The sequence below is a fragment of the Lonchura striata genome, chromosome 2 (assembly GCF_050655825.1).
Source record: "Lonchura striata isolate lonStrDom1 chromosome 2, ASM5065582v1, whole genome shotgun sequence".
NCBI lineage: Eukaryota > Metazoa > Chordata > Aves > Passeriformes > Estrildidae > Lonchura > Lonchura striata.
The window spans coordinates 89590517-89734695 of NC_140704.1; the positions used below are offsets into that span (position 1 = coordinate 89590517).

At 35.7% G+C, this 144179-nt stretch overlaps 1 protein-coding gene across 5 annotated transcripts; it reads left to right on the forward strand.

The window, feature by feature from the left end:
• The first annotated feature begins 42824 nt into the window (after positions 1-42824).
• On the forward strand, positions 42825-86265 carry VSTM2A (V-set and transmembrane domain containing 2A). Of its 5 annotated transcripts, none has more exons than XM_085571765.1 (5): positions 42825-43376; positions 45671-45837; positions 47026-47076; positions 50447-50783; positions 78647-86265. In XM_085571765.1, the coding sequence occupies exons 1-5, from the start codon at positions 43298-43300 to the stop codon at positions 78754-78756; spliced, it is 744 nt and encodes a 247-aa protein (XP_085427891.1). In that variant the 5' UTR covers positions 42825-43297; the 3' UTR covers positions 78757-86265. The 5 variants fall into 5 exon arrangements, with proteins under 5 accessions (XP_085427891.1, XP_031359843.1, XP_021402562.1 ...); XM_021546887.4 differs by lacking the exon at positions 78647-86265 and adding an exon at positions 66423-66560 and having other exon boundaries at positions 42827-43376; XM_021546886.4 differs by lacking the exon at positions 78647-86265 and adding an exon at positions 66561-75126 and having other exon boundaries at positions 42828-43376.
• The last annotated feature ends 57914 nt before the right edge of the window (positions 86266-144179 follow it).

A 144179-nucleotide genomic window follows, 5' to 3' on the forward strand; every position in this document is an offset into this window, starting at 1 on the left:
GTTTGTATTTTACACGGTTTTTTAGTTGTTTTGTGGGTTTTTTTGGTGGTTTTGTTTTGTTTTGTTTTGTTTATGTTTTTTGGGGCTGTTTGTTTGTTTTTGTTGATTGGTCAATTGCAGTATTTTTGGGGCATTTCTTGACAGGTCATGGGTAAAGAATTTTTTTTCTTGTTCCTGTGTTAAAGATTGTTTCAAATTGAGCAGATAAAGATACGAAAGACATTGTAAAAAAGAGTAATTGAAAGCAGACCAGAGTTATACATAGGGCTACAGAGCTAAGAGATTTATGAGCTAGCAGGCTGTTGAAAGGGCATGAAAATTTTCTTTCAGCTGCAGACCAAGAGAAAATATGAAGTTTAACAAGGACAAGTGCTGGATTCTACACTTGGCATGGGGCAAGACTGGATGAACGTACACACTGGGGAATGAGATGCTGGAAAGCAGTGCTACAGAAAGGCACCTGAGGATCCTGGTTAGTGGCAAGTTGAACATGAGCCAGCAGTGCCCTGGCAGCCAGGAGGGTCAGGAGTGTCCTGGGGGGCATCAGGCACAGCTTCACCAGCTGGGCAAGGGAGGGGATTGTCCTGCTCTACTCCGGGTGGGACAGCCTCATCTCAAGTCCTGTGTGCATTTTTGGGTGCCAAAATATAAAAAAGAAATTAAACTGTTAGAGAGCATCCAAAGGAGGGTTATGAGGATGCTGTAGGGTCTTGAGGAGAAGCCGAATGAGGAGCAGCTGAGGTCACTTGGTCTGTTCAGCCTCGGGAAGAGGAGACTGAGGACAGCCCTCATTGCATTCTGCAACTTCCTCATAAGGGAAAGCGGAGGGGCAGATTCTGATCTCCTTTCTCTGGTGACCAGTGACAGGACCCAAGGAAATGGCCTGGGGTTGGGACAGGGAAGGGTTGGATTGGATATTAGAGAAAGGTTTTTCACCCAGAGGGTGTATGGGCACTGGAGCAGGATCCCCAGGGAAGTGGTCACAGCACCAGCCTGACAGAGTTCATGATGCATGTAACAGTAACATGCGTATGGTGTTACCCCTGGGGATACTGCTGCGCAGGGCCAGGAGCAGGAACTCGATAATCTTTGTGGATCTCTTCCAATTTCTGTGATTCTGAATGCTGTTTTGGGTCAATTTCTAGTAGAAGAAAGGGTCCATCTTTTAGGAGCTGATCAGGACTTGTTTTTCAGACTTCAAGAGCTGGTCACCTTTAATCTCTTGTACTGTCCTTTCTTCTGGCATTACATCTTCCTTGTAATATGAGCTAAGATATTTACTGTCCAAAAATAAAATTAAATTAAATTACATAAAGGTGATTTTATGTGTAAACAAAATTGAAATCTTCAAATTGGCCAGTTCAATGACAGGTGTATATTTCCGAGGAAGACCTAAAGGAATGCATTTTACTTCCTACTTTGCATGCTACTTTCTGATCACTGGAGACCAAATGAATAGTGGTTACTTTGGATCAAATAAAACATTTTATCTTTGACCTCTATACAAGCTAAAAAAACACTTTACAAAGTATAGTGGTACCAGAGGGTAAGGATCTAGCTGGGAGATAAAGAACGTTTATTCTGTTTTCCTAACTTTCACAGTATGGCACAAGAGCACAAAGAAGCAAATATTTCCACGGAGACCCCACTAGAGTCCTTGGAAAAATTTCAATTCCAGAAAGTAGAAGCAGATGTGTTCACCCCATGATGCTATATAATTGCTCTGAAAGATACTATGAAAAGAAAGCCTCCATATAAAATATATTGTTAATGACCCACCACCACAAAGTAGAAAAAGTAGTTTGCCTAGGGATAAAGAATAAAATTCATGAAGACACTCAGGTGATTTAGAAGCTCAAGTTGGTCCCATGTTCCAAAACTGAAATATGTTTTTAAGCTCAAATCCTCAGGGGAATATTTGACTTAATACAGGATGCAATAAACTCAGTGGTTCCAAAATTAGATTGCTACCAGTACCTGAGCTAGTAAATTTAAAATTGGCTCATCTGTGATTGCAAGACTACCCTAAGGGTTATTGACTCAAATGCCTAGTTAATTTATGACCATGGGATTTTTAACTGGCTTAGACCCTTTGGAAACATATTTGATATGACTCACCCTTACAAGGCCCAAAGAGTCTTTAATTACCATTGCCATCAGAGGAAAGTGAAGTTTAAGGAGAAAATCAGCAAAACACAAGTGTGAGAGTCAACAGAATGAAGAGAAATAGTTTTTTGTTTTGTTTTGTTTTGTTTTTTAATGTAGCAACTTCTGAACAATGTTTAATTTTCAATAAGAAACAATTTCATCCTAAATTTATTTACAGGTAGACATGATGATCTTAAAAGTCTTTTTTAAACTAAATATTTCTATGATTTTATGTTGCTATCTATAAGTGATTATACATTGTGTTTATACATTTCTACATAAATTATATATGTCTGCATATATTGTATATGTCTACACACATTATTGATACTGCTAAGTATAACATGACAAACCAAGTGGTTAACTAGGCATAAATCCAATGCACCTGTGCTAGGAAACATGCATATAATGATTAATGGACTGAATAAACACCACATCTAGAGTAATCTCCCTTCAGAATATTCCCAGTTACCCTAGATAATTAATTGTTGATTCATCACATTTTACTGCATACTTTGTCAAGTAAAGGAGAATGTTTCAAAACATGTATGTACTAACAAAAGGTATCTCTTCTTTTACAGTAAACACTTATTGTTCAGTCTTGTCAACAAAATGGTCAGATCAGAGAAATAGTTCCTAAAACAGAAGTAACTTCATGAGAAAAAAATTAAAAAACAGTGTGCTGTAGTTGTCATGTTCTAAATACAGAAGTTTTTCAGAGCAAAAATACCTATAGTTTGCTCCAATATTAACCTGCAGTAATCATATGCAAGGATTCTGCTAAAAATGTTTCCACTTAATTTATAGTGAATACGATATCCTAAATTTACTTCATCCATCTATTGGAAACATCACTTCAGCTTAATTATAAGAGTTTTCTATGATGACAAGGCAAACAACCACTCAAGAAAGTCAGCTTTCTTATTTTGGAATTTCTTGACAGGCTTTAGCTGATCATAAGTTCTAAATGATACTTGGAGCTATTTTTCTAATTTTTTTTACCACTTGCCCAACAAGTTTTTGTTTGCAGCTGCTCCATCCTATATGCTCTCCCTCTGAAATTCTTTCACAATATTTGTTGCAAAGTATTTTGGTTTACTACGTGGATACTTGTAGAGTAACACTTTTCTAGAATTTGAATTAATTTTCTGATCCTTAAAGCTGCACTGGCTATATCAGTGAGGGACAGAATAATGTATTATTTGGAATGGTCACTTCACCACAGTCTGCAGTAATTAATTATGGTTTGCTTTTACCAAGGTAGGCACATATCTTTTAATTCTTGCATTTCAGTTTGATATCATTGAAGCTAAAATATATTTGCCTGGGCTCATTTAAGGTGAAGTGTCCCTTCAGTATTCACATTATTACTTTTGTCACTTCCTTTTTTCTAATCTGTCTTGTAAGGATCTCATATATTAATTTTTCTTTCAGTTAAAATGGCACAAGTCTGATAGTGTCCTCATTACCCAAACTGTTATTTCTCCCTCTGGCCTCACAAACTGTATTAAATGATGTTTCTTTTGGGGGAGTCCAGCAATGACATTTTGAGTAATGCTTTAAACAATGGGTCTCAAACTGGATTTAATTTACATTTAGTAAGACATGTATGGTATGGTAAATTAATTATTACTGACAGTTGAACATGAGTTTTGAGAATTAATAGTTAAGGAATGAATAGTATGTTTATTATATTGAGAGTTGCAGAGCATCTATTATATTTCTTTCCAGTAATGAAGTGCTATTTGTTTGACATAAGCTAATTATTTAGTCAGGTTTAAAAGAATAATTATCTAATCTCTGTTAACAGGCTCTGTTAATTAAAACAAGTCGATTGAAAGCTGCATATGAAAATAATTGAATGTTTTTTTATTTTTTAGCTACCTCTTTCTTTCCTAAATGTTTTACTACCAGAAATTTTAAGTTTCATGACTTCTGCAAGGGACTCCAAATTAAGTCATGGCATAATATATCTTCATCCATAAATTTGTACTCAATCCACTATCAACAAGGGACAAATTAGATATCATATTTTCAAGATACAGCTCTTTGCAGGTTGTAGGCATTGGTGAGATTTTTTGTTGTTTTCTTTTTGTTTGTTTGAGGTGTTTTTTGGTTTTCTTTTTGATATGGTTGTGGTTTTTTTTAAAATCTTCAGACTGAAATAAATTTAATGTAAACTAATACATTAAAAATTTTCTTTGTGTGTGATTTTTTTTTAATTTTTAAAGTATACACTTCAGAGGCTGTTTGATTCCAAAGTTCTGGTAGCTTAGGAACTTCAAATGGTACACTGAAATATATCATATTGGTTTGGTAATTTTGTTTGTGAATTTTTTTTTATTTAACAGTCTAGTATTACAGTTCAATTTTTCATAGATTTAAAATTTCCTAGGTGGCCTTTATACCATCTCACTTTTACATGACAAGTTTTGAAAAAATATATTAAAATATTTCACATAGATATTTAATGAATGTTTCAAAAACTTTTAGCTACTGGAAGTACGATGATTGTTCATCATCTTGTTCCTTCTGCACTCATTGGCCTGTGCAAAGTGAGGGTAAGGAAACATAAAACATGGCAAAGTGTTTTGTTAATTTTTACCCTTTAATCTGTTCATGGGTGTGAGTGGTTTAAGAGGAAGTAAAAGTGACCCCCAGTCACTACAGAATATATCTCTTTTCTTCTACTCCCCATTCATGGTTGCAAGGTTGATCACACACACTGAAGAGTAATCTTAATACTTGTAGGTCTTGTCAGAAAAAAAGATATCCAAAGTTTGATACTGTTTATATTCTTGAAGTGTTATGGTATTAAATTGACCTTTCTGCTATTCTTTTGTTTTGATTGGGTAGCCAGTCTGCTTTTTCTTCTATAAGATACTATAATAAGGCTATAAACAACGCAGGAGTCAAATGACCACCCAATCAAAGTATAAAATATTGAAAAGGTCAAAAGAGTGCAGCTCACTACTATGATTCATTGAATATAAATTAGACATTAAATTTCTGATATCTCATTCCCTTGACTGAGTAGTAATGAGAATGGAAAATGGCAGAAAATTAATCCTTTCTCATTAAAAAACTTGTAATGAGATTGTGAAACTTAGTAGTAACATAACCTGTTCTCATTACAGTCTTCAGGAAAGGGTCTTTGTGGTCTTCTTCAGATATCATAGGTGTGATCCTTTTCTCCTTAATAAAATAATACAGTGATTGTGGTTATATTGCATACTACTCCTTTGCATTGGTTTTCTGCACTGCACAACTGCCCTTAACTGACCTTTCATTCATTGACACTGGCATTTCTGCTGTATCTACACTTTATATTGATGTAAACATACCTCTGTGTCACATGTATTTTCAGTGCTGCTTAAACCAGTTAGATGTCTACAGCCTATTGAACTTCAGTATAACTTGCAGACTGAGGTTCCTCAGAGCCTTTTGTGAAGTCTAGTTTGAGAAAAAATTAATAAACCAGGGATGATTATCGAAATAAATAAGTGCACACATTGTCATTGATTGCAAATTATCAATGGGATAAATACCAGAAATGTGCTTACATACCTACACACAAACAAATTTCTGACAGAAAAAGAACTATTAATATCTATTTTCCACATTAAATTTCTCTGTGTCCACAACATATAATTTATCACACAGAATTTTATGTCTTCTTGACTTTGAAGTGCTTCCAGAGTTTTCCCTAACAGTATTTAGACTGTAAGCCCAGGAAAAGTAAAACCAAACAAAGTAATGCAACTGAACAAAACTTTATTTTGCTTTCCATGAAAAGGTAGGTATAAAATAACTTACCTCGATAGAAGCATATAAGTTAATGTTAATTTTTGTTCTCAGTAACTGAACACAAGTCAAGGAAAAATGAGTACATTTGTTTTTGATACTGAAAAATTAATGCCACAGCACTTCGGTTATGAAATATGAGGAGGAAAAAAATATATTATGTAGTGTTCAATTAAGTTATCACAACAACCTGTTTCCTACGCCATAGAAGTGATGGGATGCATTTGTTCTGGTAGGGAGAGCAATCTCTTCACATTGGCTCTACACAGGAGAGCATCCTGGCAGATGGTCCCACATCTCACATCTCCCATCCTGGGACCCATGTAACAAGTGTGGTTATTTGGCCAGCAAGGCTGCTCTATTGTGAATTTTACATGACCACATGGGGAATGAACCCAAGCACAGTGCTCCTCTGCAGCCCAGTAAATCCTTGATGCCACGGTTGTTATAAAATGTGGAAGGTTGTAATGAACTAGAGAGAGATGGTCTTCTGTAGAAGAGATTCCCACCCCATTCATCTGCATACAGACACCCTTGCAAATTCACACATCTTTTTCTAGGTCTATAAAAACTCACATGCCAGCCAGAGGCAGCCAAACTGAAGGCATTTCCATGCAAGCTCCAGTCCACTTTGTGCAGTGGGAAATGATGGTATGCAAGTCTGTGGGTGCTCCAAATACCCTTGACAGCTGCAGGTTGCAGAACTACCCACAGGCAACCCAGGAAAAGCATCCGCAACAGCACAGCAACCTGGCCTGTATAAATTATGCTGGCAGCAGCTCTGGTTCTTGAAACACTCTACAGTCTGCAAAGTAGAAGAGGGCTAATCTCACCTCTTCCACCTTATCTGTCTGTACAAGTGTGTGAAGTGACTTCTACTATAAACTTAGATGTATTTTCTTGAAGTGGTTAGTGAGCATGTAAAATTATACATATGCTCATGTAGACACACACTTTCTTATGTATCCCTTCTGGGATTTCCAAATGGATTTATTTTTCTGTGAAGGTGGTCATGAAAATGCCCATGTTTCATTTTCTGTTTATTGCAAATTTATTGCTAACTTCTAAAAGCAATCTGCTCTTCATTATTTTTAATGCTATTAATGTATTGAAATTTTCTATCAATTTCTTTAGCAAAATATTTTAGGATATGCTAGTTAATTTAATGTCAGGGTCTATATAAAAAAAAAAAAACAAACCCAAACAACTTTGACACTTAAGTGTTACCTAGGATGAAAGAATTGCACTGCAGATCCAAAATGGACAAGGTGCATTGCAGATCTCCATTCACACCAAGGGACTCTGGAAGGGATACTGTCCCATGTAGCCAAATTCTCTCCAGTGTCCTTGTGCATCCAATCAACCATAGAACTTAGAGCAGATCAATGTCACTAGCAAACAATCAACCTAGTAGAATCACCAGATTTACCCATACCTAAACCAATGCCACTGCTACATTAGTATCTATAATGTATAATTGCTGAAAAGATAGGCTTATTAAAGACTTGCAAATTTTTGCCTCTGTACCAAAAACTCATTAGTACAAAGATATGTGCTCAGTAGCTATCTACCAATTTCTTATCCCATAAAAACTTCACAGATTTTGGTAAATTTCTATGGAATATTTTCTCAAATGCAAAATTTTATTTAATTTATTTCTTTCCATTTCCTGAGAATTGAACTGTAGCTTTCACTCTGTCATGGTATCATCTTGTCTCTAAATGCTCTCTTTCCAGTACAAAGTTTGAAATAATTCTTATTTTATTCTGGTTTTCTTTATGTAGAGTCTCTGAGAATTCATCTATAGGGCCAAAATTTTCCACATTATTTAATATTAAGAGGTGCCTGCCAGAAGTGACTGTTTTCCGCATATGCTCATCTGTGCAGTTAAGGCCTTGGTAGATGATGGATGAGAATAGCTCTTTCCATTATTTAATTTCTACTCCAGTAATCACCATTCACAAGTAGTAGCCCTCCTCTGTTTTTATAGTATCATACTCTCGCTTCATGAGCCATCTAATTTTCTGTTTTCTTCTGAATGACCCTATTCTTGAGAATTCAAGGTATCAAAATTTGCGTGGACAATGGGAGCCATTAAAGATTTTCCTACTCTGTGAAAGTTTAGAAGTACAGTTGTGCCCTTCACCCACTAACCCACCAGTGCAAGGTCAATTAAGCACCCTTCTCTGGACGCATGTGGCCAACAGCTTCAAAAATTTTATTGTTTTTTGAAAAGTAGATATCCATAATTCAATTCCCTTTGCAACCATAGTTCCTGACCCAACTGTGTGAATTACTGACAATGGTCAATAGAATTGCATTGCTTTTGAATAGCAACAAAGCTTTAGAGCCTCCCTCCTGAACTGCAAATGGATTGTTTTTAGTCTTAGTATAGGAGAATTATTTTTAAGTACATTTAAAATTCTTAAATTAATAGTTGAATATCAGATTAGACTCTATTAAATGGGAACAACTTCTGCAAACGTCAGTGTTTGCAGAGATAGGGCATATTTAAGACATACTGTGTTAAGAGATGCCCAAATGGCTAATACCATTGGGAGCAACTCAAAGAATACAGTGATGAAAAAATTCTTCCAGCTACTTGAACTAGTGCTCCTTGGGAAGAGAAAAAAGAAAAGTTGGTAGACTGAAAACTCTTTGTCTCAAATCTCTTGATCACTTATACTTATCCTGACTTTGACAATTGCATATTTCCATGCTTCCCCAGCAAGGCATGCTTACTTTAGCAGACTGACTCAAGTAGGATTTAAGCAGGAATTATGCATGTGCATAGTGGTGATAGTTAAAAACATCTTTGTAAGCACTAGTAATTTTAAGAAAGAAAGTATATTGATTTTTCAATTTAAACACAAAAATGAGCAGAACATACCCAAAATACAGAGTCCAAACTGCAGCACAATCTCTTCTGGATCTGCAGTAGAGCATGGATGAAGTCTGGATCTTCACCACCATCACCAAAGAAAACCTTTAATAGACTTGAGACACAAAAATTTACCATGTGATTAAGTTACTCTATGTCCTTCCTTTGAAAAAAATCTTAAGGAAATGAACATTAATAAATGGATCTTCAAGTCAAACCTTTAAAAAGAATATGCTTAAATTCTATTTTTGGGACTGGTGTAAACATATATTTATACCACTGTATGGTAAAATATTGTTTCTTGGAACTTTCACCCAGTATCTCATACATATTAGTCTATGATGCAAAACCACAAGAGCTCATATTGTTATAAAACCAATTACTATTTCAAGTAACTGACCTCGAGAAAATTATTTTCTCTCTTCTATAAAAAAATGTCAGGATTTAAGTGAACCTAATACTAAAGTGTACTAAAGTGAGCAATTTGACAAGAGAAGAATAAACAGTCGTGGACAAAAAGGCAACTATGACTATACTACCCTCCCACTTCTGATCATCCTTGATTGCTGACTAGAAACTATCCTTAAAAAGGAGAATGAAAAGTTACCCTCCTGTATGAGGTCATCTGAAGACCCTCACTCATTTGCCTGCCAATTGCCACGAGCAGGAACTCCCTTCCCCCTCTGCAGTTCTGGCTTGGAGAAGGCAACAGTGCAGGCACAGCCACTGTACCATTACGTTGCTGTTCCCAATGAGGCCCGGCAAGAACTTGGCAAGGAGTTGGCAAGGACTTGGCGAAGACCCAGCGTGGACCCAGCACAGAGCAGCCTACTGCAATTCCTGCTTCACTCTCCACCTTTAAGCCGAATGAACTGTTGGGGTGACCCTGGTGGTCTCTCACTGAAGACCCCTCATCTGCCTCGCTACCACCATGACAGACGGAGATCAAGAACCCTCTCCCCAAGGACTGAGACTGAGACCCCTACCACAAACAGTGGGTGAGGGGAGAGAATGACCTGACCTGTTCTTCTCCAGTAACTTCAATGGACTTATTCTTTATCGTGTTTGTTCAGCCTGGATGATTTTCTGTAGATACACCTGTTCCCCCCATAGCAATTTCAATAGACTCTCATTGTTCTGCCTGTTCCCCCCTTTTCCCTCTGTGGACTATAACTGGACCCCTGGGTTAGGTAGGACTTTGGAGACTCTCCCCAACACAACAAGACGGATCCCCACCATCCGGACCAGTGAGGACTCCGCCTGTGTTTGTAGCTATTCCCATCCTCCCTTCTCTCTCTCTCTCTCTCCTTTTTATTTCTTTTCTGACCCCACTATCGCATTTATTGTTTGGCCCCTAATAAATGTGCATTTGTTGTGATTAAACTGCTGTTTGTCTTTTGCACTTCGGGATTGGCTAACGAACCATCACGACACCCCGCTATAAGCGGATCGTGACACCTCCACTCTCAAAATTGGGACCTTTAGTTGTGTAAATTGTTGTATAATACAGATATATTTTTTTCCCGTTACCATTAAATTTTTGTTGATTAAGCAAAACTTAGAATAAAGCATGTATTAAATAAAGATCCTTAGGCATTTGGCTAAAAACAACATTAGCTTCTCTCAGAACGTCTTTACAATGACATTAGTAAAACAGAGATATTTCTCAGCCTCCTACTTTGTCTGCCATGTATAAAATCAATAAAATTATACATTATTCTTTGGCCAAGAGCACAAGAGCATGACCTGTGAAGGAAAGCTGGTTTGCAAAGAAAGATTAAAATATTTGAAATTAATAAAAACAAAATCAACCAAACAAAAAATAAACAAACTTCTGGACAATCTTATTTTTATTCTCAAGGTCAAATTATTCTGTCCAGGAATGAATGAGTTGATATGAAGAAAAATTCTGAGCATCTCCTGGATGAGTTTGGATTCTGCATGTTGACAAAGTATCTCCTTTCTAGTCTTTAGGACCTGTGGTATTATATTGTTTATTATGTGCCTACTTGTGGATCAAATTAAAAAGGTCACTTGCATTAGTCAAAAGGTCTGTAATACTCTCAGGAGTCAGAAATTATCTGAAACTATATGCTTGTTCTTTATAAAACTACTCCTTAATAGGTAGCAACACAGTAGGAGCAGAATATCATTTAGGTATTCCTACTTTACATGCTATACACAGTTACAATGCACTTCCCTGCCAAATGATTTGGAAATTCTTACTGTAATTCTTTGAATTACAATAAACTATATACCTTCATGAGTGTGTGGTGCAAAGTTATTTGGCCTGAATATTTTAAAATGTGCTACATATTTTTAGCTCAGCATTCAAGTACTGCTGCTGTTCCAGCTACACAAAGATCATTCTCTTAGAAAAAGCTAATTTGAGCTATACTGACACTCAGGTATCCTTCACTGACACCTTACAAATTGTCCATTGACATTCTCTAAGCTCTAGCTCATGAGACATGAGCTAGATGCGGACCAGTGATGTAGCTGGCCTGGTGACAGAAACTTCTTATCTTTGGATTTTCAACTCCTCAAAATTTTTCAAATGGACTCAGCAAATACTACATTTGAAAGTTTCTTCCCTGCTGTAAGCAAGATGTGGGCAATAAATTTCTTTTTTCCATTTACTCTCCTTAAACTGAGAACAATTGTTGTGCATTGGCTGGTATGGGACAAGGTGTGGGGTGATGGTCCCCTCTGGTCTTCCACATACATAAGAGGTGCCTGAAGGCCTGGGCAGTAGCCCAGAAGAGAATGCTAAGACTCTCTGTCACATTTCTGGTTGATGCTTGGTCTTTGTGTCTTTTATTTCCATTGACTGATGGAAAGGTACTTTACTAACCCTGCTTTGCTGGAAGGGCTGCATTATACACATCAACCCAAGTATTAATCTTCTTTTTATATAAATGGAAACAATACATCTATATTGCCTGAACCCCTGGAAGCATCTTTTGAGCAGAATTTGGCAATTTAGAGTAAAGGGAAAAGATTATTAAAGAGCAAGCCTACAGCAAACAACCTTCTCCTATGGCATGGGACATTTTGAGACACAAAGTTCAGTGACAATAGAGCACAGTGCTACAATATTTGCAGTTTCTTTAGAAGGTTACAGTGCATAATGTGAATAGGTCATCCAAAGAGAGCTTTTCCACAGAAATTCTTTATTATTACTATTATTATTGTTATTACTGTGAATCTGTAATGATTGCTTTGCTGCTGTATATTTCCCACACTGACTCCCATGTACAGAAATGACAAAATGCTTCAACAGATGATAGGCTGTCCGTAGGGTATTTCCTGCTCAGTAAGAAGTGGCAAGTACAAGGCAGCTCACAAGAAAGCCCATCTTTTAGCAATTTATAGCTGTATTGTGCACAGTCTGAGTCTTTTGAGCAGGATCTTTGGACCATTCTCCTTTTGTCCACTCTGTGTATATTTCCTTGATTGTTGTTCATATTTTGTCTTTTTTTTTCCCTTTCTGTTCTCTTTTCTTTAAACAAGGGTAGCTGCAGGCTGCTCCTCTAGTTTCACTAGGGTTTTAGACTTCAGTATTAGGTCAGATCTGTGAACTCTCCTCTTATGTTAGAAACCATGAGACAAATCCTTGGTCACTTACAGTCCATGAGAATTTTGCTTTAGACTTTAACAGGATATGATAATATACAGATGTGCAAAGATCCAGGAAAGCAAGAATTTATTTTGCTCCCCATTTAACTCTTTGGCAGTTGATGGTTTCAGTCCTCAGATATTTAACTAATTCAAAATAATAAAATTATATAACTCTTCAGTGTAGACTCTCTCACATGTGTTTATTAATCCACTCTGCTGAAGGGACTGAAGATCATTAGCTATACTTACCAGCCATTAAAATGAAATGAAAGATGCATTTACTTATGATCCTCATAGTGACTGCTAAAAGGAAAAGAAGCTAAGCTCAAGGCTTCTCATTTCAGGACCAGGATCTTACCCTAAGGAGCCAGAGTAGCAGCCTGAAAGAGATGTATTTACTGAGGGCTCTTTCATTGTGTTTATTTAGTTAGTAAAAAAATAATTGGTGCTGTGAAATGGGAGTTAAACCACTACTTCTGTGTCTAATTCTCATAAAGTGTATCTCATATAGCAAACAAAGATGAAACATATCTAAATTTCACTCAGATATCAAGTCCACAATTGAACTCAGCAGACAATAACTAGTAATAATTTATCAGATGCATTTAATTAAGAAACACCTTTAATTAAGTCATGCTTAAGTTTCTGCATGGATCAGAAGTGGGTCCATGGCTCAATTAAACTGAGGTGCCTAAACACCACAGCAATAAAATGCTGCTGTGATTAATGCTGTGTCTAGTGGAAACTCATAATTTTGAAAACCAGGCCTTGCTACTGTAAGCGATTCCCAAAAGTTGAATATCTGTAGATTCATCAATATGAGAAGCACTGCAGGTGCTAGAACTGACAATTCACTAGTTAACTAGTACTGAAAGTTAAATAATTATTTAAACATGGTTCTATAAACACACTAACAAACACTAACAGGAAGTATATATTGCATCTTTCTGAGAGTAATGAGCTGCCTTGTAGCATGTCAGCTTTCACTTATCTGTCCTCTACTTTATGCTCTGTTTTGAAAATGTATCAGTTGAAGATCCTCAAAGTTACGATTTCCAGTCCAGTACTGCAGAGCAAAAGAGGATATTACAGTTTAAATACACACAGAAATTTGAGAGAATTCTGTTCCTTGAGCAGTTTTTGGGTCACTCCAGAACGGCTTCAGAGGAAGAAAAAAATGGTAAGTATATTACTTCTGGTTTATTTTTATTGAGTTTATATCCAGTGAATGATACCAGTATGTTTTGCATTGGTTTCTATGAATTTTGTAGAAGAGAAAAGTTCATGCATTTGGGAGCATAAAATAAGCATTGACAGAAGTACAGAAGAGTATGTGACAGCATGTTACAATGTTAAACACTGTAATTTCCAGTATTGATTGACTGTTGCTGTGACTCACCATGGCTGTGCTGGCTGCACAGTGTGCTGCTGCCAATTCCACACTATCCAATGTTCCTATGAGTACCCAGCTGTAATGTAATACTGTACTGAGACATTAGGAGAAGAAAGACGCATATATTAGGAATGCAGATATGGATTTTACAGAAAGGGTGAGCTAGTGGGTCAGGTTTTGCCATTGGCTATTCACCTCACAACCACAGTGAGTGAAGAAACTGCACAGTTGAGGCTGTTGAATTTCGTAAGAGTCACAGTTTGGTCTGCTCCTCTGTACGTAGCATTTTATATTGCTGCTACACATTCAGCCTGCACATTTCCACCTATAAAAAATACACCTTAGTGCAAAAAGTTAATTTCTTAAATCTTCATCTGAGCTGCTATATGCAGGTCCTATTTTACATAACTGTGAAGGAAATGCAGTTCTCATTTCAATGAGACACTAGGATGCCTACAGAAATAAAAATCAGTGACAAACAACAACCTAGAAAGTAATATGGATATGTTCTTAGATGCAGTCATACAACTCCTCAACAAGCCTGAAGTTCCTCCTGGTTTTCCCTACTGGATGAGAACTTAATATCCTCAAAATCATAAGACATGGCATACCTCCATGGTGGACAGACTCTGCTATGCAGCATAAAAAAGAATAAGGACAGACCAGGCATAACTCATAATGCAAGCTCCTTTGCAATGCTGCAGATTCCCTCTGGCTTTGGAAAAACCAAAACGAAGGAGCATGGCAGGTATGTATAATAATGGAAGAAAACTGAAGGAACATCTAGGAGAGACTGTAATGCTAAGATTCCTCTAATTTAGTTAATAAACATATGTTTAGATTTGTTTGGTCTCCAAATTCTGTTTGAGTAAGGTCAGTAAAAAATATTACAATTAAAAATCTTAATGGTTGATTGAACTTCAATTTCATCTAGTGAAAGTCAAGATAAATTGTAGCATGAAACTGCTTTACTGACTCTGTAATGGACAAATATCAGATTGTCCATGCTGTAAGAATCATTAAGAAAACATTTCTAACACTGGTTCTCCAAAGTAATAAAGAATTGCCTCCAGACTTTCAAGAGAACAAATTGCCTCTCAACAACTTGTCATTATTTCTGCCTTCCTTTTTTAAGAAACAACTCAGGGTGGGGTGGAAAAAAGATACAGCTGTAAAAAAAATATTGTGCAGATTTTTGCAGCTTTCATTCAATAACAATCTTAAAACACCTCAATTACATTAAAACGTACATAACACTATCATATATGTTATGTCCTTATGTTACGTACATTTTTGAAGTTCAAGGGAACTAATCAAGTCTTATCCTTGGTACACTCAGTGCAACCACAGTATAAATGATGATGTCTTCTCTGAGTCTTCAACAGAAAAATTCTTGCTGAAGAAGGTGCTTGGCTGATTTTGAATAACCAGCAAGAAGAAGCTGTTTAAGTCTCAAGTATAAGAGACTTATACTGGTGAACAAATGAGAAGAAAACACTAAAAATATTAAGTAACTTGTTCAGTTTTGAAATCTCAAGATCATTCTTGCTTTACTTTAATGGGAAAGAGTCCTGCTTATGTGTCTGACTGCAAAACAGGAATTTTTTAGTCCTACCTCCAATGAAGGAATTGAGCATGACAGTCAAATATTCAGAAGTGTGGAGGAAAAATGTCAAAACTAAGCACACATTTCTGAGTAGAACTTTTGTGCCTTTTTAAAGACAAGCAGGTGGCATGTTGGAGTATATGTTTTATATTGTACAGACATCATAGTTTCAGGGGTTTTTTAAAATAATAATTAAACTCTTAAAGTAAAAGGAATAAATTAGGTGACAGAATGGAAAGTATCAGCACCAGGTTATTTTGGAAGGAAACCAAAGACTGGTTGGTATAAAATAAAATTAAAAAAAAATCCCCAATTTGAAAATATATTTAAATTTCATTTGGACTTTATGGTGAAACCATCACAGGTATTTTTACTGAGCACTTAATGCCACTCTGAACCTAGACTTTCAGAAGTAAACAGAGTTCTGATATCTGCCTCTTCCATTATCTCCTTCACAGTCCTTTATGTCTGAGGGTGAATATTTTCAGTCTTTGTCTTATTCTCACAATGCAAAGAGCTTTGTGGAACAGCTTTTCAAGTAACATTTCAAAGAACAGAGTGCTAATGATTTCATTAACATAATGTCTGTTAACAGATTTAACTGTAGCTGAGCCAATGCTTTGCCATTGCAGTGAGATTTAACAAAATTCATTAAACCTGTATGTGTTCATTTATTACCCTTTAACTTAAATTTTAATGTAAGAAGTATGCAGGACATTAATTTACTTGCAAATTTGACAGTTTTCATATGTAAACATTTTCAGAAGGATTGAATAATTTTTTTTTTTTTTTTTTTAGACAAGCTGTCTTTACAGAGTCAGTATTGCACATTCTTCTAATGAAAATGGGGAAGATGATTGGTAAAATTACCTTTATTTTCTGTCTTAAGTCTGTAGAGTGAATAGCCAAGAATTATGCTGTCTTCTATTTTATTAACAAGAATAGTTTAGTAGTTTATTTATTTCTTTTATGAATATTAACAGGGATGATTAAATCTTTAAAAAATTACCGAAATAAAATCCATCTGGTTTTAAAAAGGGCATCACCTCTTTCTGACTCAAATTGGATTTCATTTTGGGTAGAAATCATACCAAACATGGCAAAGAAACCCATTTATGTTACTGCAGTTGTTCTAACTAGACAGTAGATAAGAACATCAATTGAAGGCTTTAAATTGCTTCAGATGCTTTTTGCATTATAATTGCTGACATAGGTGGCTGGTAGAAACATCACTCTAATTCTGTGCTTCTTTTTTTACGTCTACACATTTCTAAATTATACTTGTTTCTAGTAATTATTCCTCCACAAATACATCAAGATTTTAGAAAAGCACTAAAAAGTGCCTTGAAGGCATGAGAAGGTTGAGTAGCATGGTAGTTCAAGCTCCATGTTGTTTTCTTTCTGTAAAATCAAAACACACTACCTGGCATCTGATTTACCATGGCATAAAGACCAATCTTCCTAATTTTAATATTTTTAATGATTTTCTAAAGCCTTCCATTGTGTGTCATAAGGAGATTTTTAAAAATTTGTTATTAATTAATTTTTGGCTAATGTTCTCTGAATTTTATGTTGTTCCAATGGAACAGTGGACCTACCCACAGCCACCAGCATCCTGCAGCTACTGTGTGTCAGCTTCCTTTAGCTGCTGGATGTAATGCACTGCCTCTTGCTGTGCAATATCCTTGCTGAGCAGGTCAGGAACATCCTAAAAAGGTCTTATGTCCTTTTAATGATAGTGCACACTGCAGAAGTTCAATGGTTTTTGCTATCCTCTTACTACATCCTCTCTTCATCCATAAATGTCCACTCTAATTCTTTCCTTTCCACAGTCATTTGGGACTCCTTTTCACACCAAATCCTGCTCATGCAGATTTTTAGGGGAAAAAAAGTATCTCAGCAGAAATCTCCTTTGAATCAATCTAGTTGGAAAAGGTTCTTGAAAAAAAATCTCATTTTCCCCCTTTTACATGAGTCCTTTCTGAAGCTCACCTTATAATTGCCTGTCACAATAAGGTATTGGTTTTTTCTTTAGAGCTCAGAATAATTCTTTTTTCCCCATTCATACATAGGGTCAATCCATTTTTAAACTAGCTAAAGAGCTTTTCAAGATTTCAACTGGGCTTATATTGAACTTTATCAATTTGGCCCCCACATTTCCCACATCATTTCATCACACCTTTACAGGTTCATTTTTTATGTTCCTTCATATTCAAGCTATTGGCAATAGTCATGGTGTCTTTTTTGCAGGGTAGCCTGGCTTAATGGAGCTAATACTGATCAATCTGTGCAATGAGAATCCCAGCAACCAGAGAAGAAAATAGAAATCACCATCAGTTTTTCATAGTGTAACATCTCATTGCAAACTAGTCATACTCTTTATACAGTAGGAAAATCCATTTCTGAAAATCCCAGATAGAAACTTGACATCCTCATTACACTAAATGTCACAAATCCCAGTGACTTACATAGAAAAAGGCTGTCCTTCTAATGATTGTGGTATTCCTGCTATTGCCACCACAAGCATTTCTGGGAAGTCTTGCATGCTATAGCTAAGGAAAGTATTCCTACCATATCTTTGAGCTGGTCACTGATGCTCAAAGTTTGCAGGGCTGAGATCCCTCAGGCATGATTTGTTGAAACTTAGATTTTGTTTCCTGGGATTGTTTTGACATATTTGGCTGCAACAGAAAATTCCTCCAATTAGACAGGTAGAAATGTCTAATTTTATTTCATACTTTTCCATGGTATAAACATATTTTTTAAATATATACAGTAGTAACAAACAGCTATTCTGGGTAAACTAGATTATTCAAAATTGCAGCATAATAATGCAATGTGGAGAAACACAGACCTAGTATGACAGCAGAGCTGTTGAAATAGAGGACAAGGGATAGAATGCAGGAGAGAGGAGACATGGGATGGTAAGAGAGAGGTTGGCATTGAAGACTCTAGAATTAGAAACAGCTCACCAAAGGGCAGGCAAAGAAATGCAACCATGGGAATTAAGTAAAACAAATCTAAGGGTAAAAAAAAGAACAGCAAATAAGTACTGAACATATCGAACCCACACTGTATAAAGGAAATTTCAGTGTGACATGGACTTGCAAACCAAGGAAGGCAAGGGTGTAAAGCACGTTACCAATTAGCCCCATGTAGACCCTATAGTGAGGAAAAGAACACTATTGTCATTGATTTCACTTTTGTTTTCTGGGGGAGAAAAAACCCATGAACATCATCACTGTCTTCCTGGTGAACAATCTGGGACACTGTCAGATCCTTTTAAATAAATCCCCCTTCCACCTCCAGTCAGACTGAAGTTGCTTACCTTAGGATTCAGAGGGTTCTAGCTGGATAAGTGTAAGAACAGAGAAATTAAATAGGTACTAGAAAAAGTGCATATAATTTTTTGAATTGTATTGTACTTATTTATTTTTGTTAAGCCTTTTTCTTTAATAGTTTATTTTTTCTCTTTCATTTTTCATAAACTAATTAGATCTGTACTAACATTTATTTCTTTAGGCTTTTAAGATTTCATTGACACTAGAGATAAATTTGTAGCTTTGCATGTAAGGTATGTTTCTGTTTTGCCAATCCAATATTTTGAGTGTAATGGGCTCTCTGATTAATATAGAAATAATCAAACAGAAATATATATCTGAACTACTCACCTTAAACTTATTTTGGAAGCAATAAAAATCAGTCCATGATCAACGGAGTCAAAGATGTAATTCACCTTAAAGCAAATATTTAAAGTATATTCTGTTTGTAGTGATTATAAAAGAATTTTCAATTTGTAGCTTTGACAGAACATTTGCACTGAGGTCTTCTGAAGTTAGAGATGAACTTCATTGTGTTTAGTACATGAAAGTTAGCATAGCTTTTGTTTTTATATTGTGTCAAAAGCTTTTACTTCAGTGCACATTCAACATAACAAAAAGAGTATAGCTTTGAAGTAGCTAATACCACGTTGCAGGGATTGAAGTAATCACACTGCTTCAGTATTTTGATCTGTGGCAACGAAAAATAAGCACAATGAGCCTTTATCTGCCATATACACCACCACAGTTTTTGGAGACCATGTACCCATATAAGTAAACCTGAGAAGGTTGCTCTTTCCCATAGTCCTGACACCTTTTTTTTTTTTTCAAACTTTCCTGCAATTGTTTAATTCTTACAAGAGCATGTCTCAAAAAGTTAAGTCAGATGTTGTAATCAGAGTATGATTGTTTACTGTAATGCTACTAGAAAAATGTCTGCTCTAATGTATAACATAATGCAACAGGAAAGGAAAACAGTCACCCAGTCTGACATTATATTTCCCCTTTGCCAGCCTTCTTAGCAGCAGAGCTAAGAAGCAATCTTATAGTTTCCCCATTCACAAAACACACAAAAAAATATCATACAATTGAGTGTGAGACTGCTCATCTATCATATTTTTACTTCAGTAAGGGAGGCTTCCAAACCTCAAAGATAAATAACAAACAGCAATTTTGAAGTTAAAAGTAAAGGTAATATACCAAATATTTACAAAAAGATAATTGGTAATTCTACTCAGCTCTCCCTTCTAGAAATAAATTAATCTGGATCCTGTATGTGCTAAAGCAATCAGCATCCTTTCCAAACAGGGCCAACAAGAGAACAGTGCAATTAGTAAGTGTGGGCACAGCCTTGATTTATAATGAACCATGAAATAAAATCCTTTATATACATGAACACAAAACACTTTGCATTCTTGCCGTGATTTGATCTTTAAATTTCAATTTTGTGCTTCAGAAAAAAGTAGCTCAGATCTTTCACAGGCAAAGACTTTTTTACTTACTTTCACTAGCTTGTTTTAAGTAACCAATAAGTGTTCCTTGCTTTTCATTAACAAATGAAAGGTGAATATAAAAATATTGGTGAGAAGTTTATTTTGAAACCACTTACAAGTTGGAAATACCTAGCTTTATATGTATTTTATAATCAATTTATTGCACCAAGTTACAGAGGGTGTTTTATTTTTACTGGTTAATTAGACTCAAAATCTACAGGCAAAAAGAACATATCCAAGAATTATATTGTTAATATTAATTAATGATTAAATCTTTGATTTGTGATTAATGATTAATCTGATTAAATCTTAACACAATAACCACAGAATTATTATTACTGTCCTACTCACCTACCCTTCTCTGCCCCTCTTACCAAGTCATGCCCATATTTCTCTATACAGTATTTTTACCCAGGATCATAGGTACTCCTTTGCACAGAATAAGTGCTTATTATTATATGTCCATAAATGTGTATTAAAGATACATATATTTTTGTGTCTTAGTAACATGTATGCACCATAGAGTTGTACAAGAGTTTTAGATGTAAGAGTCCCCCAGTCATTAGAGAATTGTTTTTAGATACTCAAACTAAAACATGGCTCCAGAAAGGCCCAGAGAAGTCCAAATCTTGTCCAACAAACAGTGAAGCATGTGCTGTGTGCTTAATGTGGTCTGTTATTTTCAGTGGCAACATCATATATACTGCACTTCAAGGTTATAAAGTATTCTATAACAAAACTAAAGATTACTTATGGGGATATAATTTCAAAGAATTTTCTTAGACAGTATTGAGGCTATGCTAGAAAGAAAGACTATTTATAGAATTATAAAACACAGATTTCCAGTAACAAAAAGAAGAACTATTCATGAAAAAGCAAAGATCAATATTCTAAGCAGTCTCACTGATAAAAATTTCAGGCTTGTATGAGACAGAGTGGAACAACATGAAGTTGTAGACATAGAACACTGGTAATTTCTGATGATGAAGGGGATGGGGCAAACTCTTTCTTCATGCCAACAGACACAGAACAAAACAGAGCATGGCTCATTCAAATAAAGGAAGTTAAGTTTAAATATATATATATTTATACAAATATATATATATGTAATCACATACAATTTTCACAATAGAGAATTGGAAACAGAGTAAATTTCCTGAGAATGTTGTTCAGTGCCATTTCTGAATAGAGAACCAGTCCAGCATATGCTCAAAAAACATAATTAGATACAACACATCATTATACTCCCTGGACATAATTGCTGGAGCTAGCAGTCTTTAGAAATCCTTCTAGTTTTTCTCTAAGATTCAGTAAAGAAAATAATTAAATTTTTGGTGCCTACCAACATTCAATGTTCCACTGTAAGAACCTACTAAGACTTTGGTTAGTATTGTTTATTTCCCCTGATATATTGACCTAAAGTAGTGGTGGTTCTTGCTGGTTTTAGGATCATGAAGAGTTTAAGTAGTAACAGCACAAAAATGTTGTACTCATTGTGGTTTTTCACTACGGCTCTGCATAATCACCATATGCCCAGTTCTTATTTCACCAGCAATGCTTTAGTTCTAGTAATAGGACTGATTCCAAAGTATATCTTTTTGGCACTCTGTAAGCAGATCCTGTGATTTTAAGTATACATGGAGATTCAGTGAAATAAAATCCACACTATTTTGCCAGGAATTTTTAAAATTGTATTATTAGGGAAACACATTGTTGCAAAGCTTATTAAGGTGAATCCTAGAGTCTCATCCATATACAAGTATGAAGCAGACATTTACTGAACAGAAATTTGAATGGTTTGTGTCTTTAGATGAATTCTTAAAAATATGGTGAGTAGAACAGCATTTTCCAGAGAATTATTGCATTCAAAGCATAATTAAGTCACAAATGCATGCAAGGCTCATTTATTTCAAAACAAATTGAAATGTATGTACCATACATAAGTACATCCATGAACATCTGCTTATGATAAGCAGGAGAGAATGTCGACTCTTCACTCTGAAGAATCAATCTAGAAAATCTAAGGCTAAAAATATTAAACTATATGCATGTCATGTTACATATTAGTGTTATGACAAAATATGCTGAATCATAGTATGCTTCTGAACAGTAAGAGTAATTGGGAGGGATTATGTATGTTACTTCATTAAAAAAATCAAATTTGTACTTTAAATATAATTTCAAGTGCACCATAAAATTCTCATAATAAATTGCTTTCTTAAGAAGAAGATAAGTGAAGTTCACTGGCAAGAAATGCTTACCCCAGTCAGAGGGTGGGTTGGTGGTTAGCTGCTGAAGATGTTTGTTGAAGCACTTGCTATATTACTTCAGGTTTGAGTGTGATCCTCTCCTTTATGGCAAAGCTAGGTGTGTTAATATACCCTGCAGTGATGTTAAAAGGTTTAAAGTGGTGATGCTGTCAAACTTGCTGTGTCACCACTTTCAAAGCTTTAAAGCACAGTTACAGCTTGAAAAATGTTTATGAAACCCCCATATTCATACCCAGTAGATCTATTCCCCATATGGACATGACATATATGAGCTTGTTTTACTTAATAAAGCAAAAGTTTTGTAATATTAGCACTGTGAAACCAAGACAGTTCTCAAAGATGGCATGGGATTTCACTCTGGTTCATATATTGCCACCAAACTTGATAGATGAATTTCAGCTGAAGAATATTTATTACTGATGATGATGTAAAAGAGAGGAGGAGCAGAATCCTAGTTAAATTAGGATTCTATAGGCAGTTATAAAAATTAATCTTTAGACCCTCTCTCTCACACACACAAACCTTAAACAAATAAAAGTAAATAAAACCCCCCAAAAACCAAAAAAAAGCAGTCAGGGAATCATTATGAGACAATGGAGAGTATTTATTCCACTACTTTTGCTCTTGAATATCATATTTATTTAGAAGAATAAAAGTGGGGAGCTCAGGCTCTCTGTCAGTCAATGACAGATTCACAGAATCACACAGAATCGCTGGGCTGGAAGAGACCTTCAAGATCATCGAGTTCAACCCATGCCCTAACACCTCAACTAAACCATAGCACTGAGTGCCACATCCAGTCTTTTTTTAAACACATCCAGGGATGGTGACTCCACCACCTCCCTGGGAAAACCATTCTAGTACTTTATCACTCTTTCCATACAAATCTTTTTCCTATATTTCCCCAACCTATATTTCCATTGACACGGCTTAAGACTCTTTTTCGGTCAGTTGCTTCCTGGAGTAAGAGACCAAATCCCACCTGACTACAACCACCTTTCAGGAAGTTGTAGAGAGTGATGAGGTCACCCCTGAGTCTCTTTTTCTCCAGGCTAAACACCCCCAGCTCCCTCAGTTGCTCCTCACAGGGCTTGTGTTCCAAGCCCTTCACCAGTCTTGTTGTCTCCTCTGGACGTGCTCAAGCACTTCAACGTCCTTCTCAAACTGAGGGGCTCAGAACTGGACAAAAGGTAGTTGCCTGTCTCTGAGAAATAAGGAATATGTACTTATTGTAAATGTGAATTTCAAGTTAGATATTTATAAGAACCTAAAATGGGTTCTAAGTGGGATGTGAATTTATACCAGCATTACTCTCCACCACTTCAACAGACTTATTGTATAGTTTCAACACTGTTATGAATATACACAGGGGAAATTTCTTAAGCATAACTTTCTTTACGAAGAAAACTGACACTTTTTGTGTGTACTTAATAATATTAGTTTCTGAAGCTTTTTTTTTTTTTTAGGCAGTAGAATACATTATTTCAATAACTACCCCCCTACCTACCTACTTACCTACCTATCTGTAATTTACAATTCCTTATTAGAACTTGTATACTTGTATAAAGCAAAAGCACTCCGCCATAATAGTTTTACTGGAGTTAAGACTATTTATCACTCTTGCCTATTTGTTCCTGCATGTTTAACACCATGGCCAGCTAAAGAGAGACGAAGGATATGGATGCAGTGCATGTCCATATGCAACTATTCTGAAACTCTGGGCAATGCTGTGCAATGCACGTCTTAATACAAGTTTGTATAGGTTCCTCAAGTATGGGACCTCGGTGCACTGTACACAAGCTTTTTATCATTTTGAACTATTCCTCTGTAGCTTAAAAGAACCTTGATATATTTCATTGTCAAGAACCATGGCAAATCAGTAGCTCACTGTAGCCAAAAACCTTAAGTTATATGTATGCAGACCACTTTTCAACCCTCCTTAATGTGATAAGGTTCAGTCCAAGTTTTTCTTGGACTGCTGCAATCCACAGCTGAGACCCAAGGATTTTTTTCTTCCAGCTACTTCATTTCTAACCAGTACCACTAGTTCTGATATGAATGAGATTAGATAAGAAAGCTACATAAGGCAATGACTCTTCCTTTTCTCTTTATAGTCAAAAAAAAGATACAATTTTTTTCTTAAGAACTTACATATCAAATTTCAAGCTCAAAAGAAAGAAAACACACAAAAAAAAAAAAACCCTGTAGACAACAAACATTAGGAAGAAACAAATGTGTATCCTTAATCAGCATCAGTTGCTTTATCTTCTACTACTTCCATGAAGACATAATTCCAGCATATGGAATTCAATCTGTTCCCAGTTTAAGGAAAATCTGCTGGTCTTTGGAGGGCTTTGTGAGATTAGATCTATTTCTCAGACATCAGTTCTCACAGTGACCGCAAGATCCCAGCAATAATATTTTCTCACTAGGACCAATAAATTTGCTGTGCTGCAGGAAGAGGTTTGTGAATATGGATCACAGAATTTGCACAGGTGCTTGGCTGAGAAACAACCTTTTATTGCTTTCAGCACTAAATACAAAATTCATTTCTTTCAGCTGACACTAAATACAAAATTCATTTCTTTCAGCTGAGCTTTCTTCCATCAATTCTTCACTCATGTAAATCTAATAACCCCTACCCCTTAGCTCCAAAAAGAATCAATCTTTCTCTCCCAAAGGATATAAAATAAAAAGGATTGTTCATTTCTGTTTTAAAATGTTAGGAAGGTTTTACAGGACTCAAAAAGCATGAAGATTAAAAGCAAACTGAAGCAAAGGCTAGAATCATCAACAAAATTTAGATGGAATTATATGTTTTCATAATGAAAAATACATGGCTGATGACTATTCAGTGATTTTTCTTCTTCCTTTTTATTTTTTTCGGCAGGCATCTGACTTTTTTACTCCCATTTTATAGATAGACAATACACAATGTAATACACGAGGGAAATTCAGTGGTTTATGTCTGGAAACCTGTTCACACTTGACTAAAATTCAGTAAAATTAAAAACAAACAAAAAATCCCAAAAAAACCCCAAACCAAACCAAACGAAAACAAACCAAAACAAAACAACAACAAAAATAAAATAAATTCCAAAATGCAAAGCCTATTATTTACTCTCCTAATTGGCTATTTCAGGACAATACTGAATTTTGTGGATCTGAATATGTGCTAGACACATGAAAAAGAAATGAGTGTTCACACAATTCAGTTTGAAAAAAAAAGATTAAAAATGTTTCCAGCAAGATGATATAACTGAGAAGTTTATCCTAAATCCCATGTACAAGCTACATCACACCTTTCTCTCTGAAGTTCTTTTCCCTGTTTCTGATTCACTTGCCCAAAGCATTCATTTTTGTATGGCACCATCCCTTGGATGAAAAGTTATGATTGTTTTGCTATGGGTGTCTTAATTTCTCTGTTGAAGTACATTTTGAGGCTACAGATGGGCTTATGTAGAAAACGTAAGACAATCTGTAGAAAATATAAGGAGAAGATTCTCCTTTGTTAGTGGCTCTGAAACTAATGGAGTGCACCCATCAAAAATTTTTGACAGATGGCTGGTGATACCAGGTTACTTTAGGATTTTACCAACTCCTGCCACCACCATATAATCTGTCATTGCTAAAATCGACTGTTAGAAGCTTGGCCCTGAATTTTAAAAAAATATCTTGTCTTTTGATAGAATTAACAAGAAAAAAAAGTAAAGTCACAATTTTTCTTAAGTTTTTGAGGATAATAATAATTTAGAGCACAGTTAATTTCATTTTCATATTAGCTTTCATGCATATTCCCCACCTATGCCATGTTAAAAACACCCCCAGTGCCAGAAAATAAAAGCAAATTACAAACATGCAGAAAAAGTCACCTCTGCAGTGCTAATTCAGTGGTGTGTTTTTATTACTTGGCCAATCCTTACACATGACCCTAGTTTTCCTCTGTACAAGAATGGATTACATTCAGGAAAGTAATGAGGTGCTCATATTTTTTTTCTCTTCTTTTTCTGTAAAGTATGGCCTTAGGTCTTGTTTGCACTGCATTATTCAAACTCTCCTTTGGAGCCATTTGTTTAGACTTCTCTGTGGTGCCCATGACTATATTTCATGAACAGCAATGCCTTTAGTTTTACAACTGCCTATAAAGTATGACTGCAATATTATCCTCATTTTACATTGGATAGCTAAAGCACCAAGATTGAGAACGACAGATTTGGGGAACTCACTATCAGGATGACTCTGACTTGATTGTTCTGCCTGCTTACCCTTCTTGGATCTCATCTCCCAAAGGTTGCAGCCCCCACATCAGTCCATCAACACCACCTGCTTTGCCATTTGGGGAGCTCCTATCACCAAGTTTCAAAAGCATGTCTTAGAGAAATGGGAAAGGTCATTAGTCAGCACTGTTAAAAATGTATTTTAAGCAGCTTGCCTAGCATCAAGCAAAAATTCTGCAGCAGTATCAGGGACAGAAATAGAAATCAGCTTTTCAATGACCTCATCGGGAGGTAACCTTTGTAGCCTTGCCTCATGCATGGTACAAGTTCCAGCTTCTGTAAGACAGAAGCAGGGGGCCCTGAGGTAGTAGCCTCCCTCATGCTCCAAGGCATTTCATTCCCAATTTCCAGTCTGCCTTCTCTGAGATTGAAGTTAGGTCCTGTGGTATCAAAGAGTGCAGAGATGTGTCATTAAGTGCATAACGGGACCTAAGCTGGAACAGACCAAAGGTCACTAAGAATCATGCCTAACAATGGTTAATAGAGGTTACTTAGAGGAAAACTGTATGAAAACATTGCAATCCGGACTCACATAACTTTCTACCTTGCAAAAATAAGAAGCTTAAGGTTTATCTCACTCATATATTATTCTGTATTTTTTTATTTTTTTCAAGGCAGGAGTTGCATTCACACTAATGTATTTAATGTTCTACCAGTGAACATTCATTAAATAAAGCTGCCTAATTAATTTCTAAACAGTTTTGTTTCCTGCTATCCTACAACACAAACCTTCATAGCTATAAAATATATTTATCCAAAGAAGCCTACAGACCTGTTTAGCACATTGTCCTTGTGGAGCAGAACTGAACATTTGAAACCCCTGGATCCAGAAGAGAAATTATCCTGAACCCTGCACATTAAAGAATGAGTGTTTTAACCCAAATGTACAAATCAAGATAGTGATTGCCATGTGTAACCTAAGACAGTGAATGTTTCAGGTAAGCTGTTTGAAGGTATAGAATGTTCTGGCACGCCAACTGCTGTTACAGGGGAGAGTTTCTCTTGATATACACTGTCTACAGGAATAACTCCTGATTAATGTCTTTTACAGCTCCCAGCTAATACAAACACAAGGTGTTCCCAAATATTCAAGGGGCATTATAGACTTGAAAGCGGATTTTATCAAGAAAGCTTTGCTGGTGTTTAATACACCTGAATGCCCAGTACGTAGTCCTGCCTACTTTCTCCCCTTGTATAAATATACACAGACATTTAATGGGCATTTTAATACTAAAAAATTAGTGATTTTGTCTCTGAAACGAAACTGGAAGATGTTAAAAATTCTTTAAAAATGATATGTATTTTTTCAGTCTCCTTTGCAGATACACTAGATACTATTTCACCATATGAGGAAATGTTGAGAGCTTCACCTTACATTTATTTTATGGAGTCCATGGAGGTTGCTAAAACACAGAACTCCAAATAGCTTAGGAATATTCAACTCAAATGATTAGAAAGGTTCTTCAATGTAACCTTGAAACAATTATAACTTGCTGGTAGATCACAGTAGTAGCCACACACCAAAACCATACAGATATCAGTGTAATGAACCACAAATCAAGGAAATTATAACTGACAGACCTTTGTCAGGTAGCCATAAAAAGGAAGCACAATTATACATCACCCCCAAAAGTTCTGTTTTAAAATTTCAGACACTGTTCAGTCCACTATAATTATAACTTATAAGCAGTAAAATTATTAGTAGGACAACTTAGGGAAGCAGAATCTATGCAAGAAATTATGTAGTTAATGGAGAATTGCTCAAGTGATAATTTATTAAATATTGTTGTAGATTCCTTGTGTCAAGCCTCAATAAGAGGAAGATGTTACTAAATTAATTTATACTAGTTTGTTAACTCATAGATAATAACTAACTATACTTTTATGCAAGGTAAATCCAATATTTTAAGCTAGATACCTGAGGTTAGACACCCAAAGTCTTATAGTACCAGCTGTTGTACAGACCTTTAGCTTATGCGTGGACTTAAATGGCTGAAATCAGACAGCCACATTTGAACACTGCTTTGTCACAACACTGCCACTGCTGTACTGATTCAACAATTAATACAATCTGTTACTTCATTCTGATTGGCCCCTATATATCTTACATACTTGCCAAAAAATTTGTTCCCTGAAAAATGAAAGAAAGGATGAAAAATGAAACCTGGGATGTATGTGGGTTGTTATAAATGCTGCCCAAAAGTAAAGAAGAGTATAGTGAGTAGTTATTTATTTGAGTGAAACATATTTACTTGAGAGTGCTGGACATTCTTCAATAATGCATATCACCTCAAGCTAGGAAAATGTGACTAGCTAAAGGCAGGGATACAAATTATGCTGTGTAAGCCTTTTATTCCTTTCTTCAGTCCTTTATTTGCAGTGGGGAGTGGGGCAGAGAGAGGTGGGTGGAAAGAATTTATAAGAAAAAGCTTGGTGTGCTACATTTGCTGTCTGGACTTGCTCTCACTGTTTGCCTTTAAAGTGGTCTTACATGGCTGTTGCTCTAAGAATAAATAAATAAAAATCAGTTTTAAAAGGCCACATTTTCAAAGAATTTGTTTTGTGAAAGGCCTTGACAGATTTTTAGAACTAGCTATGGAAAAGCAGCAGGAAAAAATTCACACCTGCACCCCAGATTCAAAGAGAATCCAAACCAAATTATAGTTAATAGCTGAAAAGGTCAGTTCTGCTTTTTTTTTGGGCATCCATTTTCCTGTTCATTATGCTTCCAAAGTTACCTGCAGGATTTAAACAAATATCAGGGATTTTTTTTTCTTCAAAACTTTGGAAAGAAAAAACTTTTGAAGAAAAAAAATCCCTGATATTTGTTTAAATCCTGCAGGTAATGGTCTGTCCCAGTGCATTTTAAATAGTAAGACCCTACAGGATACAAACTAAAGCAACTGACTGAAGCTGACAGGCCTGAGGATATGACTTAAGGTTTTTTCATGCTGTTCCTCTGACATATGGCATTCCCAGGAAGGACAGTACCATGCCAGAAAACCTCAGTTAGACCCTGACATAAGAAAATCGCTCTCAGAGGAACTGGGCACAAAACGTAGTGACACAGTGCTACAGCCAGCAGGCCATTTTAGTGAGTGACCACTGACAAGTTAGATTTAGGACCAATACACTAGCTTTCATCTGTGAATTCCAGAGTTCTTTGGACAGATTTATCTGGATAAAGGACTTCTAATTATATTCAGCATTCCCAATGCAGGGAGAGTCAATGTCAGAACAAGGATCAGAACTGAGCTCCTCTGAATTTATGCCTGTCAGGATTTAACCAGCTGGCTGGACTGTAGGATTTTGTCAAAACATTATAAAACTTCATTTTGACATGTAGATAGTTCACTGAGGGGAAGAAATTCACACTCTTGGATGGTGTTTCCTCATACTTGCTGGGCATTTCAGATCAATTTAGGAAAGGATAACACTAGGGTGTAGGCTGGCCCTTTATGTTCTTTGTTGGTCAGTGATAGATCAAAAAATCTGTACGATATCACAAAAGCCTTCACTAGTCACAGTGTTAAAGTCACTCTGCTCTCTGCCCTACATCCTTCCTGTGAGCTGGTGGAAGGCATTTCTCTGCAAGTATCACTTTGTGGTTTTCCAGAACAAGGATGGAGCCATCTCTTTTTTTCCTAAAGCAAAGGGACTTGCTGCTGCTGGGCAACTTTTAACTTATTGCTCTTCACAGTACCTGCAGAAATGAGACCAGTGTGCCCAGAAGAAAAGTCCATCTTTCTTTATTTTGTGCTTTCACAGTCCTATACAATTTACTAAATGCTCCCCAGGGGTCAACTTGTGTAGCAGTGCTGTGCATTATGTGGTAACTGCCGTGGCAGTACTTACACCAGCACTGGAGAGAATGACACCTGAAACGCTCCCTTTGGTTTTATAGTACAGAGCAGTGCCCTCTGCAATGCCTCCAACTTTACAGTACAAAGAGCTAGAATGACTCACTGTCCTACTTCAGATTCAAGAGAAAGCAGACTTTTGCCTTGCTATTAAGGAAAGAGGAAAAAAAAAAGCTTTTAAGCATCTCCTGTTCCAGCTGTAAGGATGTGACAGGCAATGTAAATTGAGCATTCTTGGCAGGTAGCTTCTTCCTAATGTTTATGGGTCAGGTTGTCAGACATGAACAGCAGGGTCAGCCAACTTCTTTCCTACAATAAGTGACACACATTTTTACTTGTAGAAATCTAAGTGATTTTGTGCTCTGGGCACCTTTTCTCTGTTTTAGTTTACCAAGCAAAATTTTAAATGAACTTTTAAATTATATTTTAAATTACCTTTAATCAGATCGGTATCTAGATGCAAAAGACATTTTATTTTAACTTTTTCTGCTTCGGGTACTGTGCCAGTAATTCATACTTTCTTAGCATTACTTTGTAATAACACAAACCAGCCACCAACAAATATATTTATCTCTTGTGCGTGTAATTGAAAACAATTAAAACAATTAAAATAATTCAGTGGATGGGAGTTTCTGAGGAGTTTGTATAGAGGTGTGAAATCACAGTTCATTTTTTTCCTCCAACTAGAATTTTTTTTATTCAGTTTTATAATTTTATTCTAAAATTATAGAATCAGGCTATTAGGAGTGCAAGACACCCCTAGAATTCATGGTGAAACACCAATGATATGACATCTCTCCTGGCACCAGGAGGCAAAACTTTTTAAAGATATAACTTTTTCATTCAAAACCCTACCAAAATCTTCCTGAGGAAAAGAATTGTTATTTTTTTAATCTAAGACAGATGTCAGGTAGTCTCACTGGATCTCAGTAACAGAAGAATCATTTTCCCAAAGCTTTTCTCTGTTACCAAAGTTTAATATCATGCCTTTATGGAGAGAACTAATATCATTCTCAGAAAATATTATTTCCATAATGATTTTTTCCTATTTTTCATAGATTTCTGTGTTTGTATTCTGTATTATGTTTTTTTCATCCCTTTAAGTGATTATATTACTATAGATAAATGTTGATGTCTTTCTCTTGGGTATTTATTTTATGGAAGAATGGACAGAACCACAGAAGTCTTATGAGTGCATTGGTTGTCCGAGCATATGTGCCCTGTGCCTAAATGGCACCTTAGAATAGCCTAACTCGTGTCTAGCACTCTCAAACAGATTTAGAATCACCTGCTCTTTCATGAAACTGCCAACCTTATGCCAACACCTGGAATAGTCTAGGAAACCTAGTAATACCAGTAGGCACCTTTAGGATATGCAGCTGCATTGCTCTCCTGTTTCAGAAAAGTGTTAAAGATCCATGCAATGCCAGTAAAACATGACTTCAGAGTTGTTACTTTCATAACCCTTGTACCTAGAGTGCAATGGCAGAAAGAAGGATGAAGCTCAACACAACTCCTGTTGTCCTTTTAAAATCCATCTCACGTAGTCAGAGGAAAGCCCACTGCAACACAAGCTAGGTCCCAGAACTAGAGAATTATCTTGGACAGACATCTTTTCACTCTTCCAAATGCTGTATTAATTAAATTCTCTTGTAATCTTCTGGAGTGGCAGCAAAAAGCTGCTGTTGTGGCAACCCTGGAGCTGTCCCTCATGAACAGGCTCATGCTGAAAAATTCAGTTTACAATAGCTTCTTCTAATAGCTCAGATACTTGGCTTTAACTGGTATTGCAGTTTTCAGAGTAATTGTGACATTTTATTTGTATGACTAAAGAGAAAAATATAAATATTTCAATAGAGGGAAGGAGCCAGTTTACATTTAGATCAACTAATGTTCTCAGGTTATTCTGAAATTTTATCAAGCTCTTAATAAATAAAATTTTATTTTATTTAAATGGAATATAGAATGGTAGTATTCTACAGAAGGTAAAAGTAGTCTTTTTTGTTAAAATGCCTGTATCTGCAGTTTTCTTCAATTTTCAACAGATGCATTAGCTTCACATTTCTATTTTGTACTTAATGTCATAATATGATATTAAAAGCCCCAACCCTGGTTTCTCATTATGCTGAGCTTTACTAGCATAATTATTCTTCAGGCTTCACTTAATTATATGCCCCACCATGTGTTACATTTCAACATCCTAAGTGGTACCACCTTACCGCTACGAATATTAAACAATGAAAGGCAACACTCTTTTATTTGGTTACACAGCATGCTGTGTCTGAATTTTTCTCTCCTCCCATAGATCCCCCTTCCCATCTTCTGAATTATATCCTTTACAAGGTTTCAAATAAGGGCACTTACAGTCATACTTGCTTAAAATGTTAAGATCTCTGTGTGGTTTTTTTTGTATTCCCGTATCCCAGATATAACCCAGTTTTTCAGAAACAAATTTAGAAATTAAAAAAAAAAAAAAAAGAATGAAAAAAATAAAGAAAGAATATACAGTGATTCAGAAGTTCTATTTCAGGTCATTTTTGTCTTACACTCTCAAAATGACAAGCTAGAAATCAAGGTGAAAAATAAGGCATTAGAAAAACTACTTATCTGCAAATGGTCTTTCTTAGATATGTAACATTTTGTTTACCTTAAAGAATGGAAATACTTAAGAATAAATTAAAAAAAAAATAAACGACCCAGACAGTGATTAAAAAGATACCATAGTTCTTGATCCAGTTAAATTGAATCATAGAATCACAGAATCAATTAGGTTGGAACTCTATGATCAAGTTAAATCTAAGACCTAAAACTTTGAAGTCAACTAAACCATGGTGATATGTCCAGTCTTTCCTTAAACACCTCCAGTCCATCTAATGTTGGATGAGAGTTCTAATCAATACTTTTACATCCCCAAAGTTTTTTCATTATAGTCGAAAAACACAAAACCTTCTGATCATACAAGGGTTAAACATTGACAGTTTGACTAACCAACCCAGAAATGCCATTTTTAAATATGAGTGTAGTTTTTCCTGAGAATAATTTTAAAGAGTTTGATTTTAAGAAATATATTGACAATGTCCAGGTAAATGAGACAAATGAAATTGTTATATAGTCAACACTCTTCCATATCACCCAGAGAAACCGTGATCCTTTGGCCACTGAAGTAAAAAAAAAAAATGTCTCCCATTTCTAAGTCAGCTTTTTTGTCAAACTGAAAATGAGGAGATATTAGGAATGTCACAAAGACAGAAAGCTATTTTAATAGATTAGCCCAAATACAGTTAATTTTGCTTTAGTTTGTGGCTTATTTTCTTTCACAATATTCCAAGTCATAATTCTAAAACATAACCTCTCAAAAAACAAACAAAAAAAGAAAACCAACCAACCAAAAAACAAAAGCTGAAATTAAATCTTATTGATAAATCATCCTGAAAAACAAAGTAGCCTGTCAATCATTTCCAATCAACAAATCCTAACATTTAATCACAAGCATATTCACTCTTCAATATGGATCCACTTCTGTCTTTAAGCTTCTAATTAATAATTGTGTTGTCAAAATGCAGAATCGTGAATAGTCCTTAAGGTTTTCCTGTACAGAAGATGATGAATACTTGTGTTTAGCCAATCAAAAGTTCATTTAGTTGTTAAAGAATATTTGTCTTTAAAGTAGAATCATTTAATTATAAAATCATTATTGTTGGAAAAAGTCTTTTAGGTCATCAAGTCTAACCATTAATCCAGTCTTGCCAAGGCTACTAAACCATGCCCCCAAGTAGGTTCAAACATTCAAAACATTAATGGCTTTTTTGCCATTTAAAATATAAATTTGAATGTTAATGAAAGTGAATATCTAATTAATGATTATTGAAAAAGTCACTTCTCTCTAGGCTGTGTACTACTATTCCATGGATCTTACTTAGTACAATGGATTTATTGTACCAGGATGGATACTATGGGGCAAATTATGTCACCCATAATGATACTACATATCAAGGATGTAATTTTCTTTACACTGTAGATGAGATGCATGAAAAAGCACTGGAACAAATTCTTACTTATTCACTGAATAATGAAGAGAGAGAGAGAGAGAGAGGGGGAGAGAGATAAAAACTAGATTGTTTCTAGGGTGAGTATGTCTAATACTGGACAATTTCTTTCTGCTAAAGCTCAGATGAAAATTAGTCTTGGATGGGTTTCTGCTTACCAGCTACCATTGAAAGAAAAACTTTCCCATTTTACAATCATCTCTGGAATTTCCAGATTCCTCTTGGCTTCTCAGTCCTGCATTGTGAAGGACCTCCCATTAATCAAATTTACTTGAAAATTATTGTCTCATAGGCAGAAGACAAATGCAGTAAAATAATGCCCAAAGACAAATGCTGACACTTGCTTTTTGCCTCTTCAGAAAATTCCTTTCACAGGCTGAAACTGCTATGGTAGCTGTTTCATTGATCTATATAAAAATTAAAGTAAAGGAAATACCTGTAGTTAAAATGATGAAAGTGAATTTATTTCCTGATAAAAACTGAATAATTTTTTATGCAAATATCTGAAGCTTTGCCAGTGTTTTTCATCCTCTCCTCTCTGAACTTTTCCAATGTGTTGAAAAGGCATTATAGTAGGCATTTTGCATTGTCATTTGCTTACCTCAAAGGCATATGCAATATCCATTGTTGACAAAACAGCCTATATTATTTAGAAATTCTTATATTTGCTCTCATCAGCAGCATAATGAAAGATTACAGTTTATTAAATCAGAGCTCTCTCCCTTTTCATGATAAAGTTACTTCATTACATTGATTTATGAAGCATGCTTTTGTTTGTTGTTTTTAGAATTTAAAAAAATGCATAAAGGTATTTGGGAAATAACTAAAAGGAATTTAATTCTTTAGCTGAAAGATTTGTACATGCCGCATGTTTTCCTGGATAAATAATCAGGAATAGCAATCTTGTCCTAGTTGATCACAGACAGATAATGATCAAATGGTACTTTTCTTATTTAGTGTCTTGTTTAGGAGTTGCACTGACTGTCTCAGTTTCCAGTTTCCCAGCTTGCTGGGAAAAGTTGTATTAATCTGTTCCTATCCTCAGCTTTCTCCTTCCTTAAAGAACTGTCCACAAGAGGGCTAGGCATAGCATAGACTGAAAACACAAACCAAAATTCCCTAAAAATGTAGTGAGGACAGCAATGTCATAATTTAATCTTGATATGGACTGGGATTTTTCTGAAATGCAACAATTATAGTAGATAGAAATTCATAAGACTACAATATGATTAAATCTGTGTAAGTTGTGGATAATCATACAGCTTAACTGACAATAGAAAATTACAACATAGCAAAAATGACTAGAGAGCAGCATTGTTCATAAAGACTTACTTGACTAAGATTTTGTTTCAAAACCAAACAATCAGTTAACAATCAGTTAATCAGATATCATGAAACAACGTAAGTATTTTCAAGTGTTAAATAAGGAACCTGTCTTGCAAGAAAACAATTTTTCCCTAAGGCTACTCTCTACCTTCATGATTTATTGTAAACCTTCAAAATTGAAAGAAAGCAACAACAAGAGCAAACAAACAAACAAACAAACAAACAAAACCCCAAACTAAAGCAAAACCACAAGAAAAAAAAAAAAAAACAACCCAACCAACCCAAAAAACAAAGCTACCAAAAAAACAATAACTCCAATGTAACATCTATTTTGCTTTCTTTGCAGCTTTTTCAGTATGCACTTATAATCAAGATGCCCATTCCAGTGAGGACAAGGGAAGAAAGGGAAATTAACAATGTGAAAAATATAAATTCACCAGGATTTATGCATTTGTTACTCCTTTAAGGAAACTAAATATGCTATTGGAGCCCTATGACAATACTTTTTCCTTCATCAAACTGGCAGGTTGTCCTAGGGTGACTTTATGATGGTTGTAAATTTGTAATTTTTCTACAAATTTAAAAATTTGTAAATCTGTAAATTTCCTCCTAAATTTCCTCTAAACCAGGACACAGGTCTTAAGGAATCAAGCAAATTTTGGAGTCAACTCTGTACACAAAAGAAAATATAATTATTTCATGGACGGAATGTTGTTTGCTTTAGCACTGTTGAAGGAAGGGAATGAATTTTTCTATCTGGCCAGCATGACAGTTGTCTCCAGCCCTTCCCATTTTTTTGGACATGGTGAACACACTCCTCACCAACAGAGCTCTAAATAGCATGGACAAAACAGCCTAGTTAATGTCCTGTGCCCCAATGTATCATCCTTCCAAGAAACACTCCCAACTTCTATTTTATTTGGGATACACTCTCAGGGATACCAAGAGCTAAAAAAGGAGGAAATACAACTGAATTTTCAGTGAAGGCTGAATTCAGAAAAATTGCAGTTCATATGCATAATTCACACAGTATAAAATCCTACCCTAACATTTCTGCATTTTTTTTTTTTGTTTGTTTGTTTGTTTGGTTTCCTAAAGAGTTCTCATCATATGATTCTAAACAGCTTAGGAGCTCCAGATTTCAAAAACTTTCTTAAGTCAAAGTGCATATATCATACTGCAAAGATACTTCAATATTATTCTGGGTATGAACCAACCTGGCAAAAAAAATAAAATTGAAAAAAAGGAAGAGGTTCATAAGAAGAGTAATACAGCATCAAGGTTTTCTGTATAAAAAGCTTAGTTTCACATGTTTTATATAAAATCAGGGTACAGACTATGCTTAAAACAGCAGGATTTTTTTTTTTTTTTTGCTTTTCTCTTATAAAAGCTAAGAAAAAACCAGGGAAAAGCATTTGGATTGATGCCTAAAGTCTCATTTTAAGGTTCTGTGAGCTTTTCTCCCAGCTGCCTAATGGTAGAGAGAGACAATGGTGGAAGAAGAGCTACAAAATGTTATACTATACATAAAAAGCTGTATTGAAAGACCATTTTTAAAGTTTCAAATCAAGTAGTCAAAAGTCAGCAAAGCAAGAATTAACTCCCTCCCTTCATATCCAAAAGCAATGTAGTCTTTAAATATACCATGATACAGGGATTTTTTCTAATCATCCCCCCATTTTTCACGTACCCATCACATATGGGTTTGTGAAAAATGGAATTAAATTAATCAGCAGGTCTTCAACATTTGGCTTATTTTTATTTTTCAGTGTGTGTCCCTAGGCTTCACCCAAGCACACCACTCAAACACTGAGCTGAAGACAGAATTATTCATTCCCTTCTGGGCTTCCCTATGGTGCTCATCATGCAAAGCTCTGAGAGCTTCCTGAAGGTTAATTTATCTTAAGAAAACCTCTCTGAAGTGACAAGGTAATATATTCCACTTTACAGACAGGTAGCGGAGACACATAGACAGCAGCCACTGCTGAGCTACCCAGGGCCCAAGTTGTGGGATTTTGTCACATAATAATCTGCATCTTCAATCATGGCATTCATTCACTTTAATTGCAACTGTGACTGCTCAGTGCTTCTTCATATGAGCCATCTGGGTCCTGAGGTGGGCATTCAGAAATGAGAAGCTCACTGTTATTGACCCTATGTGAAATGTCTGATGTAAGTGAGTCCCTCAGGAACTCAGATGGTCAGAGACAGACTCTGCTTCTAGGCAGAACTTAACTGCCCTGAGAGGAAGGCATTCATTCTCTTCCAATGCATGTAAAGTATAAGTACCACATATGACAGACAGCATTCTTTACTTTCCAGGCCTAAGCAAGAATCTATTCTTAGACTAGCAGAACTTTGTCTAATGAGTGAAGTATGAATCCAGGTTAAAAACAGGAGGGGTTCACCTGAAGTAGATCATAATTTCCTGGAATGAAAGAAATGGATTAAGATAATAAACAAACTTCATTATGATATTTATTTCCTAATTTTCAACCCTTTCATTGATGCTTCATTTTGTTGTAGAATCTTTCTTTTCTCTTACCTTTTTCCTGTTTCTCCAGATACTAATTACAGGAGGGTTGGGGGGTTGCACAGCTAGTCCCTTTGCATGTCTGTTCACTCTGTGAAAATGTCATATATGCGCTAAGTCAGCATTCAGGGGTCTGAGAAATTTAGGCACTGTGAATGAATGCAGACTTCTAAGGGATGTGAGCTGCTATTGAGCATATACAATCCATTTTTATTCATATTTTTAATAGTAGCCAAATACAAATGATACCTCAAATATAATGTTTCTGATTTGAGGGGGTAGAGTGTAAGAGTATTTAAAAGAAAAGATATTTAAAGTAAAATAGAACTAATTTATAATATTTTCATGATCCTCTTCTCTTCCACTGCTGGTTTCACAGATTGTTGATATACATTTGAACAAGTGGAGAAAACCCAAAGGTAGCAACCACCATTTGGAACCCTGAAAGGCAAAGCTAGCATAGAAACATTACAACCCAAATGTATAGTTTTGCAAAGTACAGATCTATAAAGTGTGAGTATGGCTTGTGTTTATGCAGAACAGTAATCAGAACAAGAAGTCTCACAGAAGTAAGAAAAAGCATCACTTTGCAAGTGTTCTTCAAACAGGTAATTGTCTCAAATGCTACTAGTTTTGAAGGATTCTATATTTATTCTTGATCATGAGTAAGGTTGTGATGTTGCTTTCATCATGAAATAGCAGTAAATTGTATCAAATTTTGGGGAGTCTACAGTGACAAAATATACAAATGTGAGAAATTCTTGTCCCCAAAGAACTTAAGACATGAAAAATTGTTTAGATTTTCTCTCTGTAAAGATCACAAATTCTCTGAGCATACTCAAGGCTCTCATCAATTTGGGTACTAATAATTCTACGTGTGTATTATCTCCTTTAACTGAATAAATATTCAATTATGTAAGAAGTCCCTGATACTCTCAAGTTTGATAGTCAACCCTTCACAAGCTCTTTTCAAAATTATTACCAAAATAATTACTACTGAGTTATGGTGCTACTTCCAATATATAATTACATACTGTTGAAAAGAGACAACAGTGACGTGCTGGGAGAGCCTCATCTGAGCACTTGGGTTAACAAAACCAAAGAGCAATCTCCAGTGAGGAAAACCACCTTCCATTTCAACTTTATTAAGTCACACATTTCATCAGACAATAAAAAATTTTCCTTGAAACTGTAAAGAAGTCATTGAAATAATGATGAAAGAGCTGAAAATATCAGTCAACACAAAAAATAATATAAAAGATAACTTTTTTTTGGTTCTGTTTTTAATTTAGCTTGTTGTATAGCAATCATGGTCTCAAACATCAGCTGATCAGTTTCCTGCAGGGCAAAGCAGCCCATATCAGTCCATGTCTTTATGGGACCAAAGCACTCCAACCTTGTTGCTGATAAGCCAAACAATAACTTTCATTTCTAACCTTTACTGATCTTGAAATCTCCATAATCACTTTTCTCCTTAAGAGTTAGAACAGATACACAGATCTAGGATCTGTAAGCTGGGCAGAGTTACAAACATGCAGAGCCATTAATGATTTTGAAGGAGCATTTGATCTGGAACATGTATTGCAGTTATAATAAGATACAGAAGAGATCTACATAATTCAGCTCCAAGGCATCATAAACAGGTCTTCCATTTTTACATTTCATTGGCATGTTTGAAATGTAATTCCACTGTGCATGAACACTTTTTTCTGACCTGGGAGGATGTCCTGTGATGTCTCATCTGTTAGAATCATTGAGAGGGAGGAAAAAAGGCATCAGGAATCTCACATGCACCATATAATTCATGTTATAAAGCACAACTGGTACTTCTCTTAAGTTAGACGACATTAAAAGTCTTTCTACAGCACAAATGGCAGCAATTTCACACAAGGCAACTAGACATTCACTGCCCAGATTCATACAGCATGGTTGATTGTGGAGAAGCCACACCCATCAGGATGAATTTTAACATTGATAACATGAGGTGGATTATTCCTGCTTTCTGTTTAAAGTATTTCATCAAATAATATGGCTTGTTGCAGCACATCAATAAAATAAAAATAATAAAAATTTAACCAAGTTAAAGGATTATTTCCATGAAATCCATTTCCTGATACATCCTCTGTTCTGATATTTTAATAACCATATATATATATATATACATATATATATATACATATATATATATATATATATATAAATTTTTTTTTTTTTATGTCCCTGGGGCATTAATTTAAGATTTCATTAGTTCCATTGACTACAAGTTATTTGGCAGAATTATTCTTCCTTCTAAATTAAAATTTGATAAAATTAAATTTACTTATCAAGTGCCTTGAATTGGAAAAAGCAAATAAAAGAGAAAAAATAATCTGTTTTTGTTTTCTGCTTTCCTTCTAAACCAGGTGATACTGCTTAGATTCTTTTTCCTCCTGTCTAATTTACATTTAACTTGGCTGCTGATAATATGTCTCTAATTTTTAATTTCAACTGATTACTGATGACGTACATGGGTTTGAAGTGAATCCTATAATCAGCCTTCATTTTCAGGAGTGAGTTAGGATTTTGGCAACCCATCTGAAAAGGAACTGAGTCCTTTTATGGAAATTATTGAAACTTTCACCATCTGAACCTGTAAAAAACGCTATAGTGTGTATTTAATCACTGAATAACTGATAAACCTTGACTATTTCAGATAATTTAGGTCTACCACCTTTCAAGACTGGTGCTTCTCTTTTGTTTAACAGGCTTTCATTGGTTTTGAATATACCCATCATGACCTCCTTTAAAATAATTAAATCTCTGTGCTAATAGGAAATCTTTCAAGTAACACAATTGTTTTCTCATTAGGGGGATCATTTTAATAATTTAAATTATATTTGATTTATGGTATTAATTTTTTACTCAGAATTTTTTCTAAGCTTAAGTTATGACATGAGTGCAATAGGCTATTGCCATCAAGAAATGGCTCCCTTATCATCATAAATAAAAATGGGAACTCACACAATTATGAAAAAGAAAAAAAGGAAGAGCTAAAATTGTAACAAAAAGATTGTTCTTCAATCAGATATCATTAGTTCTGTGAAAGAGATCTCTGCAGCTATGTCAGGTGTTTTGTATGCAATAATTTGGCTAGTGCAGTAAGGTGAAAGTTGCATTTTGTGCCATTGTGCAACTACTGCACTCCCATTGCCAGGAATGACAGAACCTGTCCTGTTCCAGAAAAACATACTGCTTGTGCAGATAAAATTCTCCTAATTTGGTACCATGTTGTAGCTTTTTTTAGTTTGTGATTAGCAGTTAAGTTCAACTATTTGGCAGTCTGAGTGATTATCTGGTACTCTTTTCAGTTTCTATTTAATCTTTGTCTCTGCCTTCAGAAGGTATTTGGTGATTGCTTAGTGCAACAAGCACTTTCTAGATGGCTTCTTACTGCAAGCAGCAGGGTGATTTCAGCCTGAGAGAACTTCTCTCAGTGCAGATGTGTTTCAGGGTGTTTTGAATACCCATAACACAGTCAAGGTTACTCTCTTATCTGAACATTATTAATATACATAGACAGAAAACAGGGAACAAGGAAGAAAAGATTCACTGCAGGAGGAAGCATTCTTTAATATACTGTAAACATCTTCTCTAGTGTACATAAATATATACATTAATGTGAGTAATCTGTAAGATATGAAAATACATTTTTATCTGGTTATTTTTCTGTAGGAATGTGTATAATTCAACCTAAGCACACTCTAAGTATCATCTTCTTTATTTGCCTTTGAAGACAAAATGAAGTAATTTTAATATAAGATGCTAGAAGCATAGTTACTTGGAGCAGGCAGTAGCAAGTGCGATAGAATTACTGAGGAACTGTTTTCTCCTCAGATCCTGTAACAGGGAAAGAAAAAGGAGAAAACAGAAACAGCTTAACTCACCAAAAATCAAACCACTGCATTGCCCTTTTAGCCACTGAGTGGTTTGGGTTGAAAGACCAAAGATTATATCAGTACCATAAAAGCTCCCTCTGTCATAAGCAGTACACTATTCAAAAAGAAAAACCCCGAAACCCCAAAGAAACAAACGAAAAAAACAAACCCACCAAAAAACCCCACAGATTTAGCCCAGCATCAGAGGCAGTAGAAGTTAGAGCAGGTAGAGGTGTAGAATATGAGGAGGGAGAAGCAAGGGTTAAAGGCATTATCGCAGCCATTAGAAGGAAAAGTTGTAGCAATACAAGCACAGTAGACTTCTTTCCCCCCACCCCTGCCCCCCCCTTTCCTTCCCCTACTCCTCTCTTCCCAAGCTGGATCAGTGTGTAGGGAGGGCAGTCATCACGCCATCCTGAGCAGCAAGAGCTGACGTTGGACGAAGCTGCCAGGTAGCTGAAAAAAGGCACAGAAGGCAGCTGATACCCACTTTTCTACGGTTTGTGTTTTTTTAGTCTGTATCTGGACTTCAAGCAACACAGCGCCTGAGACAGCTCGTCTGAGCCACACTGTATTGCAATACTCGCTCTTCTCAAAGAAAAAGACTCCACTGAGCAGCAGAATGCTGCCAGTGTCGCAGCCAGGTCTACAATACAGAGCCTTTTAGTAACATTGCAAATTTCTTTCTGTTCAGATATTTGAAATACATACATACACTTATATATCAGTTCTCTCTTTTCTGAGGACACCTTTGGCTGTGGTTTTTTTGGTTCTTTTTTTCCTGATGTGACTTCTTCATCTTGGAATGATGGGGATCTTTTTAGCTTATATTGGATTCATTTTCTTTTCAGTTATGTATATTCAACAAGGACTTTCTACCCAAGGTAAGATCACTTATTGTCAAATATGTGTGTGTCTGGTTTGCTATGCTAAAACAGACTGAGAACAGAACTGGGGGGGGGGGGGGGGGGGGGAAGAAGGAAGAAAGGAGAAAATAAGGAAAACAATGAAAATGTGTAAGAGGTGAGGACACCAAGCATCAGGTCTACATTTAGTTTGTACAGAAAAAATTGCCTGTAAATAGGAAAAGAAGTGAGAAGTTTCCCCAAAGTAGAAGTATAAAAGGCTTCCTTTACCCAAATGCAAAGAGGGAAATAGCAGGCACCTTGCAGAAGAGTGAAGGGGTGCTGGGGAATGGACATGCATGTGTTTGAGTTGTGCATGTTGTTATCGAGGCATGTTTGCATACAATAAACACCTACCCGTGCATGCATAATTATTGCAATCAGACCATGTACCGGCTGGCTAAACCTACTGCTTCTCTTAAAATATTGCAGTCTCCTTTTGTGCTGCTTTCCCTTTCCTCTCTTGTTATCCTGCAATCCTCAGAGTCAGACCTTCATTCCTATTCCGTGACTATGTGTATTTCTACCACTCTACCTCCATTAAAAAAAAAAAAAAAAAAAAAAAAAAAAAAAAAAAAAGAGAGAGAGAGAGAGAAAATCGACTTCTTTGAATACCTCCCCCACCCTTGTCGCCTTCCTCCCTCCCTCTCCGCCGAAAGGCGCGCCTTGCATTTCAAGCAGCCCCGGCGCTGCAGGAGCCGGCTGTTCGGGACCCCGGGGCTGCGGCGCCGCCGTCAGCACCACGGACAGATCCCGACCGCTGCCCGCTGCCCGCTGCCCGCTGCCCGCTGCCCCCGCTGCCCGAGCCCGCCGCCCCCCGCCCGCTCCCGCCGCCCCCTGCCTGCCGCCCCTGCTCGCCCTCCCAGCCCGCAGCTCCCCGCGGCATCCCGGAGGATGCCGGCAGCATTCCCCTCCGTGTCCCCACGCCGCTCACCCTACAGACCAGGAGGGGAGAGAAGGAGCAAACCGAAAAGAAACCCCAAAACAAACTTACTAGCACCTAACACGCAAAATGTACGGTCCTTTTTTGGCAGTTTAAGTCGGTGACTAGCAATGGCTGGCTGGTGGGGCGGAGGTCTGATAAAGGGGCACCGTGGAATATAAAGCTAGCAGCTTTGAAAGTATATGTTGCCAGGTGCAGATGTAAGGGTAAAGAGAAGTAACACTGGTTACCAAATTATCCCACCAATTCCAGGCTGGCTAGGAAGACTGTATAAAGAGAGGGGAAGAGGGGAGGAGACAGGGAGCAATATTTCTTTTGCATCACATTTCCTTCAGATATGCTCTAGTCAATCTGTAGCTATTCATAACAGAAAGTGACATTGCAGAGTCTTTCCAGTTTTTCCTCTTCTAGAAACACAGCATTTATTTATTAGATTGTTTTTCTGCAGACCCCCTCACTTGACTATCATGATTCATTATGTTGCACAATTTTAAAGTGAGAGATAGGAAGGATAAGAAGGAAGTAAAGACAGAGACTTGAAAAATTACTGATGTCTTTGACAATGTCTATCAGCATTAGCTTTTATACCTAGCAGTGGTAAACTGAAATGGGCAGATCCTGTTGAAGGACTGAGATACAAATATGAAGGTTAGTTCTAGAAAGTATCTGCTGGGACTGAGAAACAGAAGGTAAATTGATTTTTGGTCTGATTATGCAAGCAGAGGTTCTCAGAATCTGAGTAACTAAGTCAGGTAAAACCTATGAAAAGGACATTTGACGAGTGATTGTAACACTCACTCAGAAGAGTACCCAGAGGTGCCTGTGCCAATAGCTTCTTCAGCTGGCTGTGGAATGTTTAACAATTTACAGGTCTACAGCTCAGCCCTACAAAATACAATAAATCAGTCTGATTTTTTTCCTCTCCTAAAATGATCTTGTACAAAATTCCTCAGTGAGTCTGGTGAAATACTGCATTCTGCCCAAGGATATTTGGAGCTAATTATGTGAAACTTCACCAGCTCATGGGAGCAAGCAGGGGGATCTATAGCATTTCCCATGAGCAGAATTGAGAGTGTAAAGAGGATGGATTTGTGTATAAGGGAGGAAACACATACCTGTATGTGAGAAAAACCAGGGGAGATAATGTGTGGGACACTCAGGGAAAAAAAAAAAAAAAAAAAAAAAAAAAGTGTGAAAATAAAAGAAAACAGAGAACTTAAAAAAGGGGGGGGGGAGGGGAGAAACAATAAAAAAAAAAAAATAAAAACAAACCAAGAAGCAGAGCATAACTTATTAGAAGGTAGCAATCTGTTATGCATTTGTTTTACAGCAAAATTCACAGAGTTTCCCCGAAATGTCACGGCCACTGAAGGGCAGAATGTGGAGATGTCTTGTGCTTTCCAAAGTGGCTCTACTTCGGTGTACCTTGAAATCCAGTGGTGGTTTCTGCGGGCAGCTGAGGACCAAGAGGCTGGTGCTGAGGTGACAGGCACTCAGGTACTGATCCTCTGCATAAAACTGGAGGAGATATGGAGGCATAAAACTGTCTGGAGAATGCTACAGAAAGGATGGGGAGGAAAGGGGAGAAGGAAAGTAGGGAAGAGCAGAAAGAAGGAGCAGAAAGAGGTTCTGCATCTCCCTAGGGACTTAATTTTGACTATGAAATAACAGAGCAGGAAACTGCAGAGGAAAATGCTCACCTCAGGGGTCGGTGCCTTTGGTACCTATCACTTCCATGATGCAGCCAGGGCTGCTCACAAAACCACACAGGTTTCCAAAGTCTATTTCCCCACACCTCCTCCCTGCCTTTTTAGTTTTTATTATTATTATTATTATTGTTTCTTTTCCTTATTTCATTCTCCCTTGGAAAGCAGCTGTTCAAAGATTGTTCCTCGTGGGAATTTCGTATTTCCCATGTGGCAAGATCCTACACGTGCCTTCCAATTTCCAGCTAGCGCAGTCGAGGTGGCAGCCCCAACTCCGTAAGCAGCTGCCACAGGAGGGCACACGCAGGAGGGGGCGGGGGAGGCAGGGAGAAAAAGAAGTAAAGCCTGAAGAAGTAAAAACCCCAAATCAGTCAACGGCGTGATTTCATCCTTCTGAGCGGCACAAGAAGGGCCCTGTCCACCCTCACTGCCAATAGGAGATGCTCGTCCCTATGGCCGCTGCTATCTCCTCACCGGGCGCGGCAAAAGACGCCCATGAGAGGAGGGAGGGCGGAGGGTCCGCGTCGCTCGGCCGCCCGTGCCGGCGGTGCCCGGCTGCGTCCGGCTGTCCCCGGCTGCGTCCGGCTGTGCCCGGCTGTTCCTTGGCTGTCCCCGGCCGTGCCCGGCTGTTCCCTGGTTGTACCCGACTGTGTCCGGCTGTCCCTGGCTGTCACCGGCTGTCACCAGCTGTGTCCGGCTGTTCCGTGGCTGTCCCCGGCTGTGCCCGGCCGTCCCCGGCTGTGCCCCGGCTGTCACCAGCTGTGTCCGGCTGTTCCCGGCCGTGTCCGGCCGTTCCCGGCCGTTCCCGGCTGTTCCCGGCCGTCCCCGGCTGTTCCCGGCGCGGCCCGCAGGTGGCAGGCGCGGCGCGCCGCTCCACGGGCAGCGCGGCGGGGCTGGAGCGGGGGCTGAGCGGGAGCGGGAGCGGGAGCGGGAGCGGGGCGAGGGCCGGAGACCCACGGCAGCGCTCCTTTCCCTGCAGGTGGAATTCCTGCCCGAGCGGGACCTGGACAGCGACGGCACGAAGATCAGCGTAAGTGTCGCCGCAGTCCCCGCCGGCCGGGGTCCCTTCCCCAGTGAGGGTCCACCTCGCCTCCGAGCACCCAGTCTGCTCCTGCCCCGCATCTCCTCCCCATCCGCACCGCAGATTGCGGGTAGCTGGGCAGCTCAGCGGTTGAACTCGATGATCTTAGAGGTCTTTTCCAATCTAAATAGTTGATTCTATAATTCCTTGACTACTTCCTTGACGGTCCTGGCAGAGGGTGCCAGGACAGACATTCCCCATGCAGCCCCTCTCCCTGCACCCTTGGACATGGAGGCACAGACTAGCACGGTCGAGGCAAAGTCCATCACCTATTTGTACCTGTGAAAAATTCAGCCTGCACCTATCCTTGCATTTCTTGTTCCCATTTACCCTGGGCAACTGCTGAGTCTACCTTAGCACTCAAAAGTTGGTTTTAAGGCTGGAATTTGTCCATAAAGCTGGACTTGCCTTTAGCAGGGTGTGCAACTTATTAAACGGGTGTTTTCTCAGGTCCATACCTGCTGGCAGAAAGAAAGCTGGGAAAGGCTTTGGACAAAACCTCCCCATTGGGAGCAATCTCAACTCTTGACAACAGAGACTCAGTTTTATGAAAGTGAGATTTTGACACCAGTTATCAATCTGCTGCTTAGAGATTAAACCAGAATATTATCTCAACAGAATTATAAAGCAGCGTTGCTCAGTTCCCCCTGTTCCCTGCAGGGAAAGGATGCCTTCCACAGCCAACTCATGTCCTGTGTCAGGCACAGCCTGAAGGCTGCTTCTGACCTCAGAATAAGTCCGATCCTTTTCCCTCAGCATCCCAAAAAAATGTTTGGTGGTGGGATGATGGTGTGGTGCTCACTGCAGTGGAAAGACACAGATACTTAGCAGATACTGCAGCATGAATATTCCCTTTCAGCCCACAGGGGTTTTCCCTTTTTCTGGCATAATCACTTTGGAAGTGTTTTTTAGCTGCAGACAAGGCTTTGAGTACCAGTAAAGCTTAAAACAGCAACAAATAAAGGGAATAATTTCTGACAAATCCTTTACTCTGCTGTTTTTGATGCCTACAAATAACAAACTAGATAATTACATCAGGTCAAAGTACACCTAAGTATAGCTGAAGGGGATTTATAAATGAGGACCCCGGTATACTGTGTTCAGTACAATACATATGGTAGCCATACTTATATTTCCTGTGATACTTCTCACCATCGACTAGAAATGCTTTGTGTCATGGACCATATCTTCAGTTGCATTTGTAGACTGTCTTACAAATGAGGCTCACATGTGGTCCTTGGCTACTACTCTACTAGACATAAGGCTAGCAGATAATTCATTCCTTATCAGTACTGGCTCATTTGAAATCCCTGAAGTAGTCCACAAGACCTGAGACACAATATAGACTGTAAAGCTTGTCTCATCTTTGAAGTTACAAATCTCTTTCATTATGTATAATAATGATTAATGAGAAAGTATTTACAGTGCTCCTATAAGCTTGCATAAAACATTTATTTTATATTTGTAATAAAAATAGTCAACGTTATGTTACTGTCTAAATCTACTTTTTATCTACTCTTTACAAATGTAGCCCTTTTTTTATAGGCATACACAGCTCCATTAGTAGTAATGTAAATTATCATAATGAGGAGAAAACTAAAGTACATTTAATAAATATTTTTAAATGCTTAGATATAGGCTGAAAGACACTATTTCTATCTGTTCTAAATGATAAAGCAACACAAAGTGAAAACATGCATATATGTTACCTGCAAGAATTTCTAAATTTCAAATACAAAATCAAAAACAATTCTGTTTTTCACCAGGGCTATACAGCACTGTTAATTTTGTGGCTTTTGCACCGGAACAAATGAAGTCACAATATAACCTACCAATCCTCTTTCAATTCCTATGAATCTTCTTTAATCTTTTTGCTGAACATGAATTGTTCAGTAGACATATATTATTATTGAATATGATTTAAATAACTATCCAGCATTTTCTGTGCAATTAATATTGCATACATTATACCTGTGAGTATGTAATCTATACTTTCAACTCAGTTTGCCAAGTATAAATTCAGAGCTGGGTACAACACAACAGGCTATAAAGTCCATCCAATACCCTAAAGCAATGACATATTCATGAGTATTGCTCTTCAATTTATCAAGAAGGTATAATAGGTGCCTTGCCAACACTGGTCACATTAGGCCAAGCTGTCAGAAGCAATATATTGTACAATCCCCAATAACATCTGTCTAGATTTGATCTAGTGGTTCTCTATTTTTGTGATCTAGCATGTATTGATCATCTTGATGTCTCCTTATTGGCTGTCACTGATATGACACAAGGCAAACTTTGCGTCCATGTTTATGTAACGATGGAAGTAAACCACCTTAGAACCTTCCAAAGTTCTTCAAAGCTGAAGATTTATATTCTATGGAATACCTTTTAACTGGCTGCCTGTGGGACAACAGATATTAATTCAGATAGAGAGTAATAGAAAATTAATTAAATATAAATTCTCTTAAGTGATGAACATACAGAAAGGAATCTGTGTTAACTTCTCCCAATGCATCTTAATTATCACTTATTTCTGGATGTATAATTTACTCATGTGTGTTTTAATTATCAGAAATAAAAATATGTTATGTTGCCCTCAGATATTAGAACTAATTAAAAATAAATCAGGAGTCTTTTTTTAGCTGACAACTTTTAAAACAATTCTAAACATGTGCTTCTAATAAGTATACAGATAAACAAGGGAAAAGAACCTGACACAATATGTCTTGTTATCATTAACAGAAAAAAATACCAAAGGTTTAGACACACTTGAAGGGGACAAACTGAGTGCAAAATATAGTTTCAATATAGTGAAGAGTACAAGCTAATCTAATAAATAGTTATTTGTGTAGTTTAAATCTTCATCTCCAACAAAATTGTTAATGCACTAGTTCAGAAACAGAATTATTCAATAAAGCCAACTAACTGGAAAGGTTTAACCAATAAAGTACACAGATACTAGGTTTACATAAGAAAGCTCATTAAAAATGTTCATGATCTTAAACAATTAATTGGAATGAACATGGTAGTTTGGGGTTTTTTTCTGAAGCTAATTAGATTTCAGAGCAAACTATCTAATCAGATTTGGAAAGAAGATTTCAGGCATCCTCGTAGATAAAATTAGCCATACTCATCCATGATGTAACTTCCCTGCAGTAAGCACAATCACACCATCAAGTAAATAGGTGCTATGCCCATAGAGTTTTTCCTAAGAAAAAAGAATTCATGATAGTGGCTTTTTCTCTGTTTTTTTTTTTTTTTTGTTTGTTTTTTGGTTTTTTTTGTTTTTTTTTTTTTTTTCCTGGAAAATTTGCAGACAGTGAAAGTACAAGGGAATGACATCTCCCACAAGCTGCAGATTTCAAAAGTGAGGAAAAAGGATGAAGGCTTGTATGAGTGCAGGGTGACCGATGCCAACTATGGAGACCTTCAGGAATACAAGGCCCAGGCATTTCTCAAAGTCAATGCTAACAGCCACTCCCGGCGAATGCAAGCCTTTGAGGCATCCCCGATGTGGTTGCAAGACATGAAACCTCGTAAAAACATCTCAGCAGCTGTCCCAGGTAGCATCCACAATTCTGCCAATCAGCGTGTACGTGCCACCTCCAGCCCCGAAGCAGCAGCCAAAATCCCCAAACAAAGTCCACAATCAGGTATGGTAAAGCATTTTGAGCTTTCATTTGATTGCATACCAGCATGTAAAAGGAGGCTAAATCAACAAGGTAACCAGGAATTGTGACTAGGAGAGTGTGGTTCTCATTTGTTCCTCCTTCTTCTGGTTCTATTCTTCCTGCTATCTCTTTACTTCCTAAAATATGAAGAATAAATTTCTGAGCAGAAGAAGAAAAAACCCTTAAAATTCTATATGTGGATTTTATCTCTACCAGTTTTACCTATCTAAGGCTAGCTATCAAATCAAAGCTTAGTTTTTTCCCTGTAGTGTGTGTGGAGAGACAGGGGCATGTCAGTGAATAACTCATCTCATTTTAAGATGTCTGTGCATGATAAATTAAATAAAACACTCATGCAGATGTGTTTCTTCCTAAGTTATTTTACACTAACTTATATCTCTATATATTTCACCTAACTTATATCTACAAGATTTGTTAAAATTAATCTACTTTCACTGGCAACCCTATTTTCATAAGAAACTTGACTTCTAAATCTAACCAGACCTTAGAGACACCAGATAGTTTCTCTGTTGTGTAGGCTTTAGAAGGAGCATGGGTGTCTCAGAGAGTGTGTTTGTCATCTTCAAGTGCTTGATCATTGGCTTTGAATCAAGGGTTAAAATGGCAGTGCCTCCATTGTCTGTCATGTAGAAATCAGCATTTTATACATTTTGTTGGGGAGATTTTGTTCACCACTGCATACATAACCTATAATCAATATCAGTCTTCACTTTCTACATTGTTATCATAAAATTCACAGTTATGCAAAAGTACATGAATATACAGGAGGTTCAGTTCTATATGATGGCAATAGAGAAATGGACAAAATAAAAAATTGAGATGTAAATTATCAAATATCCTCTGTAAAACAAACTGTGCAAGTTTAAGGGTTTCTGTGTTACTTCTATTTAAACTGAGAGCCAATGTAAGGTGCAAAAACACAGCATACCTTAAAACGTAATGGAAGCTAATTAACTCTGATGCCTCATTTTTCTGCTAGTATGTTGTTAAATCAAAAACTGTGAATACAACAAATTTCACAGCACACCTGTTGTGAAATCACTTCAAAGTTACAGCAAGAAAAGTTAGAAAGACTTTTTTATGAGGTAAATGCATTTCCTTACAGATTGGAACAATATGATTATTCATATAAAAATTCTTATTGCTGTTAAAAAAGGTGATGCATATACTATCAATATTTTACCTCTGTGTAAACTTTTTAAAATTTATGTAAGTTACATTCAGTTTTCTTTTCCTGACATGAAGCCACTTTCATTTTTAAGCTCTTCCGAAAATATCTAAGCTCTTAGAAGAAAATAAATATATCACTTGATTTAAAACTACCATTCTACCATGGCTTTCCTTTCAGATAAACATATGCACTTCTTATTTTCCATTGGACTTATACACTTCAAAGCACCAGACTTTTCCATAAAGGGAAAACTCTGCTTTCTATTCCATCTTATGTGAAATTAATTAAAATAGTCAGAGGTTTATGAAATATGTAGCAACTGACTATACTGCATTGCAGCCAAAGTGTGCACAAAACAGCTAATCCACTAAATCATTTTGGATATATAATTTATTATATAGTATTATTTATGTCCTTAGTCCAAGCAATGTCTTGACTGATTACTGGACATTTCTTATTTGAGATCTTGTAAGTTATTACATGGAAGGTTCCTGTTACAAAAAAAAAAAAAAAAAAAAAAAAAAAAAAAATTATTTACTTGAGCAAAGATTAATGCAGATCATGTACAGACAATCCTAATGAAAATAAATTTAAAATTGAAAAGATAAAATATAATTTAGTTTATTAGTTCATTTTTTATGATCAAGCACAGACAAATGCTACATTTATCAGACATGTAGCTTATCTACTGAAGAACTAAAAGTGTATCAGGAATCACTCAATTTTAATTTAATGGTCACTTGCTCCACAAATGATTTGTGATATTTTTGATATCAGATTTTAGACATCACTTAAACTGTTGACAACCAAGATTTGCTTTCCTTTACTTGAGAATATCTTGGCCTGACTTTTCCAGTTGTGGTGAGATTTGGATTTCTGTTCCATTTTATGGTTTTTCTACAGTAATAGAAATACCCACAGAAGCACAAGGAAATGGGGACTTTTAGCTTTATCTAACTTAGAGGAGCAACTTCAACTGAGGGAGGGGATATATAAGTTGTGGGACCTCAAATAAGGCAGAAATGAGATTTCATAGATGTTAATAGTCTATCTTTTTAAGATACAGAATCAACACAACCTCCTCACTTTAACAAATGAGAGTCTTCTCCTCTTTAACATCATGCAAACCATATTTATTCATGTGCAAGACTGGTGTGTGATTACATTATATGTAAGCAATGTATTAATCCAGCCTAGAACTTTGAAGCATGTTCGAATACAAATGTAACATAAGTACATATTTGTACTTGAAAGATGTACACGTTGTGATGTTTGTTCATGGTGAGTAAAACATTGACTTCAGCAATACTGCTGGAAGAGAAAAGTACTACTAACCCTAGGTAATTGTATAAAATATTCTCCAGTATAAAGAGCTGGTATGTAGTTATTGGCAAACAATAAATTTTACTGCCATGCTCACAGATTATTGTGAAATACATTTACAACAATGGGAAACATGACACTGTGTAATTATTGGAAATTCTGTATTCAGCTACTGCTGAAGAACTCAACTACTAATAGATGAAAAACTGACTCAGATTATATGACTATTTTGTCCCTAAAAATATTTTTAAAATGTAGATAACACTCTACATGACTTCTTGTATCCTAAAGTACACTGCAGAATTTTCTTTATTTCTTAACAATGGATATTTACTGTGTAGCTCTGTAAAAAACATTTTATAGTCACTACCATTTTAAAACATCAGCACTTCCCAACTGAACAGATATTTCTGCTATTCTCTTACTCATTCAAAAGTAAGAATATCTGTGATAACTGTCAGGGAGCTATATAGCCACAGCTGACAAATTAAAGTGCTACAAGGCCCATTCAGTATTTTCCACTGCTCTGAAAAATATTATCTGAGTGTAAAAATCTGAGTGTAAAAAAAATATATTTATTACTGTAAGCATAATGGAGATTCAATGCAGGAAGAAATAGCTAATGAGAACACCTCCCACAGAGTCTTCATATAATATACTAAGAAGCACACAAAGTCAAAAAAGTCAGGCAAGCAGAAATCAAAACCAACACAACTTGACCCTTTCATTTAAGAATTATGGGCTGCAGCAAAGGAAGTAACCCATCACAGCTTAATAGGAATCAGAGTAATTTGACAGAGTAATCTGCATACATCCAAAAAAACATCCTATGCAGGTGGAGTGACAGACATATTTTTTCCTGAATTATTCATAACAATCTATCTTAGTCCAAAGGTAAAAGTACAGACTTATGACAAAACCTGCAATTCTAAGGAATTAAATGGGGTCCAAGAGTTAAAATGAATTCAGCTGAAAGGAAGCTAAATAATCTCCAAGCTGCAGAAAATGTCATTGTTTCATGGATACAAATCTAAACTAACTCTGCTGTCTGCATTCAAATCACTCAACATTTATAGCAACAAAACCAGCTGAAGAATTTGTTGTGCAGAGAATGAGTATATTCCCCCAAGCTCTTCCTGTTCTGCCAATGCTCTGTTAAAGCACTCAAAGCCATTAGTTGCTTTTCAGACTCAAGATGATCAGTCTCAGAGAATTACAAATGAAGAAGTGACAATTAGGTCAATTTTCTGCCTGCTTATATACAGACTCTGCACATTTCTAGCAACTTTTTGTTCTTTCATGAAGTTACAAATTCATCTATCAAGCTATCTACATGCCAAAACTTCCTGTGATGATGGCAGAGTTCCAACGAATGATTGAAAAGTAACTCAAAGGAGAAGGTGATACTTACCTAGGCAGAATGACCTGGATTCTTGGCATCATAAATCACAATGAGAAGCTTATCATCAGGCATGAATGCAAAAAAAAGAGGATAAAATATTTTTCTTCAATCTATTAATGCTGATAATCTGAGGACATTACTTCCTGTCTCCATTTTTATCTAGGGAATCTAGGAAACTTTTGTCATCAACCTATTTTAAGCACTAATTTTATGTCCAGTTTGGAATCTTTTAGAATATAAACCAGTTTCCATGTTGGGGTGTTTTTATTCTTTTTAATTTATGTTCCATCTCCTCTCAAAGCAAAGGAACAAAATGTCTGCTCTACCCTGCACCAAGGTGACAGCCACCATTACTGCTTTCTTCCCTAAAAGAATCTTTGGCTTTCATAGTTACTGTTTTGGAAACTGAGTACCCATAAATCTGGGACACACCAACAATTACTGTAATTGTGGCTTAGTAAAAAGTCATGTCTCTGTTTCCTTTGGACTTCATGAAAGCAAAAGCCCAATTACATTTTTGTTCTTCTTGTTCTGGACCTTATCCAACTGTTCTCAGAAATGCTTGCAAAAACATTATTCCAATTTACACCCCTATATGCTGCAACCTCTGTTTTTACTTGAAATATACACTTTAATTCCCTCTTCATGAAAAGATGCTGCTCTACTTCTTTTAGCTTCTCAAAATAATGGAATCAATTCAAACCTTGTTATTTGATGTAGCCCTAATAGCTAGTTAGCTCTTGACCTTGAAACTGTAAACATCTTTTGAGAGGTGCTAATGTGCTCTGAGTAACGTAATTGAAAAAGCAACACCTTTACAGCAGCTAACCCTCCACCCTCCACCCATTATTTTTTTTAGGCAAGGATTTCCAATGTAAAATATGTAAAATCCACTCAATAATGCCTTATGTTTCTTTTAAAAAAAACCACGTCTTAATTTCTTATATGTGTACTTAGTGATAGAACAAAATGCATACAAGTACTTAAAATCCTGTTCCTAGTGCTTAGTTCACCTAGACCCAGAAACAAACTTCCTGGTGTATCTGCAGTTCTAGCTCCTGTCACAAGCATGTTACTTGTTTTTTGTAGCCATCCTTCATTGCCTTTGCCAGTCACTGATACTATACCACTGGCAATTTCTATTCATTTTCCTCTTATAAAAACACAGGTTTGGGAATTAAGAAGAGAAAGCAATCACCAGCCACTGCTTCTTCCTTTTTTTTGTTCTACAAGTTTGAGCAGTTGTGCAATCCCACATTCCCATAACCAGACTGAATACTTCATTCTTTCTAAAATCAGAGATACTATTTTCAACCTTAGTTATGCCCATGCTTAAACACTGATAATGAATCACAAGAGAAAATAATGGTTTTTGAAATTTCTTGAGACAATATTTGGGATTCGTTGTTAAATATATTACAGCATCACTGGAACTCATATATCTGTAAAAATGATGGTATTTGGATGCTGCATTTGTTATTTTTTCTCATGAAGCTTTTCATGAAACAGGGAGAAGAGACACAATTGTAACTAAATGTACAAAATCTAAGAAGATAATGTTACCCTTTACCCATCTACATTGTAGTTTATATAATACACATATACTGAGATCTTTCCTATTATTTTAGTAACATTAGCAGTGTGTTTCACTGTCTGTCATTGCTATATATGCACATAATCATATATCTTCCTTTCATTTAGCTGCTTAAAAATAAACTTTTCAGACTAACCTCATGTTTAGAACAAAATTCATATACAAAGCTCTGTTAAGAGACCACTCAAGAGCTCTCAGAGTAGCAGAATTTTAGTTCTCTTCTACATGCCTGATACAACTTTCTTTAGTAGGTACTACTGGAATGATTGCAGGTGGGCACACATTCAGTAAACAAAGAGAAGAAAATAAAGGAAGAAGAGAGAAAAAGAAAGGGTGGGGGTGAAGTTGTGTATGATTTGTTTGTCAGCTCACTCAAATTGCTTTTCATTGCTTCACAATCAGACAGATTGCACTGGGTCACCAGAGATTGCAGCATATGTGACAGGGCCTGCTCTTGAAGTAACTGATGGGATTTCCTTGCTTCAGAACACAACCCATTTGTTACATGACAGATATACAGCAAAGCAGAGGATATTTTCACTTTTTTCAGATGACAAGCAGGAAATTTACCTTCTATGGTGTCCTACTTCATTATGAAAAACCTTTGCATCACATAAAATGGAAAAGAATGGGTGCAATTATCTGCTGGCTGGAATGGATACAACTCTGCTGAAGTCTAAAGGATGCCATTCATCTAAAATAGCAAATAAATTTGGCTAAAGGATGAGGATGAAGATGAATTCTCCTCTACTCATTATGTGAGAGTTAATTACAGGAAGAATTGAAGCTTTGCTCTGCTTGTACCAGCTGATAAAGTTTAGGACAGTGAAGGTTTCTGGGAACTGAATGAAGGGAAGGAAAACATCTGAAAACTGCTCTTTTCAGCTCACAGATTCAGAGGGAGAGGGCATTCTTGATGGTGGGTTTTGTTGCTTCAGTTCTTTTCTGTGTGCTTTTTCTTCACCTTTGATCAACTTTTTTCTAGTATTTCTCTTTGAAATCTTAGTCTAGACTAGCTAGAAAGCTCAACAATATCAGTATATTCTTATTCCATAGAGAAGGATTTTATATTTTATTAAATAATTTAAAACTTTAAAGATATTCCAAGACTGTTACTGTATTTATGCTAGAGTAATAATAAATTCTTTGTTGATGATAAAGCTGGATGGTACTTGAAGAGAATCTAATGATCTTGCTGCATTCCTTGAGAAGAGTGCTCCAAACTCCATTTTACCCTATCATGAGGAAGTTGCCACTGTACTTTTTGGCAGTGCAAATTGTTAGCCTGTCTGTGTGTGGGTGTTCTAATCAGATCCATCTCACTGAAGTTTGATCCCCCACCTACTCACGAATGCTACTATCTTGAAAAAACCTGCCTAATTTTCTGTGAATAAAATTGTGAAAGCTAGTTGCACAGCCCCATTTACAGAGCTTCAAACATTCAATCTGTGTGTTCATCAACCAACAAAAATGCAAAGAAAAAGTCTGGATGCTACTTATTCTGCCTGCTTTTACTGCTGTTATTACCTTAGCTGCTGTTTTTCCTGTGACAGTGACTGAGGATTTTGGCCACCAAATCACAGCCACGGAACTATAAGGATTATAAAAATTACTTCAACAAGGCTACAGAAGACAGTGCATCCATCTCCATTCTGTGCCACTGAAAGAAAAATTTGAAAAGACAAGATATTTTGTCAAGGAGCAACAATAAATCAATCATGAAACCAAGAACTAGCAGTAGGTCTCACAGGGAGCCATACATTCAAAGGGTGCAAGGCCCTTTTGTAGAATTATAATTAATATGACTACATAGGTTAGTGCCTGTCTGAAATGCTGACAAGATAACACGTCAATTACCTATTTTGTACTTTTGTGAATTATTACCATACTTTTAATATTTACCATTTAGTGACCATCTTTTACCTGAAGAGTCTTTGAATATTGATTAATGATATTTAATGGTTATGACTGATCCTACATCTCAGATGTATTTGGCCAAATATTTTGGAGCCTCATTCTTACAGTCCACCATTTTCAAACTAATGTACTGTGGTTGTAGGAGTGATTTTTAAAATTATTTTTATTTGCATCTTTTTTTTTTTTTTTTTAAATTTGCAAAACAAAAATACCAAGGGTGAAGGCTTTGGATTGTGAACACTGGTTTAGCTCTAGCAGTTTAAAACATTGCCAGAGAAAGTATTTGTCTTTCTCCAATCAGAAGTTATTGTCCCAAATCTAGATGGCAGGAGGAAGTACGTGCCCATGCTCAGCTTTCCTAGTTCACAGTGTCAAGCCTCTGTATTGCCATAAAGGCATCAATGACAGATGTTAAACTAAAAGACGGCTCTTAAATTGAGATAGGTGAAGAGATGGCATGAGGTTTGCTTGTATCACTTTTACTATTGGGGATTTGATTTCCATAAGAGGGGGAGGCAGAGAGATGGAGGCACTATCATCTTAAACTGCTCCAGCTAAACCCATTAAAAATTTGTGAGTCATAGCTCTTAGACAGAGGCACCTTCTGTTAGTCAGAGACATTGTTCTAATCTCTGTAACAGCTGCATTATTCACCAGGCAAACAAAGGATCAGAGGAATGGTCTCTGCCTCAAAACACTTGCTATCTAGGAATCAGTCAGAAGAAAACACACTCATGCAGTGGAAATGTAGATTAATTTCATGAAAATAGTTCTTATATAAATGACATAAACAGGGGACCGTGTTGACTGTATGTCAAACATAAGCCTGAGTGTCAGGTGTAAAAAATGAGAAAAGGGGAACTGCACATCATATATTGAAATATTATCAAAAAATCAGATTTTTAATTCTGTCTGTGTTATAATACCTTCTTTGCATATGTTTTTCATGACAGTGCTGTTGAAGATAATAGTGTAATATTAAGTATCACCCACTTAAATTTTCTTTCCAAGAGATGAATAAATTAATGAGATACAAAAAGCAAAAGGGTAAAAGGACGAGTGCAATTCTCTTTTCCTTCAAATAAAAGTCCTGTTGTAACTTTATGGTATCTTTCAAGAATGGCTCTATTTACTGTTTAATTAAATGTGGTGTATATCAAATATATATACAAATTTATATGCACATTACAAAAATGCTGAGCAGTTTGTGTTGGAGGCATGTTTAGTTACAGCAGCACAAGCTGGCTACAAAAAGAAAGTCAGTTCAAGCATTTTTGTTAACAGCCTAAATTCCACCTTCATTCAGTAGAGGGCATAACGATATGAAAGTAGAATGACGATATAAACTATGAGGATGAGTTACCACAGAACAGTCAAATAAAACTGCATTTGCTTTAGAATCAGCCATTTCATACAGATAAATACAAATGACACAATTTATGTTTTTTCTGTCACACTTAAAAAAAGGTCTAAGATATTTCTTATCTGTGGTTTTAAGAGATAGGATGAAAGAGAAGAGTGAGAGGGAGAAGTACCCAGTGCTGATAAGAGCAGTCAAAAAACCTACTACCAGTTGTTCTGAAGCAATAAAAATTATCAATTGCATTTGGATAAGCTTTCAACCCTCCCCCCTCATCTTTGAACTAGTGCAATAGGCATTGTTTCCTGGACTGCTTCTCACACAAGTTTTATTTAAATAGCTAACACTGATATTTCATAGACTATATGCAAACACCTCTTTCAGCAGCCATTTTCCCAAAAAGTATTCTCTCACTGAAATAGAAACAGCTGAAGTCAATGCTTTACTTACACATGCGAAAAGATTTTAAAACTTTGGAAGTCCAAAGTTGCACCTGCTAAGGGAAGGAAGAGAAATAGTATGTCTGTTACAAATAGCTGATGTTTGGACATTTGTGACTGTAGGCAGAATGTGATTCTCCTGAGAAAGTCAGGGAAGGTGGCGAAATTGGCTATATCAAGTACACTATCCATTTAATCTTTCTGAAAAGCTGTGTTCAAACTCAGCAATCACTTTTGACTATTTTCATCAGAAGAGTACAAACATCTATAAATGCTGATGAACTGCCCATTTTAATTATATGTTTAATGATCTTACACCTCCCTCCTGTCTGTTCAAGGCAAAAGGATGACAGGGTTGAATCATTTTGGTGATCTCATTTTCATCTTTGAGAAAGACATTAGATATTCTCTTAGCTTCTTCATAGTTCATGATGGCCCAATTAGGAAGCCTGGGTCTACTCATGAGGCTTAAAAATGAGATATGAACAAGAGCACTTTTTAAAGAATTAAACAGGGAATGACGACTCTCAGATATGTTCTAGTAGAAATACAAAAATAACAAGAATTAAATATTTCTCTAGGTAGGAGTTAATGCCAGGAATAATGTAGAAAGTGGTGTAAAATGAATATAGTGATGTGTAGAAGTGATGTAGCATGTAAAATTCAAGTTTATTTCACACCAGTATACCCTTAATTCTACTTCTGTCCATCTAGGAATTGTGAAAATGAAGAAGTTATTCAAAGTCCCACTCCTCTTTGCTTCTCCTTTCATACTGCTATCTGTTGTCCTTTTATAGTTTTGTTATGTCTTGTTCTGGACCACTGCCTGAAACCAAGTATAATTTTCCCTACATGCTACCAATATTTGAAGTCTCCTCTGGTTTTTTCTTTTCCAAGTGTTTCCATTTCAAGTTTGCATTAGAACATGACCTGAGGTGTAGCTGGCAGCAAGGTAAAGCCTGTGACCTGCCTTAGCCCACAAAGGGCTCCAGAAATTATGGCTCAGATTTCTGGGAGAATTCTCTCCTCTGTTTAGGGTTGGAAAGTTTTGGGTTTTTTTCCCCATTACAAGACTGAACACCTCAGAGTGCCTTATCTAGTAAAAGCTAAGGATTAATCATACATCTAAAATCCCACTTCTCTTTCTCATTTTCTCTTCTGGGCATCATTAACAGAAAAGGAATAGGCATCAGATAAACAGAGCTTCATGCTGAATGCAGCACCTAAGTAGACTTCAGGGAAATTCAATACATAACCTGTTCTAAATTTCTGGTGTGTGAGACAAATTCATTTGCCCTCTGCAGTATGTGATGAACAAATCACATTATTTTAAGCTGATTACTGTACAGCCAATTGAGAAAAAAGGAGTAAAAGCCTAAAAAAAGGGCCCTCCATTGAATATGAATACTTGCTGCTCAACTTCATTCAGTCATTCAGTTCCCCAAAATTAAACACAGACAACTGAGCCCTAAAACACAGTGGAGAAGTCATTCCCCCAAAGAGAGAAAGGGGGATTTTACATTTGTGGATAAGAAAAATTCTTCCTTAGTGTGGGTATATTTATCCCATCACTATGGAACAGATATACACAATAGGCATTTCTGCAATTCAGAGGAATAAGAATGATAGAAATTGGCAGGCCAGAGGGAAAGAATCTATTTATTGAAAACCTGTGTGAGACATATTCAAATAAAGCTTCAAAGAAAATCAGTCATACTTGGTTTTACCTGTCTTTATGGAAATAAAACTGCAAATATCCTCCAAGTAATCTTATGGTTCATTAATGTCCCCAGTAAAATTAAGACAGATATCACATGAACTTTTACTTACTTTTCCTGGAAATAATGCAAAATTATGACTTTGTCTGGGTTCAGTTGGGGCTGACAAGAAGAGTATTTCAAGTCTAGCAGTATAAAGCAAAACTAAATGTTGCAAAACCAGGCATTTAAAGATGGAAAACCTCAGCACAAATTCCTTAAAAATGAAACTTCCAAGGTTTCAAGAGCTCTGTCATTTCAGAAATCAGTAGAACAACAAAATTATCTCATACCCAGCACAGCCCAAATATATGTCTCTGAAATGCATGTGTTAATATTTTGGCCTAATATAATCTGTACAGAGAATCTGGGATGAATTTTTGTGTGACTGGTTGTATTTCTCCTGTAGTGGTCAGCACAGAGCAAGGTCTCTACTAAGGCATTACTCTTTCCTGTGACCAGTGGGTTACTACTTAAAGGAAACTCAAAGATTCCTTAACTAAATGTATATGTTTAGTAAAGTACTAAAGAAATGCTTTTGAATTTTCTGATTCCTTCTGTTATTTGTGTGAGAATACTCTGTGCATCGTACACACAAATGTAAGGATACAATTTTAAGAGGCTCTGACAGTTATTGAGGCTCAGAATGCTGGATGCTATTATATACCAGAGAAATCTTAAACCTTAGAAAGCACAAGGAATGCCAAACTTGCTAAAATTAAATTCTGGCAAATGCAAACTGTTTTTGACCCAGGGTGGTTTACCATGTAGGGTACTTTTACAAACAGAAGATGCTAAAATTTTAGTTCCTGAGGCAGCTGCTTTGTTCACAATTCAGTGTCTCATCCAGTTGTGTAAATAAATGGGCAAAATTATTCAACCACCCCTGCTTGCAAATCTGATGTATCATACACAAATTTTGACTGACCAATATCTTAGTGAAGGCAAGGCATCATGCCTCTTTGCATTCAGGCATGGGATGAGTAACTACCTTTTTTATCAGTTGCATTTTACCAAGAATTTATATCTTCTAGTGGCTTTATTTTATAATTATGTGCTCCAAAATTAATTTTATTAACACAGCAAAACTGATGTTAAGCTGTGTTGATGTTTAGTGGGGTTCATACACCATGAGCTATAAAATACAAGCATTTGTGACAGAGACTTTTTTTTTATTTTAAAGACTAAGGTCACAATTATTTTTCACTATTTTTTTTATTTATGTTCCTAACATTTAAGCAAATCATAAATTCAAATAAGTCATGGTTTCAAACACTTTAATGTCATGAAGTAATCTTTCATGCTGTTGCACAAAAACGCATCATCACATGCCTTTGGCAATATAGCATTTGTTTACAGGAGAAAGCTAAGTAATTCAGGGACATTTGCCCTTTTGGATATCTGTTAGAAGCAGGAAATAAAAGACAAGTAATGGGAATTTACATATCACAAGAGGAATTTAACTGGAGCCCCATGGCTGACAGGTGAAATTGTGAGAGTGGTGAGAATGTCTGACCCACACATCAAGTGGAGTTTAACTAATAATGTAGAAATAATACACACATACATTACATGACAGTTCTTCTTCTGAGTGACTGTCTTTGACAATTATATAATTGCAGTCCAGCTTTACCCAGTGCTGTTGACCTCCAATAAAATTTCATTCAGCTCTTATTATGTTAATTATAAAATAATGTTTGAAATGGTGGGATAATGAATAATCAGTTTATCAAATCCACAGCCAGATAGACAGCTTTTTACTGCCTGTTCAGGTGATACTATTCAAGTCCTAATCAGAATGGTGGACTGAAAACACACTTGCATAGAAGTCTGAATTTGGATACAGTGGAATTAAGCCTCTGATTTAAGCACCCTATGACTTCCAGATTCCAAGACAAAATGAAAATTTGTGAATACTTTTTGTCACTTTTTTTCTTTAAGATTAAAAACAAAATAATAAAATATGATCAAAAATGACAGAGCAAAAGAAAGAAAAAAATATGAAAAAGCTGCTTTCAGTTTTGCTATGTTCTTTTTCTACTTTTGCAGCTTTGATTCTTGCAAAATTGAAACAAATACTTAGGTTCATGAAGGAAAAAATACAATTCTTCTCTGGAAAAAAAAAATCTGAGTGTACTTATACTTCAATTTTATTTCATAAAACATCACTGGAAATGTGAGAGCACACCTAATAGCCATATATGTCACTGTATATTTCAAGTCAAGTTGTGTGGGCTGATATAGGACGGAAAATTTCTCTGTTTGGATTAAACAGTAGTTTGGAAACAAATCAGGTTAAGATTTAATAATCAGTTCCCAAAACCTTGCAAAGGATGGTGTCTATTACATTTTTTTCCCAGTAATCCTAACAGCCCCTTTTTCCACATATAAACTGAAATTTTTTTTTCATTGTTAATTGCCTTAATTTTTTCCAATATGCTTAAAATTGTTTTAGCTTGCACTTAGTGCATACACTCTAGCCTAAATCCCCTGCAAAATAAACTTGCTGTTTAAAGAAGAACATGGATGTAGAACATGTGAAATGATCTATGCAGAAACTGAACATTATAAATAGAAAGTTTATGTGCATGCATTATAAATTACCCTCTAATTTGGGGATCTACACATTGTCTTATTGAAAAAAGCAAAATGATAAAAAAAACAGAGAATATTTTGTCTGCAAATATGGTGTTGTTTTTCCCACTGTCACATATCTTATGTTAAACTTACATATCATACTTTTTCTCTTCTGCACAGCTTTAAAATTCTCAAATTGTAACATAATTAATTGTTATAAAAACTCTTAAAATACATTCATGAAATTCTTCAAAGTTCCATTATATGTATTTTGCAGGCAAAATGTATCTCTAAGGACCTCTTTAGAGTTGTATTGAGATATATTTCCTTAGTTCAATCAAAAAGAAACAATATGAAATGCAATAAAACAAGTACAAATAATTCAATACATCAGAAAATTATCTAACTCATAAAGATTCTAACTCAGTTTTGCTAACCTTGTTAGGGAAAGAAAAGCCTTCATGTAAAAATCTGTCAACTTACAGTTTTTGCAGAGAGAGAGAACAAAGACATGCTGCAGTAAAACCAACACCATAAATCGAACTCTTGGATTCATGATCATAAAAACTATCTGTGTAGAAAAACACACAGGAAAAAGTTGCAGCAAATTTGCTTATGCATTTGCTTGTTTGTAATACAGAACAAGTGTCCTGAGAGGCACACCAAACCACAGCAGAGTACTGCAAGTAACATCAGACAGGCAAGAGAATGGTAGGGCTTCCCATTCACGTCTTCTTTCAGTACAAACTAAGCTCAAAGTTCCTTTGGACTTATCTTGGGAAAATGTTATTAATGTCTTTGAGACAAGTTTTCATTTAAATGTTAATATTTATTTAACAATTCAGTTCACATATGTATAATTGAAATACTACTGTTGCTTAGAAGTTTTTCTGTATGTGACAGAGGAGTAGGGATCTTTTATGGAAACTGCTATATATGTAACATCTTACACATATATTTACCCAAGCAAGCAGTGTTTATCTAAAATATGTGATTTAGTTTCATCCCCACTTCAAGAATGAAAAAATTACTAAAGACAGGAACAAAAATACTTCTTGATTCACTTATAGTTAGCAGACACATAGAACAGTGTTACATCTGAAAACTTTAAAAAAACAAGTGCTTGCCTGGATTTCTTTTTGCTTTCATTGTGTATATTCCTTATGATAAGATAAATGTGCTTTTGGGGGTTTCAATGAAATCCATAATTTATTTTAATATTAAGTACTTTACAAAAATACCTTATACATGATTAATAGATTGAAAAAAACCAAAACAACAATTTATTACAAGTCCATGATTCTCATGGATTACTTATGACAACATTGTTACCCTGTTATAGGGCTGATGCCTCTAACCATCAATAATATTTATCCTTTTCAAATATACAACACAGATATAAAATCTATTAATCATGCATCAGCCTGTTCTAATCTGGACCTCTACTTACAGTACTACAAAATTAGATTTACAGTTTTAACCTCAAGTAATTATTTTCAAAATATGAATGTAATTCCAGATGATATGGGAAGTTTTCAAGCACTGAGACTTGGCATGTAAGACAACTAAATACTCGTGCCCTTGGTGTGTGAACACTTCAGTCTATATCAGTCTAGCTACAAATGTTTTTATTCTGCTAGCATACTAAATATAACATAGTGGGTTTAGAAATAATTATATTGCCATTGTTTTCATAAGTTTTTAAAAGAAAACTAAGTCTGGGATAATATAATTTCTCACAAATAAATAACCCAAACCTTTTGGCAGTCTGTTTCCCCCTTGTAAATAGCACAATCATTTGCCTGCATCTCCTCCGGTCTACAAGGAAACACTCTTTAGCCACTAGATGACTTTTTTGTTAGCAGTCAATGATGTGATGCTGGAAATGATTTTGTAAAGAACACTCTGAGGTGGAAGGTGTTTGGTTTTGTTCCTCTTGGTTTATGGTTTCATTGGGTAATATTGTTTAAAAAGACAGACAAGAAAAAAAAAAGCAAATCAAAACAAACAAACAAACCTCCCTGGGACTGAAATACTTTGTATGTGTTGTTGTTTGCAGTGCATGCCAAGACATTCATGGGCACCAGAGCCAACCTGGCGAGCTAATTAAATAAATAAATGTATATGTTTAAAACAGCCTTATAAGGAGCATTGGAAATCTGCAAGATGAGCGAATATCTTATAACTTCTTCCGCAGGTGCGAGGATAGCTACAAGCCATGGACTTTCTGTCCTGCTTCTTGTTTGTGGCTTTGTGAAGGGTGCTTTGCTTTAATCTAAAAGTGCTGACTTTTTCCAATATCACTTTCTCTTCTTAAAGCAAAGAGCAAATCGCCTGTAAAATCCACGGAGCGGACAGCAAAGTTGACCCTAACCTCCAACCATCACTCTGCACCCAATGTACTCTAAATCTCTACACAAGGAGCACCTTCTTCAGGAAGTACAAACAAAATTACTAAATAAATAAAATAAAATAAAATATTATAAAAAAAGAAGAGGATACCACATGTTTTCTTGATATATCTTATTTTCTTCGGCGTATCACTGATATTTTATTTGAAGAGAACTGGTGTGATGTAATCAAATGTTTTGTAACAGCAAGACCTAGTTTCCTTTTCTTTCGGCAAGGAGAAGCCTCATCCTTGACTTCTCAAGGGTTGGCCTGCGAGTCCTCAGTATTACAGAATTAACCATGGATGACATTTGGTTTCCTACGCTGAAAGAACCGTTCCGGCCTGGAAGCAAAAAGAGGCCAAATAATGGAACAAACTATAGTGATTTAATATAAATAGAATACATACAAGCTTTATCAAAAAGTCTTTTTCTTATTTTCTTTTTTTTTTTTTTTTTTTTTGCATGAGGAATAGGAATATTCTACTAAGCAGCTCAGCAGACTATGGGATGTTGTTTCTGAAAAACATATGAGGATATTTTTCTTTTGAGATTTTTTCTTTTTGCTTTCCAATATATTATTATTTTCCCCCTTTGAGGTTTTTTTTTCCTGTCTTTCTGTTTGTTTCTTGTTCAATGATGGCAAGTACCAACTTAGGCCAGCCCCTGATGACTATGTGGAGGTTTATATATATATACATCCTTTTTTTTGTGTGTGTGCATTCTATATTTCAATGTGTTTTCTCTAATTTTGCAACTCCTGTATATGCAAAACTAACTTAAATTCTGTAAATTGCTTACAGTCTGTGTGATATAACTTCAGAGTAGACATACTTTGGTCCTCATGCAAGCCAGTTTTTAATATTATCTGTATGTCGTGCCACCAAGAAACATCTTTATTTCCTTTTTGGACAAAACTCCACTTTTTAGTTTTTAATTCAGTAATGTGTGGATTTTGTAATGCATATCTTCACTTTGTCTGGTTTGGCCCCCTTCAGCCCTCTGTTTACTCTGTAAATGCGCATTAAAATTTGTTATGGTCTCTAGAAAATGAATTATTTTAGTTTGTATGTTGTGTTGGAGTTCAGATGCTGAAAGCTCTTTGAACTTGTGACGTTTATAGAAGATGAAGTGATTTAATCACTAAAGACTGTAAAATGAAAATGCAGGTTTGCAGTCCAATACTGCACATAAAGGAAGGTTAGACACAGAAAATAGACAAATAAATCAGAATGTGTCTTTAAGGATGTTCTTTTGGTAAAGAATTTTAGGAAAGTGAATTTATTACACTGATAAAATATATTTGCATCACAGCTCCTCCTACATGGCCAAAGAAGTGTCTTTCTTTGCTTTTTCTGAAAGTGGATTGTCATTACTCATTGATATTCTTAATTAAAATACTTTTTGTCTGTGAACTGAATGTGAGAATTTGGCTGTTGAATGATGTAATATGTGTTACATGAATTACATTCATTAATGCAGGAAGCAAAAATTGCTACCATTTGCAGCTGCAATCAGGAAGGTTTTTTTCTTTTTCCCGTCTTTCCACTGATGCTGAAAATTTCACACCCTTTCATTTATCAGCACAGACAATCACATACACCACATGCTTATTATGATCTATTTATAGCAGCATTAAGTAGCTGCAATGTGGTCAGCTGTGTGATTTCTCCTCACTTTGTAAGTACTGCAGAAGAAATTCTAAAAGTATTCTTATTATTTTACCAGTCTGTGGCTTACAGGCCTAACATTTTATTTGAAAATGTGCATATGTCTGATGTCTTCCCCCATTACTTTCAAAGGATAAAGAACAAATAAAAGCATGGAATCAACATTTCATTAACCTAATGCTTTGAAACAGGCTAATATATCTTTGTGCAGATTTAATTTCCTATTAATTCTGTTGTATAAGCTTGACTGGGACTAGTCAATCTTTCTTCAGTTTTAAACTAGTCTTAGCAGTAATAAAGAGAGCAGAAGTTTAGCACAATGCAAGCAAATCAGGTGTAACCATCAGGAGAAATAAAATTTCTTTTATTTCAACATAAAATTTATGACCCACTTAGAATGTTGTCTATGGAGAAAGTTTTTCTCCATAGTTATAACAGTTTATCAGGCTACTGACAAAGAAATTAAAAACTGTTCCCATTAAAAGGACAGAAAGAGGAAAGAAAAAATCAAGGGTGAGAACTTTTTTGAGGTCTTGCTTTCTGAACACACCTGTGGAACCAAACTTTGAGAGTTCTGGAGAAAAATCTCCATTTTCTTTCTGAAACAGATATCTATGACTGGACAATGTGAGAATATCCTGCTTGGAGCCTGGAAACTTCAGTTTCCCTTGGTCTTAACTGGAACCAAATGCTTAATGTCACGTGTGCTTCATTTGTTTACTGTATCCATATATCTTGTATGAATATTCCATGTACGCACATACAGACTGCCCATCGTGATATAGGGCATTTGACAGTGCAGTCTAGCCTCACATTGCTTAAGTTGTTACTATGTTAAACTGATGCTGTGTTTTGCTTTTAGTTGCTTGGATATAAATCACCATGTACTAGGAGTTCAGATTAAAGAATGAGCTGAAATTAAAAGCAGAATTCTAGACCCCTTGGTTAGTGTGATGCAAGCCAGAAGACATTCCCATGTTGTGATCTGCTACTGTACAACTGTGTCAGCAAAAACAAAAAAAACCAAAAAAAACCCCAAAAAAAAAACCCAAAAAAAAAAAAAAGGACAAAAGAAATTTGTAGAACTTTTGAAAAGCCTTTAAATTTCCCATGAGATACTAAGAGGACACAGAAATTTTCCTCCTTCCCCTCTCAAAACAACACATCCAAATACTTCAGATGAGTCTGATCCAGCTGGTTGCAGATCTAGAGCACAGCTTTAGTTTCTGCCAATCTATGTGGATGCAGCAGCAACAGGAGCAGGTATTAAATTTCTAATTTTTAAACTGTGTCTTAACAGCTATTCTTCAAATTGAGAACATGCCTGGAGCTCGTAGAATTTCTCAAAATGGAAGTTAAGGTGCAGTAGACACCCTTGTTTCTAAGATTTTTGTTATGAATAATAATTGGCATAGGAATTAAAATACTACTATTTTCTGCCATGTGCAATTTTAGTTTGTATTTAACACAAATACATTTTTTAAAAGTGGCTTAATTAAATCTTGAAAAGCTCCCTGTTGAGTAGGATATCTAGAAGGGTAATTTGCATCTAGCATTGTAACATCTCTCAACTCAATATCCTTATTCCTTTATAAAATTAGTCCATTTTTGAGGTGGTCTTTTACATGACTTCTGCTTCTCAATTTGTGTCCCCAGAGCCTATATGGTCACTTTCTTCAGGTCTTTCCAACAGGTTTTGTTTTTCATAGAAGAATAGATTTGGGTAAGTATTAAACACTTTTGTATTTCAAGATATATGCTATCTACACTCCCACTCTTTGAGATCTTATGTATCATCAGTCTAAAAGATATGTGTTCCAACTCCATAAGGTGTCAATGACAGCCTTTTTATTACATGGAAAAAAGATCCATGGCATTTTGGTACTGCTACCAGGGATTAGTACTGCAACAGAGCCTGTCTCAAAAATTCTCCTTTTCAATGTTTATTGAATATTCCTTTACGCTCTGGAACTTCATTCATAGAAGTTGCTGCATAACATGCTTGAACGTCTCTTTCTTAATTGTATTTGGTAGACTTTACAAGTCTATTAAGAAAAATACTATAAAATTTGAATGGTAAGCACTGAATGTATCAGAAATGGTTGTTTACTTTTTACTTATTTTTCAGTCTCAATATTGAATACTACCTGAAGGCAAAGGTCAGAAGTAGGTATAAACATGAGACACCACAGCAAAAATTACAGGACTCTTTGGAAGTTCATACTTTTTCATCTAATTCAGTGCTACTGTGATTCAAAACCAGATTATAACCTAAAACCAGGGTTTTTTTCACATTCATTCTTTAAAGTACTTTTGCTTCATTCAAGTAAAGTGAGGAAACTGTGACCAGTGCAAAAAATCTGAATGCTTGCCTGATATTTTTCAGAGTTAAACACTTAATTTCTAATTATCTTTAATTTCTAATTATCTTAACTTCTAAAGATTTTAAGCGATATCCTAATTTAAGTCATCATTTAAGTAATTATTAAAGAAAACAACAAAATTACCCTGCCCCCCAAAAAACCAAAACTGGCACTGATGACAATCTTAAATTCCTTCCTTAAAAAAAATTAAATTAAAAAAAATTTCAAACCTTTGTCATTTGCAGAGTATGGGAACATTTTTCTATGACATTACTATTGGTAAATGTCAAATGTGGCTTTTAGAGCTAAAAGCATTAGGAACCAAGATTGGGATCATATTTTGTAATATAAATTTTTAAAGGTTAATCTTTCATGATTAGTTCAGCTAAACAATGCTTAGCACACAGTAAATTGATTAATGCAACTCACTATAAATGCTTTCAGTATTTTGTTCTGAGCTTTCTAAGTCCTGATTTATTTCATTTCACAGTCATAAAGTTTGCACATACATTGACATAGCTGAAAGATTTTACATAGTTTTTCTACTGTTATTCATCCAAAGAAATGTAAGAAGAAAGTTAATTTTGTCTGTAACAATGAATTAAAATCAATTGGTGAAGATACTTGCAAAGAAACAAATGTGTGCTTTTTTGAGAGTCAAGTTTAATTGCAATTCATTATTTAAATTCTCCTTTTTGTGTTATTCTTTTTTTTCCAACATTTCAATCAACTTCTAAAACAATGCTATATATCTTATTACTCATTACAAGATGACAGGACAAAATAATGATGTCTTTGTTATGAGAAATCTAGGGGGCAGAAGTTTTATTCATTTAACAGCATTTTAAGCTCTCACTGTTTATCTCAAAATATCTTGACATATATTAATACATATATAGAGAGAAAGAAAGAAAGATAGATATAGATATAAATATATATAATTTCCAACTCTATCATGCTGATAATGGAGATGACCTTCAGATGGGAGCAAATTAATTTTTCAGTTATTGAAATGCTCTTCTACATTGATATTACAGCACAGAAAGAGTTCTTATATGTATATGAAACTATTTATTGAGTGACAGCTCATAAGGAAGCCAAAACATACATAATAGACTATTAATTCCTTTCTTGTTTTTATATTCCATGAGCTTGAAAAACAAGAGACAAGATTGCATTTGACAACTAGCTGCTTAAAATAAACCATTTCGTTCAAATCTTTGAAGAAACAAATTCCTTATTAAAATGACTTGTATAACTATAACCTTTTAAACTATATAGGGTTTAGATTTTTAAGAAAATATATATATTATATATATCCTTGTACATAAAATTGGGAAGAAAGGAGATTATAATTTCTTTTGCTACTTCTGATAGAAGATTATGTTCCTTGCTGCTGATTGTCTTAAATGCAAAATGATTTAAAACACCTTTTAAATTACTGGCAACCATACTTTGAAAAAAAAAATCCAATTTTTCTGATAATTTATAATGCACTTTAGTTTCTGCATATTAACCCACACTGGTTTGGGTTTTAAAAATGTTTTTTCATCATAATAGAAAATAAGTAATCCATACTTTATTAAAAATAAATGTCAGCATGTTTACAAAACCACCTTAATGTCTTTTTATTTGGTGATTCAGGCACAAGATATGCTTTGTCCATATATTTAATCTCCTCAATGGGGCTAAGCACTGAAAAAGACAGAGGAAAGTAGTTCCTAGTTGTTCCATCTTCTAATTGAAATGCTGTGTAAGAGAGAAAGCAGAGGTATGACTCTTTCTGTTTACCTACAACAGCCAACAAAGAACCTTCACCAGATTTAACAAAACAAATCACTGCTATAAAAAATAACAGTGGTAGTTCAACTTTGAAACAAGGTGAAAAACAATGAAATTGAATGCAATTTCTTTAGCAAAATGCAAAGCTTTTTCTTCCAAAATTATTACTCTCCCCACAAATATGAAAGAAGGTCTTGCAATTAGGTCTTTGAACAGGAAAGTATTTGTTGACCTCTTTCAACTGCACAATGACAATCCCAAAGAGACTCAGCTGTCTCCCTTTCACCATCTCTGTCCTATGTATGACTATTAATTATGAGGGCACTCAGAAGATGAATGTATGTTACAGAATAATAATTTTATATACTTACACCTTTTTTTTTTTGCTATTTTTAACATAAGCATCTTTTTGTGTCATTTAGTTAACTTTATTTTAAAAAGTAAGGCAATGTTTGTATAATTAATTGTCATTGTACATAATTTGTTGGAGTTTTATTTCTAAATAGTTACCAGCATTCAAGATAACAACAGAATTTAAAAGTCTCCCTGTCATTTTCTAAAGCTGTTTATGTGTCAGAACTACTTGCATTAATGGAAACAACACAACAACAACAAAAACAAACAAAGAAAAACCCACCAAAATCACAAACAAAACCCCTTCTCATCTGGAGTTCTTTCTAATCAGGAATAGAGATGCTGAGGAAAGGAGGTGACGAGAAGAAAACTCTTGAAGTAATTCAGGTGATAGTGACCTGAAATTTACCTTTAACCTTTCCAGTGTAATTCCTAGACTTAGCAAGGGAGTAAATTTTGAAAGAACTTAAGATGCCCGTGCAGCAGCAGAAATAATGAGTGCAATGCTGCTGTCATTCTTGTGTAAACCACGGGACCTACTGAGTTTACACATGAGCACTGGGCAGAAGGGCAGAATACCTGGCCTTGTGTGGATTCTAGAAATCTTAATGCCTGGAGCTGCTAGATACAGGCTACTCCCACCTTTGGGCAGGATTTGTGTAACTAAAAATTCGGTTTTCTTTTTAAAGTTCCCAACCCATAGGACAAATAAAGTATAGAATATTGAAAAATAATGAATATTGAACAGAATTCCTCAGGAGTCTCCCTTATTCTCTGTTTGTGATTGACACTTGTAATGTAGAAGTCCAACAAAACTGATTTCCTCAAAAATAACCTCCATAGATGGACTTGGAGAATACTATTTTATGTGAAGTTTACATCCCAACTTTATTTCTTTCAATTTTGAAAAATATGTCAATATTGAAATAGAATATAGGCAAATAGAAAGTAGCCAAATGATACATTGTGCCAAAATTCTCAGTCAAAAAATATTAAGTGTGATTTCTCAAGTATATCTAATAGTAAACTAAACTCTTTTATTAGACACTTTCAAGAATAGCTGATTTTTGGTCAGGAAATTTAAGGACAAATCTGGGAATTATGCTTTATTATGCATTTTGTTTCAAAAAATAGCAAACAGAGCTGTTGGCAAAATTAAATGCTTAGTACAGTTATCTATAGAGGTAAACACTATAGATGTTTAAAGCATTTGTCATGGCAATGTACATGTAACACACAGAATTGTAGAGACAGACCTGCTAATGGTAACACAGTTCCTTTTCTCAGCAGATGGATGAAGCAGATGGAAGACCTGTGTTTTCTTCACACTTTTCCTACTGATCAGTAGTTGTCAGCAATAATGTAAATTCTGTTCTGGAAATATGTATGCAGTGATTTTTTTTTTTCATATTAGCCTCATTTTTTTTCATCAGACTAGGCTTTTGGTAGGTTTGGGAAATATGTAACATGGAAAAAAAAAAAAAAAAACCAAAAAACGGGGCAGTTGGATAGAAGTATGTGGGCCTTCAAGTATATTCACCAGACAAATGCAATCAGATTTTCCTTAGGAAAAGAAAGACATAATGCATACTGTAAGATGTAAGCCATTTTACATACTGTAAGATGAATTTCTATATAAAATTAATATTTGAGACACTGTTCAGAAAGATTTGGCCTTACATATGTCAAAAAAAGGGGGCTCTACTTGCAAAATTCCTGTTGCAAAATTCTAAAATATTCTATTTTCTTGTTGCTAGCTCTATTGTAGTCCGCATTATGTTTCAACAATTTAGGATAATAAGTTGTTTGACCTTGCTGAAGTGGATGAGAAACATTTGTACAATCTGTTCCACCAGGTCATCTTTGAAGGCTCTGACTGCCCAGATATAAAATGGTAACAAGCAAGTGGATGGCAGAAATGTCTTAAAACAATCATAGCTGTCAGGGGGGGATTTCAAAAGAACATCATTCAGGAAGGTGACACAAGATCTGCTAATGAATCAGCAAACAAATGCTGACAAATGTTAACATTGGAATAATTTGTTTCTGTACTAACTGTAGATCTTCCAGAGAAAGATGAATGTGCTCAATGTGTCAGAATCAATGAAAATACCATTGTAGTGGTTAATGGGCAAACAAGCAGAAAATATATTATGACATATATGAAACAAGCTATGTAATAAATTCTGAAAGTAATAAAATGACATGGCATATGTTTGTGTTGTATGCTGCTGAAGAAAACTACCTGCAGGTTTAAGCTCATTATTCCTGACAACACTGATACCAGAATGTGGCAGTGAGATAAAGAGCTTACTCAAAATGAAGTTGCAATGGCTGAAATAACTGTATCCCAAGAACTAACTACATGAGTACTAAAGACAAATAGTAAAATTCTAAGTGAAACTGAACACTTAAGATAATAATAAAACCTACAGATCTAGTAGAAGAGTTTTATAAAGGGCTCGTGTCGTTGTGTAGCAAGCATGACTGAGAATAATTCATCCTGCTGTACTTGGCACTGGTGAAGCTGCACCTCAAATCTCTCTTTTCAGTTTTGGGCCCCTCATGACAAAAAAGATACTGAGGTGCTGGAACATGTCCAGGGAAGTGCAATGAAGCTGGTGTAGGGTCTATAGCACAAGTCTGATGAGGAGCAGCTGAAGAAGTGGGGGTTGGAAGAAGTGGGGGTTGTTTAGCCTGGAGAAAAGGAGGCTAGGAAGGACCTGATTGCTCTCTACAAGATCATGAAATAGACTGCAGTAAAGGGGTGGCCAGTCTCTTCTATTAAGCAACAAGCAACAAGATACAAGGAAGTTACCGCAATTTGTGCTGGAGGAGGTTTAGTTTGGATATTAGGAAAAAATATCTCACCAAAAGGGTTGTCAAACACTGGAACAGTCTGCACAGTGAAGTGGTTGAGTCACCATCCCTAGAGGTATTTAAAAGACATTTAGATTTATCTTTTAAGGATATATTTAGAAGGAGATTTGACTTGTTAGGTTAATGGTTGGACTCAATGGTCTTACAGATCCTTTCCAAACTAAATTATTTTATGACTCTGTGTATATAAATCTTCATGTTTAAAAACTAAATATAACAAACACCTACTGCTGGTGAGGAATGAAATTACCCTTAGACATTCCATATACAAATTATTCCAGGAGAATAGTTCTGCTTATTTCTGTGAAGCATATAGATATGGCTACCACTGAACACTAGATACTGAATAAGGTGGCCTCATTACATTCTACAAAAATGGAGAGTGCAGAGACTTCAGAAATTTTTCTGACTGGGAACAGAGGAAGGACCATGGTAATTACTAAGACTGTAATGCTGTACTATGCCTTTTTAAATTACCAATGAAGTATTGTTTTAAATTTTCAGGGTTTTTTTACACTGTAGCTCCTATTTTCTTTTGAGGAGAACTGTGAAAACAATACACTTCTTCATATCTTTCTCTGTAGAGTTTTTAGTCTTCAAAAGGAAGACACTAGTGGTTTATGATCAGTTTACTGCCAGCAATTCTTAGTGGGAAGAGAGGTAGATGTGGTAGTTACGTCAATGTATCACAAGTGGAGCATTAGTCCTTACCTTTACAAGGCAGAGTAACTGACAATTTTATTTTAAAATTCATAAGATTTTGTAATGAAGTTGATTGACAATATTATTTTACTCTGGTTGGAGGTACAGGCAGATAATTGTCACATTCCAAGAAAAAGTATAAACTTAGCCTAAGATATTGGGTCATTCTGCTGACTACATAGAATCCTATTTAGGAGAAACATGCCTTGTATTAATTTTTAAACTGACTTCTATCCCCATTAAACAGTGTGCATTTTGGGAGAGTCTAGCCTTAATCCTAATGCAGTTACAACAGTCTTTCTACTGATTCATTTGAGCAAGAGTGAATGGGACATGAATAAAAATGAAGTAGTGTAGAAAGTAATACATAAAAGTTAAACACATGTAGATTGGCATAAAATTTATGATCACTACTGACTCATGTCTTTCTGGCAGGATATATCATAGAAACAAATTTTTGCCTTTTCCTCCCCTACCCGCTTAATTTTCTGGTTTCTTCTCATGCATCTATTGTAAAGGAATGTATAAATATGATGTGCTCAATTATTAATCATGTATCATTCAAGCCTGGCAAGCAGCTTCAGAAATAAAAATGCAGAGAAGACTTAAAATTATATCCCACTTCAGGAATCTTACTAAAAATAGCTGGTTCCTATATGAGCCACATCCTGTTGATTTTTATCGCAGAAGTACCAGGCTGTAATTCTAAGTATTCATATTCTGTAAGACATATTTGCTTAAAAAAGAAAAAAAAAATGAATGAGTCAAGTTAACTGAATCCAAACTCAGGTACTTTTTTCTGCTGCAGTAGTAGAAAGAATGTAACAGAAGCAGAGAAAATGAAAAGTAAGGAGTGGCCGGAAGAAACTGCTATGTACTGACCGTAACTCTCACATACATACACTCACTCCTTCAGCCTTGCATGGTGCATTGCCTCACTGTAGGGAATGAGTGTAATCTACAGCAATAATAAGGAGGAAACAGGAATTTGGAGTGAAGATAAGTGTGGAAAAACGGGGAAGAGAGATGTTTTCTCTAAGTATGTAAATGTTTGGTCCTTTTCCTTCCAATATGCAAATAAGTAATTCCATATTTATTTTCATTGACAAATTTATTCATCTCAAATAAAGTCTTTTTTGCTGACAATGATAATTAGTAAGTGATCTTCCTGACTCCATACTAATTCAGAATGTTTCTTATTCCTTTTTTTCCTTGTCTTCCTCTGTCCTGCTGAGGAAGGGGGAGTGAGGGAGTAGCTGAGTGTGAGATTGCCTACCAGATGGGACCAATATATCATACCTTTCCTTTTTCTGGAAAGGAAGAGTGGAAAAAGAAAAAAATTAAAATCTTCTCACATATTGTTAGCTGCAGATTTTATGGGATAATATCTCTGACTTTTCTTTAATTTCAACAAATCCTTACTGGTTGTTTCTAATCTGGAGTGAATTGTTAGATCTCAGAGGCAACTGACTCAAAGGGATACATATGACACTTCATAAGCTATATCTCCCTGCCTGATTGATTCCAGGAAAATGTTGGAATTTTTTAAGCAGTTCTGGAATTTGTATTCAAATGCAATCTCAGATTGAGCTAATTTTCATTCTGTCAGCAACAAAAGAGGCAACCTCCTCCTTTGTCAGGGTCAGAGGTTTAGAGCACTCAGCTCTAAACCACACAAAGAGACAATCTCTCATGTTCTGGGTTCTTCCTTACATTCAGTTACAGCAGCTTGGGGGTGGGGTGGGGTGGGGGGGCAAAGCTTTCTTCATTTTGTTACAAAATCTCTGTAATTTCTCAAGAGACTTGTTGGTGTCAAAATATACAAGATTAAATATCAGAAGTTGTAGAATGACAGTTAATTAACAAATTGATCATCTGTGAAACTCTTCTTTTTTAAGGAATCATCACAGAAGCAAACTAACAATGTCTATCCAGATGTCCTTGCCATGTACTTGATATGGGTGGCTACCTCAAACAAGCTTGTATTTTTTTTCCCTGATCACTGCCTGCTGGTAAACATGATGACTCTTTCAGCTTCCTTCTCTGCATTGCTTTTCTTTTGAGTGATTTGTTGCTGGATCCTCTGAATGCTTATTTAGTCATGCATTTATTTTTCATTGCAGTTCTTTATGTCTCTTGTAGGAAGGAAGAAAAAGAAAAGGGAAGAAGAAGATTTGATGTGTCTCTTGGCTAGCAATTTTTGTCCCCAGATGGAAATGAGTAAGGTTCTTCTCATGGGCAGCTGGGGTTAGCAAACAGTCAGCGCCAGGCCAGAGAGACAAATTAAGACTATTTTTCTTTAGAACATTGTCTTTTAAAAATAAGAGAGTATCAGTGTCAAAGAAACCTCTCAAGGACTAAGATTTGGTGAGCAGGGACCACCAAAGCCAGATAGACGCTGAATAAATACCTGAATTAGATTTCATGAGAAGAGGAAAGATATGAGAAAGAAGAATTTTGTTTCTAGTCTTTAAATTAATAGTTTCTAAAACCCAAAAATATCACTAGTCAAGAAAAGGCATTCAGAAGAAATAGGAAACTGAGTCTATTTTAAAATTTGGTCTTGAAACACATATTCTCATGTCTTTGAATGACTATTTGTGGTACAGTTTTCCCTCAGCTAGCTAAGGGACTTTAATAGTGATAAAAGTTTCTAGCTGGTAGGAGGTTTTTCAGTGTCAAATTCTTCTCTTATAATTTGTTCTAAAGCTGATTTTGTAGTACGTGACAGGTTTTGTAAATTGCCTCCCATACTGCTTTAACAAGAGGTTCAACTTTTCTTCAGAGTCATTCTGAACAGTGATAATGATGGTCTTAAATAGCATAGAGGGAAATCACTAAAACAGCGTCAGACAAACAAGGGTGAAAATGTATGAAAAGAAGGAGTTGAGACTGTGTAAAACAGGAAAAAAGACTGGTCTGCAGTGAAGAGACAAAAAGAAGAAACTAGGGAAAGCTCTGATAGCAACAAACCTATTAGAAATTATTTAGAAGAGCACAAATATTAAACACAAAATATTCCAGTTTATCTGATGAGAAATTTGAATAGCTCAACAATCAACTGCCTCTGTTCTGTGGCACTGGTTACTATGTAACACCAAAAGAAAAGAGAGATAAAGAGAAAGCACTCTTCATCACTTGCTCAATTCTGCATGATAAAGGAACAGAAATTATCACATAAAACTCTACATACAACCAAGAAAATCAACAGAAGTAGATCCAGCTAAATCTCTGTGAATATGTCACATCTCTCTATTCTATTTGGTGACTGCTAAATTGGTAATTACACCAATTGATTATACTTTAAGTTTTCCAACACGTTAGAAAACTTCGACACTTTATAGATATGTTTTTATTTCATTAGAAAATATCTCTGTGATTTCTGTATACCGACCTATGAAGTGACTTGTCACTTTTCCTTATGGAAAAGAAAAAAAAAAATGAAAGGAGAAATTATAGAGGATAATAAAACTACAAGTGGCATAAAGTAAGATGGACAGAAATTGTTAATTTTCTTTTCCAGTGCAGGAAAGAAGAGGTGTCAAATTGAGACAGTAGGAATACTTTTCAGGACAGAAAAATGTGCAAAAGACCTTGTAAAACTAATGCGGATCCAAAAAGTTCATGTAGGTTGGTTGATTGGGAGACGGAAAAGGTTTATGGAAAAGAAATTTGTGGTGGGTTGCAAATTAATAGGACCACATAGACTGAGGAGATTTTCAATGTGAAAATAGCTGGAGCGTGAAATTAGCATTACACAGAAGTGTCATTTTATAACCTTGTCCTGCTCTTCCTTTTTCAAGCCATTCACTTGTGGATGTTGAGGGATACAGAACACAAGTCGGCCTTTGGCTTGAGCCACTACAGCTGTTTTAAAGTGCAATAGGTTCTATAACTGCTGCCTCTCATTGATGTCTCCAAGTGAAACCATAAATGTGTCTTCAAATTTATTTGAGTCCGTGAATGTAATATAGCCTAAGTAACTAATCTATGAATTCTTAAAACACTTTTAATAACCTGCAAGCTTTACTTATATTCCTACTGGATATTTATTTATTTATTTATTGCATTTTGTGTGTATTTTCCACAACCTCTATTGTGACCATATTTCCTCCCGTTTCTTCTGACAAAGTTTTACCTTCCTATTATTTCTACCACTCTCAGTTTCTAAGAGCATTGAGTTTTACAATTGAGCTGAAATAACACTCTGTTCTGTTTTTTTTTCTTCTACATGTGAGCTGAAAATTGGCAGCACTTTTCCTGTCAGGTATCAGCTTTAATTTGTGAACACTTATTCTTGGATTTAAATTCTCCTTTAATCCTGTCCCCTCCATTATGTAGAATAAATTTTAGATAGGTAACTAAAAGGAGACTCTTGTCCATATCTACAAATATTAGATAAATATTTTAAAGATTTGATGGCCCCTGAAAAATTCTGCCGGTAAAATTTGAAAAACAAATTTCTCACTTTTAAAACAAAAGTTTTATTTACATAGTTTTATCTCCCAACAGGAAACAGTCTGCTATACCTGGCTTGTTCAGACAATACATCCTTGGTTAAGCATTTATCTCTTGCTGGGCATACACATCAAGCTGTCTTGCCAGTTCTTTTTCTTGTGCAGCCCTAATGTACTTTATAAATTCTACATCAGAATCACTTTATCCAACACTGAATTTTATTCACATCTCAGCTGAAGCATAACTGTCTAGAAACATTCTGAAACACCTTCACAGCAAAAGAGATCAACAAATTAAGGTGAAAATGCAAGGATAAGTTTTCAAATATACACAAATTAAGTAGCTAAATTAGTGTAATTATCAGTATACTATCTTTACACTTAAGGAGAGTACCAAGAAAAAATTATTAATCTATAATAGGCAGAAGTCTTAATATTATTTGACATTTTACTTTTATCACTTAACATTCAGTAATCAAGCCATTTTTTAAAAGCAAACATTTACCACTCATTTATAGGATGTCATGCTTATTGCTTTCTTCAATGTTAGAGAATTATGATGGTATTAAGATGCTGCCTTATGGTAACTCTGAAAATACTTACTCATTCTTGTAACAGTGCTACTGCACCAGTTTCAAAACAAACACAGCTTTCAGCATTAAGCATTGAAGTGGCCGGCAAGACTTGTTTCCATTTGTGTCTCCCAGATTCTAAGATCAAAAGGAGAGAATATTTCTTTAATATTAAATTAGTAAATAACCTATAGCCTTGCTTTATACAGTGCTTGCTTTATTCAGTATGAAACAACATCCTCTTCACTGACAGCAACCAACCATATATATCATGGAAACTCAGAGTTGCCTGCTTCCTTGCTTATGTCTAAATGCTGAAAAATCCAAATCAAGTTGTTATACCAGCATACAGTTGATAAAAATCAATGAAGTTCACCACATGGAAAACCAACTATAACAATTTGCTCTTCCATCTTAAAAAATAGACAAGCTTTTACATAAAATAAACCTAAACCACTGGAGTATTTATTTAAAATATTCAGTATGTTTAACTTTATAGACATAAAAAAGAGAAAAAAAAACTTGTTTCAAAAACCATAATCTAGAAATATTACAATCACAATTTATTTCTACTTCCTAATTTGTGCTATACTATGGCTTAATAGCATGTACCCATTGACTACTCTAAATGTATTTTTTTTTTGTATTTTTACTGTATCTGTGTACATATATAGCAAAAGTAGAAATTGTTCAATGAAAAGAGTGTACACTATACAGTGAAATCTTCTCTAAGTAATTTTTTACCTGCAGAACTTGGATAGTTCAAAGCCCATTTCCCACAGGGTTCTTTTGTATATCACTGATTTATTGAATGTGACCAGACACTCTCTTTCATTAGAGACTTTTAGAAAGAGATTAGACAAACAGTGATCAGAAATTTTGTTGTACAATTTGTCCTGTATGGGAACAGTGAAATTAAATTAGTGATTCTCAAGGTCCCTACATATTAAGTGATAGGCTTTTACAAAATTTATCTACAAACTCAAAACTGAAATATTTTTGAGCATGAACAATCGCCTTGTCGTATCAACAATAGCTTTTCAATAACTTCCAAACAATACAGGATTAAGAAACACAACATTGATCATTCTAATCCATGTTTTTACAGTCTGTAATATCTTTCATTATTAGACCATAATCTGACAAAAGTATTATTTTAATAGATATTGAAAATACACTTGAAAGTATTTGGACACACACATACATTAAAAGTATCAGACAGTAGTGTGTAATCTAAATTGTGAAATATGTTTTGAACACTATGTTTATAGCCCAGAGAGTTGCTCAATGATTTGGAGAAGGGCAGACATCTGGATCATTATAGTATCTGTATGAACAAAAAATAGAGAGATGATTTCACAGCCATTTTTGACCTCTGTGAATAATTTCAATCTGACTGCAAAAACTCTTCCCCAAGCAGATAACAGCATTGTGCCCATCTCAATTATTGTAGGCAGTCAATGTATGGCTGCTGAATAAGTGATTCAGTCCTTACAGAATTGGTATTTAGATCTGGCATCTGTTTTTCTTGGCTTCTTTCACTGCTGATTCTGTCAGCTTCTTAATCTGAGTCCCTTGCTTTCTCTTACATGCATAGAGATTTTTCCATTGCCTCTAAATTTTCTGCAGCAAGCAACAAGTTGACCTGTCTTATTTTCTGTGATCCTGTTTTGTTCAGACACAGTGTGCAACACATTCTATAATCCTATCAAGGATATTTCAACCTTTAGCATATTGTTTGATTTTGGTTCCTCTCTCTATTGCTCTGTACACAAAGGACTGTGAGACAAAATGAAGAAAGACCTGAATCCACTGTAAAAGGTAAAATACTTCAGGTAACAATAGGAATTTTTCCTCCCAAGTACCTATTCCTTAAACAGAACAGAAAAAAAGTCCTAGGCCACCACAAAAGACATTCAAAACCTGAAAGGCAGCAAAGGAATCAAAAGTCTTGCTGATAACAGATTTCTAACAGTGTTTTCACAGCCATGTCATCACTTCCTTCTCTTTAATTTAGATGCAGTAAAATCCATTTAATCTCTATCTATCCTGAGAATCTTAACAGCTATCAGACTTAGACCCACAAGCTGCCTAAATATTTACAGGCAATGCCAAATCTAGCCATGGTACAGAACAGCATGGTACAAAACAGTGTATAGAGTGATATAGTGTAATACTATATTACACAGTGTACCTATTATATAGAGTAACTCAATATACTGCAGTACTGCTTAAAGCTGCTCAAGACCTTCTGTTAACCCACCCATATTCAGGCACAGTAGTTTAAAATGCAAACACTTTGGTAGTGGCCAAGGTCAGAGACAAAATGCAGTACTAAAAATCCCTCAGCTATCACCCTGAAGGGCATTTCTAACGTTAATCCAGAAATCTAATTAGGCAGCCTGACTAAAAAAAATCCCACTTGAAAAACCAGTTAAGGTCATTGAATTGAATAGATTCCTGCTATCATGTGGAACAACACTAATCATATGGAATGGTATTCACTGTTCACTTTAGCATTACCAAGCAAAATATTTGCATGCAATGTAAACAGAAAAAGAAAATAGTGCAATATTCAGTCCTTGGAAATGGAAAACAGAAGAACAATTGGTAATGATGGCCAATATGACCAGCATTTCCTGTACAGATGTACATGCAGGTGGCTCACAGACATGAGTAGATGAGCTTAGAGCACATTTTTGGGAGGGGTTTCAAAGATGGTTAAAAGACTGCTTTCCATGATAATGAGAGGATGGAAAATAATTTCTAGAGGCATCTGTTTTGCAAGGACCTTATGTAATATTCATTCAATGCTATGGATCTCTTGCTGTCACAACCAGTGACAACAAAAAGGGACTTGGAAAAAAACAGAATCTTAAAATATTAAGGGAAGTAGTTATAAAGAAATATTTTATTACTACTTATTTGGCATTGTTTCAAGCAAGGTTACAAAGCTGTTGAAAATATGCTTAATTTTCTGTGAACCTTCCAATAATGTCAGGGCAAAAATACAGAAAACAATGACCTTTTTGTTTCTTATAGAGACTTCAGAAAATTACTGCCTCATTTCAGTGTATGCTTGCCTCCTGGATTTTTATTTTAAAAAGGCAAAAAAAAAGGCAGAAAAAAAGCAACAAACTTTTAATCACCTAACGTACATAGAGTATATTTCATCTTCTCTGTAGTATTCATAAAGTTCCACCTAATCAATCACTTACTCATTAGTCCTTTTCAAAATCCCTTCCAATTTATTCCATATTATTGAACACCGAAGTACAAAGGCTGTTGAAGTACAAAAGCCAATTGTAATTTATTTTACTGGATGCTCAGTTACACGCCACTACTTTTCCATGTGAAAATAAAAGGATTATTTTTTCATTCTTTCTAATTCTGTGGGGTTTTTTTCTCATGTTTAAATACTTGATGACATTTGAAGTGCCATATCATTCACTTTAGGATCTGAAAGTAAAGTAGCAAGTCTGACTTTGGGAATTCCATCCAAATTCAATAATTGAACTCTTGAAGTCTGTGTGATCTCTGCTACTCAACACACAAATAAAGAGAGCTTCTACAGATGTCTGCTTCACACAATCTCATCTAGTGAAAGTGTGGTTTTCCCCTCCTCCTTCCCCAGGCAAAATGAACTTACATTATTTGCCTAGGAACATTTCTCTGTGTGTGACTGCCCCCCCCTTGCTCCTTACGCTGGTACCATCCTGCCAAGGACCCCCAGAAAAACCTGTCTGTCCACACAGTGTATCTGTCTGCTGCATCTCATCTTTGAATACTGTTGGCCATAAATTCCAACACTTAATGGAACAATTTATAATAATTAGGGCTTTTAGAGAAAAGTGGAGCAGCTTCAGAGAGGTTGGTAAGAAAGGAGCATCAAATAAGCACATGGGTCATTTGGCTCAACAGACTTAAAAATTTTCTTCCTTCTGCCAAACAGCAGTTAAATAAAATAAAGTTAATTCCTGAAAGCATATGTCAGCAAAATTTTACAGGGCTTTTACATTATCTTTAATAAAAACATTTCTTAGAGGCATGCCATTATTTCCTACCCTCTAAATGAGTTATTTACTGACTTTTACTGACTATGAGCACTCCTAGTAACATTTGAAATACTAGTACAATATGTATTTTATTAGCCAGCATTAACTTTTCCCATATTTCTACTGTATATCACCTTACAGGAAATGAAACAGCTAAAAACAATATACAGAGAATTCTATTTGAGAAGTCATATCATATTCAGATGACTGTACTCATGAGAAATAGATTTTAATTTAGGGGAGAATCCCTGTTCTCTTCAAATATTTCTTTTCTGTCTTAGGTATACTCCCAACACTCCTGTGATTCTATACTGAATAATATTGATAGATTCTATACTGAAATCACATTAGCCTTTCATAGGCATTATACTGAGAAGAAAGGGAGAAGGATAGAAGGACCATCATTCACTTGCTGTTTCGATGTTATGGTTTTTTATGGTGAACTCTCTAATTCCACCACCAGTGCTATTCATTGAATAAGAATATTAATTAATGAAAAGAACAGTCTATTTTACCTTGGCTAACATTCATAGACCGGTATGGTTCTTCTGATGTTTAAGAAAGTTTCATATTAAAACTATAATTCCATTTAAAGAACTCAGACTTCTACCAATATGCAAAATTTGCTCACCTAAGTCTCCAACTGTAATTAAAGGGACTTCAACAGTCCCTTGTTCCCCTTTTTTTATAATAGATTTGTAGCTTCTATATGTGGCAGCAATGGATGGAATTATTTTTAACTATAAAAATATCCTACATCTTATCCTCTAATATGGCTGTAGTACTTTTAGGGTTTTTCTTTTCCTATGGTTTACAAAAAAGCAGGTTGTTAAATTGATATTATGGTATGTGAGCTCCAAGCCTAGTTCTCAGCTATAAGCAGGGGCAACTCTGAATCCATTTGATCAATATCAAATTACAAACTTAGGGTTGTAGTTAAGAGTCATCCTCTCTTCATCATTTAGACTTTAGAGAGAGACTGCCTCCTGAAAGGCCCAGGTTGATTTCAAGTTCTGATTTGCTTCTATCATCTCTGGTTTTTTGTTTGGTTTTTTTTTTTTTTTTTTTTTTTGTTTACCTAGATGCTTAGTTGATAACATCAGTGTAAGCAAAGCCTCTTCTAATTTGATTTTATAGTTTGGATTTTGCAGACACTCAAGGTTTTAATTACATTGACTGCATATGCTGAGCCAGTTTTTAAGCCTATCTATGACTGTACATAATGAAGCTGTTACCATGGGCAAGGTTCTGTTGAGTTGCAGGCATTTACAACCTTCCACATAACCTACCAGATCCTTATTTTATAAGAATTAAATTTATGTCTCTTCTGTAACAGTACAAATACAGCTATTTGATTTTATGCTACTGAAGTTATATTATTCATCATAGGCTATGCATCCCAAATCTTGGAAGTATATATCTTGCATATACTGCCACCAGATCTATAACATAATTTCTCTAATAATTCCTTTTTATATCTGATTTTTATTGCTCATTTACATAGTGCCCAAAGTTTTGGTGTTGTTTTACTCCCTTGAATTTACATATTTTAACTTGATTCATTGAATTGGTACATTGCTGCTAAATCTGTACAATTACAACCAAACACATCAGGAACAATATTAATTTTTTCCTGGTGTTCTTGAACTTCAACAAGTCCTACTGCAACAATTAGCTTGTATGCTTCTCTTGCTGCCTTTTAATAATGTGCTAGCATTCCAGGAGTTTCACTCAACTAACAGACTCTTAGAAAAAAGTCCACCTCATTTTCACAAAAGCTTTCTGCCTTTCTTCTGATACCGTGAAGACCTCTTCTGCGCTGCATTATGAAAAAAAGGAAGCACCAGGAACCACAGGTAAAATAAAATAATTATTTATTTTAAGCAACTGCCTATGGATACTATAGTAGAAGGATATCACAGCTTCTTTTATTGCCTTGAATTGCAATTGAATGGGAATGGGTTATGAAAGTGAGTGTGATATTTCCTGAACAGAAGCATAAATGGAAAAAGAGATTTTCTTAGCTGTTAGCTGAACTCTAAATTTATTATTTTAACTAGTAATAAAGACTTAATTATAGATACATTTAACTTAAAACAGTTTCTGTTCTATTGCAATAGAGAAAGCAAAATATTCAATTGATTTCTATACTTTGATATGGAAATCACCCTCCAAATAAATGCTGGACCAGATTATATGTCAAAAAAAGAGGCACCTTCCATAAGTTATGGCACCTGCCAGTGTCATTTTGGAGGAGGGCTTGGGAGACAGACCCAGGCTATTGGACCTACAGAAACCTGGATGTAAACTTAGCTAAAGAAATTCAATCTAGTTGCAATAATTGACTATCTCATATGAGTCTATGTGAAATATTTTCACTTATGGATAGTGGATGGTGAAAAAAGGATTAAATTTCTTGAAAGAGATAATTTAGTTATTTGATATTGGCATGGAATTTGCATAGTAAATTATCCAAATTTGCAAATGGAAAACGACATCAGTTTGTATACAATCTTTAAAAATTCTGCACTATTTTATAATTTTACTATATCTATTCTACTCATTCTAGCAGAGCAATGAGAAATATGAAATACAGAAAATTAAATTTAATTTTTCTTGGTCAACTGACATGATGAATTTTCTGTTGACATCACATGTAAATCCATTGCAGTCACTCTTGAATAGTGGTTGTAGGAGACCCTAGGCTGAGCAGATAACCTTTAAAAAAATAAAAAAGAATACGTGAGTGGACATAAAACAATTTATCCCACTATTTGACCAGTATGCCAGTACCTAGTATGAGCAATACAGTGAATATCCAATGTATAACCAGCTTTATTCAAAACATAGGCTATAGAACAATTCACTAGATTGCTTTTTCTCTTCCTCTAGTTCTTCATGATCTTAAATTACATTTAACACTTCAGACAAAGAAAAAGTTTAGACACAGAGGCACAAAGTGTTGTCATAACTTTTTTTTTCAAAAAGCTTTGCATGTAATTTATATATTTGCCTAGAACTGCTCTTCTGCTAATCAGTTGCATCCATAGACAACATTTCCTCTTTCTTTGTTGTAAATGATTTGACTGAATTACAGCTCTGACACATTCTATTCACTGTGACAACATTCTTAATTCTAGACACAAGAAGCTCTGGCAGTCTTCTGATGATCTATTCATATGAGGTTCTTTTACATATTTCTACATTTTTACTGTGAAGAAAAATTAACTCTTTGAATTGGAGAAAGAACTCTCAAAGAATCTACCCCTCAAGAGTTATGTTCCCCAAACTCTGATTCTTATTCTGGAAATTCTCTTCTCTTGGAAGAATTTCTACTCTTTTATAGAAGACACCCCCAGTCTGAATGGATATACTGGTGTGCAGGAAGCACCATCATACCCAGAGTCCACTAAAGGCATTCATGGTTGTCGTCAGCATTCTATTATGGGTAAGTAGATAAATGAATATCTACTTAGATCTTGCCTTTCCCTTGTGATCATCAATATATTCAACTGGTACACTTAAGTCTGTAGAACAGGAGGAAAAAGTCTTTTGTGGTTGAAAATTTTGCCTGTTTTTCTAGACAGCAAACTCCATGCTGATGTACTATTAACAACTGTGGTATGAGATGAAATTTTTTACTAAAACATAGTACTTTTTTCAGGTTTTTATTACTGTTCTTACAGACCTCCCTTTTAGAATACCAGCATAATTTGCTGGTAACAGCTTCCTGAATATGAACCACAAACACTAACAAGATGAAAAACACTGTGTAATGTTTAGGAGAACCAGGTTTTAAAGATTTGTGTTTCTGCACAAATACAGGAAAAATCACAGAGCACCTGCAATGTCTCAGGGCCTCTCATGATAGTGTGTTTTCCCATTCAGAAATTCTGCAAAAACCAATGGTCATTACATACATGCAAGGTGGAAAGAGCCCATAAATTTATAGTAGTTGTCTAATTCCAGAAGCTGATGTTCAAACTGGTAAAAGTAACAACTGCCTCGTGTATTTAATTTAATTTAATTTTAATTAATTAACTGCATTTTTCTTGAGAGTTCAACACAGACAGGGTAGAAAGATCTAAAATGTTCTCTAATGCTTCTTTGACCTTCTTTGACTCTAATTATTGCCCCTATCTAATGGTTCCATGGTCTAGTTAACATATATGATCTATCAGTAATAACAAGTTTTCAGATTTTCAAGATGATTGTGTATATAAGGTACACATTTTATATTTCATACATATGGCAAAATCATGTCAGCTTTACAGGCTGTGAAGGGAAGATGCACTGTTGTGCATTTCACCCACAAAAAAAATCAGCTTTGTGTACTGCACAGCACAGAAAAACCTGTCATTCCTTTGTAGGTGGCACATTCTTATCACATCAATTAGTACAGGAGGGCTTGAGTGCAGAAGACAAACTGAGATGAGACAGGTGAGATGATGCATCTCTGAATGTATAGAAAGGAAATAACACAGATGAGTCCGCATGTAAATCATGAAAGTGAACTCACAGCCACCAGTCAACAAGCAAGTATAGCCTGTAGTGACAATATACGCGTAGTGATACTCAGAAGGAGCACAGCTCTCACAACTGTTTCTTCAATGTCAGCAGAGCAAGTTGTAGACCAAAAAAGTATACAATATGATCATGAGGAGCTAATAAGTTATATTTAAAAAAAAAAAAAAAATTAAGGAGTTTGGCTCAGAAATGAAGATTTTAGAGTATTATGTAATTTTTATTGAAATATGCTATCACATCCAAGCAAGAATCCTGAAAAAAATTTTAAAAAACACTCCTATACATGTTTTCAGTGTCATCATTCAAAGCAATCTTCACTTAAAAAGAATCAGAAGATAAGTAAGTAGGATACTGTATAGATTAGCAATCACCATTACTAGAGTGCCAAGGAATGGTGGGTCACTGGGTATGTTCCCCAATGTGCAGCATATGCTGTGGTCATGAAAGCTGAAGCCTCATGACCTGCTATGAACACAAGCTGTTCCCAATTAGTGGTCCATAATTTTCTGTATCATTTACAATAAATATTAAAAACCACCAACACAGTATGAAATTATGTCCACCTGCTTTCTAGGACATATTTGCATATTTGTTAATTGAACAGGCTATAGCAAGGAATCGCTGTGTAACAGATTTTATTGAGAAAATCCAGAAGCATTTAAGCTTAAGAATTAAATTTGGACTTAAAATTCAAGAAATATGGAGTTTTGGAATGCTTGTCAGCCTTTGCTGTAAAAATTTTACTTCACATATAAATCATAGGAGTTTTGTCATTGTCTCTAAAAGAAGTAAAATCATACCCTACTTTCACAACCTCTCAAACATTAGACCACAGGGAATTCAAAATGGCTTTTCTCCTCATGCATAAAATCTTCAATAATCTATAAAACACTATTTTCCTGTATACTATAGCTTCTTGACTTGAACACCTGTGTTTCAGAAAAACTAATTCTAATAGCTTCTATTGAGCTATATGCTTCCCTCTGGCTTGTTCCTGACAGTATCTTAACAAAGTATCTCTCTAGTGATTCAGACTGGAAAACCATTGTATGTCAAATAGTTAGCAATTTATATAATTGTTTGAATGACCAAAACCAGGATTTGCATCCACAGACAAAATCTGCACAGCGTCTAATGCAAAAACCTGTTTGGGGTCAATCCAATTCTGCATGAAAGGAGGGGTCCCAGCCTCTGGAGGAATAGAAGATTTACATGCTGTCTGCGTTCCTCTTTTTACTCTGTCTTATTAAAACAGTTATTTTATTGAGCCATTTTTTGTCAGATCTTTCTCACCAAGATACAAAAAGAACCCTGCACTATCTCACTCTTTCACACACACCCTTTGCCTTGGTACAAAACTATTTCAGGGCTTCCCTTGGCTCATCTGACTTTTATATTTTTCTGTTCTTCAAACAAAAATGGATTTGCAGTGCTATGAGGCTTTTCCCCTAAGAAAACAGCCAAAGTTGCTATAGTTGCAGAGCTTTAGTTCTGAGGTAATTTACTCTCAGAGACAACAGTTTGAAGGATCTTTTAACTATTGGTGAAAATAAGCTTAATTACTACACTATTGCTGAGGCGCTGCTATGTATTCTAGCCTAACCTGACCTAACCTAACCCGATTCAGCAAGAATCTTCAAAGATACTTGAGTATAGAAAATACTCAGTTAACTGGAGAAAGTCTTGACAGCGTAGAAGGTAACACTCTTTCTATAGTCAATGGTCAGATGACAAAAAGATCAGGCAGTATTATGGAACACAGATTTCAAAATAAACTATTACCTCGTTGTTTTCTTCCTCAAAAGCTCACTTTAAGCAGAAGGAAGATAGCTTAAGTGTCCAGCTTCTGAAATATTTTTGCAAGATACACAGCTGGCAATGTTCGGGAAGGCTGGAGAATGAAGACTGCTAAGCAAAATCTATCAGCACTCCTTCAGATTAACTTAGCACTCCATTAAAAGGGTTCCTTGGTTAGTAAAAAGATGTTTCAAAAGAATTATTATTTAGGGAACTTCATAATCAATCATGCTGATGGATGGTTTCATATTTCTGGGAGAGGACTGTTTCGGTACTGTGACAGGGCAAAAAGGAACAACAGAAAATTAGGCTGTGAGCCACTTGGCACAGTGTTTCAGCATATGCTGCTCTACATCACAGTTTTGGAAGGACAGAAAGCTCTTAGGAAAGTAAATGGACAGAATGAATCTCATATGAGGCAGCCAAAGGCATAAATGCCATTTTCATCTTAAGATTTTATCAGTAAAAAAACCTGATTCTCCCCATTAGGCAGCAGTCTTTGCTAATAAATGTAACTCGTTTTGTTCAAGCATTCATGGAATAATATTGAAGTGGCAGATTTCCTTACTGAGAATGTCCTGAGCAAGTAAGTACTGAATTAACTTACAGACTGGGCCACAAACTCTTGCACATAGAAGGATTCAGAATTAAGCTATGACTCAACTACACAGTTTTCACTCAGTGCAAATGATGATGGTCTTTAGAGAGGAGATATTCTTCATCTGACAATCCGCTCCATGGCCACTGGAATGCTAGTGACACTGGTCTTTAATGAAGCCAGTGCCACTTCAGGATTCATCTGGAGAGATGAAGGTCAGCTACATCACTCTCAACATGCCTCCTACCAGCACAGACCCAAAGAGGGAAAACTAATGGCTCATCAGTGGCACAGATGTGCCTGCAGGAAAATGTTCCACTGGTTATTTATGGTTGGATAAAACAATTTACAGAGTCTCAGTGGAGCCAAAGGGCCATAACCAGACTTGAGAATCTATTTTCTTTTTTAATCTCCACAGGAATTTCCATATACTGTAGCTACATTGCATTCACAGAATGCCTCCCTCAAAGAAAAAGCTGTTTCATCCAAACCCATTATTTGAAAGAGGTTTCTAGAGGGGGTTTTCTACAGAATATTTCCCACTAAAAGATCATGTGTTCAATATACAGCTGGGGCAAAAGAATACAAGAACTATAAAAGAGAATTAGATAAAAGGGACAATTACCCAATGTCAGAAATACCTGATGAACATACAGTTTAATATTAATGTTACTCAAGCAATATATTCTAATGTATACAAAGGTATTTTTGAAACACTTTTCCATCAGAAGAAGGGGGGGTTCTGTATTTTCAATTTTGAAGAGATTAAGGACAAAAGAGCACAACACTTCCCATGTGACAAATTTCCTTTTCCAGATAATTTCTGCAAAAAGTAAGGATTTGCCTTTGGATCCTTAGCAAGGATTTCTCTTTGATGACTGTGAATTGAAGTTAATCAGAAGAAAAGACTAGGTGAACCCTGAGATGGACAAAGCTGAGGTATTCAGAAGATGCAAAGAAAAGATGGAAAGAGAACACAGATAAGTCAGCATACATAAGAAGAGCAAGGTTGGGAAGAAACTGAAAAAAGATGGTTAAAGCTTTTCCTGATAGTAGTCTCAAGTAATTTTTCTGTCTTAAACCTCCAAACATAATTTATTAAGTATTCTCATTACAGCTACATGCTAATCTTAGTACATGATTTAATAATATTCTTTAAAACTTAACTTTCATATGACATTTCCCCCCCTATTTGAGTTGTGGAAATGATCATATTCCTTAAATAACTTCATATATTTAGGAAACTTTCTACACAGAGGTGCACCAACATTGAATTAATCTATTTATCTTCATATTAGCTGTCATACACAAAACAGAGTATAACTTTTAATTTACAAAATATAAAATGTCTGTCTCAAAAGTGTTTTACACAAATTTAAACACCCCTGTCATAAAGGGAATCATAATTTCCTTCAGCTACTACATCATAAGGCTTATACTAAGAAATAAAATATTTTTTGATTTCAGTATCCATTCTGCATTAGCCTTCTCTAAAACATCAAGATAGATCCTGACACTTGTGCCATATTATGTAAAGAAAGGATTTTTATATTATTTCTCAAATTCTGTAATTTAAAATACTGTCCAAATTCTCTGTTGTGTTGTTTTAATTTACTGTGTTTAACAGAAAAATGTAAACTCATAAATAAAAACATGTTGGTTTTCTACTATATAGTCAATCTATTTAGTCAGAAAATACTAGGCAGATCTATAGCCACAATGCTCCCCAAAACAAAACAACAACTACATACAACAAATAAAACCAACCAAACAAATGAAAAACCCAGAAATCTTTATAAGCAGGCTATACATGTGCATAAAACAGAGGAAGAAATAACTAGTATTTTATATGTAGCACATGACAAACACTTTCATTCTCTACGTAATTTCAATAAATCCTGCAGACTATCGTGATTTTTTTGAAACAGTGATTAGATTACTCTATTGCAAAAATCACAAGCAATTTAAAAATATTTTTGAACATTTGTGTGCAGTTCTGAAATTTATGTTTGCATTGTAACTTATTAATTATTTGCTTGTGCATTCAAAAATAAAATAAAATATGGAACCTTTAAAATTGTTAATGATGACAAGAAAATCTTAAAGAAAGTCAATTCTGGATCTCCTCCATCAATGAAAAGAGTAAAAAACTACCCTTAAATAATGATGCTTTTCAGAAAAATGCATATTCATATTAGCAAATGAATTCTTAATTTTATATCAGATATAGCTTTTTTAACCGAATTTCCTAGTGGAAACTACTGTGGTAAATGACAGAATTTAAAAAGCTGTGAAATGGACAGAAGACGCATGATTGAGCATGTTAAAGAATAAAGACTTTTGCAACCATTCTTTGTACAACTTATATGATATCATATGATCTGCTACTTAAAAAAGGTTCACTAGCCTAATTTTAATAGCAAATTTGAAAATCATAATGCAAAGTATAAAATACAAATTAATATATTTATTTAGAGGTGCTTTTTAGAAGCTTGCGCAACATTACAATTGTTCAGCGCATGCCATTTTGACATGATGGCAGGATAGACTCCTCAAATACATAAAACACAAATGCACTTGCTCAAGGTAGGATACATATTTTTACAGGAAGAATCAAAATAAAAAGCTGTGTCTCTTCACCTATACTTATTTTAGCTCTACCCCAAAATAACTTAACAAGTGAAACAATCCAACAGCTGATGAACAGCTGTGAGCTTCACAAACTGTCTCTGGACTTACTAAACTGGACATAAAATATTGCATACACTACTTCTAAACAAAAATGTAGAGGAGTGCAATTTTAATTTAACAACATGGCTTTCCTGTAAGCACAATAAAACACACTCTAGCCACAGAATAACCTTCAATAAAATCAATAAGCATTAAGAATTTAAATAGCTTCTAGGACTGGGGACTACAGGGTACCAAGTCGCAATTTGGCAAGGCCAGAGTGCTTTGCTGAATAAGGATTTCAAGATATACATAAAGTTTAGCTGTTAAATATTTTACCAAGTATGGCCCATAATGATGAATTAAGTGAAAATCAAGAATGTTTCTAGTGTAACAAAAGTACTTTTAGTTTAAAATTAATTAAACTTCTTTTACAACATTTTTAATGGCACAGACTTTTAAATTTTCTTTCTTCCATTGCAATCTGTTCAACCATTCAATAGACTATGATTTTAATATTTGGTTCATGTCTTGTAAATTGATCTATGAAAAATCAAAAGTGTTAAAGAGATCAGTTGTAGTCTAAACAAAAATCAAATATTAGCTCCTGGAGAGCATTAGCTGGGGTTTTCTACAATATAAATTATAACCTGCAGTATTGAATTCCTTGTAAGAAATATATTGATAAAATACTTGCACTTTTAAAATTTCCCTGAACAGTTTTCACAAAATCTAGTGCCTAGTCCACAAAGTCCTTCATCCTTATTTAAAATTAATATGGATTTTAACACACATTCACAGATAGTTACATAGGAAATTTTAGCATGCTTAGGACATAACTGAAAAAAGTTATTTTCAGAAACATTTGCAATTTTAGGTGGATACTACTTGTAAAGTACACATGCAAAAAGGTGAAAAGAACAGCTTCTGTCACCACAGATATGTCAGTGTCTCCATTATCCAGATCAAATTTAGCTATACTTTGCATAGCGAGGAAGGGTGATTCACCTTGGGTCAAAGATTCAGTGCTCAGTAAAAGGCTAAAATTTTTGGTGACCTTATCTATTGCTGCCACTTGTCATTGTGGGGATCAATTTAACTTTACAGCATCCAAAGCATCTTTCATTCCTTTTTGCTGCCACAGTACAATTCCACACAATTCTTTCACTGAGCCCTCTTAGGTTCCCAGTGGGCACTTAAGACTCCCAGGGTAATTGTGTAATGGAATACAGTCTGACTCTCTGCAACCTACTGCCTTTCTGGCACTCCACAACAAAAACAAATTAAAAAAAAATCAAATCACCAGCATTCAAAAACCTCCTTTACTCTTCTACTCTGTAAAGCATGACCATAGGAGACTTAATAGTTTAATAGTTTTCTTTAAGAGAAAAAAAAAAAAAAAAAAAAAAAAAAAAGAAGAAGAAAATAAAAGGATAAATGTGAATAATGTGAATATCTACAGAATGCTAACAAAAATCAGAAAAAAAATTAGCTGGCCACAAGCGTTCAGTACAAAACTGAATTCATTGCACACAGAGTAAAGACTGATTTAAATTCACTCATAAAAGCAGCATTAAGGAGAAATCTAGGCATTCAGTCAAAAAGTTCTGATGTAAAATAAAATGCTATACAAGGTTATACCATACAAATTCTTAATTTTTAATATATGTTTTGTTTTAGCTCACCTGGTAAATCTGGCAAAGAGAATTAGCTATGCAAGCCATCTACTCAACATCTCCTCAAAGTCAAACAGAATAAGTAGTTACAGCAGTTCTTCATCATATGCTCTTTTAAAAGTTATTTCTTATTTATTATTCTTATTGCATGCAGGTGGTTGCTGGTATACAACAGCAAATTGAATGTGTTTTATAAAAACAGTTATAGATCTCAAGTATTGTTGAGTAATTAATAACATTTTCATCCACCTTGTTTGCAACCTAAAAAGTCAGATTTCCAGGGGAAGCTGAAGGAGAGATGATGAACCATTTAGATCTAAAAAACCCCTACATAAGAGTCCTTGCTATTTTGTCTTTGAAATTATTTAGGGGAGGGGGCTTAACACTAATAAATTATACAGTAAAATGTGCAAAATTAAATGCCATTTAGAGCATTTTAAACATTGATTTTCAAGCTTTTTTTCTAAGAAGGTGTCACAGAAAAAAAGGGTTAGCAAGATATTTCATCACATCAACTTTTAATGCTTTAAAATTATTACCTTCAAAGGGAGGCAGTATCTCTAAATAAGAATATGATGTTTTATCTGATTTGATTTCAAACCTCAAGGTCTGTATGTTCTTATGCTGCACCCAAAAATTTTGCAAACATGAATTTATTTCCCACATTCAGTGAGGCTGCTCAAGCATTTAACTACATATTTATATGGGTCTTGAGGAAAACATATAAATCATTCATCCACTGTTAGGTGACAGGAAAAGTAAAGGAAATACTCACTGGCTTAGTACCGATATGTGTGTGTGTGTGTGTGTGTGTGTGTGTTTGTGTGTAAATTTGTTTACTTTTTTCACCTCAACCTCCAGTTCAGAGATTTAAACCAACAAGGACCTACGTGGGTATGGAAGGTGTGTTACAGAGACAACTGGTCTCTGAATCAGAAGATTACACATCACTGTACTGCAATCTAGGTGAGCTTTCAAGATTAAGACATCTGTCTCTTACTTACAAGAATAACTCATGTTCTGATTGTCATGTTTGAAAGTACACAATCTTGTCTTTAAGTATCTAATTGCAGCATGTGTTTTGAGATAAACCTGAAAGTATAAATAATAGGCTATTTCCATCTAAATGTCCAGCTCTTCCATTTGGGGTTGAGAACAATCTCTCCTTACAGCAATTACTCTGGCTAAACCATCTTGTTAAAGAGATAAATGACCCAGACCCCTTAATCTTATATGTGGAATTACAAGTAAAATAGTGAATTTTCAATACTGATTATAGAGTGTGTATTTCAATACTGATTATTGAGAGAGTTAGAAAATTATAATGCCTCTTTTCAACTTCAGATCATTTCAGCTCTGTATGAATCATTGTGAAATAAAAGAAACACACAATTTTTTCTTATATATATGTTACTTGAAGAGAACTCGGAATATTATTTGGTGTATACATTGTAAACACACAGGCTTGTAAATACAGATTGGTCAATTCCATCCTTTAAAAGAAAAAACTTCATGGTTTTTGCTTTATTTATTTTCTAAGATGTTTTAAATAAGTAAAAAATTATAAAAGCCATCCTTGTTGTGGCTTTTATGGTCTATCAAATATTACACAGAAGACTTTTTTTATATGTGACATATATCAAAAATAGCAGTTTAATAAATTCAAGAGGCACCTTAATCAGAAGGCAAGTAAGGAGTATGAATGCCACTGCTAAAGAAACAAAATCTGCTTGGTACTAAATTTATATCATCTCAACAAAAGAAATTCAGGAAAACTTCAAAAAGACAAACAAACAAACAAAAACAACCCACAGATGTTAAAAATGTGTAAAAGAGTTCTGTCTTTTCCGAATATAAAAAGAGCATACTTGTCAGAATATAAAAAGAGAATACTTTACTGAAATTCAGAAATTGCATTCTCCCTGTCCAGGTGCACTACATAGTGGGCAACATAACCCCATAGCCCACCAAATACCATGTTGCTAACAATAGGTCATATGTTTTGTACTGATGTTACAAGGACTCAGAAATTAGCTTTGCCAGGATTACTTTGTACTTTTCTTGACCTGCCCGAAACATTGTTTTAGATTGTTTAGCTGTAAAAGCCTGACTAGGGGTCCATGGCTTTTTTGCTTTATTTTTGTACAACTCTGTATTATATAACTGTAATCCTGTACTTACTCTTGCAAAAAATAGAACAAAATATTCATGGCTCTAACATAACAGTGTAAAGCAGGCTTGGTATGTCAGTGGAGGCTTTAAAGCAGGTTGAAAACTGTGTGGAATGTAGAAGAGCCCAGGCATGGGATGGTAAGAGAAGTGACCCAGGGTTGGCCCTAGAGAGCCTAGACCTGTAAACTCAACTACGGACAATTAAAGGAATGCAGGGTAACAAGGAGAAAAGCAAGTATATCCAGTGTATGCAACACACTTTCTAGATAGTAAATTCAGCTTTAACATGGACCTACAGACCTGCAAAGAAAGAGCAAAGTTTGCAATGTGTGTTAGAAGCACATAAAAATGACCTGAAGCAGCCCCTACAGTGACGGGGAGGCAGTTAATATGAGGTTAATACCATTAACATCATATTGCTCTTGTAAATGCACTCAGGATCCTGAAAACTTGCATGTCCAACTGAAGATGTCAACTGCAATAAGCCAAGGAGCAGTAAAAGGTGCAATATAAATGCAAGGAAAGGGCTAAATAAAAAGAAGCCCATGTTTAATAATTTTACTTTATTACTATTACTGATTTTTCCATGATACAAGAGAGTTTGTCCATTTGTTTTTTCTTTATTTGCCTGTCACGAACTTGAAGAAATAAATATTCCTTAAATAGCTATTTAAGATTTAAATTACACAAAGAAAAAAATATTGGATTTACATAGATAAGATTTGTTTATTTTTGCCTTAGGAAGACAGAAACTTAAGTTTAGATCCTTGAAAAATGGTACTGAAAGATGTTTTAGTGTCTCAACACAAAGAAATAACCTTCTACTTCAGTTAAACTCATGCAACCCGATGTTCATTTGGAACAGTTCCCCCATAATCTTCCACACACTCTTTTTCCTTCTACATACTCTTCTTTCAGATTTGTATGTACCAACCTTTACATTTAAAAAGAATTCACAGGGATATATTTGTATATATATATACACAAATATATATATATATTTGTATATATATACACACATTTGATATATTTGTATTTTATATATATTTGTTCAGGCACTTGAAGAAGAAAGACTTTTATGCTTCGCTCTCTACTTTTAAGATATTTAATCCTAACCGAATGCTATCGGAATAAAATTTTTAATTTCAGTTTCAAGTAACATGAATGGAAGAAACACTTGATATAATGTACTTATTTTTGTAACAACCTACTCTGACAGGACTTCATTATACTTCAGGCTATCAACTGGAGCATCTGTTCACATATCCTTTAAACAGTGAAGTGGTTTATCAGTATCAGCAATGTATCAGCACAAAGTGCATGCCAAAACATCAGAGTGATACTAGGATCATCCCTTCTTAAGTGAAAATTAATACCTTTAGTCAAACTTTTGCATATGTCCTTTCTGGGAAAAACAAAAAGGAGACTATATCCCACACATTATCAGAATGTATTAGCTGCTACCTGCAAAAAAGTAACATGTAAATAAAAACATTAGGAAATACTACACAGAATATGGTTTCCCCATAGCAATACTTCTGCAGGACAAGCAGCCTATAGGCAAAGTAGATTTGAGCTATTCTAGTACCAGGTAAAACATTTCAAAACTTAAGGCATCTGTAAAGCTACTAATTTTCACTTTTTTTCACACATATTACAGCTACTTCAAGCAGATCTCAAAATATGAAAGACTGTGGGGTTTGATTAAGACAAGTGCTATTTCCTTACTAACTGTGCTAATTCAGCAAAATGGTAAAGCTGAACTGAATCATCATGCAAATCTGTGAGAAGCTTTAAAATACTAGCTGCAGAATGAAAACACATTTTACATTTATTCATAAAGCCAAGAGAATAAAATACTGAATCTTCCTTATGTCTGCTGAACTTTGCAATACACTACAGAGGAAGAATAATAATATTAAAAATTTAAAAATAAATTCCAAACCTAGTATGAGGTACAATCACAACCATTTGGAATAGAATTGGCTATCCTTTATGTCACATTATTATAATGTGCAGAGAGCACACATTTCCTGATAGAGACATCAGTTATATTTACATTCCAGTACAAGACACATGCACAGCATGCTTCATTAAAAAGTAGTATGTAAGAGAAAAAAAGCGCAGTTTGCCTCAGAATTCTAGCTGCAGAGGACCCTAAAAATATCTACAATTGCACTTCCAGATTCACGTTCAGTTTTCAATCTCCTATAAACCAAAACACCTGAATAATAACATGAAATTGGCCACTATTCTGAAATCCATTGACCACCTTTTCTCACAAAAGAGTAAATATGGTAGAAGCTACACACCACATTCAAGTGTTGCCTCAAAACAGACTACTTCTTGCAAGCTCCAAAGAAGTTCTGCAGCTTTCAAAACATGCAAAAAACTGATAAACGCTCCCAGCCTTCCAAATATCAGAGAGCATACAGGCATAACTCCATAGACAAGATATCTTTATTGAAGATACTGCTCCAGAAAACAATTCAGAGGAGGAATTTGACTTGTCTTCTTCCTGAAACTAATCCACAGAATTCCTTCTTCAGTAACAGTACAAAGAGATAAGCCTTCCTGGAAACTATATTTTGTCTGAATAGGCTCTACTTGAGTAGAGAAAGATGTCTAGAGGATTCAAGATAAGCATCTTCCATTGCTGCAAAAGTTGTGACTGACCAGAAGGCACTATGGTTACATGCCAACATTTCAAAGGTGCTGAGCAGGCTGAAAACAATGAGACTGCATACATCAGGTAGCAATTGACCCCAAACTCCTTAGTCTGCTATTTCCCATCTGCTATATGTCTCACTGAATACTCAAAATCAAGATTCAAAACAGCTCAGCTGAGGAGGAAGAAAGAGTACCCAAAAATTTTTAAAGGTAAGAAAAAAATTAAATAACAGTTAAGGGGTCAGTTCAAAATTTTTCTGTTCAAAATCATGTCAAACTTCTTATTTTATTTCCAGGAAATTTAATTAAAGTGTGGTGAGATTTATTGTAGATGAGTTGTCATCTACAGGAGGACTCAGTACTTCACTAAGCCTGAAGACAAGAAGCCTAAGGACATCTATGGATTATATTTCCTGGTAAATTTATTATATGCATTAAAGAAAAAAAATGGAAAAATAAAATATCTCAGAAAAGTGTAATTCTTCAAAACATATGGAGAACCCTATTCTTTCTAACAAGTGACTTATATTTTATGTCTGAAATGTCTTCAGTTCATAATTTATTTTAGGGATTAGAAACTTCTAAAAGTTCAAATGAGTCCCAGTTGTCATGTTATGCCAATGTAATGACATTGTTATGTGTAATATGTCATCAGACTGACAATTTTGTAGTACAAAGGGGAATGAAAGATAATGGATTACAATGAAGGACCTTGAAAAGGTAGGTTTCCAAGTTTAATGATTTCAGTTTAGGAAAAAATCCTTTCTCAGGGTTGTTCATCTTGTTATTGTATTTTCTCCTTCATTTAGACTTAAAATGTTGGTAACAATCTAATCACTACCAAATGTTTCCAACAACTGTATTTTTAATAGTGGCCTTGCTTCAAAGCATTCTATATTGCTGCCAATTGCCTGGCAATGTCTCTGAAAATTACTGACATTAAAAATGGTCATTCTCTATATATAATGTTCTGCCCATTATCCATTTTTTTAATACTAAGTGAACAAAATCCAATAAATGATTTTTCCTCAGACTAAAGACATTCTTTCTCCTTAGAATTTATGTGAAGTAAGTATTCATGATGAAGAAAGTAAAATACATTTTACCGATTGTGGCATGTATCCAAAATCATAACAGAGTGCTAGAAATGTATAAATTTTCTAAATATCTTGGGATAATGTCTCTCCTTTTATTTGATTATATACATACACAGGCATATATTGGTACTAAAAGTAGAACTGTTACAAAACGGAAGGAAAGACATAGACTGCAAAATAGCCCACAGTCTTGTACCAACTTCCAATTGGTATAATTAGATGCAATTAGAGCTGGCGTTTGTACCAGATTTCCCCACATATCAGGTACATATTCTAGCAATTCTGAGTTAGTTGCTCAATTTTCCAATCTGAAAATGCTCAGGCTGAAAAGTTCCTAAAGGAGAAGTTGATTCCTATTTTTAAACATGTCTTCATCATTTTGTATATCAGGAAGAGTCTGGGGGCAAATGGCCATCTCTGAAAGCACCGATCCATCCATAGAATAGCATTACTGGTAAAGCTTTACTCAGTTTATCAAAACTGTGCTCACTCAGTGTAGCTAAGGACACGAGACTGAGAATACATCCAAAGTTCTTCCCCTTATCATAATTCCATGTGATTTGAAGTAATTGTTTCTCAGGGATCAGTATTGGGACCAATGATGTTTAATATCTTTTTCAGCAGCACAGAGTGGGATTGAGTGCAAGTTTGCTGATTACACCAAGGTGTGTGGTCTAGTTGAGATGCTGGAGGGAAGGGATGCTGTCCAGATGGACCTTGACAGTCTTCAGAGGTTGGCCCATGTGAACTTCACAAAATTGAACAAGGCAAAGTGCAAGGTGCTGCATCTGGGTCAGAGCAATTCCAAGCTCAGATATGGTCTGGGTAGAGAATAGATTGAGAGAAGCCCAGAGAAGATGGACTTGTGGGTGTTGGTTGATGACAGGCTTAATATGAGCTGGCAACATATTTTCAGACCAGAAAGCCAATCATGTCCTGCGCTGCATCAAAAGAAGCATGGCTAGCAGTGTGAGGCCAGTGTTCTTCTCCCTCTCCTCTTCTCTCCTGAGACCTCACCTGGACTGCTGCATCCAGCTCTGGGTTCCCCAGCCTAAGAAGGATGTCAACCTGCTGAAGCGAGGTCAGAGGAGGGCCCTGAAAGATGATCAGAGGTCTGGAACCCCTCATCCGTGAGGACAGTTGGAGTTTTCCAGCCTGGAGAAGAGCAGACTCCAAGGAGACATTATAGCACCCTCCCACTACCTTAAGGGGACCTACAAGAAGGCTGGAGGGACTCGTCACAAGGACTTATAGCAATAAGACAAGAGACAATGTTTTTAAACTAAAAGAGGATAGGTTTAGATAGGTATTAGGAAGAAATACTTTACTGTGAAGGTACTGGAATAGATTCCCCAGAAAAGCTATAAATGCCCCATTCCTGAAAGTGTTCAAGGCCTGGTTGGATGGGGATTTGAGACACCTGGTCTAGAGGAAACTCTCCCTGCCCATGGCAGAGGTGTTGGAAGGAGATGATCTTTAAGGTCCCTTTCAAGCCAAAGAGTTCTATGATTCTATGATCAAAGACTTTACATGTCCAAATTCTAACAGTTGCAAAAAGCCTGGAAAAGTAAATACATTTCTGAAATGCCACTTGTATTGTATGTAGCTGGCAAGATGAGGGCTACAGGGATGGCTACTTTGTCAGGAGATCAGAATGACTCTTGTCCCAGACTCAGCTGGTTTCAGCCTTCTCCACAATGGACCCACAACAGGACAAGGTAGAGGCTGTTGGCCATTTGTGCATTTTTTCTGGCATAGCATATTTAAAGAGAGAGGAGAAAGTATAAGAAATGATCCTGCAAGCAACAAGGTCTGACAAGAAGGGTGAGGATGTGCTCTTGGTGACTTACCAGACATTCCCTTGTAACTCTTGCTGGAGCAATTTATTTCCCTACAGCCCATGTACTTGACCACTTTGGAATAAATATCCATCTTGCAGCCCTCAAAGGACTGAACTCTGGAATGTTGTTGTTTATTTACTTTTAGGATTAAGATATAAAAGAATGTGTAGTTTTTGTGTATATTTTCAGATTCCCAGACCTACAATTTATTAGTCCTAATGCATCACAATGGTCAATGTTACATTCTAATGCAAGATTCATGACAGTTTTGAGTTAAATTATTGTACTTCCTGAAGTTCTGAATGCCACAGATATATAACACAAGTTTAGGAAGTCTTACTTGCTATCAAATATCATACTTTAATTCAAAAATGTATATATTAGAAAATTAGAGGATTGGACTAAAATCAAAAGGAAGAAATAGAACTACTATGATATGTCTTTTATGAAGAATTACCTTTAGATTTTTCACACCCTTTTTGTTTAGTTAAATAACAAATAATTTTTGTGCATAGATACATAAGATAAATGCTTAAGTGCTTACATGAATTAAAAGAACGGGCATGTGTCTAGCCCTGGGGACAGTATGCTGTGTACCTGGATTTCAGATTACAGCAAACACTTTTGATTATTTGCATGTACAAAGCTGCATTTGGCAGTACATTTTAACTTCTTATAGTTAAGTGAGGCTCAGATGAGAGATGATGCTGAAACACACAATTTTAAATGCTAAAACACCGTTGGAGAATGTTAGTTCTCTGACAATAAAGAGATTGGCTCTTGATTTGTAGTGCTGTGTCATTCACTCTTGTCACTTTTTAGCAAATGGAGCACATAGGGAAGCTCAAGACTGTTCCTGAGTCAGACTGTTTCAGCCCACTCAGCCCACATATATTAATTCTTCTCATTAAACAACACTCTAATTCTATCTGGTCCAAACCAGCAGAACCTATTCAAACTCAGAAGATTGCTTTATTGGCATTGGTGTCTTCTCTGTCTCTTTTAGTCTGCCAAATATTTCCACCAAAGAAACTTAACCAATAGCTACCCATTTGATCTTATCTTTGACCTTATCAAAAACTGATGCACTTCTTGAAGAAAAAGAATATTAGAATCTTTGACAACCTTCTACTGCCATTTCACCACTACCGTGGAATTATTGGAAAGCGACAAAACTGTGTAGAACATTTTAACTCTTTAGCAGTTGGGTACCACTTATCAATTTAAGTCCATGCCACCACAAAAAAAAAAAAACAACAAAAACACACTTGCCAAGAACTCAATATATCTTACAAAGTATGTGCTTTAAAGAGTATGATTGCATATCACTTTATCATAAATGGAAAAAAAAGGAACTTGATTTCTATTTTTCAAGGTTTTAGCTGTCAATAGCACAACACTATTTCCCCAGAAAAAAAATATGGTCACCTGTCATATGAATAAATCATGCCAAAGATTGACACGTTCACAGAAGTGTGTGGTTTCTTCTATTTTGTTTCATTTTGGCAGCTGTGTATGCTTGTTGATTTCCTACAGTGAAAATTTGGTCAGGACAGAAGGAATTTGATTAGAGATAAAATAACTGTAGACAAAGAAATAAAAGGCCTATGAAAACATAGAAAGAAAGCAAATAGGGAAAATGGAGGGATGATGGTCTCCCTGAAGGAGACAATGGTATGGAACTGAATCAAGCAACAAATCAACATAAAAGAATGAATTCCCAGATTAAAAACTCTGAAAATCACCTGGAATTGATGGCACCCATCTCCATTAAAGCCAGCATACTCTGCTCATATCACTTGAATTTCTACATATTGTAGCAATTGTGGGGGTTTTTTTCCCTTCTCTGATTTAGTGATCTGGGAGTTTTTTTCTCTTCTTTCCACCATGACCAAAAAGACAGAGTAACTGTTGCATTGTTCATGGTATGTCAAACAGAGGAAGAAGATTGAGCTTTAAAGTTATGCAACAATATTGGTTCGGTTTCATGCTCAATAGCAGTTCAATCACGATCACAATCCTGTTTTCCTCAAAACATCTTAGTGATTTCCCAACCCAGTATTAGCAGAGTCAGGTATTGCAACAATATTTAGGCTACTGCAGCTGCAGTAACAAACTGTTTTTTGGCTGCAAACTCTCTCTGTCTTGTTAGTGATTTGATGAAATCTTTTTTTGCATATATGTATGGTCATGCAAGTGAAGGGGCTCCATTCAACCTGTTTTGTACATGGAATTTTGAGATACTGTACTCAGAGAGGCCCAGCCCTGAGAGTACCTACAACATTCCTTCTATTACATATTCCATTATGTCTGGTCCTGTTTTGCAGTAGACTACCCTGGAGAGTAAAACTAAATGGCTCTGTTCTACATAAAATGTGCATTAATGAAAAGATCTCCCTGAAGTCGCAATGAAAATTTGATAAATAAGCAATACATCAAAAAACCCAAGCAAACTACTTAGTTGTCTAATGAATAAAATAAAATCTATTTAATGAAATGTATAATATTTTCCCACTGCAGTATAATGTGAAGTAACTCGGAGATTTTAATTTACTATAATATGCTACAATAACGATATAGTTCTGATTAAAACCAAACAGGGACCAAATTATGAATGTACTACTAATAATGCTCTCTTCGTGAAATCCTATAGCATATTTTAGCTCCCTAAGGATGTCCCAGAAAACATCAGAACTCCCTAGTTATCCAATGATGTGTAGAGATGATACATTCTGTGTAATTTTTTTTTTAGCAAATTAGTACTTACTAAAAATTACATGAATGAAACAAAGAATTAAAATTTAGGAAAATAGTACTCAAATTGGATGCAAAGGGGGAGGATGCCAGGGAGGAAATAACCCTGGGATATGTTTCTTGTCGTTTCTTCAGCTATTCAGCACATATTTTCTGCATCCATGAAAAGGGATAACACATTTTCACACATGCATGCTAATTTCCTGTTCTCTCTCAAGTTTATAGTCTACTTTTTCAGGAAGACAGCATTACTGATCAACTGTTTTCCATGCACAGTATTTGATTACTGATATTTTCTCAACTAAGAAGGAAAATGAAGTAAGATTGGCTTAGTTTAGCAGCTTTGCATTCTGGCTATTCATTACTGATTAACATCATTACCAGGGAAAGGAAAATTCAGGGTATGGGAAGTACCACCCAAACATGTGAGGTCCTGAAAGATCTAATTCCTTCCCTTGGCTCCTAAGACAGGAAGAGTGCCAAAAGAGAACAAAGCAAGGTCAGCAATTAAATGAAGCATCCACATTAGCACTTGAGAGGTAGCACAGTATAAGGGACAGTTGCAGTCTCACCAATTAAAGATATCTTGAGGTCAACACTTACTAAACCATATAAAATGGGCTGAAAGACTAATGACTAATGACTCAGATCAGCATACGCAAACTCAGATTTTAAAATGGTTATCTTTACTGCTGTGACAGCTGCTTTATAGACCATTGCATTGTTAAATGGATCAGTATTCCTCTGATGCTGTGGAAAATCTGAGATACACTCATAATCGGAGAATGACTAAGACATTAAATGCAGAACTCATTTAGGTAACTGCTCCCTTTCTTTAAGGACTTGACTGTGAGCTGGTTAACTTCCAGTCTGATAAGGGAATATAATTACCTGTTACTTTGCTGTGTGAGTTATTCCCTGCCATGGGCAAAAAAGAGAATGGAAAATGTAGATGCAGCAAATCTGTTGCTTTCTTCACAATAAGAACAATCAGAAAATAGTCAAATGCATAGAAAAAAGGGAATAAGGAGAGAAAATCTCTTAATCAAAGAGAATATCCTTTATAAGACCAGTCACTCTTTCAAAGAAAGAAACTCAAAATCATGACGCATTCAGGGAAAAAAATTAATTGTTCTCAGTATTCAAAATTATTCTCAGTATTCACTAGCAACATGCAGAAGAAGCAGGCTTAAATTGCTGTCCAGAAGTTTTAGGACAGGTACTGCTCCCTTGATCAAATAACTACTAGAAGTTGGGCTCACAACATATGGGAATTAAAAGCCAGTTTTCACAAAGCAAGGACTGAAAGCCCACTGAGTTCTGCAGTCAAGAATAATTTTAAAATGATGATAAAAATCTGGTGAATAGAGAGAGGATAAACCTGATATTACAATATTCAAGGTCATAACAATAAAGGTTGAAGGTGAAGAGCTCTAGAAGAACTTTTCAAGAATGGGCAATATGATAGCAGACAAAATTCAACAATCACTGTCTATTTAAAAAATGTTAATACAAGAAAACTGATTCAGATGCTCTAAACAAAGCTTATTTTCTTTTTATGCAGTGATGCACTGCCATAAAACTAATGTTCTCAGCCAGTTTGTAAAATCTGTAAGTACTTCTAGTAACCAAGAATTAAAAACCCTTTAAAAACAAGGTTTTTCTTTCCTGACACCCTCAGCTTGAAATATTAACTGTTTTCCTGCTATAAATGCAGCCCAAAGCCTTGTTCAGACCACTGCTTCTGTAGACAGTGGGACTCCATTTTCATATCATCCTCTCCTGTTGCTAGTGCTGAAGGAAGCAAATATCCATGGTTTATGTACATGCCCTAAAGTACTAGAGGATGCTCAGAATGGAGAAAAAACATTGCAAAAGTAAGAGCAAGAAATGCACATGAACATGAAAGTATAACTGTTTTTTCAAAATTACCTAGTTTCAGTGTTTCAGTTTCAAAAACACCTAGTGTTTCATACACTGTCTAATTAGATATAAAAGTATTAATTAAGTACAGAAATATGTTGTCCTTTTGATTACTGAATACTCTTAGAAAAGCAAACTCAGTATTTAAGAGTAAAAATTGAAACATTTAAAAGAATATTTATACAAATTATTCCAAGAAAGGAAACCCCACAGTTAAGTTCTTCCTGGTTGAACAGGATAATCTAGCAATGTTAACAGGAAAGAAATGCAGATAGAAAAATCTGCATTTTCCATTACTGGTGGAAAAGATTTTAGTTGATGAAAATGTTATTTAAAGAAAATATTTAAGTTTGAAACTATTACCTTTTAAATAACTTTGTTCAAATATATCTCGATTTAGTCTTGTACAAAATAGCAGGAATTTGAAGCATTCTGATTTCAATGGTTTGATTTAGGAGGAAACAGTTGCAGTGAATTATTAAAATTTACTGTAAGCACTTGAATAAATTAATATAGATTTGTTTTGATAGCAGCAGTTGAAATTTGGCAGGGACTATAACGATATGCTGATTTGCTTCTATAAGAGCTAATGCTGATTCACTTGAGATCTTCACAAGACCTTTTATATAATCTTGAGTATTACATTTTTTTTCCTCCAATGCAGTATAGTTTATTTTAACTATGAATGGATGATGCAATTTGATAAGAACATATTCCATATGAAGTTGAACCTTGAGGTCATTTTCCTTAATGTTTTTTTGAATTACTGACATTATGTCCATGTTCTGCTAGGTTCCCTGTTTCTGTTAGGACAGAAAGGACAACTGATGGTTGTGATGGTGCATGCCCCCACATCCCTTCCTTATTCTGCACTATAATTTCAGAAATGCTCATTAGGCCTTGGCCTTGACAAATAGCACCAGAACTAAGCTCCTCTTGAGCCTCTCAGAAACACTGTCAGCTCCCAGGAGCTAGTTCTGTATAATGAGCTTCTGTTTTTTGACAAACAGCTTTGGTAACTTAAATTTCTTGCCTGAATAACAGCCCAAGTGGAACAACATTTCTGTTATTGAACTTTCAAAGAAAGTTTGGAACCCAAATTGCCTCCAGGATGGAATATTACTGTGTCTGAATCCAGTGCTCTTGCAACTGTTTGAACAGCAGTTCTAAGTGAGATGCTCTGAGCTCTCTGGGACCCCAGGTATGTATCTCATGCATGCTCCTTTAGGCCTGTATGTGTATGGCTGTGAATATGCAATAGAAAATGTATAATGAGCATTGGTCTCTTAGATTCTTAAGTAACTTAGATTCCTAAGTGAGATAGGCCTATAAATGAGTTAGTCTTCTGCTTATAATAAATTCTATAAAATCTTTTGTTAAATTACTTAAAATAGAATAAAAATTTAATACTTGTTAGGTTGAAGTGCTGTTAAAACTTTTAGGCCTAAACCATTGGTCAAGTCCAGGGCAAAACTTGGCAAGGGCGTCTACTCTGAACCTTGTGACTCAATGGGAAAGTCTCTTTTTATTCCTTTTTATCCTTACCTTTTTCCATCCTCACTCTTTTTACATCCCCAGACTCCACACAGATAATTTTTGGCTGGTTTTAGTTTTAGAGTGATTGATTTTTGTTTGTGTGCTTTAACAATCTAGTAAGTAGAGGAGTGAATTTTTACAACAGATCTTGTCACCCTTTCACTTTAATAATATACCTGATTTTGCTGATGCATTTGCTGATCTTTTGAACAGCCTAAGACAAACATTTACAACAAATGGTCAGAGAGATTATTCTTTCCACTCTAGTGTAATTGAGTTAATACTGGAAATATTGCAAGCAAAAAAAATCATCAAAATTGTGATGATTTTTCCAGCACAAGAATTCAGGTAAATCAATATTACTTTGGAATGGAATTTCTTCTACAAGAAACATAAGACTACTGTCTTTGGAAACACCAAGTGCTTTTCAAAAAAGCAGTTTCTAATTGCATGGTACATGTTACAAGAGATATGAAAACCTAAGCAAAATCATTACTTTGCAAATTGAGCTTTCAGCTTGAGGTAGTGAAGATGAAAGTTGTTCTTTTTCTCTAGTTATTATCAAGGAAAGGTATGGAAGACCTCATCATGACAGACTAACACAAATGTTATCTGCTAAATGACTATTTTTCACACAGTTGCTAAACTTTTATGTGAATTTATGTTGCCTGTGTGTAGATACCTTAATAAAATACGACCTGAGGTGTATCTCTGTACTTTAGCAAGTAGTGGCATGTGCTAGAGATGGGAGGGCATGCTATAGACCAGCACTAACCATGACTTTCTTTGGTGTCAAATAATTCCTACATACAAACACACCTGGCACTAAGCTTAACATCTGTCATCAGAGCTGAAATTATGTGAAGACACTAAGAAAGATTAAAAGATTGATTTGATCCAAGAGAAAATGTTACTGCTGGAAAATAGCAGTCAGAGTAACAGTCATGGTGTATAGACTTCACAGAAAAGAAATTAATTTCCCCTGGAAAATTATATATAAAGCATACTCTCAGTATATAATGGTGTACAGAGTTTTCCAGGGCTGAAACATTGTGATAGATTTCGGAGCTAGGGTTTGCCGTTAAGTTTTTATTCCACAGTACTGAAAGCATTAATTTAATTACTGCTTACGTGACATTTATTTGTCAAATTATCATTGTCATTTCAAATGTCATTTTGACACATACAGCAGTTAAGCATTTTTCTGTAAACAGTCATAATTAGGGGAAAAAAGAGGGATTGTGGATGATATCATAGAACCATAGAATACTTTGTATTGAAAGGAATCTTTAAAGGTCATCCAATTCCCATATGACGAGATCAGGTTTCTCAGAACCTCACCCAGCTTAATCTTGAATGTTTCCAGGGATGGGACATTCTTTGGGCAACCTCATCCAGTGTTTCACCACCATCATGATGAAAAAAAATCATGTATATTCGTATTTATTGTTATAATGAAGACTTCAATGTCTTTATGTTTTGAAAAACTAGAAGACCTATTCTCCCTTTAACTGCAGAGTGCAAACTTAGTATGCATTAACTTATCCTGCATTATTACTAGAGTTCTTCCCCATTCTTTTCTATTTTTACTAAAGACGAATAATGAATAAAATTCCTAATCAAGAAAAACAGATAACACCAACCAGCAATTTTGTATAGTAACATAAATTATTAAAAACATCACCACTTCAGTAACAAAATGCTACAGTCAATTATGTTTTCAAACAATTATGGTCTTTTTAACACTATAAATCAGATTAATTCATGCTACTTTGCAAGCTTATCAGGTACACATGGATACATAAGATGACCATTAACATTTATTTGTTTTTCCAACTTTTCCCAGATTCCAGCAATTTATGTTTTTGAGATGGAATTTTCTTGATTCCCATTGGAACAAAAAGATTCTGTCATTAGCAAGATACTTGTATGACCTTCAGAGCTGTGTCTCCAATTTCTTCCTAGCCTCTTGTTGGTCTGTTCAACCTGCAGTCTTTTGGGACAATGATGAGCTACATATTTCTCAAGCACAAAATAGAAAAATAAGGTGCTACTCTCAGTTGTAGTACAAATATAATTGCAACACAATTTATAGAAAACAATAAACCCCAACCAATTATATAGACCATATTAACGGCTGTGAAACTGGGAAAATTTTGATTTGCTCTAATCTATGATGACAGATTATTCTATATAGGAATCTCCATAACTTATGCTTTGTTAGAGAGTCTCATATACTTTTCCCTAGATTTATACCTTTTAGCCTCCAAAGAAAACCTATTAAAGCAACCAGTATGGAAAAAGAAGAATTAATCTTTACAATTCTTGCTTGCCATTTATACTTCATAAAAAAACATTATGCTATTTCACAATACTAAATTTTCCTTGAAAATACTTCTTTATAAATCCATGACACACTAAGTATTCTCCAAACTGATTGAATCTTGGAGCATGAGCTGCAGGGATAAAAATACGTAAGAATACAGACATAAGCAGCATGCTTTTTTTTTCTTCATTTTTTATTTTTTAAAGTGAACAAGAGAGAAGCAAGTATTTAAACATTTGTAACTGAAGTTGAACTTCCAGTTTCTTCAAATGGACAAGGCATGCATAATAAAAGTAAAGTCTACATAAAGATGTGCAAAAACAAAATATTTGGATACTCTTTAGTGTCTTAATATTACTTCAAAATGCCATAAAGTAAAATCAAATTATACTTTGTTGTAGCACTGGTCAAATGAGAGCTTTGAGGAAAAACAAAAACAAAAACAAAAAACAACACAGAAAACCAACCAACCAAACAAACAAAAAAAAACCAAAACCATAAAACCAAAAAGCCCCATATATTTTTATTTTAATTAATACAGTTACCTGCAGCTTTCCCCAATAATCCATTTTCTTTGATTGCTATAACTGTTATTTATTTCATGGATGAAGAAGTGTATTTTTTTTTCTCACACACAATTATGCTGTTTTTCAAAACATATATTGTGGCAATATATATGTTATCTTACCTCTCATTTCTAAATTTTTCTAGTTCCCTCATTATAAATCATTACTTGTGTTATTTACTTCAATATTAGTCTTAGTTTATGCTTAGGATGAAATTTATGTCACTTAAGTTTTCCAATCAAATGCCCAATCCTTTTAAATTTCCCAATATAATTAACCACACAAAGTCACTTCCAATGAGCATTTAATCCCCTGCCAATATGGGAATTTTGCTCAAGTTTTAATTTTCTCCTCTACTTGTGACACTGTGGCTTTTGCTCCTTCTCTTCAGGTAATTTCCATTAGCACAGCTGCAGTCTTGCTGCCACTCCTTCCCCTTGCTCCTACCTCATCCCTTCAGCAAACAAGTGGGTTTGAGGAGAGCAGAGAACCAACCACAAAGCACAGTTGCAAGGGGAATAGGGCAGCCTGAGTTTGGTCTAGCTTTTAAAGCACAGATTTTTACTAGTAAATTAACTCTAGTTCTTGAAAATCTGTGCAGGTCAGATCTTGAAAGAGACCCATCTCTTCAGAAGTAATTATTCTAGGCTGGTAGGCATTCTTTTGCCAATATTTTTGTGTTCATTTTCTGGACAGCTGTGAAATAGTGTTCTGTTGGCATTCCAAGAGTGGCTAACTCCACTTTAATCTGCTCCTGATACTTGTTATGTGCCTCTAGAACTGAAAAGACATCCAAATCATTAGTATTAATCATTTGCTAAAGTAGAATACCTTTCTAACTGCTTGTAAAAATGATGGTGCTCATACATTGTTGCAGCATACAATTTGTGGCATAAATTGTAGAAAGTTATTTTATTGATACTTATAGACAAATAAGACTATCAGGGGAGTCCAACATTCTACCTTGATATGCATTGATATCTCATTATTATTGCTGCAAAATATCGGTTGCTTTATCAATTCTAACACTTTTTAATTTCAGATAAATATTTTTGAGGCATTTCCACAGATGTACAAACAAAGTAGTTGATGCACGAACAAAGTAGTTCCAATTTTCAATGGAATAAAATTATCTACAACATGAGCAAGATTTTGCAGGTTTCTGTCCTTCCAAGGGCTTGTAATCATAGGTAAGATTGCTAAGATCAGTTGGTAATAATTTCAAGTGAAGAAAGGCATTTTCTCTCTTGGTGATGAAGTCAAGGTAGTCTGGTTTGCAAAAATAACAGCAATTTCAGAGTAAGCAGCAGTTCTCAAAAGAAGGTAGATTTGTCTACAAATAACCCCACACATAACAGAATTGCACTTACCCCACCTCCTCACAATACTCTTACCAGTCAGGACACAGACTTCTATTCCAAAAAATACAGATTCAAGAAGAACCTGAGACCATTGCCTAAACTGATGCTGACTGCTGCAAGATGTACTACAATCAATGCTCACATCTATGACCCAGATGTGCTGGTTTTGACTGGGGTACAGATAATTTCCTTCACAGTGCCCAGCATGGAGCTGCATTTTGGAGTTGTGCTGAACAAAATGATGAAGACATAGAAATGTTTTTCCTGTCACTGAGCAGAGCTTACACAGAGCCAAGGTATTTTCCACTTTTTGTACTGCCACACTACTGAGGAAACCGGGAGAACATGGAAAACTGGGAGAAGACACAGCTGGGACAGCTGACCCCAACTGAGAAAAGGGATATTCCAGACCATATGACATTATGTTCAGTATATAAAGTGGAGAGAAGGAGAGAGGAGGTTGCTTGGAGTAATGGAATTTGTCTCCTCAAGTGACTTCTGCATGTGATGGGGCCCTGGTTTCCTGGGGTTGGCTGGACCCCTGCCTTCCCAAGGGAAGTGGTGAATGAATTTCTTGCTTTTATCTGCTTGTGTGCACAGCTTGTGCTTTCTTTATTTAATTGTCTTTATCCCAACCCACGGGTTTTCTAGCTTTTACCTGACCTCACTGGTGGGGGAGTGAGAGAGCAGATGTGTGGGGATTGGTTGCTTGCTGGGGTTAGACCTGCACTGGGACCCAGTGCAGGGGCACCAAGTGTTGAAGATAATGTCATATTTGTAATCTAACTTTCTCTCCAAGATTTAACTAGGGTATCTTTGTTTCTCTATACTTAAATTTTCTTTTTCTGCTCATACATGACTGACATACATGACTCAGAGTCTCACCTCAGAAACAGATTTTGTCAGCTAATAACTTGAGGTTCCTTCTTCAGTTCTATGCTGTGAAAATTAAACCCTTAGGACATTCATAGTGCATCTGCCTTTGTGAATATGCAGATGTTGGCTAATAGATAAAAGGGATATGCTCAAGTTTGAATTAATGATCTTAACAGTAGCTTTTACCATCCTTAAGGAATGGACATATAATATTATTTTCTACCTATAGTACAGTTAGATTAGCAATTTCGCCTCACTTTATTGAAAAGAATACAACATTTGGGTAATGCCATTTTCCCTCTTTTCAGAGAATGAAAAAAGTATGTAGAAAATTAAACAATTTGAAAGAACCTTGCAAAAAGGTACATGGAAGAGCATTTTTCTATTCCTCCTCCTTTTTATCCATTACTTTGTCTACATCATTCATAATTGTTTAAATGGTAAATGGAATTAACATTTAATTCAGATATGTCTTAAATAATCTGAGAATCTTTCTTCCTCTGGTCTTCTAGTTTGTCTCATATGTAACCTCTGTAAAGATAAACAAATACTAGCATCTTGCTTTTCTAATGGGTAAAAGAGATAGATGAAACTCTGAAATTTAATTTTGGAGTTTAGTGTTGTATTCTATATGCAAACCCTTCATAAAGACACTGCAGATGAAATTGTTGTAGGAAACTAAACCCACCCAAGAGCAGGTGGAGTATTATTGAAGCATATCTCTTATGCAGGATGTGGAAAATATGCAATTATGCTACAATCTCTCCTCACTTAAGCATGTTTCATCAATAGACTTACACATTTTGGTATCTATCCAGAAAGAACCCCAAAAAACCCTTCTGTAAAAAGATGCTTTTATATACTGCTACAGATGGGAGATCATGTTCTCCACAGTCAAAACACCTCCTACAATCATCTTTTAGCTTGTGAATATAAAAATGGTAGAAGATGAATGTAGCCTCTAAGGAAGCTAACAGAAGGAAGAAAATTATCAAATCAGATGGTTTTTTTGTCATATGTTTATGAAAAGAAGTGTGAAAGAAGCAGCTGTAAGTAAGAAGTAAAAATAAAAAGAAGGGGAAGATATTTAAAACATTTCAGTTCACATTTATTGAAAAAAAAAATCTAGTAAAACCTACAGGAAGCTGAAGGTCTATTTTGAACCAGTTCTGGATAAGTAGTCTGATAGCAATGTCTTGGTTTTTTTAATCCATCCTGTAAACAGTGTTTTGTTTGCTATTTATGTCTTGGCTTTCCAGGTTGGACACTCACATTTACAAATTTCTGGCTTGTTCATTTACATCCTGGTAAAGATTAAGTTAAATTCAGTGGGAACCTTTCAGTGAGTGATATTTCAAGGATTAGGTGTGCTGTCCACTTTTTGTGCTCAGGTCAGAGTGTCTGGCCTGAATACACTTGAATATTAATTGAAAAATTATTTTTTGATAACTGAAACACAGAAATATGTATTTAAAGGGAAAAAAAAAAAGGGGGTCTCTTTTGGAAAGGGGCAAGAATTATGTCAGATGAAATTAAAAATCCACTAAAAAGTTCAGACCAGCTATGGCTTGGTCTTGTAACCATAACAAAATGATATAAAGGAGCAGTGGAGAGTCCCCAGGAACAGAATGCTATAAATATTTATTTATTTGAGAACTAATTGTTCAAAGAGATTCAAGCAGAAACTGTAATAGAGTCTAAGTTTAAACAGTAAGTTGGTGATAGTAGGCAGTATGAAAATATAACCCAGATTTACCTAAAATGATTATAATATTAAAAAACACAGCCTCAGGGAAATTTGTATATGTAAATTATAATATAATGAACTAAACTAATATCAGCATTAGGAATTTTGCCATAGTCATGAGTGATCAAACATGGGTGTCCAATCACCTGTGTTTGTGAAAGAAGCCTGCTTTAGGGACAACTGGAATTTAATGTTGGAGGCCAGACTGAACCACAGCAGTAGATGTGGAGGCAACTGTGCTGCCTCAGGAAAACAATTGTGTTTTAGAAAGGCGTTTTCTTCACTTACCAATTTCATATTTCTTTCAGGGGATGAGGCAAAGTGAAAGAAATGCTAGCCCCAGACAAACATTCCTGCAGAAGCAGTCAGGTGATATTCCAAGCCCCTTCTACTTGAATGCTCAAACAACCTGCTTCTTTTGAATTTTAGACTGCCTAGGGAGCTGTTCCCTACATTCTCCCATCCACTGCAGAAAATCTTTTTTCTTCCCAGAGCTTTCCCAGTTTGTTTACCACATATCTCTGAGTTTCAGTTTTTCTTCTGCTTTGACTCTTCGAACCATAGCAAAGTCACCATTTCCTTCCCCTTCAATTCTCCCACCTACTCCTTTTTCCCCATTTCCATGTTCTACAGAACAGACCCTCTGTAACAGCCAAAGCTGCAGAGCTGTCCTTGCTTTTTCTGCCTCCACCACCCCAATTTCTGGCACAGCCCATGCTACTACACATCCAGCAGGCAGCTATTTTTTATCTTTGGCACCACAACTGGCACACCCCAATCTTCTTCTAAACTTGAACCCTGGACTCATTCTCTGAAAGGCATAGCAGAAATTTCACACAATGGAAACAAGATCCTCAGGTGACATTCTGAGGGTAGAAAGAATGACACACAGAAAAAAAAAAAAAGGTATTTTCTGACCTGCCCTCCTTCCTATTTTATCAGTTTATTGAAATGCTCTATATAACACTTTGCAGCAGTTTCAGGTCCCTCTTAATTCAATGTAGACATATTGGCTATCAGTCTTTGCTCCTTACTCTTTCCTGCCACTGTTTGGCCACTGCTAAGAAAATAAAAAATAGCAGCTAGACATTTACTGCTTCTATCCCATTTTCTCCTTCTGGTAGAAGGCCATACTAGGAGACCACTGATAATCTATTCTCTGCTAGGATACAGATGCTGAACCACAGTCTGGCCAGGTACACTTGGTTTCAGAGCACATCACAAAGGATTTACAACAATACCTTTTAATTAAACAGTCTCCAGAGCTTCATCTAGAATTAATACTACACAGAGCTACATTTAGAATCATTTTTACATCAAGTGTTCCAGTGTACCATTTTCGTCTCACTCAGTCTCTGATTTTGGCAATAAAGCTGGATGAATTTTTGCCAAGGTGATTAATTTAATCCAGACCTCTAATTATATTTTGGCAATTAAGGAGAGAGATGGGGCAGTTCAACAAGTCAAGAGGATTTTATAAATAAAATTTTTTTGAGTATAATAGAAAGCAGTAGCTACCAAGTGAAATTATATAAATAGAGAGCTGATGTTTGCTGAAGAAAAATAAAAACAAAAACTGACCTTTCTGCAATTATGCAGGTTGATTTGCTGGATGAGAAAAATGCAGAATCTGGAATGAAACACAAATGAAATTTCAGAGTCATAGAATCCAAGAAGAACAAGTAAATTCTGCTACTCCAAGACAACAAAAACTGTACCTTGAGTCCAATTCATACTGAGAGACAAATTAGTCTAACTTTAGATGTTTCCCATTATGCTTTTTTATCTGGGTTCCAGTTACATAGTACACTAGGCTACATTTGATAAGGGTGATCAAAGACCTTTTGAAAATCAGCTTTAGCTGGTTTAAGTCAGAATTACAGTGAACTCTAATTTAAACTTTATTTATCTTTACTCTTCTATTTATTCTACTAACAAAATATCTGCGTTGTGAAAACCTCATGAGTTTCTTACTATATCAAATTTTATCTCTGTTAAGAACTAATATACACCAATTTCAAGAAATCAGAGCAGAGCTCTGTACAGACTGAGCCCTATATTCTTTAGGAAAGAAAAACAGAACTTAAAATCAGCAGGTGTTTAGATTTACAGAGGGTGCAAATTTTATATTTGCTGTTTAAAAAATGAAATATGATAATCACCACTTAATTTTCTTTCAAACACTTACTTCAAACAAATAATGCTAGAATAACAATTCATTTCCTGAATTTTATTGATACAGCACCACAAATTAGGTGTAACATTCTCAAAATTACCTGATAAAACATTTTTATATCTGTTTTTCTGATGTCGTGAGTGATGTTTCTCCATATTTTGCTTGAACTATTCATTTTCACCAAAAGACATTTGAAGACAAATCTCATCATTTTTTTGAGTCATGTCTAAAATAACTGTGGGACTGATTTTCCATTGTCCTGAAGTGTATATAGTCATTTCAATGGTGCAGAATGGTCCCACTTAAGCAATCTACTTAAAGTACATGCCTAAGTATGTGAATCGTCCCATTGATTTCAAATGAAGCATTTACAACTTTAATGAGAGACATACTTGGAAAAGGCAGGCTGAATCAGAGCTGCAGCAGGACTCAGTCTCTCTCCAGCTTGTATACTGGCACTTCATGCCACGCACCCACCTATTTGTAACACCTGCCTAGGCTGAGTGAAAGGGTGACAAGGCTGCTGCTTCCAGGTCCCAAACACAACAATCCAATCTACAGTGGGCTGCCAGGCAGATCGGTGCTCTTTTGGACAGATAAACACCATTACTCTAGCTGGTGGTATGTGTGTGCTAACTCACCCCTGTAAAACCTCTAAATGCACAACATTGTGCAAAACCAGTCAGCTAAATAAATACCAAAATGAAAGAAAAAAATGCAATATGTAGTACATGTAATTAATAATGTAACACAAGATTTATTAGTAAGGTATAGAAACAGCAGAAATAGGAGTAATCTTAGATTATATCTTTGGAACACCTTTTCGATGTTCACAGCAGGATTATTCTCTTTCTACAACCAAGGTTCCTGGAGATGCTAAAGCTAAACAGATTGAAATTGTATATCAGATAATTTTACATTTCAAATTTGTGTGAAATCAGCTGTGTTCACTAAATTTAGGTGCTAGTAATTAGTACAAGATATACACAAAGAGCAAAGACAAATGAAGGGTTGGTAGATAAAGTAGGTTTAAAGATATTCTAACAACTGTGTCTCTAATAAGCAATATTAATAGCATTTTAGAGTTTTATTTGCTCTATAGTTTAGTTACATTTCTTTTAGTTGCTTCTTACAGGTGTTTTAATTTCATTTCATATAAAGCAGAACATAGATGGAAAGAAATGTTAAAACTGTATTAAATTTATGAGTTTTGAATTTTTTTTAACTAACTTTTAAGTAATCTTCTTGTAAACATTTTAGAATTCTAAATACACAAATGATGTCTTAAATAGAAGGCCTGTTTACCTTTCCACACCATTAAGATGCACTGGCGTACACAGATCTAACAAATAGCTTTGACATTCTCTACTCTTTTAATATTACTCTTGTCATGGTTTGACACTGGCACAATGCCAGTGCCCCCATGAAAATGTAATCTCTCCATTGAATGTTGTGAAGTGGAATCGAGAACAGAGCAAAGCAAGCCCAAGCTTAATAACAGAAAAAAACTTTATTAAGCTTCTACTACAAAAGAAAGAAAGAAAGGAAAAAGGAAAAAAAGCACACAAAGATCAAAATGAAAACCTTGCAAAGCATTCCTCCTCCCACCACTCAACTCCAACAAACCACAGTGAGACACAATCTGGACCCCAATCATGTTTCCACCCTCCAAACAATCGATACTCAGCCCATCGAGGGAAACAAGAGTCTCTCCTGTGCCACAGACCCCCCAAGTAACACAGCTCCACATCCTGTGTTTCCATGTCACACATGGCACCGCCCGGAGAAAAGTTTGCCATGGTGACCCTCTCCTTTCCATGCACAGTGCTCTCACTACCAATGCATGGATGGACAGACTGCTTCTAGGATTTTTCCTTTCAAGGATGCCCTGCCAAGAGGGGAGAAAACAACAGTTCAGTTTTTCATTTTTTGGGACCACAGTCCCCCCTATTTTCCCATTTTCCACTGGGGCTGAGGGTCCAAGAACAGAGATCATCTTCTCTTCTCCTTCTTTTGAGGACAGGGGGCACCACCACAACCCCCCTAACTTTTTCTCTGTTCACTCCACTTCTGTCTTTTCCCAGCTGAAGCAGGTCTCTTGACTCACTGGCATCCTCCCAAAACACAGTCCCTCTTGGAGAAGAAGATTGGTTCAGGTTGTGGTCAACACGGAAAAGTCCAGCCAAAAAGCCACTCCTTGTCCCCCTCCCATCTAGAATTTCTCTTTTTAACATCTCAGGATCCAAGGTGTCCCTCTTCCTCTCTTTCAAACCGAGGAGGGAAAAAAATTCACAAAGCTTTCATTTCTCAAGGAAGGGTTAAAAGTCCAAACTCCCTGGGATGGCTCGATGCCTGGACATCCAGCAACTCCCACACAACTGGGCACCTTGGAGCTCCCCCCACTCCTCCTTCCCTGCGGTGAAATTGCTGACGAAACTGCTGCTGCCTCTTTCTCTCTCCCTCTCGGGAGAGAAACTCCAGGAGGGGGATGGAGACATCCCAGATTTCTCCACCCTTCCATCTGCAGGGGCCAGCCCAGTTCCAGTCCCTCCACCCTTGGCCCGCCTCAGTCAGGCCATGGGCCTTCCCCTCCCCCACCCAGCCACGGCCGGGCAGGGGAGAGGCTGCACTGCACGCTGACCAGAACCAAAGAGAGCGAGTTCTCCTGGGAATTCTGCTTTTAACCCCTCTGTGTTCTCAGAGGTGTGTCCACCTTCAATTGGTCAATATCCAAATTGACCTCTTCCTTCCGGAAAAATTCTTTTTCCGTGTCAAACCACAAAAACTCTCCACAGTTCCATCTCTCTTTCATCACTTGTTCCGCCATGCAAACACATTTTGTTGCTTTTATGTCATGACCTCAGCCCCACAGAACTGAAAACAGGGAGACACAGGTTGGCTGAGGATTTTCTAGGGAATGATTCTGCTTCCACCTATTGGTGAACTGCTGGAAGAGAGGAAGAAGGCCTTACTCATCTTCCTACTTCCTCTGTTCTCAGTGGGAGTTTTCTATACAGAAGTCCTCTGGGCTCATAGTTACCCTGCTGTCCTCACCTGTGCCACTGAAAAATGAAGTGAGACCTTCTGAATGAGCTGGTAGTGCTCTCCCACTGCTATATCCTACATCTATCAACCTTACTGCCAGGCAGAAAATATCTACCAAAGAACAGGTCCCATGGCACAGTCCAGTCACCAGTAATGCTGAGGGACACCAGGCAGCTTCCCTGGGACCAAAATCACAACTAAAGGCAATATCAGAGCAAATTACCACACAGAGAAAATAGTTACTTACAATATGCCTCTAAATGTAACAGTCCACTGGGAAAAAGACAGAAAGCAATGCTTTACATAGACTTACCCCAAGCAAAATATCCAAAAATATTTCCTATTCCCAAATTTTTAACTGCAAGCACAAGTCAGTGCATTGAATTAAAGAACTGCTAGACATTTAATCCTTGCTCCTCTTGTTCAAATCTTATACCAACATAGCATAGGCTAATGTTGATAGTAAAAGGGTTTTAAAATCATGGGGATTAAGGGTTAAAAGGACTAATAAGCTTAGTAGGCCCTGGAAAAATAAACACCCTAAGCACATGGAGAACTCGTACTTGCTAGAACTGCATCGTGTAGCTAGTACATGATAATTGATATAACTGTTAGATGTGATGATTGTTTAGTAATTAAATATAATTACTGTTTAATCGTAAGAATAATCATGAAAAACTCTGGTCAGTTAGCTAAGAAAGATCACAAGAAACTCATGTCAATGTATACAATAGAACAATATAAGTTTAATAATTAATATGTGTGTTTCCAAACGCTAACAATGTGAAATCAGAAGTCCAATATTATTTATTTCTTAGTAGTACACATAACCACTTCACTACACGTTGCCTTTTCTCATAATGACTCTCTTTTCTTGTATGTATCATTGTCACTTCATATCTATATTCTTGATATTTTTGTATTAATTTTCTTAATCACCTTCTGGTTTTTATGTCTTTTCTCTGTATTCATCTTCATTTATTCCACTTCAATTGTTATTATCCCACCTCCATCAGTATTTCCTTAAATATTGTAACCACTTTATTTTCTCTCCTCAACCCACTGTTGGTATTCTTTGTTTTTTTTCTTCTTGGCATTAGTTATTTGCTGTTTCAAGAATGTCCCTTCACACCCTTTCTCCTTTGAATCCCTCCTAATATATCTTCACTTGTTGAGCCACCATGTTTACTTCAAACAGACACCCACAAGGGCAGTAGAAATCTTTCTATTGCCAACAAAAGGAGTGTCTCAGAAGTCTTCATGTGGTATATGGATCTGTATTCAAGCTAGTACTACACACTAAATTAGACAGAACATTCCTACCATCTGTTCAGAGTAGCTGTAAAGAGTGCACAGACACACAGACTCCACAGCAACAAATTTTATTGGTCTTGGTAACCCTAGAGATTGCACTACACAGTGAGCACCATCTACTGGCATCCAATTATTTATACATGTATGTAGATATAAAACATTTCAATAAAAGGTGCTTAATCCCACAGTAATAACTGCAGATATTGCAGCAAGAATATAAATATTGATATTCTGAAAATCTCTCAACTACAGAAAGACTCTGAAGAGGGAGAGATTTTGAAATACAAAATTAATTTGGACAAGTATTTGGTACATATACATCAAAGGAAGAGCTGGACAGGAGTTTTCTAATCAGAATGATTTTGTAAAAAATGCACTTTTCACTAGCTCAGGATATTCTGAAGGAAGCTATGATTTTCTTCTAAGCCTTATTCTTTCTGTGCATAAACCCCAAAAAATCTATTGTAGAAAAAGGAATCTATTGTATTTAGTTTTCTTCTTATTAAAATAACATTATTTTGTGCTATTCAATTAGCATAGTTTAACATCAAACTGGCTTCACCAGTTATACTTTTTTTTACGTAATAGAAGTGGTAGAATTTTAATTTGATGGTGTTTGGGTTCTGTTTATTCTCAGTTGCTATTGTTTCACTCTGCAGACAAATTCTTTAATTTTTATTTTAGCAGTAAGATACAAGAGTTTTAGTCCAATTTTACTAATGGAAAAGTAAGAAAATACTCTTATTCAGATCCTGTGCTTTCCAGAAATATGTTTCTTGCATAAGGAAGGCTGTCAGGACAATGTCCATACTACACTACTTAACTGAGTGTGCCCAGGAACTTTCCCCAAGTACAAGTAGCATGGAGTAGCTTGTTGGATTTATGGTATTCAAAAATTATGATCAAATTCTCTTATTCTCCACAGGACTTGCTGCAAGAAGTTGAACATTGGGAACAACCCTTGGAGTAATATAAACCTCAAGCTATGACAACAAACCGTTTAGGATTCACTAATTCATATTTAGGGAACATAGGAATAGTTTGATGGACTAGGCAATCATATTTTAGTGCATAGAAATGATTGTTGATTAATATGCTAGCACAGACACAGACTTAGAGGTTTAAAAAAATTAAACTAATCCTAGAGACAGGCTGATTGAGATGTACTTCCCAAAGCTGCATATTATGCCACAGAAAACCTGGAACCTCATATAAGGTGCACCAGTTGTCTCATTTAAGGCACATAGGGGAGATCTGCAGGGGTTTTATTCAGTGCTAAGGAAAAATTACATAGTTGTGCTTGACATCATTGACATGTATATGCCAATCATTATTTCAGAGCAGTGGCTCTGGACTTTATAAATATGAATCACAGAAGAAATGTATTCAAGGATATTCTCCTGATATTCACCATCAGTTAAACTGTGAGTTTTAATGTATTTCAGCATATCATCTTATTTCAAGAGATAATAATACATACCAATTCTGTTAAAATTCTTGTAATAACACACTGGCTTAACTAAAAACTTTTACATACTTTTAAATGGATGGTAACACTGAAAAATACCTAACCTTAAGTTGGACGAAAGAATTCTATGTATTTTAACATAATATCTGATCCAGAACAGGAAAGGCCACAGTTTGGAAATTAAAACAGCATAATGCATAAATATAACCACTGCCTAGCTTTGTTAACATTTGTTTCTGGATAAAGACATTATTTCCAGACCAAAGATTAGTTTTCCTCCCTAAATGCCAGTTATCTCCTGAACCCTGGAAGACTTCTGTGGGACAATATGCACAAAGACATTTGGACTAACCCCGTGTTACCCCTACAGCTGCAGTCTTACAGCTATTCTTCCCCCCTGAATTGAGATAATGAGTTAAGCTTGCATCCTCTCCTGGCATTCTATCCTTACTAAATTTTCCTCAACATAAAATATTCTTTTAAGCAAAATATTTTGTTGGTCTAAAAAGCTATTTAATTATACTGCATTATATGAAATGAATGCAAATGAATTATCAAAAAATGCTACTGAGATTTAGCACTGAATTTCTATGCAGCTCTATTACTTGTGTCAAAAGTAATGAAGACTCCCTTCTCAATTTTTTTTCCCTTTACAAAGGGAAAGCACAAATGGGCATATATATTTCATACCATACCATACCATACCATACCATACCATACCATACCATACCATACCATACCATACCATACCATACCTTTCTCAATTAGCTAGTGAGAATAAGTCTTTCTCAGACTGATAATTCTTCTGAAGATTCTCTTTCCATGGTTCCACATAAGATTATGTGTTTTTAAATTGATTTGTGCATGCACCACAAAGCTCTGGCAAGGCATATTTTAAAAATTGCAATAGAATATACATCATTATTTAAACACATTAGATACTCTTGAAATTTTACCTTGAGCAGTTTTTTGGATTTGCATAAAAATGTATTTCTTTAAAGGCTGAGAAGAGACTGGAACATACACACTCTAGATACAGGCATGCTTAATGCTTACTTTAAGGAACATTTTAGCTAGATAAAAAGTTTCAAGTTCAGGACTTGAACTAAATGGTATATTAGGGGTAAGTGCCTTAGCAAGTGTAATACATACAAGAAGCAGAAAGCAAGGAGAATTATTTTATGAAAATTTAACCTTCTAAATTCCCTGAAAAATGTTTTTTGCAGCACTGCAAATTTTTTAATTTGAAAATGTATTTTTCAGGTTTTTTTTCAAAGTTTATGAGTGAAGAACAATAGTTTCAGTGAATTTGAAAAATTAAAAGTAATTCAGAAGACTTGCATCTTCACCCCAGGGGCACCATTACCTTAGCTAATCAAGTCTATTAATGCTCAGGTAGCTTGACAAACTGCCTGAACATCAAGAGGCTAAATTCTACTTGTAGCTCTACTGCTTGCCAAAATTATGCAGGCTACTTCTGGCACCTCCTTGCCATTTCTTAAACACCTTCTTATCTCCACTGTTACTGAAGTGGCCCAGGAAATGCTAGATTTCTGTGGAATGACAGTGTATAAATAATTTCTTAGATGTAAAAAAACCCCTTGATATTACTGATAAGCAATGACTGGAAACTTCAATATTACTTGATATAAAATTCTCATGTAGCTTCACAAAACAAACAGATATGTAGCATCAGGCATATCTTGTTGAAAGGGAGAATCTGATTGGTTTTGTAAAACTGTTTTTTACAGGTACCATAATTCCAAATTTCCCCCAATTTTTATTACCAGCACACTCAGCAACAGACTTGTGTTTCCTGCTGAAAGCTATGAGATCACACTGCCACAGGTGCTTTTCATACCTCAAGACTGATTGTACAGAGTCTAAGTTTTATTTTCAAAAAAGTAAAGATGGCTGCTGAGTTAACTTGTGCAACTCAGAAACCCACAGAATAGAGCAACTTGTGAGAAGAATTAATTTCACTACTGATGCATGCAAACCAGATGTTGCTGGGAAAGAATCAATACAAGAGCCACAATTAAAACCCCCAGTTTTATCACAGAATGTTGGTGCTTACAACATTGTTAAGCTATGCTTAACTCACACTATCTGGGCTTTCTACAAGCTGACAAAATCTGGCAGTTTTTTAGAATAAAGAACTCTAACAATACATGCCAGATGCATCTAAGCTGCAAGTCAAGATGTAGTAACATGATGTACCACCCCTGAGTGCCCCTTAACCTCTCAGGGTGGTGACATTAGAAATTAACGTATCACCAACAATTGTCTCAAGGCTGTATGCTGGCAATAGCACTACATCTTAATATTGTGTTGTTAGGAGGTCAGTATGATCAGGTAAAAGATTAAAAATTGTCTTCTAAGTTGCAAAAATGGAAAGCTGCCAGAAAAGAGAGATCTTTCTTTCCATTCTAATGTAATGCTTAAAATACAATTATTCTCAAGCTTGTAAATCAGCTATAGGACTCCCCAGATTATTTTGTGGGAAATCTAGATCTGTACTCCACAATAAAAATAAATATGTGAGACTACTGAACATTATAAAACCAGATTTTAAAACTATTTTTATTACTATTACTATTATTATTAATATTAGGCTTATTGACTAGTCTGATTCTGCATAACATGAAATTCAAATTTACTTATTTGATCTACAAGTCAGTTATCTCACTGTGGAAGCTGGATGCAGAACAAGTTTATTAGCTAGTCTGGTCAGTCTGCTTGCAAACACAGGACAGTTCCCCATAGCCTTTCTATTATGCAGCACTTAGGATCCAAATCAAAGGGCTTTCATTATATTCACAACACACATTATCTCAGCCTTACATATTGTCCCTGATACTAATTTTCTCTTTATTTTCATTTTGCTCTATTTTGTAACAGACTCTGTACCTAACTTAATTTTCTTTGCTCCAGGGTTTGAAAGCTACTTTGTATAGCATGGCTGTTCTCAGTCAAATGCTGCTAATACTCTCTGTAACCAAATTTCTCTGCTAAAGTGAGCTTTACACATTTTGGATTGAAATTTGACATTGTTAGGAGTGAATTTTAAAGTAATTTGAGCCTGTAATGCTATTAGAAAAACAGGGCAATTAGAGGTCTAATTAACATAAATGATTTGTGACTAAGATCTTAGTAATACAACCTTTTCTAAATGGCAAGGATAGGATTTCAAAGGTTTTTTTTTTTACTAAAGCTTGTCACAGTCCAGGTGGACAGACTGAACTTTTTCGAGCAACCACAAGAATCCAGCTGTCAGGTGGTATTTTCTTAATTAAAATATTAGACATAAAAATAAGTCTGAAAATCACTGCTATATGTGAAATTAGAGTGCAAAACCCCACAGTATACATTTATAATATGTCCACTTCCTTGAGTGTGAAAGGAGAATCCTGAATTCACATCCTGGATTTCTAACACTCCTGTTTGCTGAACAGCTTTCTACTGTAAGTGAAGCTACTCTTTAAACACCTTAAATTTTAGAAAAAATATAAAATTCAACTGTATTTGTTAGCACATTAATGAACAATGTTTAAGAGAATACAAGACTTTTAACAGCACTTTGAAAGAAATTAGAAAACAAGGCTCACTTAAAAGTGGCAGGGAGGTGTAGGTGGGTTCCCCATTGGTGATGCCAACCAGAATCTAAGATACCTGAAAAATATGCAGGAAGGTCATAAGCAAATAGATAAATCCAGAAAAAATTAAAGCATGTGCAATCCCACCATGTACTAAGCAAATCAGAATCAGAAGAGATGGAACAAATATTTATACAACTTATATATCTTTATGATTGAAACTAATTTGGCTACTGTTAATTAGATTATTGAATATGAGAACCTAGGGAAAATTGCTTGAGGAAACTCACATGTAAAGCACATAGCACTAACAAAAATGTAATTAATTCTATAGCACAAATCCTAAGAAATCATAACTGCACTACAAAGCACATTTGGAAGTGATAGCACATCTTTCAAAGACTGCAATGGCAACATCAGTATAAGAAAAAAAATCGAAGCTTAAAATGAACATTTTTGATTCAAAAATCTCTCCTGCTATGTCCTCATCCCATAACTGGTGGAGAAGATCAGACCTGACCCAGGTGCAAGACCTTGCACTTGACCTTGTTGAACTTCATGAGGTGTGCATGGGACCCTCTCTGACGCCGGTGTAAGTCCCTCTGGTTGGCATTCCTCCCCACCAATTGCCAACCACACCACACAGCGTGGAGTAATTGTGAAACCTGCTGAGGATGCACTCAATCCCACTGTCCATGTGAGATAATGTTTAATGGCACTGGTCCTGATACCAATCCCTGAGGAAACTCACTCAACACAAGACTTCCCCTCTATGTGTCTATTTAAGATGAAATTTTATTGAGAGATGTAGAAGTGTTTTAACCCTTTATATTCACCAGCTCAGTGGGTTTCAGGCTTTTGGTTCCATTGGGATCACTCATAGCAGCAGAGCTATAACAGAGGAGCATGCAGTGTGTGTGAATAAAACAAATAAAACCTCTTTCCCTGCTTTCCCTTCTCCTTGCTCTTTTCTCTTCACATCCTTCAGCTGAACTCTGTTTCCAGGCATCACACACTTGTCTATGACTGAGGCAAAGAGCCTGAGCTCCATCTCCACTGCTTCCAGCAAATTTGTACTTCATGACTAAGCTTACCCAGATCTCAAGCATATTGAGCATGAGGGATTTGACTTACAAGTGTTTCTTAAGCTGTTTGCAAGTTTACTGATGACTGTGGCTAGACTTTCTGCAAAAGACTGAAAGGTTTCTAAAACAGGAAAGCCCTACAAGTTATTTGAATTAAAAATTCTAAACTTTTAAATGGAGAAAACACAAGCAATGTGGGGAAACAGGAGGGCTGACAAGTACTCCTCACTGCAGCCTTGGAGGGAAGGCCTTTATCACAGTCAATTCAGGGGTATTTTTTCAGAGTTGCAGCCATTTGGATATCTCATACCATCCCTAGTCTGGTTCTCAGTCCCCAGTCTAGAAAAGTTTCTTGATATCCATGAGGTTCAGGCTTCAAACTGCAAGGAGAAATTCTTCTCTAGACTTACCCCTTCAATTCTTAAGCACTTTGTATACTGAGCAAGCTCAATAGCCTCTTAGAAGAAGAGCAATTTCCCATCTCCTTCCAGACGATTTTAATGCACTTTCTAAAAGAAAGAGGAGCAAATAAAACCAAAGGATAATAGGACCATAAGCCACATTTAACATGAGTCCTGGCCCTGAATAACATCAATTTGTAATTAAACTACTGGGTTGGAGCAGTATCTATTACTGGTATATCTGACCAACTCTTTCTTACAAAGTGCCAAAATAGGATGGACTATGTCATGTAAATTCTCATTCTTTGCCTAATACTCCATCTTCTTCAAGTTGAGTGCATCACACTAAGTGGTGTTCTTTTCCTGAACAGCACTGTCAAACCTTCTAGCATCCACAATTGTTACAACCCCATTTTATAGACTGGAAGCCTATTGAGACACTGGAACACCTTTCCATCCCTCAGGATAAAGTCTCCAGTCTTTTAACCAAAACAAGATAGCTGGGTGCTGCTGGGATAGAGCAGCACAACTGCCACTGCTCCCAAATGGGAGGACTGTCTCTTAGCATAAGATTCCTCCTTTCCCTGGTTCTAACAGGGAAACAGAGGTGAGGAGTACACAGAGACTGGTGCCTCCTAGCAAAAGAGGAACATTGCCAGTCAGGCCCTGGCCTCCGCTGGCAGTGCTGGTGTGTCCATGGGCTGAAATGCAATTGCTGCAGCACTAGTCTTCCCTGTTGCTGGGAAATTCACACAAGGAGCTGGAGCTTCAACTAGAGCCCTGCTAGGAGCAATCTGTTCCCAAGCCTGGAACAACAGTGTAGCCCTGATACACCTCAACTACTGCTTGCTTCCCATCTGAGGATGCTGGGAATACCTTCTGCTCTGTCTCCAACAACTCTTTGTCCACTCTGTAAATCAGAACAAGAAGGAACACTTCTGACCCTTTCCTTCTTGAGGCAGGTCAGCAGCTGCACAAAGCCTAAATGCCCCCTGACTCCAGAGAGGTTGTGCCCCTGGGTAAAGCAATGAATAAGTCACTCACCAGAAACTGTAGCAGATCTGACCAGATCATACCCTGTTTCTGCTCTTCACCCTGAATCTCTGGTCTCTGTGTCACTGTATAGTTAGATAGCACATGTATTTCCAGTGCTGATTAAACCTTTTTCATAAGACTCCAGAATGACTCACACTTTAAATCCTATTATAAGAACTCAGTAAGAGATAGAAATCTGTGCACCCACAGACCCTCTTTAAAATATGCAGGTCTATGCTTTTCAAAATGTAACCCACAATGCAAGCTTAAATCACTGCAATTCATTTAAAAGCGAATTTGAGTGAAGACTATTTTACGCACTTGAAGGACTGGCCAAAAAATTTAAACTTTTTTATTGTTACAAATGCCATTGTGACAAAAACCTTACACACTGTATAAACATGTAATTCAATAACCAAATTGGTAGAAAGATTTTTTTTTTATTCATCCACAAAATTCTCCTCCATAGGTAAAAGGAAGAGTTTAAATTGCATGACACAATGTTGCCTATGAACTCTGAGACATGAATAGTGTCAAAGTTTACATCATTGTCCAGAATCAGAACAATCTCACAGAATATTTGGGAATACCTTACTTCCCTTTCTCTCCAACTTTTATTTTTTTCAATTTAACCACAAAATCTTAAAAAAAAAAAAATCCAGCAAATTAATCTAAGAAATAAGAATCGAATACACATATCATAATATACCTATTATATATTATACATATAATATTTATATATCTATACAATTCATAGATTGTAGGAGAATTCATTAGAATTTTCTTTTTCTCAATGGGAAGAATAAAGTGAAATATGCCATACATGTGTTTAATTTATATGATATGGCTGTAGTATGAAAGAGTGATATTGCAGACATTTAAGAAATTTATATTGAAACAATAATGCACAAAACTAATAATGCAATGAAGCACTAATAACATAATGAAACACTTAAAACAAATTCCAAATTGGTATCAGATTGTTTTATAACTTTTCCTCTGGCCTTCCCTTATAATTTTAAGACTATCTTCTAAGCTTATTTTAATTAATTTTGTAGGCAGATATTACAGAATTGTTACGGCAAAGAAATAGCACTAGCACTAGCAAAGAAAAAGCTACATGTTGCCAAAACATGACTCAGGATTTTTCTGTGAAGTACGGCAACATTTTAAGGTCATGATCCAAAAAAATTTCAATATAATTCTCCTATTAACTTCAACTGAATAGGAAACAATTTTGTTATTAACAAAATAATATTCATGTCTAATACTTGAGTTAAACACCTACTTGCCTTCAGCTAAGTTAGCTCCCAACAAAATTCTTGTGATTTTTATAATTATTCCTCATTAATTCCTTATTTTATTTTTATTCCTCATGAATTTTATAATTGGAGAAACCAAGTGCATTTGTGTTTTAAACTTAAAACTTACATAATATTAAAAAACCCTTTCCATAAATAAAATCAATTTTAATCACCTATGCAAAATATTTTGTTTTCAAACACTTGTTTTTTATTACTGTGTTAGTTGTCAGAACAATAGCAGACATTATACAATTTAAGTGAAGTAACTGGAAGTTTTATATAGGGGTTTTGTGAGTCAAGCATAAAGAATAAAAATTTCCTTATGAATTTCATGGCAACATTTTATGACAAATCATGTTGAGCAGTAATTGTGACAAAAGGAAAGTATTGAAGTATCTTCTATCCTGGCAAGCCAATAAAAGGATAGAGATAGTGAATCAACATTTTGTGTTAATGATGTCTAAGACTACAAAGAAACTAAGCTTAATAGATGTAACAGATATGTCTATATCATTTGTACAAGGATAATAGGAATAAAGTGCTAATGCAGTAGTAGGAATCTGATACAAAATCTTAGGGTCAGACCAAAATATGGTCTGAGAGTGCTTATGTTATCAAAGAGACTAATACTGGAACTGATTAATTATGAAAGATTAAATTCACAAAATGCAAATGGAATTTCCTCACCAGTTTATCACAGGACCATATTCCTAGAAGGATGCAACAACTGACTGGTAATTTCCCTTGACAATATTTTTATCATGACTTTGACAGATAAATAATACAAGCCAGAAGGATAGGTCAAGATAGTTGACCCTGTAGTTGTGACTTCATTCCATGAGAGAAACCCCAATAAACAGAATTATCTCTGGGACCCAGGGCCTATATCAAATATTATAAGGTGAAAAACTAGGAGACCAAATCAGTGACATGAGCTAGACAGAGAAAGAAACAGACTTTAAGAATCAAGGAACTCACACCTGAGAAGTGTTTCTCTTTTTTTAACATTTCATTAACAGATGCGAACAAATCTGCTGGATTAGCATGGCTGCTAATGGGGAAGGTACAAACAATATAAACTTATAGAAACAAACATTTAAATTAAACTACTCATAAGTAAAATGTCAACCTGAAACTCATACAGAAAAGATGAATTTGCTAAAGTCTGCATCAGCAACTAGTCAATTAGGCCCACATTTCTAAAATGTCACTATGTTTTGAGTCATTGTCTGTCTGTTGTCCTCACTGCCCAGTAGTGTCTCACTGGCATTTTCAGTGACTCCTTGCTGAGTCTTTACGTATCCAGCCAGTCAGCTGGAACTACTCTTTAATTTCCCACAAAACATCAATCAATACCCATATATTTTGGGAACAGAGGCTACAGTCTCTACTCTCAACTCTGATGAAGAAGTTTCAACTGTCCAGGGGTTCTGAAAGTCATAACTTGGTCCTTTGTTTATTTTCAGTACAGCTGGTTCATATATGCTTGAAATAATTTTACAAAATTCTGCAATGTCTAAGATTTCCCTTTGATGTAGTATGCAACAATATTAAAGGGGATTTTCCCTACCTTCTTCCAGTATTTATAAATAGTCTATATATCTAGGTAAAATAGATGAACATTTGATTGTGACTTCTATTTTTTCTTTCCCTCCCATTCTTCTGAGATCACTTTTTTCTTATTACAAATTCCAGGAGTCTCAAACACTGACAATAGTCTTTGGCTAGTATTTAATTTTTGGAACATTCACAAGTTAACATTTTATTGTTTTGGTTCTTTCTAATTTGTTTAAAACTCGAGGAAGCACGGGGTTTTTATATTTACTTTGCCATCTTGTATCTTACAAAAAAAAAAAACAAAAACAAAAAAAACCAAAACAAAACAAAAAAAAAAAACCAAAATGATGGACTAAAAGATTCAATGACATTGTAGCTACATGTCCCCAGGTTTGGTCAGTAGTGAGGATGACAGTAAATATATGCAAAATTGCACTTCATGTATTGCCCATATGTGGATACACGTACATACACAGTTGGACATGCAGCAAATGTTACTTTAGCAGAACGCACAGGAGAAAAAAAAAGTAACATTACCACAAATGTGAACAGCACAGACAGGCCAGTCCTGTTTCTCCTCTCCATCTGTGTGGTACTGAAGTCAGCGACTGCACAAAAGTGAGCAGACTATATGGATCACTCCAGAGGCTAAGTGGCCTTAGGCACTCAAGTTTATCCAGTGGCTTTCTCCCAGACATCTTGAGTCTCCCACCAGGACATAAAAGGACTTGAGATTTGCAGCCCCACTGCAGCTGATGGTATTTGGATTTCTTGTCATTACACACATATACATAGACAGTACATTTACACTCCCTTCCCTCAACAATTCTCTCCAGTAAGTTGTACAGACTGATGATCTTTGCTATTGCTCACTTTCAGGTCCCCTTGTTTTTCTGGGAGCTGTTTTGGATTTATGGTTCCTGCAGCAGCTAACTCTCACATCTGTCTCTTCATTATTTCACTAGTGCTGTGCAAACCCAGAATATTCCACCCAGGAAGAGAAAGACAGGGTTTAAAAAGAAGGCATGACACAGTATAATCACAGCCATGGGGCATAATGTGGATACATTTGCTGGGTAGCCATCTGCTTACAGTCAACTGGCAGTGGCATTTGCTCTTCTGCCTTTTCATATTCTTCTTCATGTGCATGTTTCCATGGGCCTGTTTCTTCTTGATCTACCTCTGGTTGTCCCTTTTCCTACCTTTGTTCCCCTACTTAAGAACCCCATATTCAGTTTCCCACTTAAAATATCCTTTAGCGAATTTTACCATTACCCATTCTCTTTCTGCCTCATGCTGGCTGTTGCATTAGTAGCTTACTGTAGTCTTCAAGGCATTCTAGGAAAGAAGTTTCTTTGATGGAACCCTCTTGGTGGCTCATAGTGGGGCTGACTGTTCTCCTCTGATAGCCTTAGAAGAAAGGTACAAGCATTCCGTCTAATGTGTCTGATCATCGGATCCTCAATGGGTCTTTTTCTTTGTTCATTATGACTAGACATACAACCTAATAAAATCTAAAAGTGTTTTAGACTAATAGTACAGATGGAAATATCTGTCAGGGAATTACTGATAGAAAGAAAGCCTTTGTCTTCAGCCTTCAGAAAGATGTGGTCAAAAATGTAGATAGGAGAAAAACTTCTGTTTTCATTCAGTTGCCTCTGGATATGAGAAACAAAAATTTTTAGGTTTTCCTTGAACTATCAAACCCAGGTATTGCCTGGCCTAGATGAATAAGAAAAATAAAAACCAATGGCTATTAATGCTTGATTTTTTTTTCTCAATTAAAATGTAATTATGTTTATTTAAGGGATGCTTATTTAAAGGAAATTTGCACTCACATCCTTTTTTCTCTTTCCAGGAAGTTCAACATTCAAAAGAAAAAAATGAGGCTGCTTGTCCCACAGAAAAAAAATTGCTAGAACAAGCAATAACTAAGCATACAGTCTCTTTCACAGTTAAAAAAAATAAAAATTGTAAGAGGGCAAAATTATCCATTATATGAATTGCTCTAAGTCATGTTGCATCTGTATAAGAACTGGGTGCCATTTCAGAGGGAAAGGACACACTCCTCTGGTTAGTACTACTTAAGTAGGCAGAGGACACAGGGAGAGCTACTTTTTCCTCAGCCATTTTTACATTCCTGACAATTTCTCTGCTGTGATATCTTAGTCCTTTCAGATGTTGTTCAGCAGCTGATGTAAGAGCTTTAAGCAGCTGATGGAGTCATAAAAGGTTTGTCTGAAAAGGGTCTCTGGAGGTCACCTAATTTGATTTCTACTTGAAGAGAAGCCTTTTGCAGAACTAGGTCATATCAGCCATGGCTTTGCCTACTGAAGTCTTGGAAATCTCCAAGGAGGTCCCATGACATCTCTAGGTACACTGACACACTGCTACACACAAACACACACACACAGATATATATAGATATCTATAGATAGATAGATAGATAGAGATATATGTACTCCCATCCCCTTCAACTTGGCTAGGAAAGGATAACATCTTGTGGGAACCCCAGCCTTGTTTTGGGGCCACATGTGGTGGTGAAATTCCTCCTCCAACCCGTGCTTCCAAAGAAAAACTCCGCAGGCTTAGCTGTTTGGTCTCAAGGCAGTTTATTGCTAGTTATCTAACAGATTATGTTCTTGGACTGCAGCTATTTGATCAGTGGCCTGGGTAGAGGCACACACACACCCTGACATCCTCTCTATCTGCTGTCTTCTTCGTCTCTCTCTCCGCCCAGGGTTGCTGCTATCTTTTATAAGATATATTACGTATAACATGTTTACAATTATTCCCCAATACCTACTACCTACGTTGCCAAGTGTTTTTCTACTCTAAACCAATCTATGAGTGCCAACATCACCAAGAACATGGAGGTAAGGAAGAAGAAGGAAGAAGGATGGGATCAGCCCACTTTCCTCCATCTTAGAACTTCTGACCCTCATGTACAAAGCGAAAACCCCCCTGTACATGTGCTAAAACCCCCCTGTACAATACTAAAAAAATTTCCCCTCTACTTCGTAACTACTTATACTATACTATCTAACCTTTTGTGATTGCTTGTTCCACCTCCAAAGTTGGTAATTCATTCCATGGCTCAAACTCAAAATCACAGTTGTTTTTCAGCTGTCTGCCAGGGTCTAGAATGCTTCTGACCAAGGCCTGGAACCTCTAAAAATGTCTGAGAGACATTTTGAGTTCCCACAACATCTAATATTCCAATATCTAATTCCAAGCTGCAATTCATGGACATTGCTCTATCACTTCCCCTGCCATTCCTGAGAAAGTTTTGTCTGTGACCTTTGTAAGTCCTCTTCAAGGAGCTGCCAATTACTCTTAAATAAAAACTGTATCAGCTCAAAAAAAGTCCAGCCTTCTCAGCTTCTTATTCTAGTTCATGTTTTGTTGGTTCTGATTATCTTGATTTTTCCACCACTGAACTTGGTTTTCTCAACGGCTTTTTGAACTGGGAGAATAGAAGGCATAGGAAGTACTGCATATGCAGCCTAAGTAACACTGAACAAAAAGAGATAATAACTTCTTTTGATCTGTTAGTCACAGCAATGTAGCTCAGTATGCAGTGTGTCTTCTGTAGTGAACAGTGTCCATTCATATTCAGGTCAAACTCCATTACTTTTCTACAAGTCTGTCCCAGTGTGTGCAGCTGCATGGGGTGATTCTGCTGCAGGTGTAGAGCTGTGCTCATTTCCTTCTTGAAATACATGAGATGTCCAATGTCCTGGTCAACCTGCTGCTGTGCATGTGTTATAATAAAACTACATTAGCAAAAAAAAACCAAAAAAAAAAAACCCCAAAAAAACCCCACCAAACAAACCAAAAAAACCCTACCAAATGACAGACAAAACCAATTCATTTTTCCTTCTCATGCCCAATTCAAAATTTCAGGCTAAATTTCTCTTGATACCTATGCAGAAGAGCTGTGGCGTAGTCAGAGCAACTGGCCAGGAAGGATTACTGTGTAATCAACTTGCAGTACCATGTCTGGATATTCAACATAATGAACATTCTGCATTTATCTACCATTGCATTCCACTTACTAGATATATCACTGACTTTATTGACACAGTTCTGATGTCTGTAGCATCTTCCTTGTGGCAAAGCTTTCTGCTATGCTCTTCTTTAGGAGGAAAAATTTCTAATTTTGGTGCCCACAAAACTACATCTCACTGAAAAACAGTGGTGAGCAGACTTTAAATAGAACATGGGCACTTAAACAACTCTGGAAATTTAGCTCTTATTAAAGGGGTTGTGGTCAACAGCTCCATATCCTGATGGACATTGGTATCATGCTGTGGACCTGATGAATCAAGTCCAGAGGAGGGTAATAGAGAAAGTTAGAGGCATGGAACACCTCTCACTTAAGAAAAGGCTGAAAGACTTGGTGTTGTTCATCCTGGAGAAGGCTCCAGGGATACATTATAGCAACCTTCCAGTACTGAAAGGGAGACTGTAAGAAAGCTGGGGACAAACGAACACAACGCATAAAAATCACAAAATTACTTGAAGTTTTCTGTTGAAGAGAAAAATCTTGTCTATATGCAGACAGCATCTGTCAGAGCCAATTTCAAAGCAAAATACATTATAATTTTTGTCATATTGTAGAAAAAAAATGACAATTTTGTCAGGTTATTAGGGATAAGTTTTAGAGTCTCCACATCATTTCACCTTAGTATCAGCCTTAATAAAAGCCTCATATCTTTTTGTATTAATTTTAAGTCCCATTCACACATAGGACTCATGGTCTAAATTAATAGAATGAGAAAGATTTAACTTCATCATATTATTCTCAGATAATCCTTATATCAGCAAAAGTATTTTAATCCCTTTCTCTTCTTGTAATTTCCTTAGAGATTCTACTCATACCCTTAATCTATGAAATAGTACAGTAAAAGACCATGATTTTCCTCTCAGAAGACCTGTATATTTCCTATTTTTACAGGTGTATGAGTTGTAGCCTCATGATTCTTTATTGAATGTGGATGATTGAATTTTGAGTGCAAAAAGAAGTTCAGAGTGACATAAAATTGATACCTCATATTCCATGATTGTCATAACTTTAACACCATTTAATATATCTCTGCTCTGCCCTTCCTTCCAGCTGTGACCTGGCATATCCCTCAATTCATATTTTTAGTTACATGACTTGAAAGGACAGAAACCCCACTTCTCTGACTGTGCTTCTAAATGATGTGAACCATACAATCATGTCCTTTAGCACACACCAGATCCAAAACGTCACATCTGAACTGCAGCTAAATGAAACCAAACTTGCAATTCCTGTCTCAGCAATGGCTTAAGCAGGTGAAATGTCAGAAAACAAACTCCACTTAATCTTCTGTTATTGTATCCCCAAGCTTCCTTTAATAAAGTTTAGTATTGTTTGGCACTGGAGATTATGGAAAAGAATCAATTAATAGTTTGCACAGGATTTATTAAAAATTAATGAAATTTGCTAAGATATATGGACTGCAGTAATTAATCTGGAGAATAACAGATGATAGAACATACTTTCAGAATCTTACTACCTAGTTTTGATATTGATGATAATGAACAGTGCAACCCTTAGATGTCAAACCTGGGAAGTAGACACTTTTACATTTCATTTGTGTTCTAGCTGAGCCCCAAATGATGGTTAAGCCTTGTCACTGATACCATCTATGAAAAAGTCAAACAATTTCTGAATACCACCATGCCCCACAAAGTTTGCTCTTTCATGGTCTTGTGAACAAGTGAATGACTACAGATTTCTGCATGAAAATGCAGGCCTTTGGAATGGCAGCATTTATAATGGAAGCAAATTTGATTCTTGACGAGTCAAATTTGAGTTTTACTTACAGGTTAAATAAAAACTTTAAATTCTGTATTGAACTAAAGGAATATTTGCATTCCTTCTTGCTTGACCAGCTGAGAGAAAAAAAGATTGAGCAGGTTTTTATCTTTCACATTTTCCTTAAATACAACCTGGGAAAATAAAAACAGGAATTTTGCCATTTTAATACCCCTTCTTAAACAGACCTTAAATGATTTAGTAAAAATACTTCTATGTTCTGTTTCTTTGCATACATTATCTTTCCACATAAATGAGACATCACCTTTAAGGTTCAATTATTGCACTGTGTTACTATAGCAACTCTCAGGAGAAGTCTTTTAAGCAACCTTCAACAAAAAAAAACAACTATTCTTCATTTATAAACACTCTCTAAATTAAGCAAAATATCTTATTTTCCTGGTTAAATACCTTATTTTAACAACTATATAGAGCAATAAAAGATCTTTGCCTGTATCATGAAACCAGTGCTGCCTATAGAGCTCAGGGGAAGGACAGTCAAGGCTGGAGTTAGGGCAACATTCAGACGAAAGAATAATTCTTCATTAAACTTTGTGATTAAAGACCTCTTTGAACATAACCTATTCTCTAAGTTAAAATGGCCACATTTCCAGTCATGGAAAACTGACACAGTTTCACTGAATTCAATGGAGCAAAGCCAATTTACACCTGCCGAGGCTCTTCCTATTGTATGAGATGAATAGTACATTTGTTCAGGATGAGAGAACTTTTTGATCATACTCTCTGAAGTGAATGGGCAACGCTGAAAGCAAGAGGATGGCAAATGTTTAAATCAATATTAACCCAAGTAAAATTTAATTTGGATCATAACATTTTTTCCATTGAATGTTCAAGATGAAGTCCCTGTCCTGACATTGATAAGTGCACATCTACACACTACATTTTCAGACTATCTGTAATAGATAGTGGATGGATTTTCAGATCTAAAATATTTTATGTCAAGGGCTATTATTGAATATATATTAAAAAATAACAAAATCAAAAAATCAAAACCAAAACAAACAACTACTTATTTTACATTTTATGTTGAATTGATTATAATTAGCCTGGAACCAATATTCCCTCTAACTGTATTACAACGTATTTTTATGCCTTGCTGCTAAAAATAACTATCCTTGGGGAAAAAAAATCTATATAAGAAGTAAGCTTTAGCATTAGCTATATATTTTAATTCCAAACACATAGTATTTTAATTACAGATTTGGGATTGGTTTCCAAACTGCTGGCAGTCCAAGTCCAATGCAGAACTTTCCAACATTGCCTTCAGTGGCCTAGGAAAACTGAAGCATGTATATACCCACATATGTCGAAAGTGTTTAGGCCAGATTCTGTGCACTCTGTCTTTTCAATTTTCATCTTTCTTCCCCACTTAGATATCATTCCACTATATCTAAGGTAAGAAAAGACAGCTGGAAAGATACTCACAAAGCCATCCATTTTCACCTTCTGCCTGAAATAGTTTTCAATATTTAATTACTATTTTTATTGTGTTCCTTCTTACCTGTATTGGTTTGATCTAAATTTAGCTGTGAAATGAAAACTTATTTTCATTTTGAATACAGTGTTGAAGCGAAAGAGAGATGGAATGAGTATTATAACAGTACAGCTTCAAAATTTCATTCTACTTTAATGAGAAATTGATGCAAAATTTTTGAGCAGCAAAATAGGTAGGTGATTTTGACCAGAGTAGCCAGCTAGGAAGAAAAATGTTTTACATTCACAAGCTTATATGCATTGAGAAAGACACAGGGTCTGACATGAGTTTTTAATAAACAAAAAAGCAAAATACAATGGGGTCAGAACAATGAATGGAGAGAATGATTTTTGAAATTTAGATAGATATTGTGGTTTTACTGACTAATTATTGGTTTGTCCTATTATTTTATTAACTCAAAATCTTCTGTCTGCTATGAAACCTTGAAATCAGACTACACCAATGTCTCAGTGGGGAAACCCTATAAGGGCTTTAAAAAATGAAATTCAGCATTAAATGACAGGGATTTTGTTCTGAAGGTTCAGATGTACACTAGATGAAATTTAAGAAGCTAAAGACTCTAAACCATTAAAAAGTCTTACAGCTGAGAGCAAAGCTTCTTGAAATTCCATCCAATTCCTGTCCTTTCTGAAGGCACTGCAACTGGCAATAATAAAAAGCAAAAAAAAAAGTGAAAACAATAAAATTAATAATTCCATGGAAAACAAACAAATGAAGAATGGCTTCCTCTGTAGAATACAGTAAATCTTCCATATTATTTAATTTTTAGCAAGTTTGTTGTGCATTAAATGTGTAATTTAGTAAGCTTACTCACTTCTCTCCACATTCCGCACCTTGGTGGGATGGAGGGAGAATGAGGGCAAAAAAGTAATATCTGTGGGTTGACGTAAGAAGAGTTCAATAACTGAAATAAGGTAAAATATAATGACAATACTACTAATAACAAGTGATGCACAATACAATTTCTTGCCACTTGTTGACCAATGTCCAGCTTGGTCCCAAGGAAAGATTAGCCCCTTCCAGGCTACTCCCCTAAAATTACATTTTGGGCATGACGTCCTATGCCATGGAATGTCCCTTTGGCTAGTTCAGGTCAGTCTCTTGTGCACCTCCTCACTGGCAGAGCATGAGACAATGAAAAATCCTCAGCAAATGCTAGAACATCAGTGTGTTATCAACATTATTTTCATACTAAATCCAAAACACAGCACTGTGACAGCTAGTAAGAAGAAAATTAACTCTGTCATAGTTGAAACCAGAATAAAGCACTAAACTCCATCAGCAGTATTTTTGTCGAAGCTTCTCTGATGGCCCTTTAATAAAATCTGCTGCAACTTAGATTTCAAGACTTTTATCCCTTGTTCAATTCCATCCAGACTGGATACTTGAATTCAGAAGTTACAGAAGAATAAGTTCCATGTCACAAAGAGAGTGGAACAAACTTCATTTATTCAGGAAATTTTGCTATGGTAACTTCTTTTTTCTAGATATGTCCAAATATTTAAAACCATATGACCATATTTCAATTTCAAATTAAGAGTCTTCTGGAATTTTGCCTCACAGGAAACTTTTCTTCTGTTTCAAGAGAAAATTTTAAAAGCATATGCATGGTCAGAATATTTCTAGGGAATATGAATGACATAGTTTCCACAGTTCTTTCTACAAGATCCTTCTGTCTTGCTACAGGAGATCTTTTGGACATTTTTTTACTTAAACCAAACTGTTTATTTTTTAAGTACATCTTAGTTCAAACTTTATTATTTTATACATAACACAATAACAGCATTAACTCAATAGCCATCCTATTTCCTGTTAAATTCAAAATATGAAGCAAAAAAATTTCCTGGAGTGACAGCAATATTCAGATTTATGCTAACCAGACCTACTGCAGTGGAAGCTGCAGGGGAACATTTTTCACCTAAGTGAAAGAAATGAAAAGCCAAGAAACAAAGGAAGTGAGAAAAGAGAAAAAAAAAAAAAAAAAAGAAACCAAAACACTAGAGAATTGAAGAATAGGATAACCAGTGTTTTCTCCAAGATTACTAGTAAGCAGACAATTTCAGTACTATTAATAATAAAAAAAGAGGAGAATGTGCGACAGTGTTTCCT

Coding starts and splice junctions, on each gene's coding strand:
- VSTM2A (XM_085571765.1), top strand. CDS start 43,298: ATGATGGGGATCTTTTTAGCTTATATTGGATTCATTTTCTTTTCAGTT. Junction 47,077..50,446: donor GCGACGGCACGAAGATCAGC/GTAAGTGTCGCC, acceptor GAAAATTTGCAG/ACAGTGAAAGTACAAGGGAA. Junction 50,784..78,646: donor CAAACAAAGTCCACAATCAG/GTATGGTAAAGC, acceptor TGTCTCTTGTAG/GAAGGAAGAAAAAGAAAAGG.